The following is a 117403-nucleotide window of genomic DNA, read 5'->3' on the forward strand; positions in this document are numbered from 1 at the left end:
TATTCATAAATATGCAATTACGTATTGTTAAACGGCAAAACCACAAAAGTGTTCATTCTTTGTGATTGCACTTGAAGGAGGCTTGTTGTGGAGGCAATTTGAAAATCAAGTCTGTCATTTGTTGGGGGGAAAAAAATCAGTGACTTTTTTTTTTTAACAAGGATGACTCTTTTTAGGACTATGAACAAGATAGGAGAATTGTTTAACCATTTGGCTACAAAACAACATTTGTATGTTGGGAGGGTGGGGTACTGTAATCAGAGAGGGAGTGCTAAATGAAGATCAATTATAACCATTTCTACTACAGTAGATCCGCTGTGTTGTCATTAATCCTTTCCAAAAGGTAAAATGTAAATCCAAGTAATCTCTTCCAGACATCCAAAAATATTCACACGTATGTGTGCGTGGGTTTTCTCCGGGTACTCCGGTTTCCTCCCACATTCCAAAAACATGCTAGGTTCATTGGAGACTCCAAATTGTCCATAGGTATGAATGTGAGTGTGAATGGTTGTTTGTCTATATGTGCCCTGTGATTGGCTGGCGACCAGTCCAGGGTGTACCGTGCTTCTCGCCCAAAGACAGGTGGGATAGGCTCCAGCATGCCCCCACGACCCAAATGATCAAGCCTTGGCACTTGGCGCAAAACGTTCCTACGGGTGTTCCAAGTTCTGGAGAACTTACTACTTCCTCATGAGTGTAGTACTATGTCCTATCAGTTGAACAGCATTTTACTGGAGAAAAATGAACATAACGTCCCTGTTACCTTTATTGAAGGCTCTTGTTGGTGAACACAGATAAGTGGAGCCACGTAGTCGCTGTTTTGCTCTACTTTGTAGAAACGTATCTTTATGGAGTGGAAGGTTAGACTTAACTTCATTGTAAACTTCAGCAACAGGTACAAGCATCATTACATTCACTGCTCACTTTCTGTAATGTGCTTCCCTTAAACTGACACTACCTTTGTACTTTGCTCAGAGTTGTTTCTTGAAATAATTAGTGTTTCACACATCCTTTGTCAAAGTGCTGGCATGTATAACTTTCTGTGACCCAATGGTGAGTTATTTTGCAATCATAATTTTGAGGAAAAAAAGCACACCGAACACTCAGACGTCATCAGGGCAGTGCGGACAGTGTTAATTTGGAGGAAGAAAGTTGTTCATTATTCTGTGTGTGTTCTGCACATGCATATAATAGAGATGACTAAAGGATTCACCAGGGTTGAATGTGTATATAGTGTGCCAACTTTAAAAGAACCGCTATTCATTCATCATGGAGACTGACTCTTTGCTTTGTTTGGGCACTCAATTCCAAACAGACCAGTTTCTTAGGGGCACTGTTTGGCTGTACAATAACTGAGACTGTACAAAAACACACATATTTTTGGTAATTATTTTCCTCGAAAACAGAATACCACAATTTCCAATCCCAGTTCCACATTAGTGGTGAAGGCACACATTCAGGCCACACTTTTCACTCAGAAAACTGTCTCAGAGGAGCTTTTCTCATATGAAAAATCAAAAATCTCACCCAGATTCAACTCTTTTGTTTCTACATAGTCAGTCCACCTTAAAAGATCTGTTTTTTTACTTAATCTTGGTGAGTGTATGTTGTACTGGCCATTAGTTTCGCCATAGTACAGGGTTAGCAAGCAGTGTTTAGCTCCCTAACCTCGGCTGCAGCAGTAGGTACCCCATTTACTACGTAACACAATTGATTGACTGCATAATTAAAGATGTACCAACATTGGCCGGATAGTGTTCGTCATGGTGTTGTTACTGCTTGCATTGCAAAATAGTGCAGAATAAATTGTTATGTGTTTATTTTATTTACAGTTCGGGTTGGATTTTATTTTGTTGCTCTGCAAGGATGTGCAATGTGCTGAGAACACAACATCGTTGCTCATTTGCTCACGGGCAAAGCTTAGAGGGAACGTTGCTGGTAATGCTAAAAATGACCAAAGTACGGCAAAATACTGTAAAACATTATTGGAGGTTTTTAAGGGTGTTATTATAGCAGGCAGCAGAATAGGTGTGTCCCACTGTGTGCATTAATTTGCGGCCTCTTTTTATATGCTTTTTAAAAAAATATCTTAAAAATTCACAAAAAGACATGTGTTCAAGTCTCACATAAGGATTGTGGATGATGGACAACCCCCCCCCCCCCCTTTCCCTTTAATGTGGTTACGTATGTGAATAAACACACAAGAAAGTCTAAGAAAAAGCCGTACTAAATACAGAATTTTTTGTTAGTCGGTCTTGTTTGGCTCCAGCCTAGTCTGCATTTTCGTCATCGTGATCATTCCACTTAACAGGAAGTGTGAAAAAAGAACAAGGATGACGATGAGCACTTTAGTATTTAGTTTGCGTGCAGTCATGAGGGCATTATCACTGATGAGTGTGGTCAGGGTCATAGCCCTTAACTCACCAAAGGAGGACCAGCGCTTGTAACACATAATATGGACAATCTGTCATTGGAGTGGTGCTGACATTCAGCCGTTGCAAAATGGATTTCATGGGCAGTCGTGGCTTTGACGGTTTTGTTCTCTATATCCTCCATATGACGTCAGAGCTATATATTAAAGGCAAGAACAAAGAAAAGTTGACGAGATCTGGGAAAGCGGATGTTGCAGTGCAGTGGAGGTTCTCTGCCTGTTCCCTTATTCTGGAACCGAGGAACTGAAGCCCCTCTCAGCTGTAATTAAGAACATTTTGTGTTACATTAGCACAAGACCCATCGTGCCATTGAACTAGTCGCCCCGATTAATAAAAGGCAGCTAATTTCAGCAGAGGAAGGCAACGCTCCAAATTGGCTCCTAATTACACATTAGGAGTGTGAAAGGCTCCTGCCGCTCTGGCCCCCATCCTCCAACTGAGCCCCCACCACTCCAGCTGGGTTGCATGTGCTGGCCTACCAGCACATTAACGCGGCTCCCAGGAGTGGCTAATTCCAGTCGACCCGATGGCACAATCAGTGGCAGATGTCAGGAATCGAAGATGATGAATTATGAATATCCCGGAGATGTGGATCGGATGGGGGGGAGGGTTTCATTTTTTCCCTGTGCTGTTTTAGGCAGCCAAATAAGCAGACTGATTCAGGAGGAGTGTGCAAAGGTTGGAGTGATTGATTTCTATTCGCCATTATAAATGGCCCCCCAACCGAAAATGGATGTTTTAGTGAAGTCCTCAAGGACTTTATGAGTCGGAGGGGCTCTTTGGCGGTGATAGGGCTGGGGCCTGCAGAAATGACTTCCTTGTGTGCCTCCCTTGGGTGGTCAGCTTTGAGGGCTGAGGCAGCTGGGATTGATGTCCTGAAGGAGGCAACAAGGACCTCTCAGTACACAGCATTTGCATAGCTGCATGATTACAGCTGAAATGAAGGAGCTGCGGTGATGCACAGAATAGATAAGGATGGGGTGATTTGAAAAAATCTGTCCACATTCAAATCATTTGGCAAAGCAACAGGTGGCGCTGTAACGCCAAATAAACACTGTAAAGCAGGGGTCTCAAACTCACTTTACCTGGGGGCCACTGGAGCTAGGGTCTGGGCAAGGCTGGGCCGCATCAGGTTTAAAAAAAAACAACAAAAAAAACGCATTTATTAAAAACATAAAAATATACAAACTTTTTCAGTGCTTTGGTTACGATTTTCTACAATAAAAGCTCTGATAAAACATTCCACTGTTCTCAAATATCTTAATTTTTATTTTTCTGCACAAAATAAGATGAAAAATAAATAAACAAATCAAGAATAAAGAAAATCAATCAGTAATAAATAAATATAATAATAATAATAAAACAGCAAATAATAAAAACTCAAGAAACCACATATAGTTGGTGGGTAGACAAATTATGTTTTTCAGATTAAAATTAACAAAGCATTATTAGAGCCCTGTAGACATGACAAAACACAACTATAGTCACATTTATACTTTTTTTATTTACAACATATTGCGCAACTGCAGGGTCTTGAGACACATGCTAACTCGCAAACTAGAGAGCTAGCGACCTAAGCGGTAGCCTTCAAGTTATTTCCTTTAAACTTAAATAACCAAAAACTTACCACTTCCACACGGATAGGGAGGATAACTATTAACACTTATTTAACCTTTAACATGAACATTAATTAAATGTAATAATTTTTTCTGGGTACATGATACCATACAGCATCCATATCAAACTTGCGCGGGCCGCACTAACATTAAACTTTCATATCAAGGCGGGGGCCTCAAACTAGTGTCCTGCGGGCCACATTTGGCCCACGGGCCGCGTGTTTGAGACCCCTGCTGTAAAGCAATTTCATCTTAAGAGGAGTTTGGAAAAGACACTACGGAATCATTGTGTAGACTTGGAAGTACTTAATAATATTACACTTATGATATACGTTACATAACGTAACTTTTGTCTGAAATTCAAATTCATTCATTCATTTTCGACCGCTTATCCTCACAAGGGTCGCGGGGGTGCTGGAGCCTATCCCAGCTGTCTTTGGGCGAGAGGCGGGGTACACCCTGGACTGGTCGCCAGCCAATCACAGGGCACATATAGACAAAGAAGGCTGCACAGTGGCCGAGTAGTTAGCACGCAGGCCACACAGCTAGGAAATTTGTGTTCGATTTCAAACAGCATCTCTGTGTGGAGTTTGCATGTTCGCGTGGGTTTTCTCTGGGGACTCTGGCTTCCTCCCACATTCCAAAAACATGCTAAATGCTAATTGGCGACTCCAAATTGTCCATAGGTATGAATGTGAGTGTGAATGGTTGTTTGTCTATATGTGCCCTGTGATTGGCTGGCGAGCATACCCGCAACCCTAGTCAGGATAAGTGATATAGAAAATGGATGGAAGAGAACAGCGTCATTCAAACAAGAAAATAAGTTGACTTTTGTAAAATTCTGAACATGCAAATGCGTAAACCTGGGTAATTCTTAACCTTGGATGGTGGATTTCAATTATTATGTTTTCAGTATGTGTGGATGAAAGGTCAAAACACACAAAAAAATATGCTTTTTACACAGATCGAAATGTTGATGAGGAATGTATGAATAAAAGTTATTCAGTGTAATTAATATTGGCATTTAGCCTTTTTTCCAGCAGTTTCAATAGGCTGTAGATCTGTTATCCACCTCCATATCAAATGCATCTCTTTTAAGCTGCCTGACCTTTAAACGTGGCCTTTCCATATGAATGGTGGGGAGTCGGTGGACACTATCTGCTTTATCCAAAGATCTTGAAACACACTGATCGAAGTGGATTTCCTGTCAAAGCAGTTGTCAAAATGACGCTGTAGTCTATTGCTGGATGATCAGCTGACTCACGAGCGTGCTGCTGATATGCCAATGTACACCTGGACATCTGCAGGGGAGTGGGGGGTTGTGTCACCGCCATAGGATGGGGAGGGGGATAGCAAGGTGAGATATGAACCCCCGCCAGTTCACTTCCTCTGCCTTCCTGCCATTCGTCATAGCCCCTGTGACAGGCAGGTTCATGTGAACAGGAAAGACGAGCTAATCCTCCACATCAGAGACAGTGATGGACCTGCATGGCTCTGCTGCAGGACCAATAAAATTAGGCTACAACTGCTGTGGGGGTTGGCAGGAAATTGGCCTTGCCAATCATGCAGCAAGCCGGCGTTGTACCCCAAGCCTCAAATTTGCTGTCCATCTATCTTACATCTGTTCATTTAAGCTGCCCCATTTTCATCATGCACAGGTATCCATCTGTGACTTTGACTGCCCTCTCTCTGCAAAGCACGCCTCTAAAGGGGTGTTGAGAAAAATGCCAAAAAATGTTTTGAATGCATAATTCACAACACCGGAGGTAAACATCATCCCTTTGTCCACAGAAGAAGATGGAATATATACAGTATTATGGTAGATCTCTCCAACTTTTTATGTGGCTGTATTGATGCAATTTCAAGCCATTTTCTCGATGAGTGCCTCAGTTCTGACACCCACACAGCTCTTCATAATCGCAGCGGTCAGCACATAAGTGGTCCTCTCCACGAGCAACTCAGCAGTACTGAACAGTGTAAATCTATTCATCAACACCTTTTTCTGTTAACTACTTCTGAATGTAGAGTACAGTCCCCAATTCGTTTGAGTCATTGCTTTCAGTAAAACAATCTTCATGGACTGATGTAATAGGACATGGTCGTGCCACCAAACAGGAAGTCAAACGACAGTGGAGAAACATTGATTTGGTCTCCCGAATTAATGTTTCAGCTATAAAATCACTCTTTTTGGGAAGACTTGGGAACAATTCACAACAAAATAGGAGTCTGTATCTGTCCAAAATGACAGATCAATCATTGAATAACCGATTAAAGAGGTGTGTCTCCATATGCTTTCACATCGGGAGTGTAACTCCATTAAATAACCCAAAGCAATGCTTTGTCTGGCCTTTTCCTCCAGCTGCAGTCCATCCTTTGCCTGTCGGATGTCTGGCTATAGAAACACTAATACTGTCTGCCAGTTTGGTCCTACATAGATTTGTGAGAAGACCGAGGTGATCATTTTTTTCCTGCTTTTTTTCCTCCCCCTAGGTGACACTGTGAAATATATTTTGTGTGCCCTTTCACTTCAGACGAGCTCAGTGAGAAGGAAGCCCAGAGGAGACTAATGAGAGAGTGCGGGGCTATGGCTCCGTCTGCCTCCATGCCTCATTTTTCTTGATTTCACTCACCCTGGTGTCGGCGTGGGCTCCTGCTGGCCAGGTGATGGCGGTGCCAGCTGGTGCGTCCAGCTCAGACGGACAGCGATTCATTTCCCCCAGCTGGTGATTTATGGCACAGCGCAGCACAGAGAAGCTGGTGTGCATGGCACCAGGCCGACTGAGTTAGTGCACTGTCCGGCCCCCGTCATGGTTTAGCACGCAGCGCTCTGGACTGCCTAATTTACGCTGGAAGACAGTCACATACATCACACCCCGTCTGGTCAATGAAGATTGGTGGTGTTTTTGGAAGGGCCTGTACACAGTCGATTTTACTCATGCGGACCAGCATTGCATCAAAGAATCTTGTTTTTTTTTTCTCGGCTTTCTAGTCTATTTGATCCTTCATGCTCCATTGCTGCAACTTATGTTTTCATCTGTGCAGTGCTGTTTGTTTGCGACCTCCTGTCTTTAGGAGGTGTTTGATCCATCAACCTGGATTTATCTGACGTCTTAGCATCGGTTTTTGGTGACAAAGACAATACTGTATTGACTTGAAATAACTTTACCCTGAATATATGAGCTCAAACATATTACGAACCCTCTTTTTCAAGACACATTTTCACTGGCACAAGATGGTGATCAGTTTCCACTCCTAATTACGTACTTGCATGATTCAGTTGCAAAGACTCATTTGGCAAATTTGAACACAATACAGGTGGTACTTGGGTTACATACCCAAGTCTAGGGTAATTGAGTTCAATTCCTAGACTCTCTTTAAATCAAGTTGTAGTTTAAGTCAGATCTTATACCTAAATTATAGCTAAATTAACTCCTAATTCACTCACACTGATACTGAGTCCTGATCCGATACTTCTACAATACATAAAATAAATAAGAACCAACAAACATTATTTTTCATTTCATTCACCTTATTATAACATTTAACACTTTAACAGAGCATTGTGAGGTAGCTTGAACAATGAAGTAATAAGTCAAATCAGTTCTTTGGGCTTTAGTGCAACAGTAAATATGAATTAAAAATGTAATGTAAAAACAAACAGCACCTCAACTTAAAATAATCGTTAGGCATGTAAACAAATAAGAGAATAAAAGTGGCACAGTATCTTCTTAGGAATCTCTGTCAGAGCTTTTTTGATATATAATATATATATAATAGTAGCGGGAGGGCAAGTCATATAGAGGTTCGAAGTGCCCCATAAACCCGCTCTAACTAGTTTTCAAGTTCTATGTTAACATACCAAAATAATATTTGTAATTAATTTAATTGAGTGCCATGAAGCGAGGACCACCTGTACTGTATGCCGGCAACGTGTAAAGGATGATATCACCAACTACTTGCATGGTATATATTGCAGCTTGTTTAGCCTTTTTCGCAGGTAACTGGGTTGATTGAACAATGCCATCACCTGTGTGCAAAACCTCAGAGAGGCGGGGTACACCCTGGACTGGTCGCCAGCCAATCACAGGGCACATATAGACAAACAACCATTCACACTCACATTCATATCTATGGACAATTTGGAGTCGCCAATTAACCTAGCATGTTTTTGGAATGTGGGAGGAAACCGGAGAACCCAGAGAAAACCCGCACTCGGGGAGAACATGCAAACGCCACACAGACATGGCCAAGGGGGTAATCGAACCTACGTATTGTCAATCTCCTGACTTTCCGGCCAACATGCTAATCAGTCATCACCGTGCAAGCAAGGGAAACCTTACATAGAAACATGACACATATTTCTGATTAAATTAGACCGGAGTTTTTACTAGATTGTGATCCAATGGCTGCAGAAGATTGTTGAAATTGCCTCTCAGATTCAGTAGTAGCTGTTAACTCATCAAATTCACACCTGACAAATATTTAAATCTGCTTATTTTGTTTCCATTTAAATTGTTCACTCATCATTGGTTGCATCCCTGTGTGAACGTAATGTGAAGTGACCTTATTGGAAAGAGGCCCTCTCCAGCTCCCGAGGCCCGTGCCCTTCTGTTCGGGGAAACTAGGGGAGGTCACAGTAGGTAGCTCCCTGGAGCCATGGCGTTAATGCTTGGGCTGACCTGGGTGATAAGAAGCAAGCTTCAGGCGCATGTTTGATTCATGAGTCCATCCTCAGTGGGCCCCCGAGGGGCCCTTTTCCACTGCTGTCCTTTTACTGGCAGGGTAGAGTGTGGCTGCAGGGGAGATCAGTCCTGTCTGTCACAGAGAGGTTGTATGGCGATAAAGGCACAAGGCTGGGAGTGGGCCAGAGCACACATATCGCCCCAGTGTCAAACACAAGCGATGACTTAATGGGGGGAGGCGGGCAGGGGGGAATGATGCGACAGCCAAGTTTTGTATTAGAGAAGATATCAACGATGGGGCCTGGCTTCACTAGCACCCGTCTGCCTGGAGGAGGAGGGGTGAGGAAGTCAGTTGAAGGGCACTTGGCACATTTACTTCCCTTTATATTGTATCACAGGCTATAGCAAGAAAAGGCGAGAAAATGGCATTTGCGGCAGAAAAACAATTTTGACATCAACAAAATGCCTTTCAATTACATCCTCAGGAATTTGGTTGGAACAGGGGTCGGCGACCTCTACTGTTTTACTTCCTTACTTTACTTTACCTTACTTTTTTCAAATGTTAGTTTGTTGGGAAGTTGGGAACCTGTCAGAAAAGCTGACTGCTTGTTTTGAAAATGTCTTTGAATGTTATATTTTCTGTTGTTTGCTAATTTCTTGCTAATTTATGATCGCAGGGGTAGCACATTGTCAAGACGTCTTTATCGTTTTTTGTCTTTCTGACTGAACAAACTGCTCTTCCCTCGCTCATCCAATCAGCAACCAGAATGCAGAGTTGATGGATTCATGGACTAGCAGTGTGTCGGATATTTTAAACTCTTTTAGAAAACACATTTCCTCTGTGCGGGGCGGCACGGTGGACGAGTGGTTAGCGCACAGACCTCACAGCTAGGAGACCAGGGTTCAATTCCACCCTCGGCCATCTCTGTGTGGAGTTTGCATGTTCTCCCCGTGCATGCGTGGGTTTTCTCCGGGTACTCCGGTTTCCTCTCACATTCCAAAAACATGCTAGGTTAATTGGCGACTCCAAATTGTCCATAGGTATGAATGTGAGTGTGAATGGTTGTTTGTCTATATGTGCCCTGTGATTGGCTGCCGACCAGTCCAGGGTGTAGCCCGCCTCTCGCCTGAAGACAGGTGGGATAGGCTCCAGTACCCCCGCAACTCTCGTGAGGAAAAGCGGTGGAAAATGAATGAATGAATGAATTTCCTCGGTGCTCGGCGGGGAGCCGCAAGAAAAAGGCTGGAGAGGTCCAGAGCCGCAGGTTGCCGACCATTGGGTTAGGGATTAGTTTTGTCTTAATCCTGACTAATGCTGTAGAGTGCATGGACAGAAATAGGAGTGCATTCCAATCCACACTAATGTACCCCATTGGGATAACCACTGGACTCTAGAGGACTTATTTCAGGTAAAATGCAAAAATGTTGGATTCACAGGTGTGTTTCCAAGTGGAGGCTGATTCACGGATGGGTGGCACGTTGGAGGTATGGTTTGCAAATGTGCCTCAAAACCAGTATGCTGTGGGTTTGAATCTGGCTCTGACCCCTCTGAGGAGTTTGCATATTTTCCCTGTACTTATATGGGTTTACAACATTTGTGATGGTCATTCAAGTGTAAAAATAAGCTAAACTCATTTCAACCACTTATCCTATTAAGGATAACAGGGGACTATGACCAGCTGGGGTTGAGTGCACCCTGGGCTGGTCTCCTGTCAATCACAGGGCCCACACCCGCACAAGCACGATGTTGCAAATAAGCCACCTAAAGCTACAGAAACAGCAAAGCACATGCACGGAGTTAATCCTTTGAGCTCGCCAAACCGAGGTCTTGTATGGCATGCTGACATCATGCAGGAGGAAGTTTTGTGTATTTTGAAGTTTCTAAGAGTATCTGATGATCACATGATTGTTGGAAGGCCTGAACTGATGAAAGCATGAGTTTCAAATGAAAATAGATTGTTCTGTATAGGCAAAGCAAAAGCCTTCTTGATGTGCCTTCTTGAAAAAAAATGTAGGGCATTGCTTTGCTTATTAAGATTCCCACAAATAATTTATTTTGTGGAGAATGCCAGTGTTTATCCCATGGTTGCATGCCTTCAAATGAAAAGCAGATATTGGTAATTACAGCACACTGAGCGGGAGAGAGGGAGGCAACAACAATGTCTTGCCAGACACTTCAGAGCCCCTAATGCCGGCTGTTTGAATATGGCTGTGTAATACATAATCCTGATTTATGTTCCTTTCCGTCACCAAAAGATCTTGACATGCCTCAAAGAAAGTCGTCAGGGCTCCTCGGTGCACGTCGCCCTCTCACAATCAAGTTGAAGCATGTCAAGCCTCCTGCAATCAAAACAGACACGGTGGGGAGGGGAAATCCACTTTTCACATAGGCCCTCGCTGTCACCTCCTTCTGCCCGTCACTAATCTTTAAAAGCTATTTACAGTTTTAATATAGATCTCAAATCCCATTTCCCTTTCTCTCTTCCTCGTGTACACACACACATGCATTGTTCTTCTTTTGTGGTTTGCTGGAGAGCAAGTCTTCTCATTTTGCTGCCATTCATGCGCTCCCATGGTTGTGCTTTTGTTTTAGCTAAGCCGGCGCCCCTGGATTAAAAGGAAAATAATCCTTCTCTCATTGTTGTTTTTGTTTTGCAAGCCCGCTGAAAAGTGATCTGTTGATTTTTCGCTCATCTTTCACAGATGAAGCTGAAGTGTACGATGAAAGGGGAATTTGATGTCACTGTCTGTTTATGTTTGTGCGCGTTGAAGCTGAGTTAATGTCCGCTTTGTGCTCTTTATCCTTTACCATTTGCACAAAACACAATGTACATTTACTGTCAAATGCACCGTATGTTTAATTCATCCAATTTGTGATTCGCATCTACCGGAATTATGGTTCGGCCCATCAGGCAAACTATCCATTTGTGTCAGATGGCAGACTAATGCTGATATTAATGAAGTCATTGCTTTAGTCAGAAAATCAATAGTCACTCGAAACAGCCAATGCAAGCGAGCGGGCTTGAATAGTGACCTAGTTCCCATATAATGACAGCTCCAAAACCATTCTTTATTGTTGAATGCACCCAACATCTGCTACCATATTCTATACATTCATATTCATGCAAGAAAACACAATGCACAGCAGAGTATGGGAGGAGGAACTGGGCTAGCTGTAATTTCTTTGGTAGCATGTGACAATCAAAACTGCAGAGAAAAAAATGAACGGTGGCGTTGCTTTGCACAACTAGTCCGTACCAATATTATTCCACGTCATTAGCTGTGAAAAATGGCTGCAGGAAACATCAGCCCCATGTCTGTGTTTGGCCAGAAGGCAGGGGCCGACGGAGGCCAGGAGGTTAACCTGGATTTGGCATTAAGCAGCCTGGCTGTTGTTGATGGTTCGTCAGAGTCTGTAAAGAGCCAGCAGCGTTAGAGCCGGATCGGGTCACGTTGAGGTCAGTGGGCCTTGACGGTCAACTGAGCCAGTGTTGGTTCCAGCTTACACAGACAGCACTGCGCCTCAATGACATCAGTCAAAACTCATGACTGTGTTATTACTGTGTTGTGTTGTGCACCCGCAGATGAATAGACTCTGCATTCAGGCTAACAAAGAGCCTTGGCATGCACACAGCCGAGGGCTGGGTGGGGGGGGACTTTGTATACTGCTTGATGGGCAGTAACAGAAGACAATGTGAGCTGTCCCCTCTGAACCACTTTTGTCAACACTGAAATCCTCATTATCTTTCCTGAACTCATCCTTTCACATTAGAACTTTTTTCATAATTAAATGATGAGAGACCTGTAGTTTCAGTTGAAATCAATCACAATATTAATCATGCAACACCATGCATCAATGCTTGAGTAAAAATAAATGGAAAAATGGGTTTGAAACTGTAGAGTGTAATCTGTTTTACCTCTCAAAATTAGGCACACAGTATTAATATTCATTTTAAAATCAATCTAATTAGTCATATTTGTCTATTTTAGTGCTTTAGAATAATTCAGAATGGTCACAATACTGACCAGTGATAATAAGCATTGATGACTGCTCGCTATCTAGTAATAGTAACACAATTTAGACACCAAAAGCACCACTATTTTGTGTTATAAATGAGTGCTTAAGGGGAAAACTATTTTTTCACCAACTAGATTGACATCACATAATCACTAGATTCTGACACTGTTGTTATCGTTGGCAAAATACTATCATTATACTACTACTACTACTACTACTACTACTAATAGAAATAATAATATGCAGGGGGTAGGAACAATAAATTACAGAGGCTTGAAAGCAGCAAACTGTGAGCATAATAACTAGGGATGAGCCAGATACTCGTTATGAACGAGTATCGAGTATTTTGTCATTATCCATATTCATGTTTAAAGAAAATGTTCACAGAGATGCTCAGCAGTGCCTCATTCACGTACACTGTGAAAATGGAAAGTTGAAAAACAGCTCAGCGATTGTCACATGCCCACTTTCGGTTTATGCCCCACCCACTCCGAGTACGGATACGTATAATTTAGATGAGTGAACAGATCCAGATTGTGGTGTACTCACTCATCCGTAATAATAACAATCAGTGAGGTGTGGTGCAAACAAGGGGAACAGTGACACTTGTCAGCATCTCCTCTGTGGGTTTACTGAGCAGATGTACATAACTCAAATGTTGTTAAAAGGAAAAGGAGTATGGGTCTGTCGCACAAAAAGGTTGGACCTCTGGACTTGTTGAAAAAATGTAAAAGTTACATGGTTATACGCCGCTATTATAGACTATGGTAAATTCAACTTCGGTTCAAAGGAGGAATGCAATATGTTTTAACAAGGATACAAAAACGTTACAGTAAAGTGGAACACAAAAAGAGAAAAAAAGGAGAAAAGTGTATAAAGTGTGTGGTGAGGGGTTTTACAGTCTTAAAACATATTTAATAATTGCACACAAATAGAGTCGGCTACTTTGCCGATTTCACCTATTCATGTTTAAAGAAAATGTTCATTATGTGGCGGCAGCCACAGAGATGCTCAGCAGTGCCTCATTCATTGGGAAGTTGAAAACGTCTCAGCGATTGTCACACGCCCACTTTCGGTTTATGCCCCACCCACTCCAAGTACAGATACGTATAATTTAGATGGGTGAACAGATCCAGATAGTGGTGTACTCACTCATCTGTAATAATAACAATCAGTGAGGTGCGGTGCAAACAAGGGGAACAGTGACACTTGTCAGCATCTCCTCTGTGGGTTTACTGAGCAGATGCAACTCAAATGTTGTTAGGGGAGGCAGCCTGGTCCTCAGGCTAAACTCAAACACCCAAATGCCAATCCCCTCCCCCTCTGCCCCTTGAGCAAAACATACACATTTTAATCCAATAGTGGGCACAAAGTGTAGGGAAATGATACTAGGAGACAATGAGTGCCCTGCAGACGGAAAGAGGAGAGGGGTGATTAGAGTGTCTCTGAAGTGGTGCTGACTCCCCCTGATGGAGAGTAATTAAAGCAGCCTACTGTGTTGTCGATGTAGCTAAAGGGGGGTGATAATGAAACATCACAGCTCTGAGCTTGGGCCTGCAGCTCCTTGCTTTGGCCTAAAACCATCATTAGAGTGCAGACACTTGGTAGGTTGTTCTCAGCTCCAAATCCTTTCACATGTTAGAATTTAGGCGCTAACTCGCTGAGGTTGCATGCATATTCAGCCCTGTGTTGTGTTACCGGGAAACATTGTTGATAAAATAACCATCATGTGCCCTCTCAAGCGAGAAGAGAGAATGTTAGCAAATATGAAGTCATATATTTAGTTTGTTAAGGTCATGTTCCACACAGGCTGATTAGACACAATTCTGCGGATTTTGTGATTCATCACTGCCGCTTGTCTGGCACAACCTAAATGCCAGTGGTCATGTCAGTTGGCTCAACAAAGTGAGTATTTGGGAAAACGTATGCATATCACCAAAACAACTGGACACTTCCGCTCACAATATTAGACTAAACTCAATCTGTAACTTTGATTGAATGCGATCGAAAGGCCAAGAAACACTTTTGGGATGTACGAGAACAGAGATAATGAGCCAATGCCACTGTTCTTAATTACTTTCTCTCATGTTCCCCCCCTCTCCCCCAAAGGAGAGAAATACCCCCCTTGATTTGCTATTTATTTATCTGTACTATACACAATGCACTTGAAACTGAAACCAAGACAATGCAACAAAATATACAAGGTCAAATTGCATGTTGAGTACTATAAATGAGTACATGTTGGCAGGTCTGCACTGACATTGAAAATACCCCTGTTTCTCACGCCACTATTTGAAAAGCACTGCTCTGAATGATTGTGAACCAGAAGAGAGGAAACTCCATATTTTCTTCCCTTTTCACTTCCTGTAATGGCCAGATTTCCCAACACTTTTGTGTTGGCTATAAATAGAAATACTGGCAATACAGATTTACAAACAAAAACACCACATGGCTGATGCTCTGCTAATGCAAATAATCAGTGAGGTTTTAATTATAGGCCAGCAGAAGTAAGGAAATGCTTGAAATTAGCTGTCAAAGTCCTCTTTATCAGTATTACTTGTATTCCTGCAAATGTACAAAAATGAAAAAGAAAATCAGCATTCAACGCAGTAATTATCATATAGATGTATTTGTTTTAAGATAAAAGGTGCAACTCCTTAATTAGCATGTCTAATTATGCACATTGTTCTCCATTTATTCCATGACACCATTTTTTATAGTGTGTCATTAATTCACATTAGTCATAGCCTTTCCATGTCTAGGCCTCCTAACTTGTTAATCAATGAAAGAAATGTCTTGGTGCTCACATATTTTTTAACTCACATGATCTCACCAGACATTAGTTGGATGATTATGCAAAAGGTTAAAACACTGGATGATGAATGTATGCGTTTTTTAATGACCCAAACATCAAAAATACCCCCAACGATGAACTAATGCTGTTTTGTATAAAATAAATGTAAAATAACAAAGGTTTTTCAAGTAGGCCTGATTGTTTCTGGGTGTTTAATTAGAGGACATTTGTTTTTGTACATAATCCTAATAAATTATTCAAACACACACAATACTGCACTCACCGCCCACAACATTAGGTGCAGGGATTTATTAAACGAGATCCAGTACATGAGCTGTATCAAAGATTGTAACTATACAAAATACTATATAGTACATATTATACACACAATGTCTAAAGTTATTGCTAAATTACTACATCCTGTACTGCAATCCCTGTAAACTCTCTTGTCTCAAAACTGCCATATTTTGGTATAATTTCAAAGGCTTTAGGATATACAGTCCTCTCTTGTCACATTGCGGTTTGAATAATGTCGCTATATTAAGGAATAAATCATGCAGTTTCGTGGTTGAAAAAATGTATATTTAATCAAAATGGGTTTTTGCCTAAATTAAGCATTTTCAGGCATACAAATGACTATATGAGCTTAAATACGAATACAGGTACAGTGTTCTCTTTTATCACAGGGGATAGGTTCCCGAAATAGCCTGCGATAGGTGAAATCTGCAAAGTAGCCAACTCTCTTTGTGTGCAATTATTAAATATGTTTTAAGACTGTAAAACCCCTCACCACACACTTTATACACTTTTCTCTTTTTTTTCTCTTTTTCTGTTCCACTTTACTGTAATGTTTTTGTATCCTTGTTAAAACATATTGCATTCCTCCTTTGAACTGAAGTTGTATTTACCGTAGTCTATAATGGCGGTGTATAACCATGTAACTTCTACATTCAGTGGTCCAACCTTTTGTGCGACAGACCGATACTCCTTTTCCTTTTGGCCGCAGGATATTTCGTCGACTTTGTGGGTTTTGTCAGGGAGAAAGTTGCAAACATACAAAGCTAGCGAAACATGGCAGTTGGCAGGGTGGCACGAAGGAGATTGATTGACAATGGTCTACATCCAACCAGAATGCAGAAGACAATGGCCGGTGCAGACAGACAACCATTGAAGAAAGAGAGAGAGCGAAAGCACTGAACTTTCCACAATGCAATTATTCTTAAAGGGCCCGGGTTGGCCTGTAACAGCGTCCCTAATGACATCTGTCATTTTCTATGCCGCTTATCCTCATTTGCGGCTATGCTGGAGCCTATCCCAGCTGTCTTCGGGCGAAGAGGCGGGGTACACCCTGGACTGGTCGCCAACCAATCACAGGGCACATATAGACAAACACTCACATTCATATCTATGGACAATTTGGAGTCGCCAATTAACCTAGAAAGTTTTTGGAATGTGGGAGGAAACCGGAGTACTTGGAGAAATATAGATATTTGCACTCCTGCTGCAACAGCATGTTATTCTCACTATGAACTTGCAAAACACTGCAAAATGTATGTATGCTAACCAGAAAATGTACGCAAACTGAGGCAAAATTGGCGCAAATTTTGACGTTAACCAAGGTTCCACTGTAATTATTATTATCATCATGAATGGTTCATAGGAAGTTCATGTTCATGTGTGTGTGAAACGTGGTTGGTCAGAATGACCCATACATTTCTCAAGCAGCGCTGTATGTCCTCTTTTCATTTGGTCAAAGGTTAGAGGGGTCTCCAGATGGGGAGGGGGGGAGACAATGGCAGGTTTCACATGCGTCTATTTCTGTCAGGATCAACAGTTGTCTTCTCATCATGTGTGGTTTGGTTTGGCGACAGTTCAGAGCAAATTAAAGTAGAGATCAGAGTCACGGAGAGCAACAGCTGGGATGGCGCTCATTCTGCCCAGACTCATCTGGATAATGGATCATTTCCATTCCAGCTCCCATGTTTTTTCACAGGTTAGGGGGCATGGAGCAAGGGTGAAGGAGTCAGCAGATGCTAAATAAAACATGGAATGACTACGTAATGAAGTATTAAGGCAGGGAAACATGGCCTGAATATGTGAGTGTTTTGCACACAGATCACTAGTATATTTTTTCAGGACAAGTCTGAATTTGGAATTTTTATCATTTGGGTCAAACTTTACCCAGGGTCTTGCAACCATCTGCTCCTGGGATGCAGGCCAAGGCCACAGGGTAAGGTTCTGGTAGCAAGGAGGACACGGTTGGTGCCATCTTTGACTTTAAAACAAGGCCTTTCACTGCTCAGCATATTCCTGCCATGTGGCCTCCCGCTGCGTTGTGTTTCAGGTGTTTTCCCTGTTCAGCTGCATCCTCCTGTGAGCCAGCTTTAAAATGGATGCTTGCCTTCAACCGTCGCATTAAAAGCATTAATCCGGCTCTTATCAAGCAGGGAATGATGAATTAGGAGCGTCAACTCCAGGCTCACCTTTGTTGCCATTTGAACAGAATCAAAGCTTTAAATCACAGGGCTGCACCTGGTAATGGGGGGGGGGGGGCGTTCTAATACTGGCTGTGACAGAGCCGTGCTGCTGACGACTGATTTAATAACTCCAGATGCAGGGGGTGGCAATGGCTCAATGAACATTTGAACAAGGCTTTCAAATATATCAGAGCAGGATGAAATGGCAGTAGACAGATCATGCGTATCATGTGTCTTGGGCTTCTTTTTTTTTTTTGACCTTCGATTATTCAAATTTCAAATTGATTTTTTTTTCCCATAAGAAATAATAAAATGGAAATAATCCATTCTATGGTTGGTCACCAGTATAAAACATTTATTAACTGTTGTCTATGAAATGTAATACATGACCTTACTTACACCAAAACAACTGCCGAATTGGGAACTTGAATACATTGATGGCCAATGGCAAAACCAGATTGCAAATTGCAAAAAATGTAATTTTGCTCTTAAACTGTATCTTTTCACAATACGAACAATACCTTTGGTATGTACTTTTTACAGCCACAAATTTATCCATCCATTAATTTTCTGTATGGCAATCCCAGCTGTCTTCAGGCAAAAGGCGGGTTACACCCTGAATTGGTCACCATACACACATAAAAAAAAATCTTCCCCAAAAAACATAGGACTTATTGAGATAATGGAAGGTCAGATGATTTTGAAAAGCCACCTTTTTATAGGTCTAATAAACACACGTGTCATGAGAAAAGATTATCACTGAGATTTTATTCACAAAAATTTACATTAGTATGTTGACAGTACAAAATTATAATTGCCTACAACTCATAAAAAAATAAATACTGGCTCTAAATGTGACATAAGCATCTTACTTTTTTACATTCTTGATGACAAGTATTATTACGCTACAGTCTTACTAACATTTAGTGCAGTGGTTGGCAACCCGTGGCGCTGGAGCCACTCTTTAGCCTCCTTGTTGTGGCTCCCATGCCAAGCGCTGATTTTTTTTTTTTTTTAACACTAGAGGAAATGTTTTTGTTGTTTCGTGTGAAATTTCCCACTCACTGCTTGTCTGTGAATGCACTGCATTCTGATTGCTGAGTTTGTCAGTTTGTTCAGTCCGTGAGACATGAAAAAGACATATTAATGTAAGCCACCTGTAACCACGAATACGTCCCTAAAATGTGTTTTGCGGCTCCAGACATTTTTTTTAAATGGCCCTTTTGGCTCCTCTGTGTGCCTGGACGTCTTTTTTTTGGAATAAAGAAAAATATAGTTAATCTATTGGTGATTTTGCACTGTACTCAGCTCACCAAAGCTGAGCAAGTACCAAGCTCCAGCTCACCTGTGACGGGTGTAGCAGTAGAGAATATAAATGAATGAGTAAATTAAATTTGGTCTAATTCAAAGTTGTACAAACTGATGGGTGTTTTTTTTTTTTGAAGCTTCACTTTTGCTGAGTCTCATCATGAATCAGTTCTCTTTGAAAGATATTTTATATTTGGAGTATATTTTATCAGACAGTACAAACTGACAAGGCTTTGACTGTGATCTGATCGAAACAAAATGTTCTACTTTAAACACAATTTTGTTGAAAAGGAGTGGGAGTGCAGCGGTTGAACATAAAACAACAAATCAAGCCCCGGCATATTTTAATGAAATTGAATTGTATATGAGCAACATTTAAGCGGCTAAGCTCTCATGTTTATGGAGCCCTGCCACGTCTTCATGATAAAAACACACACATGTAATTAGGCACCTGCTTTAATGAGGAAAGACAAAGTAACTCAATTATTAAAATGATTTCACCAAGCGCGTTTATTTCTTTAAATTCCCCACATCAAAGCAGCTCATTACATTTTGTTAATTAGATGCCAAATAATTAAACCTCACTTCAAAATGCGGGGAAATGAGAGCAGATTTGTGCTCATTGAAATATAGATTGGACTTCAGTAGCCTAGTTTGAGGCTTTTCCACTTCCTGCAATGTATTATTTTACCCCTTTTGCATTTCGCCCCATTACTCTGGCTTTATCGTTGCTTTTCCGAACACCCACATGGTTTGTAAAGCACTTAGAAAACTAAAGAAAAAACCCTTCAATGCCAACCCTTGAAGTAGCCTCAAGACCACTCTATTTTGAGTACACTACTGCTGGAGAGAAAAATGTGAAAAGACAGTTATGTTGCAAGGAATATTAATGGCTGTGAGTGTTTGCTCGATGGTAAACACAAGCATTGAGTTGACATGTAGCCAAAGACATCATTTAAATCTGGGGAGGTCACAGGAAACATTAGCAAATTATCTACCCAATGCCTTCCCAGATCTCCCGGCAGATAATGGAAAAGCCAATCTATTTGGCTGATCGGTATCTTATCGGAATAGGCCCGAGAAAAGCTCACAGTAATTTCGCTTGATATGATAGAAGATTTCCCTTCACTTTGAGATTAGCTTTGCCTCAGGGCTTTATGCTATAATTGTGCGCTTCTAACAAGGTGAAACATTTGTAGAAATCCACAACTATATTTTCCTTCACACATATAAAAGAGCTGTGCGGCATGCAAGCTTGTGACCTGGGCTTAATACTGAAGCAGATGTTAGGTAAAGAAGAGTGATTATATGCTTTTATTCCATCCGTCCATTTTCTGGGTCGTGAGGGTTTGCTGGAGCCTTTCCCATCTGATTTTCGGGCAAGAGGCGGCGTACACCTTGGACTGGTGGCCAGCCAATCATTAATGCTCACATTCATACCTATGGACAATTAAGAGTCACCAATTACCCTAAAATGCATGTTTTTGGAACCCTTTGGAATAAAACCTTGAGGCAGTTGGTGTCAATTCCGCACACAATGAATATGGCCACATACAAACTAATTTTGAAAATAACGGTGGATGCCGTGGAAATTATTTACTCCAATTGTGTGATTGTACATGGTGTGTTGCATAAAATAGTTGAAGACAATGAATGTGCTGTGAAAGCTGTTGTCCTGTTAAGATGCTTCCGAGTAGCGTGCAGCTGAAATGGGTGGTCCATACATTCTACCAGATGTTATTGCTTTGCCACAACACTGGTTTATTTCTAGGAATATTTGTTTTAAATTAAATTTTTTAGTTTGCTTTGGTTTTCTCCCATTATGATGGATGTCAATCTTAGCAATAACGGTTTCCATAATCCTTATTTGAACCATTTCCACATGCAAGAACAGTGCATGTTCTCTATGACTCCACTCAATGTTCAGCTGCAATTGGATGTTACTTCACATGCATCCCAGGAATACATGTATAAATAATAACATCTGACTACTTCTTTGTTTGTTGTTGTGCAGTTGGATTGGGGCGATGTTATTTACTATATCTGATACTTGTATATCAATACTCTCGTGAATTCCGTGTGTTTGAGCATCAGTTGGCTTTAATAATCCAAACCATTTAGACATGATTCATTATCACAGATGAGCCACATACAGTAGGCTCATGCATTTGCATTTCTTTCATCTCAAGTCAAAGTAGAACATTATTTTGTTCCAGAAAGGAGTGAACAACTTCTTTATGATGCATTGGCTGGTAAACGTGGATGTTAACACAACACGCTGTCTAAGGATGACCCCAGTCTTTAGGTTCGTCCTCTGGGGACACTTAGACGGCAAGTGTCAACCTCACCAGTGTTATTCGTCCTCTGGAGACCATGAACATCTCATTTTAGCCAATAGCTGTTGAGGTTATCTCCAGTGATGGATGGAGAAACAGGTTGACATTGAGGAGCCATGTATTGCCAAAGTGGTAGCAGGATAGCTGTGTGGATGGACAGATACACAACATAAAAGGAAAAAGAGACGTTTTTTAATAAGTCAATGATGTAATGTTTTACTCTTGTGAGGCCAACGAGTCAAAGTTGAAATTGCTGTTGGTAAAGTCGTTATCCGTGACCTTAAAGATGTGGAAATGAGCCATCGGTGAACTTGAGGCCATCTGTTGCACAGCTGCAGACTGAGGAGCCGTCCGCCTCCAGAGACAGGGTGGGGGGTGTTGGCGAGGGGAGGAGGAAGATGGTGCAAATACAGACAGAGCGGGATCTTACTTTAATCTTCTGTCTATCCAAAGATGCCATCAGACTTCTCCCTGCCCTATATTGCTTTGCCCTCCAAGGTTTTGTTTTAGTCAAGCCCGGCTGACTTACCTTCAGAGTCTGCGGCCCGCCTTGATGGGAATGAAGGCTGACAGCTGTGGCTATGAAGTGGAAACAGATCTGTGGCTTTCTGACTGGCCTCTAGAATTCCACAGTTCTCTGGGGTCAAATCAGCTGTCCTTTACACTAATCAATCTGAGGCTATTGATTCTTTCACCGCTTTAATTTGCTTACGAGTGTCTGATTAAGAATGATTTACAGAGCCCTTTGCTATCCATGCAAAAGCCTAAAACCATTCTTTGATGAATTGGCTGTTTTCCCCTTCCCCTTTTGTGTGCATGGACCTTTCAGATTTATAGGTTGGGACCTTACCCACCAGAGGAGCCCCTCTGGTGATGGGCGGAAATTGGAGGAGTTTGTTTTCTTCTCACCGCACTAAATCTAACAGCAGAGGTCAGCAGCCCAAGAGATACTCATGCCAAAACATGGTCTAAAAGCTTTCTGCTGCTCAACAGTTAATAACATGAACAGAGTGTGGTGATAATATGGACAAGGCAATTTAAATTTTTATTCACATATCCCCTAAGTCAATATGCGTACCCCACTTTGGGAGCCTAGGCTGTACTGTCGCATACTTAGGCATGCACACACTGAATACTGATCACATATTGTATGTTCATGGTGACCATATTCAACATTTCCACTGAATAACATTTTGTTTGCAAAAACTTCTAAACACCTTTTCAAATGTTTGCATTTTCAATTGTTTAAAATGCTTTTGTTCAAATGACACAGTTTTTCCTCTGTAGGTCAAGTGATCACACAAAGCCTGTATATGTAGCAAATTACTTTTTTTTTCATCTTCTATCATCTGTGATGGTGCATGTAACCATAACCGTATCCTTCCTTGGGGCCTGACCAATAGCAATAGCAATGTATGTGTGACTTTGCATTGTGAGTGTTGGCAACTAAACTCTTAATTGCTCATGTGAGCGTGAAAGGTTGTTTGTCTCTATGTGCCCTGTGATTGGCTGGCAACCTGTCCAGGGTGTACGCTGCCTCTCACCCAAAGTCAGCAGGGATAGGCTCCAGTATACCCCCATGAACCTAGTGAGGATGAGCGGCATAGAAAATGGATGCATGGATACATACTGAAAGCAGGGCAGCTAAGACACTTAAATAATTTCATACAATTTCATGGAATAACACTTTCATGGAATTTAAGTTGTAAATATAAGCCAGCACTTCTGATAGTGTTTAGGTCAGCAGAAAAGGTGGTCCTGGCCTTGACTTAACACCACTGGTAGAATTGTCACTATTTACTATTTTAAAATATCACTGCCTTCACGTTACTTTGAGTCCTTTATTGTGAGAAAGTCTATTCAGAAATACAGAAAAATGGATAACATGCCACAATGAAAAGAATAGAAGAAAAGAAGAATAGCAACAATACCAACATGCCTAAGTCGCACTTTGTGGTTTACATATTGGAGAAACGTGCAACTTGACAATTGGTAGTTTCAGCTGGAGTAATGTGTATTTTTAGTGCACAGTGAACAGCTGGGTGCAGTGTGTGCTCCGCAGGCTTCACACAAAGTCCTTGTCATATCATTGAGCGGATGAAGCTGCTTCCCCCCGCTGACGCTTGCTTGACTTTTTTTCTGTTGCTTTTGGAAATCAGCAATCAGGAATGCAAGAATGTGTGAAATCAGATGACAGCTACGCACATTGTCTCTGTTTTTATTCAAATGACAATGTGTTTTACAGCTGTCAGCTTCAAAAGTAATTTGGCTGCAGTTGACAATTTCTAATTCAATAGGCATCTTTTATTTATTTTAAAGGACACCTATTATGCTTTTTCCACTTTTCTGACCTATAAATGTAGTTAGAATGTTGTATTCTCGTGTTAAACGATGCCAAAGTTTCAGAAAATGAGGTTGGCGCATTTGGAAGTGAGCCCTGAAAGAACTTTGGGATGGCTCAAAATGTTTCAAAAGGCGTGGTAAAACTGCGCATTTGTGATGTCACAGAGAGGCAGACTTCCTTATATGGTTGTGGCTGTAAGTCAGATAAGCGCTCTCCCTCCCCCAAGCTCTGCTCCTCCGTTTATTTGTGGGAAAGCCACATTTCTTTACAATTCCAAATGTTCCTGATTCCCTACCCATACTACACTGTATATCAAGAGGTAAATATGTTAAACAAAAAAATAAGAATACATTTACATTTATTACCACATAAACACACAAAAATACAGTTGAATACCGCTACCAATTCGCAGGTACCAGGCATCAGTACTGTATTGCTAGTAACGGATGCTCGTCGGTGGTGGTGTTCTTATATTTTGTGGTTGAAAATATAAGCGGTAATATAAGTCTGTTGACACCAACAATGCTCACATCTTTTGCTTCAGTGCTAACATTTCAGCAGCAAACACCACTGATAGTATGCATAAACACTTCCTGATTTAACATGATTAATTCCATTCAATAAGTTTGTTGCTGATTAGTTAGGCTACAATCTTAACACATCACGCACATCTTAGCACACTCATTTTATAAAAAAACGGAAAATTGGGGCATTGGGGCAGCGCTTCATCTACCAGCGTGTAAGTGTCAAATTTCCATATGAAGCGTGAGTAGTGAGAAATAAAGGAAAAGCACGTCATCGCTGCTGTGTAAATGTGAACGTGTGCCACGACTCATTTGCCTCCCAAAAGACATGAAGACCTAGGGGAAATGAGGTGTGACACACGGTGCCCGCACACACCAGCTTGTGGCAGTTGTTGCTTTAATGAACTTGTGTGCTCATTGGTCTCTAATACGACTGCTCGTCCCTGACGTTGACTGTAAATATACCACTGTTGGTGATACCACTCCTGTATAGCTACGGGTTTGTCATACACTTGAACGCCTCTTCTCCCAGTTTGCCACCTTTTGTGCTTATTTACATAAGTTTGCTATTGTATTAAATTCCTTTTTGGATTTTGTCACTAAACCTTATAAAAGCAATCGCTGATTCAGAATTTAAATCCATAATCCATATTATATATTATTATCATGAATATAAATATATGTATTATATGTTTTTAAATATTTTTACTTTAGTTTTTATGGTATCCTTGTGTAGTTCTAATAGTTGTCTTTATTTACCTAATAAGGGGCACCATGCACTATTCCCTGAGAAATTCAAAGAATATGGAAAAATGATCTTCCAAAAATCCTGCAATATGTAATGGGTTCCTCCTTGGCCTCTGCTCCACCCCTCTACAAAATGTAGTGGTAATCAGTTGAGTAGTATTAAGATAATCCTGCAAACAAACTAACTAAAGAAAAGGCGATGAACGATAAGCTCCTTAGTGGAGGTAATAAAGTGCTTATATTGTGTGTGCTATAAAATGTGTATTGAGATTTTCAAATGACATTGAGGTCAGTAAACAGAAGTCCTTTGTGGTCTGCACAGTCTGTGGGGAACAATGGGATGAGATTGCATCTGATTATTTAATTGATATTTGAGATGAGTGTGCAGCAGTGCTGTAGATTACGAGTGCTGTAGGACAAACTGCTCTGTGATAACCTCGCATCTGGCCTGATGGGGAGATAGAAACAAAACAAAAGGAGCCTTGATCAGCACAAGATACCTCACCTTAAACCCCCCAAGCAAAACAGTGAAACAGATGGGGGGAAAACAAACTTTTTAGATGAAAACATCCCTTGTGTACGTATGTGAGTTCCCCGTAAATCAAAAAGACTCTTGTATGGAAGTGACGTTGTTAATGAAAACAACTTGTGCCCAGATTCTTGTGTTTTCAGAGGAAGAAAAATGTAATTACTGCTGTGCCCTCACCTTCAAAGTAAGCTCCAATAACACACCTTGCATGCTGGTGTCAAAAGCACAAGCTCTCTGAATGCACATTGTCTCTCTCAGTCAAATTATCCCTCTCTTTTGCACTTTGTTGGCAATAAAGAAAAACCCACCAAGCCAGGCTGGTTGTGTTGTTTTCAGGCTTCTGTTTGTTTGGATATATACAGAAGCACATGCATTTGGATGTGCACAGTGGGTGTGCACTCAAACACATAGCAGGCCGATGATTGCTTGTGACGGCCATATTGATTTCCGTCAAAAGCAAAGCTTGCTAGGCTGCACAGAGACAGCAGGTGGAGATTTCTGATAATGGTGGTGGTCGGTGATTCCACAGGAGACACCTAGTGAGACAGAGGGAGTGGAGCTTTTAAGACCACACTCAAACAAACATGAGCACAGCATGGGGGCTTAGACAGGAATCTTTACGTAAAATTGCCACTTGCTTATTGTGACTAACAATGTTTAAAGCATAGCAACAGTGATGACTATGGTTAATGAACACTGGAAGTTGCGTGCCCCAATTTTGTAAGCTACAACATCAATAGCTAGCTCACTACTTGACCACTTCAATTATATTATATCGGCATAATTATATACTATATACATTATGTCCTCAATATAACCTACAAAGAGCCCTGGTAAACTCAGGTTAATTGCCATTTCTTTTAAAACATAATGTAAAGTACATTAAAGGGAAGCTTTGATGCTAATTTTTCGTGCCTTTGTATTAAGTTCTGGACTCCTATAGAGCAGCCACACAACATACCCAGCACACAAAGCTTTAGAGTTCTTCCAGAATCTGTACCTATTCAGCTGTATTTCTTTGGATTTCGTGGTTCCCGCCAAAACGGTCTGTTTTAATATATTCCATCCACGGCCCGCCTATGGGCACGCCCATTCCGCTGTGGTTGGTCACACTAGCAAGTACTTATAACGAGTTCCGGTTTGTTCCGCTAGCTAACAGTATAGGAGTTGATAATAAACGTTTTGTCGGCTTTTAACATACAGCCATATGTTTTGGATCCCGAATACGACCCGGAAATAGAGACTGGAGAGTCCAATGTTTCTCAAGAAAAGAGGTTACTTCCATACATCTCTCAATGGTAAGTGGCTTTAGCATTTTAGCACCATTAATCCAATGTGGCCACTAACTGGTGGGAAACGGCTATTAGCAACAATTAGCTCCCTGTATGCAAGCCCTTTTGTTCCTTTACTTACACAAAATAAACACAGTTAGGACACTGATAAATTGTTACTTACTTCTTGCCCTTCTGACTCTTCCACACGACCAAGTAACGTTGGAAAGGCGTCAGGCTTCAACAGCAGTTTGTCGGCTAGTTCAGCTGAATACTGGCCAATGTTCATAAAACAGTGTCCAGTGTGATGGATTAAAATGCATTTCTTTTGCTGGTAGGGAATCAGGAACTCCAACCACTTGTGCCTGATGGTGGCGTCTTTAGGAATTGGTAACAAATGTGGCTTTGCTAGCAAGTAAACAGAGGAGCAGAACTTGAGAGAGGGCGGAGGAAGCAGAGCTTGGGGGAGGGCAGACAGCTTATCCGCTTACGGACACGCCCATATAAGGAAGTCCATCCTCTGTGGCATCACAAAGGGGCAGTTTTACGACACCTTTTGAAACTGAGCGTTTAGAGCCAAAACTTTCTTCAGGGCTCACTTCCAAATGGGCAAACCTTATTATCTGACACTTTTACACAGTTTAACAGGAGAATACAACATTCTAACTATACATTTATGGGTTGGAAAAGTGGAAAAAAAGCATAATAGGTCCCCATTAAAGTACTCATGCTATCAAAAAAAGTTTGAAAAAAACAATAACAAAATGAAAGTACTCTCTTAAGAAATGTTTTTTTCATACTGCTGTCATAGATAAATACATTACTATGAAATAGGAGTGAAGTGAAGATAACCAGATTCAAACACATGCAGCCATGAACTCACAGCAAAGTCAAGATAGTGACATATTCACAACAATAACACAATAATAACATTCACTGATAGTGGTGTTGAACTATGATATAACATACATGTTATAGTGTATAGATAATTTTGCCTACAGAAAATGCCTATATTGATATTACATACTGTGACATTTTTGTGGCTTACATGGTTCTTGACAAAAAAAAACAGGTTTGCATTTTCCATGTTTTTTGTAGAGGCCAAATTGTGTTGTGGGCAAATTGTTCCGAAAATTGGAACTCTTCCCTGTTGTTCAGTGTAAACTGCATGCTGTGCAAGAATGGAAAAGTTGACAGGGGCTCAGTCAACAGTGAATTGTCTTTGGTAAGAAGCCGTCTTGTCAGTGTGGAGCTGGTTCCTGCCCACACGCACACTTTTCCTCTACACTCTATGCTGGAGGTGGTGGTCGGGTGTCCTCTCCTCCCGAGAGGGCCTTCTCCCTTCTTCACCCCCCTCTTATCATCTGCCACATGAAAGGATCTCATTACAAGCTGTGACATTAGCCCCACCCTGAGCCAACCTGTTCCTACCATCACATTTAAATAGCATCACTTTGTGTGCAGTGTAGCGCTAACATGGTGCGCTATAGATAGATAGATAGATAGATAGATAGATAGATAGATAGATCCTGATTAATAATAATAATTTAGGTTAATTAATAACCCTAAGTAATAATAATAATAACAATGATGTGGAGAATAAATAGACAACATCAAATATGAACAACAATGTACAGCGCAAACAGTAAATTGCACGAATAATTTAAATAATTTTGAATAAATAATAATAATTTAATTTTATTTGATGCTGAAAATACTGATCTCTGTGGTGAAATTGTTGATAAAGTGTTACCGGGAGCCAAAGCAGCCGCAGCCGGACAGGGTGCCGCCATCTTGGAAAAAAAAGATGGGGCCATCCACACGGGAACATTTTGAGGTCAAAATGGCCAAGTATTTTATCAATTCAGACTCTCATCCACATGGGAACCGTGTTCTGGGTGATGTGATTTTTGATAGTTTTTGAAAATGGCGGCTTGCTGTTGCCGTGAAGACAGCTCTACACAAGAACAATGACATCACCAACCCACTGACTCATTGATGTCACATGACCATAAGCCAACATTCATTCATTTTCTACCGCTTATCCTCATGAGGGTCCCAGCTGTCTTCGGACCAGAGGCGGGGTACACGCTGGACTGGTCGCCAGCCAATCACAGGGCACATATAGACAAACAACCATTCACACTCACATTCATACCTATGGACAATTTGGAGTCGCCAATTAATGTTTTTGGAATGTGAGAGGAAACCAGAGTGGAGAACATGCAAACTCCACACATAGATGACCGAGGGTGGAATCGAACTCGGGTCTTCTAGCTGTGTGGCCTCCGCACTAACCACTCGGTTTGCTTTTACTGTTCTCTTTGCTCTCATTCATTTCCCCTTTCCTTTTATTTTCTTGTTTTGTCCATTCCACTTTTGTCCTGCCCTCTTCTTTTTCCGTTCCCTTTTATTACTGTCCTTTCCTATCATATCCCCTTCTGTTTGTTATGTTCTCTTTTTCAATCTTTGCTTCTTTTTGTGTGCCTTCCTTTTTTAGCTTTCCGCTGCCATTCTCCCTTTGCTTTTCTTTCTTGATTGTACTCCTTATTTCCTCGGCTTTCTCTTCCCGTTTACGTCTCTTCATATGTTCATTTCATTTATTCTCTCTCCTTTGTTTTATTGCATCCTTCTGTTCCTCCCACCTTTTGCTTTCTTTTTCTTCCTTTGCTCACCTGCAGCTCATACCTTTTTTTTTTGCTTTCCCCTCTCCTTGTTTCTTTCCTCTCTATTTCAGCCCCACATGCCCGACAGACGCCCCTCTATAAAATTCTCTTTTATTTATAGCTTGTTTGCTTTTATAAGGCAGCTGTGTAGACCAAAGTCGCTGGTGCTGTTTGATGTGCACATCTCTCATCTGTGATTAGGAAGTGAATCTTCTCAAAAAGGGACAGGTTGTTAAAGCAAACGACTGGAGTCGAGCCTCCTTAGTAAACATTATCCTGCACACATTTTATTTGGCTTCTTTTCATCGACAGCACATATTTCTTGGCCCAGGTCCGATCTGATGGCACAACCCTAATGCTACCTACAGCACAGAGTCTGGCCTGTTTTAACAATCCCAGGAACCCAGTTAGTGGTGGTGACCAGGAGCTGCAGCCAGGGGCATAATTAGCAGGACAGGGGTCTTACTCTTTCGCTGGCTGCCCTCATTTAGCCACTTGATTTATTTACTAAACAGGCACTGGCTCAGCTTGGCTTATGTTCCATGTACTGTTCCTTCCATTGGCAGGCCTGTTAAAGAACAGGCTTTTCCACATGTGTCATAAATAACTTGGTAGCAGGCTTTAGTGGGACCAGCGAGCACAGGTGGAGATGAATCTGATGGTAATGGCGGATGGGGAGCTCTTGGGTGCAGCATTTATCATGGCCAATATGAAGACAAAGCAATGCTATAATAGAGTGATGGTTTTATAAGTGTGTTTCTGCCTTGTGCTCACTAGTTTGGCACATATCAGTCATTCCTTGACTACAAACAGCCAATTAGATGTGTGTACAGTCCATCCACGGTCACACTGCAATATGCCGCTATGTGTGTGATGGTGGTTGTGGGGTGGAGGGTTCACAAACAGGCTGAAGGCAAAAGAAGCTGCAAGTACTGACTTATCCGTCTCTTGCAGGCATTTGTCTCACTCTTTTTTTGGAAGGGAGATTATGGTGTGAATGCTTACAAATGCTATTGTCCATCAGAAACGTACTGCATGAATGCTGAACAAGAAGTATTCAGAGGGGCGGCATTGCTAAAAGTAATTAAGTTTGTTGCATTGGATTTTTTCCACTTTTCTTAAAAATTGCAGTCTCTAGCTAGTAGAACTAACTGAAAAACAAAATGTCCAAGCTATGAAAAATATGATTTTTTTTCAACACTTTTCCAAGAAAAAAGTGGGCGAGATTTTGGATAGAAAAGCATGTGGTACCAGACAAACGTTTGCGCCCACATTCTCATTCAATCCATGAGAAAATCTATCTGAACTTGATTTGTACTCTACAGTCATTCTGTACATGGTCACAGGAAGCTGGAACCTACATATCTAATTTAACTTGGGGCATGAATACCGATCGCCTGTCAATCACAGGACTGACATAGAAACCACTTTTCCCACCTAGCAGTGCGATTAAGCCACAGTTTGGTTAATCACGGTACTGTCAGTACTGATCATCCTTGTCTTTGCAGCGCAGGCGGGATTGCTGTTTGAGCTATGTAAATAGTGTGACATCACAGTAGTGAGATCGCATATAACTCACTGCCAATCCAATGAATTAAATAAAGACAACAATGACATGGAGCGGTGCTGTGTGCTGTGATGCTGACACTACGTATCTGTAAACAAGCAATGAAAACAATCTCTGCCCTAATTCACTACAAGTGACCATTCTCCATCAACCGATTATCAGACAGCAGCGTGTGAGTACACACTGTGTACAACACACTGTTGTAGGCCGGGGCATTTTGACAAAATATCTGACAGACGATACTTTCTGGTGGAAATGTTTCTAAAGACATCAGCTAACCCTGAATCATCAATTAGTGTATAAAATGTCATAGAAGCCTCTTGGTCCTCAGCCGGTTCATGTGGATGGTGACCACTGTGACCTCGTTATAGGCCACAGTTTGCTCATGGCCACCTTTATGGTTTTGTATCAGACGTGACAGACTTATGTATGTATTTAAACTATTGTACACTATGTACTCTTCTTCATGTTGTGGAAGTGTCATATCATGAGGTTGTGTTTTTATGTCACTCCTAAATGTAGTGAACGGTTGGTCGGGTACAACAACTTCACGAGATTCCCCCAAGATCATTTCTCACATCACAACTTTAGGACGTCCACGTACAACCGCTGCTTAGAATTGTGTTTTTTCTGATTTAGCAAAAGTAAAGCATTGGAAAGATTATTTGTTTTCTGGGAGCTAAACCATTGAGGGGGTCGTGTCTCTATGCAGCTCTGAGCAGTGTCGAGGGGTGGAGGTCGATATGGAACACCAACCTTCAACCCTTGAACACTCGTAACGAGAAGACGTGGTCAGAGGAGGAGGGTGCAGAATCCGAGCATGTTGGTCAAGAGAACAATAATGCAGATTTACCCTGTATGCAAGTTGATATTTATGCTATAGTGAGCCAATGAAAAAGCCACTGAAATGAACAAAATTCTACAGGACTAGGAAGGAGCTTATTCAATCCTACCCCTTCAATATGGCTCTTTGTCAATTTGCGCGCTTCCTTCTCAGTTAATCTTTTTAGTGTATAAGAAATAGAATAGATTCATGGAAAAAGAATAAATACAGGAGTGAAACACTGTCAGAAACATTGTATAATGTATAAATACATGCATATACAGTAAGCAGTATCTTATATTCTATGAAATAATAAAGCATTTTGTTCAGTTTAATTCAGATTTAATTCTTATTGTAAAATTCCGGTTCAAAAACAATGTCTCAGCATTCATTTTGTGAGGGAAGATACGTTGTTTCTCCATCTTGATAGGGCTTTTCCCCTCCGTCCTTACTTCCATATCTTCAGTATGGATTTCCAACCTTTATTCCTCTGCAGCTGTCCTTTTATTTGATAGACTCATGCGATTTTGAATAACAAAGCGCATACAATGAAGAGTAGCCAAACAGAAAAAAGGTAACTCACACTGTCAGGGTGCTTTGACGAGCAGCAGCGTTGTGCAACCTCAGATGAATGTCCTCATAAAGGCAGACAGGTGGTTTTGATGGTAGACTTTATAGATTTTCAAGGTGGACCTCCTCCTTTGGCTGGGGTATTTCTTTTTCTCTCTGTTCTAAATGCGCTAGATATATCACACCAGTCACCACCTTGACAATTGTGGGATTTCCAGTGATTATCGGTGTCTCACAAACTATAGAAACTGTTACAAGACTCACATATGAACAGCTTTCTCTATTAGGAGGCAATACTGCAAGCAAAACTGGCCCCTTACAGAGCAATTGATCAATTGCTACTATGGAAATATAGTGGAAAAAAGAAAAGAAAAAAAATCAGTGTATATTGATGTGGACAGGTAATGAAATATAATACTGCACAGATGGAGTGTTTGTCAAGGAGTCAGTGACCTTGATTCCTTGCTGTGTTGCTTTTCATATGTGTCTGTGCACAGTTGATAAGAGCAAATGCTCAGGGTTAAAAAAAGCTGTAAGATTGACATTTATTCAAAATGTACCCAAATGTAATGTATACTTATCAGAAGGAGTGTGTTGATGATATATTACCATCTAATCATTTAATTTCTAGTGTTTTAAACTCATCTGCATTCTGTGATTTTAAATACAAAAACAATGTAATCTTCTTCGTACGTGTTTGGAGGTGAGAGACGAGGAGTTGATTTTCAATTATTGTGTAATAAATTATTTCATTTATTATTTTCCCAGACCTAGTACCCATGAAACATTTTTTTTCTGACTGAGAAATTTTGTCAGGTTTTAATCTTGTGAGATCTTGTGACTATCAGCCACAGAGGCACAACATAACTAGAGTTGTATCGAAAATGATGTATTCATAAAGATGCCGTTTATGATCAGGATGTCTTGTGTGGTTAAATAGAGTAGCCAAAATACTGTGTTTCAAACAGCTCTCATGTAATACAGTGTAGTATTACACCACTGCATACTACAAGCACAATAAGATAACATAAGAAATGCATTTATTAATCCCATGAGAAGAAATCCAGATTTACAGCAGAAAAAGCAGAGTAAAAAAAGCCCACAAGACCATAGAAAGTGCAAAATCAAGATGCATATATACAGTACACTAATTACAGCTGTGTATGTGTTCATCAAGCCACATGTTTATTGCACGGTTTTGCACTTGTTTATTGCACAGTTTATTGTACAGCATTGTTAGAGCAGTTTGTATATATGTAGTCTGCTACAGGAAAAAAAAATATCTGCGATCCATCTCCTTCACACACTTTTTATTTAATAACAAACTTTGTTACATTGCTACCTCCACACTAGGGGTCAAAAGTGAGCATTACTAGATTTGTAAACCAGCATGCAGTGAAGTGCTAACTTGGATGGTGCAAGAAAAAGCCTTTCCTGCCCAGACTAAAAGTGATGGCATATTTAACTGGAGGGCATGTGGCAAGTCAGTGGATTACAAAGCCATCATGCTATATGTCTTCCCTTTTCTATCGAAAGCCTTTGACGAAATTAAAAGCGATGGCCCAAACAGTAGTAAAAAGAGGGCCTTGATGGAGGAGAGTTGCGCCTGAGCCATGCAAACTGGGTACGAAGACTCCCTCTGGGCCTGGCAGACCAATCCAGCCTATTGATTTTCTGTCCTTTCCTTCAATATCTGGAATGTGCCATCGCCAATAGATTATGACAAACATGCCCGCCAGAGACCGCAGATCCTTTAATTGAAGATGACGGAGTACAACAGAGGATGGAGCAGGTTTGCTCCTCCCAAACTTACCTCCTTCAAAGTCTATAAACCAGACTGACCTCTCACGGAACAAAGCCTTTGTGGTCAACCCTCTCTTCTCTCGGCTAAACTTTCACCGCATCGCTGAACACAATGGAGTCAGTGCTTTACAATAACAACCTCCTGCCAAAAGCACAAAAACAAGGCGGAAGAAAAAGCTCTGTGCTCTATTTTGATGAAAGTAACAAGCACAGCTTGTTGTAAATAGGCTTTCTGAGGCCCGAGGCAGCTTTTCTCCCCGGGGGACGTGCTTTCTGCATCTCTCCCAGGGTTGCTGTCACCAAAGGGTTCTTTCTGTGAGGAAAAAGGCAGGCACAAACAAGAAGTTGCCTCAGCTTGTCTGGCAAAAGGAAATCATCTCTGATTAGGTTTGCTGGGCTGGGCTTTAGCCTCCTTTCAGATTAGGAACACAACGTTAAGATTATAATACAGGATTGTATTTGGACCTGCGTTGTTCGCTGTGTCAGGATTCCAATTCAGGTGCACGTGGATGCAGTGTTGGGTTATACTGAGGAAAGATGCTTTGCACCTGTCTGTCTGAACACTTCCGCCAGATAACTCGCATGTGTGCTTATTCAAATGAGTTCTGCTGCGGGCACCCTCTTGCAAATCAGGTGCCATCCGCACTGGCATTGTCACACAAATTAGAAACGGATGTTTTGGGCAGAGCAGAGGTGCGGTCTGTGGACACAGCCTCTTTGACGTTTTTTAGTGTCTGCCCCCCACATACCCCGCCTCCGCAGGAAGCTCAACCACAGCCTCTCCCACCTCTTAAAAGGGGACATAAAAGATGACTGTCTCCAACCTGCCACCTACATTAGTGAGATTTTTTTTTCTTTTAATAATTCTCCTCAAACCTCTCTCGTCAGTTACCTTTCTCCCCAATGCCTTTAAGCCCCTCTGATCCTTTCCAATAATAATGGCATTGCCAGCCAATCTCTCTGAAAATGGGTTCAGCGCATACCTAATCCCATTTAATTACTTAGACACACAGGGCTCAGGACACACTCCTCAGGCGGTGCCCTCCGCAACCCCCTCCCTCTGTAAGCATGCCCTGTTTGCACCCCATCCACCTATCCTCATGAATTATGGATCCCTGGCTGCAAGGCGAGGGCTGATCATTCTGCCTGCTCTGTCATAACGCACAGGGAGAGCCTGGGCTCCGTGTAAATATGGTGCCTGTCTGGGCTTGAGGTACCCTATTGTGTGTGGTATTAAAAGCTCAACACTCTCCCTCGCAGTCCCTGCGCTGCAGCAGGGGAGAGAGGATGGGGGGGTGTAAGCGTAATCACACAGACCTTCCAGCACTTTGTTCTACTGCAGCCAGCCCCACGCTGACCGACATTACGACTGACAGTCATCGCACCTGAGAGGAGGGGAGAAATGAAACGGAGATGGAAACTGAAAAGTGGAGAAATGGGCTGAATCAGCTTTGGTTTTCTCTTGATTTGTCAGCACTAACGTTGTTTTACTCGGTGAAAAAACATCACTGTGATAGGATGTCAAAGTCCAGCCAATCCAGTGCTCTGGGTGATGTAACGGTGATAGGACTTGAAGAAACAGGCTCTGAATCATAAAGAGCTTGAATGAAAGATCTGGTTTTTGCTGTTTTTAACAAGGGCTGGAGTAAAACTAAAATGATTACTTTTCAGCATTTTCGGTTGTTTATAGATAAACATTGTTTGTTTTTTTTAGATGTATGGCGTATGTCCAGTGCCAAAAACCAGGCGAGAGCAGTAGCAAAGGTTAACTCAGAGGCCGCGAGCACAAGGAGAGTGGTTTTTATGTCCGCAAGTTTTGGCACTGTATTGGTACTCTTATACATCTTCTTTGGTCCATGCAAGTTTGTACACATAATCCTACCAAGTGTACCTGGCCTACTCTTGATGGTTTTACTTTGAATGTTGTCAAGGTTGCTGAAAACAAAAAGCAAGTGGTAGTCTATAACGTTTGCACTTTTTACACATCCACACTCTAACAAAGATAGTCAAGGTGCCGGTGAAGAGTCCTCATTCATCCAGGTCCTTGTTTCTCAGGACCATAACTTCTCCTTCTCTCATCTCTCATCTGAGAAAGCTATGCACAAACTCTAAAGCTTGAGATCCTACTGTATCGCTGTCTTTGCAAAAGTTATTAACATTTACCTTTGTCTTTTGACAGCATGTACTTTGGGCACACTCAAGCGCCGTAGATACACAGGTAGTTAGCTATACAACATACAATGACATGTTTGTTGAAGAGCGAGGCATGAAGTGAAATGAAGCACAAGGCCACCCTAAGGACTTATAATTGGCAATGTCACAGTTCTCTCCTTGCCCGAGGAGGAGAAAAGAAAGATGATGTCTGTGTCAGCTCTGAGATGGCTCGATGCTGTCTGTCAGGGCCCTGAGCACATTTCCCTGAGCTTGATATAGACGGGTCTTGTCTCCCTGCCCTCAGCGGCAGACAGACGTCTCATCTTTATCTCTCCAGATTTCTGCCTAATCTGTTTCTCTCCCCTTGGCCTCTCCTTATGAATCTGCTATAAATCATTTTTGGATTCAGGCCTCGTTTTCACACGCGCTTTCATAAAGGGAAAGGTGCGGGCATCAGATATCCAGACTAAATAGCGATCAAATTACACAGGATATGAAATGCTGTAGTTTGGAATCCATTATACTACTCAATATGAGTCTTCTCACTGTAATATGTCAGCACTGGCCCTGAAGGGACAAAAGCACAGATGGTACTGGATATGTGCAATATGCATATGACTGAACAGTCTAATAACTACGGCTGACAGTTGAGGGAAGAACATTTAAGCTAAGTGCACACAACTTGTTCAAAATACAATCAAAAGCACAATCGAGCAGGTGGAGACCTTGGAAATGAGTTTGTGCTTGTTTTTAAGCCACCCTCGCCAGCTGCTCTTAGCCGTAAACAGGCTCCATTTCACACTGAGCAATGCAGTTACATTGATTTTTGCAGGTTAATTACAATGTTTGGGTTTCTGTTTTCCCATTTACACTGGACATGAAAACTACTAATTGCTTTAATAACAAAGTGAAGTAATGATAGCAGTAAATGGACTGGACCTGTATCGGCCTCCATCTGTTAAAACCACTGCCTCCCTTTTTTTTTTTTAAAGGGCTCTTCATTCTGACAAGTATTATTGAAAAATTCCATCGCCATGGCAACGGCAGACTCATTACATTTAATCCACTAATTGCTAACTAGCTTCACAATTGTCTGTAATTGCTTTGGGGACACGGTTAACCCCGTGCTTGGTATGCAGAGCAAGGCTACGTCTCTTGGTGTAGGACAAAGGCCAGAAATGAAAGATGGTGCACTGTGGTAACCCTGCCTACAAAACACCCCCCTTCACACAAAAACTGTGCACACTCCATAATCATCATCTGCCTAAATCCTAGTGCAATAATAATTAATGGCCACGGTTGCTATGGAGATTGATCACCATATTCTCTGTCAGCAGTATTTAGTCAAATGGGCCATAATGTTTGTTTGTTAATGGAGCTGTAAACATCATTGTCTTTTATTACTTCCTCTGCAGCTCCACCAGCACCTGGGATGCACTGATGGCAAATGAAAGAGAAGATAGCTTCTGCACTGTTTGGATAAATTGACATTTTTGTAATTTCACTCCACGAATACCAAAATGTGTGGACTCAAGTCACAATGTCACCAAAGACTTGTAACTCAACTTGAACGTTGACATCAAAATTTTAGTCTGATGACTTGGAAATATTTGTAATTTTTAGTGAATGTGTTCAGCAAAATGTGTCCCCACTGAAAGTATTCTTAAAAACTATTATAATAGTTTATATAATTCTCATTATAATAGATGACAAATGACATTGGTAAAATTGCATTTTGGTTGTACAACACTAAATACTTATGAATTGTAAGGACTTGAAAATGTTAAGCCAATAACTGGCCCGAGAAATAAAATTTTTGGACAAATATAATTGTGGACCTGGCTGTAATGCCGTATATTATATTAGTTGTATATTATAGATGGGACGGGAAGTATAATTCTGATGTAATAGTGGTAGTCTGTTACCTTCACACTGAAGACCCAGGGACCAAATGCACCACCCGCCACAGGTCAACACACAGCACTGTACCATGTCACATTGTTGACCTGTATTTCATTCATTCACAATTGACTGTGCTGTAGCTAATATTTCCTGCTCAACCCATAGCAGACCCAGCATTTACTGATCGGAACCAGCATTGAGCAATACTTTGCTATCCGTCACGTAGAACTGAAAGAATTGTAATCACAAGATTACTCCTAATTAGGGATGTTCCGATCAGGGTTTTATGCTGACGATACCGATTCCGATAATCCTTGAGTGAAATCAGCTGATACCAATACCGATCACATACATGCAGGTACGTATGCACATTTGCAAGACAATACATTGTCTTAATTACATAGCTTGTTATTATCATTAACAGGTAAATGTCATGATAATATATCCTGAGCTACTGTGTTATTCCCACCCCAGTATCAGTGATGAAAGAAAGTGGCCTAATGTGATGGTTTTATGGAAAAGGAAGTGTCATTGCAAACACAAGAATCTCCGCCTTAGTAATGACAAGATAATGTACCTACATTACAAAAGACACGAGAATGCGTACCTTTAAGACCAACATCAGATTCTTGTATATAATATCCATCATTTCGCACTTCTTTGAGGTAGTGACTTTGATGGTATCAATGTTGTCATTAAAATGATTCCCACAGATGACAAGTCAAAACATACGGTGTGGCCGATGTGAAAAGTGCTTTTATGGGTGTGTGGTTTTGTGTATGTGACTGTGTGTTTGTGCAAGGGTACAAGTCGGGGCACTGAACAAACCCAAACCCCTTTGATTAGTGAAAGGCTCAAAGGATGGAGAGGCAATCCGAGAACTTCACAGGCGCAGAGGGGAAATTGCCTTGAACCTTGAGGTGTATGAAAGTGCAATTTGTGTCCCATCTGTTCTGCTTCCCTTCCATTAGGAGGAGGAAGGGTGTTCTACAGCCACCGAGGAGAAAATGCCCCTGTGAGGGTGTCTGGGTACATGCGGGCTCTGGTAGATTTAATTTGCCAGATGAGTCATTCTCCTTTTTCTCTTTGTATCAAAGTGCTTTGAAGGGTAATTCTTTCAGATGCAAGAACAAAGAATTAAACTTTTTTTTAATGCAAAACTCTGTCTTCTTGGAATGTCCTCATCACCATAGTGACCTCCTTTCCAGTGAAAAGAGTGTTCCGAAGCTCTTTCCTTTGCTGCAATGGCGTCACTTGTCATACATGTGTGCAAAGTGCCTTGATGGCTCCCTTGACTTTTTGCCCTTTTTTCAGATGGATTTGCATGATTTGCCAGGAAAACATTTCTTCCTCGGGCAACAGATTGCACCCATTTGCAGCTGGAGTGGAGGTGTGACTTGAGGACTTGGAAAGGGTGGCATCAGAGATTAGATGGGCCCAAAGGAGGCCTGTTTGTCAGAGCGAAGGTGGTGGAGTGCATTAGTGGAATCAGAAAGAGCCGCTATCATTGATTCACATTTCAAGTATGACTGTAGAGGAGAGAATGTTTGATGTAGTAATGGTGCATTAAGTCAACTTGTTGGCAATTTTCCTTTGCAGGGATCAGCATATTTGAATAGTTGACGGCTTTAAGACTCTGGTAGGAAAAAAACAGATGGATTTTGTGGGCAATCTCTCAAACATCTGCAACACAAAATTTTGGGAGTGTGTTGCAGTCTGAAGAAATATGTCTTACCTTTTACCTTAATTACAGAAAATCGTAACCGTTTTATTTGGGTTGCATCAAAGTAGAACATTAAATAATTATTACCCGGGATAATGACTGCATTATAATACAACAGTTATCAAATAATTAACTTACAGTTTCACCATACGCCTGAGTTTGCAAAATGTTTCCATTCAAGACCCAATTTTACAGTTTCTCTAGCACACAAATTACCAGTATTACCCTGCTTGCACAAGTATGATGATGTGTATTGGTGTCATGTAACCTAAAAAGATCAACAACCTATATCAAGGTGTACATAATATTACACAGATTAAGAAAATGTGCGGAAAAACAGATTTGCCTCCCTTTTAAAGTAAAAAATTGTGCAAAAAATAAAAATAAAGAGGGAAACTACTGTCATGAGAACACAAAACTGCATTTTAGCATTTTATTTCACAGGCATGAAATAAGGGTAGATATTGGTCACTGATTATTTTGTGAATCAGCGGATGCGATGGATGTTATAAACATGTTTTTTTCTCAGAAATTAGATCGGTGGCTGATTGATTTGAGCACCAACAGTAGGCAAGAACTAACCAGTGTGTACCCTGCCCCTCGCCCAAAGACAGCTGGGATAGTCTCCAGCATACCCGCAACTTTGGTGAGGACTAGCGGTATAGAAAATGGATGGATGAAGAGGCAAGAATTAATTTAATTGTATCTCATTTAACAAAAAACAAGTCAAAATCCACATAATGAGTGCCGACTTAGAGCACTCTAATAACTGACCTGGGACCTGCCAGTGCAGCGATATTAGCACAAGATCATAAACCGAAAAGGCAGGAATTACATTTGTGTCTCATCATTGTGGGATCGGTGGAAAAATCATCAGAAAAGTATTTCCAAATGAAAAGGTCACTTTTGTGTCATATTTTCTGGTTATGATAATAATAACCAAATCCGCAGATTTTAATGATATCTTATTGTGGTGCTTTATTGTGTGGATGTGGCATGATCTTTCTAGATGTTTTACAAGACTTAGCACATGCGAAACTGATTTTTATTTCAAGACATGTGTTCTGTCAGTGTTTATGTAACCCGTCTGGTCCGCACGAATGGGACTCAAACTACCCCAAATGAGATTCGACAGCACAAGGCATCGAGCTAAAAGCCCGAACTGTCAACTCGATATCTAGTGCGACTCTTAAGGCTTCAGCATACTACAGCTTGCAACCGTTATACAGTAGACATATCGGTTTCTGTCTTTACCTTTTTACACAAATGTTTAGCAGCCTAAAATTACACTTCACAACTATAGGGCGCGCCTTTGTGCACAAAAGAAACATCTCTTTGTACTTTAATGGTGTCTGTCAGTGACACTGTCATCATGCCAAATAGATTTCCTTGTGTAAAGCGGAATGTCGTACCCCTTTAAAAAGCCCTTGTAAAACCCTCTTCACACATACATGCAGTTAATCCAGAGGAAAGGACAGGAAGTGCTATAAATGTGAAAACGAAAAGTGGCTTCCTGACAGGGCAAAGTTAACACTATTTGAGGTGAAGGGTGAATGCATTTGGTGATTAGACAATCCAAAGGAAAGTAGGCTACACACAGCCCCAGTTGCCAACTGTGAAACAAATGGCATCTAAATTGAATATTTCAGTCTGGAGGAGAAAGATGTGGGATTTGCACACAAAGACTGAGTGACAGATTGAGAGAGAGAGAGGAGAGGCAGCCAACCTTTAACAGAGCTGCAGAGAAAAGACAGTAAATGGCAAGTTAGATTAATAGATTGGCAAGGTCTCACAGAAGATGGGATAGTAATTCACAGAGTGAAAGAAAGGCAGCATTTTTTTGTAGGTCAGAGTTGAGTGTGGAGGGATGATGAAGATGGAAATATGAATACCGAGTAGTGCAGCCAACATCCTTCCTTGAATCAAAAAGGGATTAAGAGTGGTGTGTGGAGTCAAAAGGTGAGAAGCAATTGTGGGAAAAAAAACTGACGCAACTGTAAGACTAGAACAGAATAGCTGGACAAAGGAGTGTATGCACAGCAGTGCTGAGGTCAAGGTGTTATTATAATGTATTTTTCCTTGTCTGGCTTCACAGCAGACGTTTGTATGAACATACAGATTCTGAAGAACCAATTTGGTGTCTTAAAGAACAATCGCAAGACCCAATATTGCACAATGAAGGTTGTAACAGTGACTATCTTGATTAGCATATCTTTTCCAAGGTTTAATTTGTAACAAAAGCACCAGATTTGGGCATTTTTGGTCAAACCACATGTCAAACGGCAAATTTCTGCAATCCCCATGCAAAGCTGGTTCAACAACTTTCAGTCATTAAAACAAAAGATACGTACATTAACAAGCTTATGCAAACACACAAATCATAACATGTGGATGACTTCAGACAGTGGGACTGTACCATTATTTATTACTGGGTGGGGAGGAAAGTTATATTGTGACTGCATACCGACTATGACGGATGGGATCATTTGCATTCTGGGCAAATCAAAAAAGACACTTTCACCCTCCAAGATTTTAACATAATTACACATAATTTACATGTTTAGATTGCAACGATCTGGCAAATGTTTTTCTTTTGGTTTATTGTCAAAAAATCTATATTTGTATCTCAACAAGATGGACTGAAATCCCTGTAATATGCATGTCACACCAGTATTTGCTGGTGTCAATCTGTACATAAACAATATGAGCATGTGGACCATAGAAACAACATAGAAACAAACGCATACGCTTTACACTAACTTTTCCACAGCTCCAATATGTAGCGTAATCTTTTGGTAATGGCCTGAGGCTTTGAGAGCGTGGTGCTGATGCGCTGCAGGGGGGACTGTGTGGTGAAGCTCGTCGCTATCCGGCTTTGCTATTTCATGCATTCTTAACTGTGCCTTTTTAGCTATTTTTATATCTTTAGAACAAACAGAAAAGAGAAAGATGACTCACATACAAAAATGTGGATGATGCCAAGAAGTTCAAAAAGTCCTGTGTTCCATGAACATAAAAAAAGATGAATGAACTAAAATACAAATATAAGACATTCAAAAGACACAGTCAAAGACATCCACATGGGTGTCAGCGATGTTACTGTAATGCTTGGTGAGACACACAAGCACCATACAGGTAGTTACACAGGCCTACAATGAACATCTGTACGTGAAACAATATTTGTAGTTTTTAAAACTTTCTGATTCCAATGGACACTGCAATATTTAGTATATTAACAACTCCCATAGAAGCTGGTCTGTCAGTATGTTGGAATGTTCACTTTTTCATGTCTTACCCTCGACCTTGTTTTAGATTGGTCTCTGACTTCATTTGGTGTGTGCTTTGAGCCAGTGTAACCCACTGGAGTCGTTAACCAGCCTCCAACTGAGACTTTTAACCTCTTCAGAACCTTTATTTTCTTCCTACTGTGTCTTTACAGGGTAGAGACTGACCCTTGCTGAGCAACCAAGCTAAAGCAAAGTTTGGGCTAATGAACAACCGAGGTAATGGTACACTTACTGGAAGGCAGCAAACAACCATAAATGTTGGTATAAGATTATGACCCTTTTACAATAAGGATTAGATGAGACTGCCTACAAGACATTTGGTAGAACATGAGCAACCTGCTTTACAGCCTTTTGTCCAGTGAGTTAATCTGGCATGGCAGATGGCTTGTTTCTCAAATCCATCTGGGAAAGCGCCAACGGAAACTATTTGGAAAAGGGTACACTTAAAAAAAAACATTGGAAGATGATTGGATTAACATTCTGTCTGTCATATCCATTTGGAGCCAATCAGATCAGCTAGTGGAAGAGTAAACAACATAGTTTGACAAGCAGTCAATGACACCTGCTAAGAGCCTGTTTCCTGTCCATACTATTTTTCGTAATATTGGGAAATATTTGATAACAACACTTTGGACTGTTGATAGTACCAATGGTTACAGTTTGTGTAGATCTTTCTCATGAAACGCTTTCCAGATCATATTACAAGTAATAGTCGTTATCTGTCGTATGTCTTTAGACTGGCAGTGCTGTTGAGGTAAGCCAGGCCAATTTGTCCAGTTCCATCAAACCATGTTCAACCACTGGGTGGTCGGTATTTGGGGCAATTAGTAATGACGTGTTGTGCTCTATGTGTTAGGTGATGAATTAATGGTTTTGAGAAAGTTGCATGAAGATCAGTGTTTTATGTTCTTCTTAATGCACAATGCTGTCATCATTCTTATCATCAGGTTCATGCTAAGTTGATTTTATAGTCAGTTTGCATGCTCACTTGCGTTGAAGGCAATTTGCAGGGACCTAAGTGTGCAGACCAAGAATTAAATGAGACAGTGTCTTCATGGTGATTGCCTCCAGGAGACAACGGTGCTTGAGAGTTGTGGAAAGGTTGTTGCTAATGTGATTAGCTGCCTGTTTCCAATTAAACACAAGCCAATAATCAAACCAGGGACAAAGTATCCCATTGTCCTTAGCACCCATGACAGATATCCTCACTTCTCGGTTCCTTTCTTTGCTTTGACAGCTTTTGTTCCGCCTTTCATCCCCATCCTTCGTCCTTTTTAGAGACAGACAGCAGAGGATATGCAAGCAAGTGTGCATGCAAGTGTGTGTGTGTGTGTGTGTGTGTTTTGGGGGTGAAAGGAGGGAGTTCTCAAATCCCAGTAGGCTCTAGGGAGCTGTCAGAACTGATAGAGCTCTATCACTTGCAAGCGGAGGTGCAAAATTGGGCAGAACTGAGCACTGAGCAAAGCAGAGGATGATGCTCCCTCTGTCCACTTGGGGTTAACTCACTGAGAAGCAAGAGATAGAGAAAAAGGTACAGCAACAATAGGTAAAAATTGTCAAAATTCTACTAATCAAAGAAAAGTCAAACTCAAAAGCTACGATGAATGCAAAGTATGACATTGAAAAGCTTCAAAAATACCATTAGGAATTAAACAAAATAAAATATGCTCAGAGAATAGTGATTATTTCAATGAAAGCTTTTAAGAAAAGTCGACCTTGGGCATTGATTCAAAGTACTTTTAAGAAGCAAAAATATTTCACTTACCCAACATTACCATTCATGAATAAGCACCAAGCTTTTTAGGGGCTCTTTTTTTCTGCTGTCGTTTTACCACAAACACTGAGCTGCTCCTTCAAATGTTTTGTATACCACATTTCATTGAGCCAATACATACGACAACTTGCTACATATCAAGGCCTGCTTACAATATAATATATGTATATATATATACGTATATATATATATATGTATATATAATATAAGTATGTAAACTCACCGACCACAATGGTAGGTACAGCAAAACCTAGTGATATTGGAGTTTAAATGAAAATAAAAGGACAATTACAGAGAAAATGCAGATAAACCTAAGAAAGCCAAACACAACTAATCTGAAGGTCATTTCCCAATACTTATAAAAATGGTGGAAGAAGAGCGATCACGGATGCAATTGGAGATCTAATCATCCGAAAATTGCCTTTTTTCTAGTTAGACTGCTCACTTTAAAACATCTGAGAGACTGTTTACATGGTTCAGTAGATTCTGATGTTTTGGTTGGCAATGGAATTATGTTTTACTGGGATCAGCAGCTAACTCTTTAGTATCCATGTGTGAACAATAACATCTATGCCGTGTGCACAATTGTTTCATTTCTGACATTTTTTTAAAATTAACTCACTCAATACAATACAATAATACACCTCAAAACAACAAAATAAATAAAGTAATAGTCAGGTTTAGAGAATATATCTACATAATATTGGTGCGAAGAATTTTGAATATTACAACTAAATGAAAAACGTCAAACTTGTGAGATCTTATGAGACATTGTGAGGTTAAACATGATAATGTTTCTTGCTGGGATGAAAGCTGTCTTGTGAGAACGAGGCTGCCAATCAGACTGCGAACTATGGTAGCGCTGCTGTAAATGATGATACACGTAATATGGAAGTGGTAGTGTGTGAGGCATTGTTGGCACCACACATTAAAGGGCACCTATTGAGCTTTTCCCACCTGTCTGACCTATAAATGTAGTTACAATGTTGTATTCTTGTGTTAAACGATGCCAAAGTTTAGAGATAGATGGAAAGATAATGAGTTTTGCACATTTGAAAATACGTCCTAAAGGAAGTTTGGGATGGCTCAAAACGCTCGGTTTCAAAAGGCATGTTAAAACTGTCGCTTTGTGATGTCAGTATAGGGGCGGACTTCCTTATATGATTCATAGGAAGCACTTTGGGCGTGTGACCAATCACAGCGGAGTGGGCATACCTGGAGTCGACCTTCATTAATAATGGTATTCCGACAATGGACTCTGCTTCATGCCTGGAAGAGATTGATGTTTACAATTTAGCAATGTGGTCGCTATACTTTATTTAGCGAGTTGGGTGTGCGCATTAAATGTGAAAGAAGGCACAGACACACCCCTCCGTTGTCTGGCAGCACCTAGCCTTCCTGGCGAAACATGCATGGGTGTCCAAAGTGTGAAATAAATTAAACAAAAACACAACAAAAGTGGAAAAATAGAACAAATTGGCATAACATAACTAGAAAAAGCTAAAACGGTAATACTACTAACTAATACAACCACAACGGTTTGTCTTCAAATTTATGTATGATGTTTATTTTTTATCATAAATATCAAAGGACAGTTGGACAGTCCTGCTGTAATAGACAAAGACAAAAGCACAAGCCTGCCATTCATGGAGTCTGTCACTTTCTTTATCTCTTGACAATTAGGGTTTTGTGCATCAGCAACCACAGCCTCAGAGAGGTGTATTGTTTTCCTTTATGGTACATTTCCTGTTTAAGAGTAGTTTAGGTCATTATTGTTTCATTTTAAGGTCTTTACTGGCAGTAAAGTACTTTGACACATGTGATGGAGCATTGTCCTGCATTAAAAACATGTCTGCTTTTTTCTGTACCACTGCTTGAACAAAGTGTCCTCTAAAAACTAAAAACTGGCAGTAGTTCTGGGAGTTGATTGTGAGTGCATCTTCACCCTGAAAAGGTCCATCTTTAATGATACCAGCACCACACACTAGACCTGCACAGCCACCTTGATGGTGTCAAAATCCAAAAGTGGAGCTTTGTGCCCATTATTGATCCAACCATGGGCCCATCTGGTCCATCAAGAGTCACTCTCATCAGTCCATGAAATCTCTGAAAAGTCTTCCGTAATGTTCCCCCTAATTTCTCAAGTGAGCATACACATAATCAGACATGCACAAAGTAGTATTGTACCTGTACAAAACCTGAGAACTCAAATTTGTCATATTTTGTATATTTGTTGGTTCAAACAGACGGCAAGGTGTATATGATGATGTAGCGTTCTTTATTTTCCACAGACAAAATATGCTCATAGAATTACAGATCTGAATCTTGTAGAAAACACCTTGTTCCTAATTTAATTTTCCATTTCTTTTCTTGTTTCTTTTCCTGTTACGTAGTAAATATGTATTGGGTATGCTCCGATCAATCGGCCACTGATCAGTATTGGACAATTTCTGTAAAAAAAAAAACACAGCATATGCTGATAAACGTCTTTCAAAGCCGACCATAAAAACTGCTTTGCGTGCACCCTACATATCTGCTCATATGTATGGGGTTGCCAATAGTATCACACATCTCATATTGAGCCAACAAGGAACGCACTTTGTCCCGAATTGCCGCAATGAAATAAACTAGTCTGTACAACTTCAATAGCTTCAACAACTTGCCACAGAATATGCCATCGTGTTTGATTACCCTCTTATCAAACATATTGCGTTAACATTTTTTGTGCATCTTTGTTTACATGCTTTGCCTGTCTGTCACTGACTGTTCCTATTATGCCCTTTATTATAACTGTTGAATTTATACTTTATGATTTCATATAATGTCAAATGATGACAAAGACAATGGCCACATTGTTTTGAGTGGAGATCTGCTTGGTAAATAAAGCGAGATTATCATTGTAGCAGCTAACATCAAAAACTATATAAACTGTACTATATACAGAAGAGTGGATACCTAGCTCTCCATTTCGCTACAAAGACTCAACAAGATACTTGTTTGCCGTCAGCATTTTTTACCTGAAGACCGGAGCACACGTCCTGTGCTGGAAGACACGGCCATCCCAATTAGAGCGGACATCCTAAGTGTCTGCGGTTGTTATTGAAAGAACTAGCATAAGTATGTGTATCAATGCGCCTCAAAAAAAAAAGTTTAGGTAGTGTTTTAAATAATCAAAATATTATTGTTATTGTTGTAAATATTATTAATATTGCAACTATTACATGTTATCATCAGTGTACATGTTAATGCATGATCATAGGATGTATGTACATCAACCGATGCAATGTTGTTAGAGTGCTTTATTGTTTCATCGTCTAAATAGGTGTGTTCCAATGACAGCAGTGTAAGCTAGCTGATTTGCTAGCTTCTTGTGTTATAATGCACAGAAAAGGATAGTGAATGATGGGCAAAATTCCCCCCAAAAGGTGCATTTCCCCATTATTTATTTATTTGTTAATTTTTTTACGTTCATTCATTCATTCATTTTCTATTGCTTATCCTCACGAGGGTCACGGGGGTGCTGGAGCCTATCCCAGCTGTCTTTGGGCGAGAGGCGGGGTCCACCCTGGACTGGTCGCCAGCCAATCACAGGGCACATATAGACAAACAACCATTCACACTCACATTCATACCTATGGACAATTTGGAGTGGCCAATTAACCTAGCATGTTTTTGGAATGTTTTTGTTATGTTGAACTGAAAAATAAATTATTGAACATTTTATTCCCCATGTATTTGTATTACTCTCAATTCAATTCAGGTTTGTGTCCAATAGTACAACAATCATTTCACACAAATAAAGGCAGAAATCAGCCCAAACATTTATTATTTAATAATTACCAATTTGGAATTGTCATACTGCCGAACTGCGGAGGTGTACCCAATGATGTGTTTCTTTCAACTTTGTTGACCTTTTGTAACCAAGTGTTTAATAGTTCTGTGATCACAACCCAATATCTTTGGAATTTCAAGTGTGATATATTTCAGATTTACTACCACTTTCAAGTTTTCAATGTCAGCCAAATCTTGTTTGCAGCCAATTTTGCCTGAGGAAAAGGAGCTGCCTAATAATTCTACACAACTTGATATAAGCTGTAGAATTCCTTAGGCCACACCCTCCATTATTAGACAAATACACACTACCACAAATGATTAGATCCGTGCATTCAAGTTTATACAACTTAGAGTTGGGAAATGTGTTTAAAATGATGATATGGTAAAAATAGTAATTTACCTAATAATTGTTCACACAGTGTAGAAGCACATTAGTCTATGTAATTATGGTTACTGCACATTTTTCCAGAGGGAAAAACAAAAAGGGATTGGTAAGCCTTGAATAGAAATCTTTGACACAGCTTGGTTTCAATATTGTGTTCTGCATAAAAAGAGAATATATTGTACTGAATCTGTTTTAGCTCGCCTCTTTGATGCATTCAATGTAATAAAGCCCTCACTAAAGCAACGTCTATTCAGCGGCCCCTCACCTGTCACACACACCAGTTCCAAGCTGACTCACCATTGTATTGACTACATGTGAAGCTATCAAACAGGAACAAGGTCTGTGCTCTTGGCAGACCTGCCTCAACCAGCTGCTGTCTGTGTGTGCAGTGTGCAGGAGAGAGTAGCATCGATTTGGTTACATATTGTTGTTTTCTTGCAAAGTTATTATTGCTAGATCAGTGGTTCCCAAACTTTTTGCAGTGGCATAGTCCTTTGGACATTTGACCTGAAGTCATGTACCCCCCCATCCTGCACACTTGCACAAACATAAACATTTTAATGTTAATTCACTTAAAATATTGAGCACAATTAATCGTTTCATTCATTTTATAGTAATTCTGGGTGAATAATGTGTATTTTGCATGGTGATATTCGGGTAAAGTTTGACATGAGCACTGATAAATAGATACATTATAATCCTACATGTTTCCTGGGATTTCCAAATGTCCATGAATGCAGCAGCAACTAGTACCGGAGGAATTATGTGATGCACTGAATGCACCATTCTTCAAAAAGGCTATAGTACAGAACTACCAGCAGTTTGCTAGTTTTGATCCTGCCTGTTGAGTATGCAGTATCGGACTGGAACCTTTCCATGGTGTCCCAACTCTAAAATAACCATTAACCCCTTCTTAATTGGGTTTGAAATACAAAAATACATACAACCAACGGAATAGCCTCATTTTTGGGTGACTTTCCACTCAAAATGACAGGTTTTCACAGTTGCAGTGTGCAGGAATTAATTTGAACACCAATATGAATGAAGTCTTCAAGGTGAAACACTCATAATGCACAAAGCAATAATTTAAACTTAGTTATTTGCTAGTATGACGCACACAGAGCAATGTGCAACTTGACGCTCTGTCTCATTCCGAGGTGCACTCCCTAGGGGTAAGCGTACCCCGCTTTGGGAACTTAGGTGAACATATGTTTAAAAAAAAAAACACTGCAGTTGCTGAAATATAACTTCCCTTATTGCAGGTAACAAATGCATTCACATCTCCAGAGTGTCTGAGGAGCAGGATTGCCAGTGAAATAGAACAGTCCCAGGTGTGACTGCTCTGACACTGAGCATGACCTCCCCACACTCTTGCACTTTTATGCTTCCTTGTAATAGAGACATATGACCTGACAAGGTGAGATAAACCATATTTCATCTACAGTCAGTTTTCATTAAAACTCTGGAAATAATCTTGTCAAGGTGCACATTTCAGAGTGAAGCAAATAATATCTTTCATAAACAGAGCCGATCTAAGGCATAAGCGAACTAAGCACCTGCTTATTGCCTTGTGACCACGAGGGCCCCCCAAGAACAATTAACTTAAAGTAATTCATTATTTTTGGTTGTGTGAGTGATGATGATTCATATATTATCAAATGTACGTTCATATACAAAAAAGACAATAATGTAATGTCAGAGCTCCTATAGTAGGTATGTGAATGATCAATATTGGCAGTAATAGTTATTGTTAAAGGGGAACTGCACCTTTTTTTAAATTCGTCATTCAATCATTCACAATCCTTCACATTTATTTCCCTTTTCTGTGCATTGTAAAACAAAACAACAAGTTGCTATGAGCTAGCTAACAACGGACATCAGTGGGACACAACTATTTTGACTATAATTTTTATAACTTTAACTAATAACTAACTAATAATTTTAGCTATAATTTGATGTACATGCTGTGATCGTGCATTAACACGTACACTGATGATAACATATAATATTTGCAGTATCTTGCCGTATTTTGATGATTTAAAACACTACCCAAACGTAATTCCAATGGCACATTGATACACATACTTATGCTAGTTCTGTTAACAACAGTAGCATAGATACAGCGACAACACTTACGATGTCTACTCTACTTGGGATGGCTGTGTCTTCCAGCACAAGACGTGTGCTCCAGTCCTCAGGTAAAAATTACTGATGGCAAACAAGCTTTTTCTTGAGTCTTTTGAGAGCTAGGTATCCACTCTTCGGCATGTGAATGACACCAGGACAAGAGGTTAGCGATGCGTTGTGTTAGTCCGTGAGGTAGAAATAGTTTTTCATGTTAGCTGCTACAATTATAATATTGCTGTATCTTGGTCAGTTATGTAAATGGAACACTGTTGGTGTTTTTTTAAGTTTTTTTTTTGTTTTGTGAGCGTCAAATTAGGTATTTCCAATGATGTCTGTCGTTAGCTAGCTCATATTAAAGGGGAACTGCGCTTTTTAAAAAAATGTGCCCATCATTTACAATTGTTGTGAAACATGAACACATATTTCTTTCCCTTTTCTGTGCATTATAGTGCAAGGAAACGAGTTAATATGAGCTAGCTAGCAACAGCCGTCATGGGAAATACCTATTTAAACCCTCACACACACAAAAAAAAACACAAACAGTGTTCCATTTACATAGCTGAATTGTCATATTGAATTGCTTTGACCCGGAAGGAGCTGCGTGATGATGTAATCCGGAAGTAGTTGTGTCAGGTATAGTGGGGTGGAGCCACACAATTTTTCTCGCTATCTTGCTAACTTACTGTCTTTTTAGATATGATTCTCTAGTTTTGTATTTTTATTATGTTGGAACTTTGAGTTTTGCAAGTAAAGTGAATAAGAGAGTTTCTGGAGTGTGTTGTAGGGAAGAGTTGGAGCCTCAAGCTAAGGCTTCCCAACTATGAACTTATATTTAAGTTTGAAAAAAACTTGCTCTGCATGGGTTAACTGGACGTGGAACAGACTGTTATAAACAGTTCCAAACATACCCCGAGCTACCTTCACAACCTACCTTACCAACACCTTGCATTATACATAATGCTCCATCCACAACTAGTGAAATATAACACAGCTAATATGAAGACACTCGCAAATAATCTTCCATATAAACACAACCTTGTGGAAAGTTCACCTGTGGCCTACAAGAACAAAGAAAGGAGTCAAGTTTAATGGATTTTCTTTACTTTGTAAACCTGCAACTTGAATATCTTTTGCATCCACTCTATGGGAATATAAGGGAAAGGGAAACCACCATGAACAAGAAAGATTCTGCAAGACAGAAACCGCAACCACAATATAGAGAAAAATCAAATCACAACAGTCGTTGTGCCCCCAAGATGGAAAATGACAAACAGACCATAAAAAGAACACAACCTGTCTCAGTGGATGCTACCAGCATCATGTCTTTATTGTAATGGAGAGCAACACAGCCTCACAGTTTGCAAGAATTTCAATAGCAAGCTACACAAAGACTACTTGAGGAGCAAAGGTCTGTGTTTTGCATGTTTAAAGCATTGCCATATGAGTAGCAGTTGCAAACAGAAGCTTTTCAGTGTCAAGAATGTTCCAGATTGCATCCCACGTCGTTGTTGCAAATTCCCCACAAAGATCCAAGAGAACAGCAATCCATATCAAGTGCCCTTGTACAAACAACAGAAACCTGTGGAGCCACTGGGGCCGGTATAGAAGTTTGTGCTATTTCGATCATTGCAGTGTGTGTCAAGGCACAAAAGGGAACCAAGACAGTCTGAAGCCCATCAGATTGTGAACTATGGCATAGCTAATTTGAATGGTAATACAGTACATGTGATATGGAAGTGGTAGTTTGCGGGGCCAGGATTGGAACCAGACCTTGCCATCCAAGCGAGCCTCAATTTTTTCCACATCACTTGTTAGCTCAGGTGGGTGACTTTTGAGTGAAAAACCCCACTCACGTGATAACAAGTCTTTGTATACAGGAAGTTCTCGTAAAATAGTCATATTTGCCTGTGTAGCCATGGTGTCATAGATTTCTGTTGGGTTTTTTTTGTGGCGGAGCCTTTGACTTCATACAATGAGTACGTACAAAACCGAAAAAATTTAACTTTTTTCATGTTTATTATGATTAAAGAGCATTTAATTCATATTGTTCTTTGAGTGTACAATGTTGACAGATATCGTCCACATCGTCAGTGTAACTCTTTTATTACTCTTTTATTTTATCTATAAAAAAATCGAGTTGGATCATAGTGCCTGCCAGTTACTGTTTGTCAACATGTCGCAAATGTTACAGAAACATTTATTACACACCACGACTTTCGCCAGCCTGTTTAATGTCTTTAATGCATGTGTGACAATATTATTCTTGCTAATCTGATCATAAAATACATAGGAATGTCATATGGGAAGCACAAGCAGGGCATCCTGAAGGATGAGCTGGAAGTTGCTTGTAACTGCCATTCTTCCATTTTTTTTCATCATAGCAGCAGCTCTAGCTAGCAGATTTTTGGGGGCTTTTCTGAATAAATGAATGAATTTGACTGCCAAAATGGAGCATTATGCTGAATCTATACCTATACTATATCTATATATATACTGAATCTAGCATTATACCTCATTTATTGCAGTTAATTGGTTCCGGCCTCGACCATGATAGGTGACTTTTCGCAAAGCAAGAATCAATATTACTTAATATTCTTGCTGTTGTCATTATTATTATTAACTATTATATTTGTATTATACTTTATACTCGTATTACTTAATACAGTAGACAAGATAATTCAATGTTAGCATTGGGAAAGTTCCTTGCTGTTGTAGTATCTCGAACATAATGTGAGTTGATCGCGAAAAGACTATCGTCCATCCTCTCTATGACCTTTGTCACTTGATTGATATAAATAATGCCAGTCTCACATGAATCTGGCATACATAGACGTATATTCCAACACCACTGCTAGCTTTGTTTACAGCACACACTCATGCACAGGCTATTGGATCACTGAAGTGACACAAGAGACAGCCTTTGTTTTAAGCATAGCAATAGACAAAGCTACAGTAAGTTCCAGTTAGTTAGCTTCCAATTTAGTTATTCTAAATGTAAGAATGGGTATGAAACTGAGTGGGGACAAAATGAGCAGTCAAATACATACAACTTTCACAGAGAATAATACGCCAAAGTCAAACACGAAACAGCGATAATTAATTAACTTAAAAAAAAAAAACATAGAGGCAAGGAACGATTATTGACCCATGATGTAGCGAGGGACGACTGTATAAGATAACTAAGATAACTAGGAGGTGGTCAGATTGTTTTCCTGGAGCCCTGAAACAAGTTTGAGATGGCTCTGAAAGCTCGGTTTCTAACACTGACTCCCTGTAACAGACTTTCTTATATGCGCGTTCCCTAATACAAGCTATAGACCTGGCCTTCCCCGGTCTGCTGTGAAGAGTTCACTGTGTTAGCATGGAGTATGACCAATCACAGTGGAGTAGGTGACCCATGGCTGGAATAAACTAAAACAGACCGTTTTGGAAAGCCAAGGAAGGGGGAGCTAGAAAGCTAGAAAGCTAGAAAAGGTGCAGATTCTAGAAGATCTAGAACGCTTTCTGTGCGAGTTATTGTGTGTAACTGCTCTATCGGAGTCTACAACTCAATGCAAAGAGCCGAAAATGAGCATAGTATGTCCCCTTTATGAGCAACATGTGTTAACATTAAAAAATGCCATGAACCTCACCACATGTCACTGTGAAAGCTGTAAAACAAATTGAATCCAAAATATGAAATAGGAAAAATATTAATTGCTTCTTTTAAATCTTACAATTAAATAAAAAATACCCTCAGCTGTAACCTTTTATCTGAAACTGCTTTTCCATGTTCATATTTTGAACAAAACACTCTGGAACCAGAGACGTCACTGCTTACTTTCACTTCTTATTATTCTAACAATATGATGTTTCGCAGAACTGATGTCTTTGCAAACCCTGCCAGGAAATGTTACTTTCAGTGGCAATCATTTATGCTGCTCTGGCCAGAATATTTAGCAATAAACCAATTCTGTGTTTTAGGTAAGAGGATGTGTTGGACCAAAGCGAGATTGCAGCACCAACCCTCTCTGGGATGTGATTTCCACAGGCACACACAAGAGGTCGAAGGATGTTGCAAAGACTTCAGTTTATGTAAGTGAAGAAATATTTTCTCAATAGGGTCGGCGTGGCTGCTCTGGCCCCTGATCTCTGTCCTGGCTCCCCTCCTCTCAACATCTGGCTGACAGTAGGAAGTCTCTGGACCGGAGACACATCTATTAGCCAATGCAGACATAAAATATTGCAAAAGAGTCTTGTCTTGTCAAGCTTGCAACAGCAGGGGTTCATGCGTGTGCCTGATTGGAGCCAACAACCTTTCACATCACACTGAATGAACTCAGAATGGTCAATTCCTGTTTTACTGCGTGCATTTATAACATGCCTGTAATCCATGTTTTGTTATTGGAATTTTCAACAATTTTCAACAATATCTAATGCTAGTCGGTCTGAGGGACCTCAGGCCAGCGGTGAGATCACTGTGTTGTGTTTTTCAGCACTATCACAGTTCAAACAGGATTTTTTAAATTAGATTTCAGTCCAACAACTTTGTCTAGATTGTCATCATTGTCAAGAATTCTGTGTATGTTGAATAATGTCATTTTCCACTAACCATAGGCCAATGTATCTCTGTTCATATTTTAAATGATATTTGAAACAAGATTTTGGCAGACTTCAGTTGCAGATGCAGTTTTTCAACCACCATATTTTTCAAAATGTACACAATTTCACTAGATAGTCTACTTAAAAAAGTGACCTTTTGTAATACTTTGAAAATACATATAATTTAGAGGGTTGAACAATTTATAAATGTAATATTTTCATTGTTAGAGCATAGAGAACCTGTTACGACTTTCTAAATATCAGTTTTAACATTATCATAGCCGCCTAGACATGAAATAATACTCCTATAGTCACATTTACACTCTTATATTACTATGTATAAATACATATAGGGCATATTTTTTCAAATCATCCTAAGTCAGTAATAATGTATAAATACATAGTAATACAGTTAAAATGTATAACATACATGTACCACTGTTACAATTCCACATTATGTCTTTATGTTTCACTAACACTTTTTTTGTCAACTGTTGAGATTGTGCACTGTGTTTGGTGGTCCTTGAACACACCATAGCTACTGTAAGAACTGAAACTAGCAAGCCTCAAAACTACAAGCTAACTGTAGAGCAGCGGAGCCTCACACTACTGCTAGTCGCTTTAGGGATTTTATGGGCATACACATGGAGTTTGTATATAGTTGCTGGTAGAGGTCTAATGGAATTCTCACTCTGTGATGTCACAGAGTGCCAGTGTTAGGAAAAACTCTCTGAAACCGAGCGTTCAGAGCCATCCCAAACTTCTTTCAGGGCTCACTTCCAAATGCTCAGACCTCATTATAAGAAACTTTGACATTGTTTAACACGAGAATACAACATTCTAACTACATTTATAGGTCAGAAAAGTGGAAAAAGGTTTCTTTTAAGAGACATAATGTCAAATGTCATGTCAAAAATGGTGATGTAAGGGTGCAACCAGGAGAACTCCGTCCCATTTTCCTCAGAATTGGGACACTGCTTTTGTCAGAGCAGGAATTAAAAGAGTAGGAGTTACAGTATGTTCTTTTTTTCTCATCACTGCCCTGTGATTGGCTGGCGACCAGTCCAGGGTGTACCCCGCCTCTCGCCCGAGGACAACTGGGATAGGCTCCAGCATGCCCGCGACCCTCGTGAGGATAAGCGGTACAGAAAATGCATGGATGGATTTCCGATGTTTTATTTCTCCTCTCTCCATGCTGCTTGCTTCACTTGCTTCCTTCAAAGACATTTAGAGAAACGCACATATACTTTCTCATCAAGCTTTATTCTGGTCGATTCCCTTGCTCCCACTCCAGGGGACTCCTCCATGCCTGCCACCCGTGGGTGCCCTGAGCTCAGCCTCCAACCTCTGTGTCCTCTAACCACTTGACACCTTTTCACATTCATCCCCATCCCTTGGCAGTCAGCACGCACTTCACCCGCAGGGCACAATGCAGCAATCCTCGACAATCAATGGCAGATAAATCAATGCTATCTCTTTTTTCCATGCCTCTGCTGACATTGATTTTTTTTTCCTGTTACTTTGCTATGTGCGGAAAGTTTGCTCATTTAAAGTGAGTTCACTTTCAGAAACACATTTTAACAACACGACGCTGTCAGCGCCAAGCCAGACGCTAATGCTAGCTCCGGATAGTGCGTAAAAGAGCTTTATTTATGAGATCCAGTGTTCAAACAGAGGCTAGAGTGGATTTATTGAATGGGTTTATTGTGCGATCTAATTTTAATAGCCGCATGCTCAATCCTGCCTTGATTGGAAGCGCTTTTTATTTTGCTTCCTTAAAAAACAGCAACAAAGCAATGATGCTTTGATCACAAGAGTGAAAGAGGCCCAATTAGTGTTGGGATTACTCTCATGTTGCTGTTTTAGAGAAAAGCTCATCGCTATCAAATACAATTTCACATCCAATCTCCAGGCTCTGCGGCGTGTCACCAGCAATGATAGCTGAGAAATGCATGCACACAGATATATTATTTTGAAAGCTCCATTTAATATAGCCCACAGTAAATTATCTACTGTGATGTTTTGCTCATCTCCCCTATAAATAATTCATTGTTTTTATGTGCCCTCATGCTGCCTTGGGGGATTGGAACAGCTGAGTGTTTTCACAATGTATTTGTGTCCAATCTTCTGTGTATTGGGCGTGCTCCAATCAAACCACAGTAAACATGCCTTGAATGTTTGTTGAGTCATCTGCTTATCAGCTAATCAAATGACTTGTTCGCCTGCCTGCCTGCCTGCCTGCCTGGCTCGCTGGAGACCCAGCACTTGATTGGCTATTTTTCTATTGATTGTGCATGTGTTTGAATTACGGTAAAGCCTCAACACTGTATGTATTATGAGTGAAATCCACAGGCTTTATTGTATGCTCAGCTGCAATGAGGGAATAGACAGGATTGAAGCTAATACAGGACATTCTTGTGTTATTTGTCTCTCGTGTAGGAAGAACCACAACATAAAAGACCTCGGTGCGTGCGACATGTGTAACTACTCTCCTAAGAACTGATGCTGTTGCATGAAAGTGCAAGTCATAAAGAGAATTTCAAAGGCAGAGAGGCCAACGTGGTGACATGCGGCTACCAGGCATTCGGGAGCAATCAGATAGGGCAGAATTGATGACCTGGCTCACGATGGATTTCTTGGAGCGGGCTGCCAGACCAAGGTAATACTTTCAAGCTCTTATCAGCGCTGGCATAAGCTGAGTGCTGCATCACCCACTACCCTGTGTCATCTTATTATGAGCCTATGATGTGTGATTGCTTGTCCTTTCCTTTTGTGTCTGTGGCCATGGTGCACTGTTCACCAGAGGAAGATGATGAAGATGAAAAACACTAAAGGCTGCCGCCTCTGACATTTTTTATTAGAAAAAACTAAAATAAATATTTTGGTAATGGTAATGATTTTATTTGAGCATACATGTTTTACTTTGGTATACATCATATACTATTACAAGTCCTAATCCCACAAGCTTATTCAATCCTACCCCCTCTTCATTTCACATCACTTGCTATTCACTTACTATTCAACATGTGCCCTTTGCCAGTGCAGTTGTCATATTTGCACAGGTATTTCCGTGTGTTTCAGGATTCTACTCTCTTATACTTTGTTCACATCAACTGCTTATACTGTTTCTTAAAATGCGTAATTTTAGTGCATTGTTTTGAGTTTTTTACTCAAATATGTTCCATAATTTGATTCCACATACTAATATTCTGAAAGGTTTTGTATTGTTTGTAGGTATAAGTGTTTTATTTTTGTGTAGATGATACACAGACTGCAGCTGTAATTGATTTGTAATTAGTATCTTTAAATACTAAAGGAGTGTCATCACAAGGACAACGCCGGTTCTTTGTGATTCCTGTATGTTGTTGGACGTTATAGTATAATTTTATGAGACTCACACAAACTTTTGATGTATCTGGCTTGAGCTTCTTTTGCTGTTTTTTTTTTTTGCCTGCCTAGTCCTTACAGCATTTTCTAGTTTGCCTGCTTCCTGTCATGTCCTTCCTGTCCTTGTGCTGCCTCCCTGCTCTTCTATGATTTATTTTTCCCCCTTTGAAGGTATGTCTTTGACGTATAAATATTATTTTTACCGTTTACCTGTTTTACCATGTCTACTTTCTGCCCTATTTTGTGCCATCTACCCTAGTTTTTTTGCCAAGCGCCACTTTCATGTTGTTTGTTCCCTCAGTTGTCCTGTAAATAATTAACAACTTTATTGAACGCACCTGATGCCATGTCACTGCATCGTGGGGTGACGCTCAAACACATTATTGCTGAATATAACTGCTTAGATTGTTTTATTATAATCTACCAGTTTGTATTTAAGTAACAATGAAAACATTTTGTTGCACAACCTTTTGAAGCAATTGCTACAATCAAGCACTTTCTGTAAGTTTTAATGAGACTTCTGCAAGATGTCAGTTGCACATTACCACCATCAAGTTGTTGCAATTGGGTGAGCCTGCATTAATTTAGCACCCAAATAAGGTATGGTTACTAGCCTTAATGCTGGTGTCAGTATGGAACCAATTTTCTGTACCCATCCAGACTGTCGACAGGTATTTTTGCCCATTCCTTATTAGCACATCTCAGGTTTGATGGATGTCTTCTCCACACATGCATGTTCCAGCTCTTTCCACAGATGTTCAGTTGGATTTAAACCAGGGCTAATGGAAGGCCACTTCAAAATGTAGTCCAATATTTGGCCCTTAACCATTCTTTAGTGGTTTTGGCTGTGTTTTTTGGATCACTGTCATGTTTGAGGACCCATGACCTGAGACTGAGACAAAGGCTTTTGAAATTGAGCAACAGAATGGTCCAGAATGCTTTGATAATTTTGAGACCTCATCCCTTTACGGATCATTAATTCATTTTTCTACCGCTTATCCTCACAAGCCTATTCCACCTGTCTTTGGGCGGGGTACACCCTGAACTGGTTGCCAGCCAATCACAGGGCACATATAGACAAACAACCATTCACATTCATACCTATGGACAATTTGGAGTCACCAATTAGCCTAGCATGTTTTTGGAATGTGGGAGGAAACCGGAAAAAACCCATGCACAGGGAGAACATGCAAACTCCACACAGAGATCCCCAAGCGGGCATTCAAACCCAGGTCTACCCAATCTCCTGGACCGTGTGGCTTACATGCTAACCACTCTACCACTTTACGGCCCGGTTTTATCATTGTTGTTATGATTATTATGTTATTATTGTGCCTGTTGTGAGAAAATTCAAACTTGCAATAAAAGCCTGTAGTTCAGCCATCAAATCTGTCGCAGTTACAATTACACATGACACATAGTGCCAAAGGTGGAATACTCTATTCACAATTTGAATCGTCTTTTTAATGGCTTGTACTATTATAATGGACTGTATTGATAATTCAGCATTTAAACTTTTTTCTTATAATGTTTTATTATTTTTCAGTGTAGCGCCAACACTGGCACTCGATTCCACCCTCGGCCATCTTTGTGTGGAGTTTGCATGTTCTCCCCATGCATGCGTGGTGCTCCGGTTTCCTCCCACATTCCAAAAACATGCTAGGTTAATTGGCGACTCCAAATTGTCCATAGGTATGAATGTGAGTGTGAATGGTTGTTTGTCTATATGTGCCCTGTGATTGGCTGGTGACCAGTCCAGGGTGTACCCCGCCTCAGACAGCTGTGATAGGCTCCAGCACCCCCGCAACCCTCGTGAGGATAAGCGGTAGAAAATAAATAAATAAATGAATGAATGTCAAGGGTCAATTGGAAAAAAAGCTGTGTGCCACAAATGGCCCCCGAGCCATACTTTGGATACCACCACTTTGTGTATGTGTGCACCTAATACATTGTTTCAGAAGATTAAAGTGCTAATTATCTGATCCTTATCCTATATTGTAGATATAATCTGCACCAAAGTTAATTTCACCAAATGTTTAAAAAGATCATCACTTTTATCTCATTGAATCGTTGAGGTTTCATTGAGTTCTGTCATGCTTAAGTAAGAATGTCACCGTTAACCTTTAACTATTCTGCTGAAAGATGAAGGATAAAATTGTGATTGAAGCTATCTTCATTCTGCCAGGGCAGTTAATGTTAGCTGTTTCCTTTTTTTCCTTTTGACGCCAATAAACAACGTGGTATCAGACGCTTGGACGCCATGCATCTCTATGGTAACAGTCAATTATCGTTGATTGGCCGAGCCGTGGGAATGTTTGTGTTGGCCGGCTGCACTGATTGGTCGGTGGGCGGTCTGTGCAGGCTGACAGGCTGCAGCGTTCCGGGTTATTGTCAGTCTCAGCAGCTCGGCATCGGGGCAGGACCGTCGCATCCCGGATCTGCCAGCCCTTTCATCCAAATTCAACATTTTTGCTTTTTTTCCTCCTTCCCTCCCCTTTTTGGTTGCTGCACCTAAGAGAGCATTACGGAGTACAGGCTCTGCTGGAGATCCACATTGTGGATGTGGCTGCCAAAACACCTCAGAGGGGAAAGTGACGGACCGAGCGGAACCAAATCACTGGGATTTCTTTCAATTTGACATCTCCCGTTGAGGATTCTCCCTCTTTTCACTCTTAATTTGCGTCAGGGTCCTACCATAAATATTTCCTCTTCACATTTGAATGATCATTCCAGGACCACTTCAAACCGATGCGTAACAGCTGGGATCTTTTTTTTTTCTTGGAATACCGGAATACTGCGTAACACATAAATCAAGCGTCCAGTTTTTTTTTGCCACTAATTGCTTCATTTGTTTGGAAATAGCTTGGAGATAGACTAAAGGCAATCCAGGACCTTTCACTTTGCTCCCGAGGCGAAACGTCGATAGCCCGAAGCGCACTTTGCAGTGCGCAATTCTTCCTCCGAGGACCTGTTTTGCGCTGTCTGCCCAACACTAAAATTGGCAGTCGAGCCGAGAAAAGGGCAAAAAGGCTTGAGAAGTGTTGGATTTAAATCGATACGCGTGGAAGAAGAAGAAGAAGAGGAGGGTAAAGTTGATCTCCGTTTGACATCGACACTGCCGGATTGGAGCAGAATGAAGGTTTTCTAATTGGGAGCACACAGCCTCCTCGGTGCTACAAATCTGCATGGAGTTCTAGCCTGCACTACGGAACAATTTATGGTAAATACATTTAGATTTCATACCAACGCACGCAGTGTTGCTACATGAGAGGATTAAGTAATGATTGTTTCAGTTGCCCTGTGTGTGTGCGCGTCTGTTGTTATGTGTGCTTGAGCCATAATTAAAGGCAGTGTCGTAAAATGTTCGAATGGCTCCAGGAGCCACTTTGAAGTGGAATAATACAGCTACCAGGCCGGCACCGCGCTACCGCGCCTCCTGCAGGCTCTGATCCAAAGGTGCGAACCTCTCACTGCGAATGTCTGCTGCAATTAGTGCTTCTTCACCCCGGAGTGTTAATGACAGCCACTGTGCTTTTATAGTCTCCCTGCATATTATGGCTGGATTTTTACTGCAGAGCTCGTAAAATTCACGAAGATGTGAGCGTCCAACTGTAAAACTTTTCACTCCCAGGGATGACGGTAGCTTGTGTGAGCTCAACTGTGTGTGTGTGTGTGTGTGTGTGTGTGTGTGTGTCTGCAGGCAGGCACAGCCTTGAATGCAAACACACGATGATTATCTCCTAATGTACTTGGTGTTATTTTTCATTTAAATGTGAATGGTGGCTTAAAGACTTGAGGCTTTGTCGACTTATGTGAACTTTGAGCTTCGCATGCACACACACACACACACACACACACACCTTTTAAGCAATGGCCACTTTATTAGGTACCCTGCACTGTACTTTTAATATTTATTACTATGGCTGCAGTAGTTTGTGTGCTTGTCTACTGATGTTTCTGTGACAGTAGCTCAAATAGGTATGGATCTGATTCATTTCTTCAGAATTGCTCCTTTAGCGGTGCAGCATTGGCAGTGGGATGGTGGGAAGATACCTGGCTGTCCACAAAGGGATACAGTAGTGTGATTGATTGGGCAAATCACCACCAAATTTGGAAAGGATCCAATTTTGCAGCTTCATATATCATGCAAATACCTGACATTTGTGAAAAATCACGTTATTCTCCGGAAAATAGTTAATGTTACCTCTAAAAGAAAGCTTAAGCTCAACGGGAATGTGTTGGACTTTTCTGTGACTACTTCTCCACCTTCCAGAAAGGTGCTTTCTAAAAGCTTTGAGTTTTGATCAAAATTGAGTCTTTGCTTTTTTAAAGGAAGACTATTTCTCGATCTCATCAGATTTCAGGTCTCACACAGGTAAACGATACATGTGTCAATGATGAAGTGCCCACTGGAAGTGTCAATACCTTATTTTTTTGTTATTAATCTGTTCCAAAAGCTTCTTTGACAAGTGAGTTGCACAAAAAACAAATAATTTTCCCCTACGAAATAATGTAAATCCACTAAATCTGTTCTAGACACCCAATAATATTAACACAAAACACATTTTATCGACACTCGTCATAGTTTTACACAGTAAAAACAATTCAAAATTGAAATTTCAATTTCAAAACAGAAAGTATGAAAGGAATTTAAACATAAAGGGGACATATTATGCTTTTTCCACTTTTCTGACCTAGAAATGTATTTAGATTTTCGAGTTAAAAATGCCAAAGTTTCAGATAATGTGGTTGGTGCATTTGGAAGCGAGCCCTGAAAGAAGTTTGGGATGGCTGTGAATGCTAGGTTTCAGTTTTTTTTCTTTCTATCATATATGGGCATGCCCAGGTACAAGCTGTAGAGGCTGAGTGAGACCAATCACAGCGGAGTGGGCATGCCTGGAGGCGCTGTGGGTGTTTTGACTGTTTTGGAAATCCAAGGAAACACAGCTGGAATGGGTGCAGATTGTGGAAGTTCTAGAAAGTTTTCTGTGCGGTTTATTCTGTGTAGTTGCTTTATTGAAGTCCACAATTTAATACAAAGGGACAAAAAATGTGCATAATAGGTCCCCTTTAACATTACTTTTACCTTTTATTGAAGATTCTTGTTGGCAAAGACAGCGATTAGCGGACATGTTGGAAGAGAAGCGAGTGCCACACGGACACAACCTTCATGTTTTGCTTAGGCTTCTGTCTTGAATACAGTATCAAATTATCATGTCTATTTTGCAGCCATAGTCAATAAAAACGCAGAGTCACCTGTTGATGATGCCACAAATGGGTGACAGAGCTGGGCGAGAATGATTTCTGGGTGTGAGTTGAGGCACGTTTTGTAACAAGTTGACTGAGTCACCAACAAGTGAGATCCTTTGTATGGGAACTCGAATCCACGGCGTGATACACGGGCAAACAGACGAAATGTTTGGCTCTACAATAACCGAGGCTGTGTACAAAAACTGAGACGTATTTTTAACAATATTTTTTGTCGAAAACTGAATCCTATGAAAATTGAGTTAGCAGCGTACAATGTTTTAACATTAGCCTCACAATGTATTATTTTGTGGATGGAGCCAGTCTGTCTCTCTCTAGTCGACAAGCAGCTTGCTGAATGTAATATGCCCCATTCCCCCTCACCCCCCTCACCAGTCAGGGCACCTGCCATGGAGCCTTCCTGGCTGTATTGAATAAAACATCCAGTGATGTATGAGGCAGGGGGCTGCACCCGAGGGGGCACAACTGCCTCATTTACTTCCTCCACTCTGTGCCTCTGACCTGCTGAGCAAATTGTGCTCATATTAGCTCTGCGGCTGTTCCTCACCTAAACAAATAGTCTTCCCGGCATAATGCCTGCCTTAACTCAACATGATGGTTGGACGAGGCAGCGGGAAACAGCATGACAGAGAAGCTTTAATATCTAGGTCACTGAATTACCTTTCTGGTGTTTCTTTTTTTTTCTTTCTTTATTCTCTGACTTGCTCTTGAGATCTTTTATTATTTTCCTCTCACTTCAGACCTTCAAATGTCCTCGAGCTTCAACTCCTGTTTTGTCTTTCTCGTTTTTGCCGTTCTTCCAGTTGGTTCTCCATTAGTCCACAAACATTCTTGAGAAATACAGTTAAAACCTTTATTAACTGTATTGGAATGTTGAATAATAAGTAACATTTTGACATGCAGGTGGAAAAAGAAGCCTCTGTTTGCTCATATTTAAAAACAACAGATAGTTTCATCATTGTTTTGTGTGACAGTCATGTGGGATTTAGAGAAACGGCATGTATTTGCTTTTTTCAGCCAGTGAATTGAGGCATGATAACAAGAAATGTTGATAAAAATAAGACAATAATTCAGTTTAGTTGTTTTCAAATTCTTCTTAGTCGCATTTAGTATTTGTATTAACAGACAATATTTTATATGTACACAAAGTACACATACCCTATCCTTCTCAAGGAAAAGTTCTGAAACTTGGTTGTAAAAGTCTGATCACCTTCTGGTGAGTTTGGGTACACAAACACAAATCCCTCGTTCATTGCAGTTAATTGGTACCAGGCCTCAATGTGAGAAGGGATTTTCCGCAAAGTAGAATTGAATATTAATAAGCAGAATATTCCCCTAGTTAAGGTATAGAAAACCTGTTTATGACTTTCTAAATACGATTTGTAATGTTATTAGAGCCCACTAAACACAAACTAACACCCCTACAGTTACATTTATGCTCTTATTTCCCAATATATTAAAAATGAAGTTAATTTAGTTAATTTGCAGTATTTTTATCATTGAAAATACAAAATCTAGGCCACAAATACATAACACAATCATAACACAGCGATGTTGCAACCAGATGGTGCTGGAGAATGAATAGATAATGCTGACTTTCCTCTCTATGGAAGGACGGCAGTGACAAACGCCTTCCAGCTCACGCACACCACTACACCTGCAGGATGAAGTGGTACTGCAAGTGCCTCCCATATGACGTTTCTATGTATTTTATTTTCTGATTAGCAAGAGAAATGTCACACTAGCTTCAGAAAGTCATGCTATATAATAAATGTTGTGCAACATTATATTATTGGCAACATGATCAGATACAGAAACTGGCACACGCCATGATCCACCTCGGTGCACTCAATGCAAATTACAAATTCAAATTTTTATTTCATGTTATCGTTATTCCTTTTTCATCATGGCAGGTCCTGCCCTGGCTGCACGTCACTGCTTTTTAACTATCCCAACAGTCATACAAGTGTAAATAGAAGTTAACCATTGTTAAATATTGATCAACCTAATTATAGCTTGTAGTTGGGGTGAGCGTCTTTTCAGATGAAGGTAAAGTCAAGGTTTGGATCTCTGGTTTATATTCTGTTAGGAGTGACTTACTGACGACTTAGCCACATTGTACTGAGCAGCCAGGACAGATACATGTGTGCACACAACTTGTTGTTTCATATGTGCTGATCAAGATTATTAACTTGATAACCGCTTAATGTGCGTGTATTGTGACCAGTAGCAATATATTATGAGAAGAGGTCAGTATTGGAAATACACAATTGGAAACATTTGAAGAAAAAAAAAATTGGGAACATTAGGAAAAATATTTTACCACAACTTCTACTACCACCACCCCTCCGTCTCCCATGACTCGACTGGTGGGGTGATGGTGTAAAGCCCCGCCCGTCTACTAGCGTGCAACCATGTTATTTTACTGCCAAACTGTCACAGGAGGGTGCCAGAAAAGATGTGCAAAACGACAACAGGAGGGTTGACAGTTCACTGTGTGAACATGGATCATTGGACACCTTTGTTGTCTTTCGGAAGTTTTTAAAGGTGCAAAGAAACCACATTTCTTGCTTTTAAAAGGACATTGTTCTCGTGAGCCTACTGCTGAGTTAACCATATTTGTAATTTTCTCCACGATTCCTGAACAGCGCTTTGATGAAATAATGAAAACATATTAAAGTGAAATTGTATCCGATACTCATTAAGATCGTCTGCAGAGAATAGAGAATGTTTGAGCAACATATCAACCAAATGAATGTGCCTTTTCTTAAATTACACATCAGTTTGATTGATTGATAGTTTGGGTGCTTTAACATATTCTGTGCTTATTAAGACAGCTGCCTGAAATGAGCAGCACTCATGAATATCGTTTAAGTTAGTGAAGTTTAATTTCCTGCTCTGTGTCTTAATCTCCTCTTTAATCCCTGCATGGTTTGATTGTCTCAACACCTACCCAGAGGCAGCCAATCTCATTTTAGCACTTAAGATGACTAAAATAGTCCAGACGGAGTGTGTGTGTGCGTGCACTTTTTACGCTGATTTAGGACAGATCTCCTGTCCACACATTCCATATCTGTATGAAATGAAAAACATACTATGCCTTTGAACCAGACAAGTAAAAATCTATCTTAATAACTATGAAACATTAGCAGACACATCTCTTCTTAAAGTCACGCCAACACCAGCTCATTAGACTCTTGATCAAAGTGTGTCATTTCCTGAAAAGTTTCATGCACAGGCAAGCAAAAGAGACATATCCTTTCTTGTGCTTTACACTGCTACATGATTTAATATAACCTTCATCGTCCTGATTGTTGCAGCGCTGCAATATGACAGGGAAAAGCATACAACAAAAGCATTACACACTAATCACCATTGCGGTGTGAAGAACACACCTGTCAGCCAGTCAGTGTGAATGAGGTGAAGTGAGAAGATGTGATGTGACATTGTACGGATGGTTGTGTGCATGTGTGTGTGTGTGTGTGAATGTCTTCTCTACACATCTATTTTAGAACTGGGTGCTTGACCCCACGCGCTCACTGTGCCTGCACCGTGCGTATCGCACGAGCGCCTAGTATTTTCTGCCCCGTCTGTTGGTGTTTCCACCATGTCAGGGTCAAATGACGGTTCATGGCTGCTCCTAGTAAAGCACATTTTATCAGCAGTCAACATGATATCTAAAAAAATGCCTTTGGTTTGGTTAGATCGTGTTCAATGTAGGAATTTAGATAGATAAAAAGCACACAAGTTTTATTATGATAACCACAAGGCTACCCATTCCACCTGTATGGGTAGTTAAGATCCAATATCAGTGTTGTTTATGTTTAATGTTTAATGTTGTGCTTGTCGGTTCCAATGATGTAGAACTGCACTGCATCACACCTAGAGTACCTAGAACCAATCTAGGTACATGGTTTATCCATCCATTTTCTGTACCGCTTATCCTCACAAGAGTCGCAGGCATGCTGGAGCTTATCCCAGCTGTCTTCAGGCGAGAGGCGGGGTACACTCAGGACTGGTCGTCAGCCAATCACAGGGCACATATAGACAAACAACCATTCACACTCACATTCATACCTTTGGACAATTTGGAGTCGCCAAGTAACCTAACATGTTTTTGGAACGTGCGTGGGTTTTCTCCGAGTACCCGGAGAAAACCCACGCACGGGGAGAACATGCAAACTCCACACAGAGATGCCTGAGGGGGGGATTCGAACCAGCTAGCTGTGTGGTCTCGACCTTAGATATTTCAAGTTTTGTTTGTTTCTTTCGGCTTTTTCCTGATTACGGAGTCGCCACAGCGGGTCTTTTTGATCCGCATACTGATTTTTGGCTTGAGCCCTTTATATTCCGGATGCCCTTCCTGACGAATACCGATGATGCTTACTAGTGGAGATTCCGCTCCAAAGTCCAGAACGCTAACCTCTACACCATGGCGGGCTCCCTTAAGATACTTAAAGTAAAGTTATTTTAAAAACAGAAAAATACAGTGTACAAATTATACAATTTGATTCAATTCAATGCGATTCAAGTGGGGATTCCCACTTTCATTTTCAGTCAATCTTGATACACCTGTGGTGTTCCCTGTCAAAGGTAAGAAATAATGGGTATCCATATTATATTAGGCATCAGATGAGAAAACATCCCCAGACACACCACAATAACACCCACACATGACCCCCTTATACACATACACACATGAACACTCACATGCAACCCCCCCCACTTTTTTTACAGCTACATGGGGGTTGGCTCTGGGTGGTCCATCTCTGCCGCCTTGGCCTCCGTGGTGTAGGGGGGCCTTGCCTCACGGCATCTTGTCTCTCGTTGTTCGGCTGTCCTTGAACGTACCATCTAACTTTCTCCCACGCTGCACACACAGACTACTATACTGTGTTTTTCTTTCACCTCATAGTTCCTCTCAAATGCTGAGAGGAAATGTTTTACCTCTGCTTTATAGCGGCCAAGATTGCATCCCTTCATTAGCACTTGTCTAAGCTCGTTGCTCATGACAGACACCAACGATCCCCTGACCTCGCCCTCTCTCTCACCTCCACCCTTCTCATCCTCTGTCACCCTGAATGGAAGTCACGTCTCAACAGACCTCCGGGTTAATGTGTAGCCTTTAGTATGGAAAGGTTAAGGTGAGCTGCTGCATTTTTATTGTCTTAAAATGCTCATGTGCTTTTCATATGTGGTTAATGAGTAGAGCTTTTATATTCCTCTCGACACAGTTGATATTCATGTACGCCCGAAGCTGGTTCCTTTTCCCAGGGTCTAGTAAGTGAAGGGTTTCCTACCAGGGTGCCACCCTGTTGACACCCAGAAATGTGCTATGATATATGTACTTTGTGAGGGTTATGCATCTTCTAGTTAACTCCACCTCAGTGAGAGAGGTGAGGGCAGGCAAGCTCCTTCCAAAGTGTTCAGGTGCTAAAGGATAAAAGCATATCTGACACGCTCCCCAACTGCGAATTTGCTCCCCTTAAAAACAATGCCTCTCCTGCCATCCTCCTGCTCACATTGATTTGTTCTGGGTGACAGCGCAGGCTGCTGTGAAATCACCTCGACGTCATTGATCTCAGCGAGAAGAGGCTGGGCTCAAGGAGTCCTACGACAGTGAACAACATGGGAAAATCATAAGCGTGCCCTCTTCGACCACAATGACGGTCTTGGCCGCTATCTGATCAGTCCCCGCTGTTGCTTTTCAGCTACTGTATCCCAGGCTAGGCTACACTTGTGTTTTGGAGGCCCGTACATGCTATTTGATTCACCATTGTGCGTTGCCATGTTTCACGTTATCTGGTGAACTCTTTATGGCTGCTGCTTTCCATGCCAGAAGGAAGGCTGTTTTTTTATCTCATGCAGGCCTCTGATTAATCTCCCCCCTCTATGCTGCTGTACTTTAATCTTGAACGGGAGATATCTGATTCTCCTCGGCTATTGAGGAAGATCAAACTTTAATGGAACAAGGAACTGCACATCATCCTAATCTCCATCTTCCTGCATTTTGGCCGACCCACCGCCACCCCCCAGGCTTTGTGCCTTTCTGCAGAAGCAGGAAATACATCAGACAGATAAGATATTTTTTCTTCATGCTTTAGTAATTTATTCCCTGTTGACAATAGCCACCACTTTACATCTGTGCTGTTTGATTACCTGGTTGAGGGAATAACAAGGAAAAGTGGGGAATTGACTGACATTTATAAATGGCCCTCCTGTATGTCATAAATCTGCTCATTTGAAACTTTTTCCTGGAGGTTTTAATTGGGGTTTGTCCACCTTCTCTGTGTATTGACATGGAAACGATGGGGAAATGTGTGACCCATGTCATCTGTCTATATTTGCCTGAAGGGAGATACATCAGCTGCATGGATGTATCAAGGTTCAATGCGTTTGATTATACTGCAGTCGGCCCAGGAATTAGCTATTGACTTCTATTTTCTCCTCCCTTTCTCCATATCACCAAATACCATTACACATTATGCTGACCAGAATCGGGGCTGTAGCTGGCTGCTTACATATTATATTGTTACAAATGCATAACACTTATTCGCTGTCACACCTCCTGCAGACAGTTTGTGTCTGTGACAAAAAGAGGCTATTACCCAATTGTAAGGCGCTTGCTGTAAGGTAATGAAATTTCCACCGACTGCAGAAAACAATGTTGTCTGGTCTGGAGTGTAATTGCAGAAGCCACCTCACCATTTTTTATCCTCCAAGTTAAACATGAATGTGGCACAATTTAATAAAACTCTGGAGATTTTTATCACTTATTGGCGGTGGAGACGGTAAGCTGTGGCTTGTGCAGATAAAACTCATTTCATTTACTTGGTGAATTTTAACCATGCTGGAGACCATTTATTAAAAGACACAGCGCATGACCCAGGGCACATTTATGTATTTGCATAGGGCTGACGCAGGTCAGCTATATTGTTGATATAAAGATCCCATTCCCTTAATCTAAATGGTGGAGGAGCCTGGAATTTCCGTAATTTTCTCCCGGCATGTTATTTGTGTCAAGAAAAGGTTGGAAATCCAGACGATATTGGACCCTCAGGCCAAAGAGCTTGGGTGCTTCCTGCTTCTACTCACATATAAAAACATAGGAACATTGACATGAGGACATGTATGGACACACACACACACACACACACACACACACACACTCCTAGCCCTGTTTTATTACCTCCTGCCTGCTGCTGGAATTGCTTTCCTCCCTCGAGTGAGCCAGGCAAAGCCGGCTTTATTGTGTTAACCTATTTGTGTGTCAAGAGCGATTGCGGCGTTCTTTATCTCTGTTTGTATTCGGACGGGGAGACGGCAGAGAGCGAGAGAGAGAGTGGGGAAGGCGGAGAGCCAGCGATGATGGTGGGGGTGAACGGAGTGAGGGAGGGGGCGGGACGGTTACACACAGGAGCCAAGCGAGTCACTGGAGTTAGACGGATGGCTGGTCACCTCGCTCCACTCCGGAGGATAATGACTGGTTGCTTAGCAATAACCCTCCCCCCGCCCACTTCCAGACTTGCATCCATAGTAATCACTTTTTCCTCTAAAAGAACTCATATATAATTATATGCCCGCTGCCGTGCTTTAAAATCTGCCTAATAGTCCTTTTCATTTATTCGGGAGTGGTCTATATCTGCAGTTGGAGCGTGGACCTTTCATTCCTGTTTGCATTGGGTTTGCGGAATTCCCTCTTGTCAGCATGTTTTTATATCCACATTGCATTTTTTGAACAGTTGTGGAGTTTGACTGGGATTACTGCAGGGCCACAGAGATATTGCCACTGTTTTCCGACCTTTGGCCTCTGTAACTCTGCAGTGGTAACTGAAACCTAAACATGGTCATATTCACATTTGCAGTTTAATTGGTGACCACGGGCTACGAATGCGTCCCCCTTGTGAGTTGTATTAACATTTTTATTGAGTTGAACAAATTGCTGACCTTTTGTGGCATAATGAATAGCCCACTCTGCTTGGAAAAGTGAGCATTCTGGCACAATAGACTGGTGGCATTCCAAGCTGTTTAATTCCTGATTATTTGAGTATTTGCAAACATTTGAATTTAGGAAACTGTTTGGGATCGAATATAAGTCACTGCTAAGCCAATTAGCATGAAATAATGCATTTAGTTTCCTCTTTTCTTTCTCGAGAAAGAAAGTTTAAAGTTTACAATAAAGTTGTTTATGACGATATGAAGTTTTTCAAACATACGTCACGCATCGAAAATGCTTCTGTGGCTGCTAAAAAATCTGTTCTGCTGTTGAAGCTTCTTTAAATAGTGTCATTGAAGTCTGCTATGCACCCATCTGTGCTCTCTCTCTGCATCCTGCTCATCTTTCCTCATTCAGTCTACCGCACCATTGGTGAAAGTGACAGCTTTGCACGTCCTGGGAACTTCGCACACAAAAACCAAATATACACCATTATGTATGCACCCCCCCACCCACCCACCCCACACACAAATTTCCACAGCATGCTTCTGTGCCTGCATCTATAGGAACAGCTGTCCAGCTGTCACCGCAGCCAGCCAGTCAGCCGCTCTCCAAGGCAACATCTGTAGAGAGGAAAGACACAAGGGCAGCCTGTCGCTCTCAGCTCGTCCCCAAAGACCGTGGAAGTGTGTCATGCCTTTTGGCTGCACATTGCCACTGGCCACATCAAGCGTGTGACTGCCTCTGGTTTTAACATCATCAACTCCTTTTACCCACTTTAACAACCTCTCCAAGATTGTTATTTTATGCCACCACTTCACAGTGGTGGCAGCGGCGGTGGAATTCTAAATAAGACATTCCAAGACTGCTTTTAAGCCTGTGACCATAAGGCAAAAAAGAAAAAAAAACATGGCACATTATCTTCCATTAATAGTCGTTTGCCTGTGCATGGATATGTGTGCACACACCTGTGTGTGTGTGTGTGTGTGTGTGTGTCGAAACAAAATCCCAGCGAGCAAAGTGCAATGGCCTGGAACTGACGGGAACCCACTGGGAGAGTCTCTCCTTGATGTAAGCTCCCCCTCTCCGCCACCCACCCACCCCCTCCTCACCATCTTTTCCTCCTGGCAGCGGAGCGAGAGGCAGCGGTGCAGCGATAGAGGAGGAGGGTTGCCATGTGAGATGAACAGAGCTTGGGTCCCCTCTGTCAAGACACAAACTAGGATCAGGGAGCTCGCATGGGACTCTCATGTAGGATGAGCAGAGGCAAAAAAGGGAGACAGCAGCTGTTTTTACTCTTACTCCTTTACCGACAAGCTTGTTTTTTTTTCTTTTTTCTTCTCCATATACTCCCCGTGGGGCTGTCATTAGCGCCTGTCATGCTGTTTTGTGCTGATAAACATGGATGAGCTGAACATTTGCACTTCTCAGAGCGCCATAATCATCCTCTTGCCACTTCTCGGATGTTTTTAGGTGCCATTAAGAGACTTGATTATTTAATCAGACCTCCTGATGACGAAGGACCTTTCAGGTGCTTCTCCCTACTGGCAGACTTACACAAGTAAAGTTAGTTGACCTCCCCCTCAACTGGAGCTGAGAGAATGCCTGGGTACCTCAAATGAAGTGCCACTTAAAGCTTTTCAGACTTTCTCCCCTGTGTTGCTGCTCCCTCGAGGTTCAATCTATTCTAATGTACCCCATAGGTCTAATTATTGCTTACTCAACGTAGCTGTCCAAAGTTTTGCTCCCAAGTTATAAGGGGGTTAGAAAAGAGATAAGGATGTGGTAACAATGTACTTTAAGAAACCGTAGGGCCCATTTGGGCAATGATGCAGTGATAAATGCAATGATAATCTGGAGCTAGAAATAAGTCTGTAATATGCATGTAGCACTGTTTGATACCTAATCAGCTCATGTCTAATGTTGGACCATTGCACTGTTAAGTATTTGTGGTTATATTTCCATGAGAAGTGGCTGCATAGTGGATCAGTGGTTAGCACACAGACCCAGGTTCAATTCCCCGTTTGGCATCTGTGTGTGGAGTTTGCATCTTGCGCGGGTTTTCTCCGGGTACTCGGGTTTCCTCCCACATTCCAAAAACATGCTAGGTTAATTGGTGACTCCAAATTGTCCATAGGTATGAATGTGAGTGTGAATGGTTGTTTGTCTATATGTGCCCTGTGATTGGCTGGCGACCAGTCCATGGTGTCCCCGCCTCTTGCCCAAAGACAGCTGAGATAAGCTCCAGCATGCCCGCAACCCTTGTGAGGGTAAGCGGTATAGAAAATGGATAGATGGATGGTTTGTTTTACAACATCATCGTCCATACATAAAAGCCAAAGAAACTGTGGTCCTTGTTATGTAAAGGTACTCTTTATAGCAACACATTGATGGTTAAAAATGTCTTGACTGACGGCAAATTAAAGTCTTTCACCCATGGTGGGCCACAAGCAAACAGCCGATATGGCCTGCTCAGGACTTAATGTTTTATTATTCAAATTCCCCTTTCTGCTTCTGTCTGCTTTGAGTGACAGCTGTGCATAAAAGCAGCCTGATGGTAACTGTGACAATGGTCTCTCCTCTTTGCCTTGTTTTCACACTTTTCTGCTGTCACACACAACCTCTCAGATTGCCTCTCTGCCAAGACAGCATCCTATTAATCTTTTAAATAAGAGCCCAATCCCTGCTCTATTTTTTTTTAAGAAAACCAGGAGGACCTCAGGAGGCCGTGCCGAAAAGGACAAAGGGGGTAAATGAGGCTAAATCAATCTCATTGTGGAAGGGAAGGCAAGCCTTCTTTTTAAAAGAAAAAAAGAACAATATTAGAAACCTAATAGCTGCCGCTGAGGTAGATGTGTCTGAATGCAGCCCCCATCTGATAACTCTGTGGGCTCTCTCGTCTTGTGGCGTGCCAGGTGCAGTCTGGGCTTTTATCTTTGGTGTGGCACTCCCAAAATAAAATACTTTGTTTCAGTTGCCTTTTTTGTCACTGTGCATGTATTGATCCCTTTCAGTCTGCCTGGAATATATTTCATTCGTTTCAGCTTGGAGCTGAAACAGCGGTTTGTTCCTAATGGCCAAGCACTGATTGTGAAAGGGAGCATGGAGGAAACAGCTCAATCCTTTTGGCCTTCTGTGCTTAACAATTTGAAGTGTTTTCTTTTTACAATTTGTAAAACCTTTTTAGCCTTGAACTTTAATGGCATTTTGTGCTCCCATTTCATGGACTGGGCTTTTATGTTTAATTAGGTGTGAATTGTGAACGTTTCCCAAGTGGTAGGAAGTTTCTGCACTTTCCTGTAAATTGCTGCAATGGTGGTGACACCTTGGGCTCTAATGGATGTCTTCCTGTGCAAAATTGCCCCATAAACCAAAGATCTTAAGGATGTGTAACATGTGGCAGCAGTATACAGGCTTTTTTGATGTTAGCGCCTTCTTAAGAACCTTGAAATTGTGGGATCGTTGTGCACTTTCTTTGTTTCTTTGTGTGCTCTCTGGCCATGGAAACCCAGTGAGGGAGTACAAGCTCGACTATTTGACTCGGAGGTCGGAGCCACATGATTGCAACTCTACTGGTCAGTGGAAATGGGTATACTGTCCTCTATTGAGAGCTTTTGCTTTTGTGATTCTGTGTGTTATCATGCACTTTTATTTATGGTATGTGCATCTCTTTAAGAGTCCATGTATACATTTGCACACCAACTATTTATAGCAGGCCGCATTGTGGCCTCACAGTCAGGAGATTGTGAGTTTGAATCACTCTCTGTGTGGAGTCTGCATGTTCTCCCCAGAACTCTTTTTACATGAGGACAAATTGAACAAAATATTACTTAGGAAGTATTCTTTTTTTAATAATTAGTGAAAGTTGAAGTTTTCTTGTCCATAGTTGACCCCAGTCAAGCCAAAACTGTCCTGAGGGCACAAGAAGACTTTTGCAGCAATCAAATGTAAAGAAGTGAAGATGAAAAATGAAGTATTTGCCCCCTTCCTGATTTATTTTTTGGCTTGTTTGTCACACTCAAATATTTCAGATTATCAAAAAAAACGATTAGTCAATGACAACACAACCGCCAGCACAACTAATGCTTATTTAGAGCTCGATTTCAGCCATGGTCGTCACATTGACACCCTGTAAATTGCAGCTCATAACCCAAATTTTGGCTCCAAATTGAAAGCAAAAATCAGCGGAGAGACGGCTCGCATCTAAGCAACACTGGTTAGTTGGGACACTCTCATGCCAAGGTGGCACTGTATATGACAATAAAAACAATACCCGTCTCTGGCAGGCGATGCCATCCTTGATAACTTGAACACGGCGACAGTAGATACAATAGATGGTTGTTGCAGAGCCATCTGCCAGGGCTTTCAAGCTAACTTTAGCAATCAAAATACTCTTTTCTTTCTCCATTTCTGCTCAATATTTGTTCCAGCTTGTGGCTACAGAGTTACCGTGCTTCAACCAAACTCCGGTGTGGGTCGAGGCTCAAACAGGAGACGTGTATGTTAAGCGCTCGTCAAAAACAATAGTGCTGTTAATTTTTGTGTTAGGGCGGCACAGCGGTCGACGCAGGCCTCACAGCTTGGAGGAACAGGGTTCGATTCCACCCTTGGCCATCTCTGTGTGGAGTTTGCATGTTCTCCTCGTGCATGCGTTTTCTCTGGGTACTCCGTTTCCTCCCACATTCCAAAAACATGCTAGGTTAATTGGCGACTCCAAATTGTCCATAGGTATGAATGTGAGTGTGAATGGTTGTTTGTCTATATGTGCCCTGTGATTGGCTGGCGACCAGTCCAGGGTGTACCCCGCCTCTCGCCCAAAGACAGCTGGGATAGGCTCCAGCCCCCCCGCGACCCTCGTGAGGAAAAAGCGGTAGAAAATGAATGAATGAATGAATTTTTGTGTTACAACTTTTTAGTATTTTATTTTATTTTACAGGAAATTGTATGGTTCTACTGCCTCATAGGGCAGAGGCCAGCAAAGTTCAGCTTGAACACCCACTTGGATTACCAAATATGGTTCCTCACCGTGACTCTGTCTGTTCTAAACATGCATGTGTGCAAGAATGTCTGTTTGTAGGTCAAATACAAACATGACTGTCCCACTTTCACATAACAACCCACGCTCCCCCCATCTCAGTGTGATCCCCAGCAAGTAGCCAGAGAGCTGTGCATGCTGCCACCAGCCTCCTCCCCCCCACCGCCACCCACCACCCAAGAAAGATTCCCTGTGTCCCTGCAGCCTCAAAGCACTCACATAGCCCCACTGTGTGGAAGCATGGCAGTGGCCCCTGACCTCTCCTCTTGGAGACAGCACTCTTGACCTGCTGCCCCTTTGTTTCCAGCTTGGATGGATGAGGAACCGCCTCTGCCGGCACAATCCTTCACTCAATAGCCGCTCCATCTGTTGACTGCGTGACTCTGGGTTACAACTGGGGATTTTGCTCCGTCTGTGCGAGGGTGTGAAAGGGGTTATGTCAGGGGGCTTCCTGAAAGAGGTTTTAACACTGCATTTGCAGGGTGTCGCCATGCCCCCTCTCTCAATCCCCTCCACCCGCCCGTCATCACTCCCAGCACAACCGGCTGGGTGTGTGCGGGATGCAAGGCCTTAATTGTGCCTGTTCACAGGCCCCTAGGCAACAGGGTCACCTTGTCCCAAAACAAATGCTGCCCTCAATGGGATTGTTGGCAATGTGTGTCGCTTTTTCCATATATATGTATGGGGGGGGGGGGCGGCGTATGCATCATCAGGAAGAGGGCAAAGGCCTTGACTGTGAAGACATTTATCTAAAATCTCTGCCTTTCACATCAAGGCCTATTCAGTTCAGTTTTCAAAGGCCATCACAGACAAGAAACACTCTACAGGTCAAACTGTTCTCTGTGTGCATTTAGACCTACAAAGCTGCTTTGCTAGTTCTCTTACATTCTAGCTTAGCTTTTAGTCATCTCTTAAAATAGTGGAGGAGGACTGCACAGGACTTCCAGTACCGGCTATTCTGTGACACATGTGCTTTTACAGTTTGAATAAAAACAAAATATGTGGCTGCTGTGACAGCTGGTTCACCTTCAGTAATTAATGTTGAAGTTGCAGTCTGCCAGACAGTTGTGCTGAGGTCCACTGTCTTTGTGTGTGGGAGGTTTTATTTGCTGGAATAGGGAAGCTTTTCTTTGTACTAAATCAAAATTTCCATCAACCAAAAGAAACCCGTGTGCGTGGGATGCATTTTATACCACAATTAGACTCTGTTATTCAAACAAATAGGTTCAAATTGATGCATGGGTTTGTCTTGGTTCACTCCGACTTTTGACAGGCTAAATACTGTACATTAACTGCAGGGTTTGAGTTAGCTCTTTGTTTAGTTTGCATCCAGCGGGGTGGTCCTCCTGCTTATTCTGCTCTGAAGAAGCACAGCTAAACACACTCATCCAACCATTTCCTGTCCCTTTATCACAGAGCCGCAGTCATCCACCGTGTCACCACAGGCCCCATGAATCCCTCTGCTGTCACAGCATGTCCCCGCCACACCTCTCCTCCACTTAAGATGATTAAACTTATTGGGACTGTTCTCCTTATGTCATTTACCCATACGTTTCAACTTTCACCTTTCTTCTTCAAGCTGAAAAAAAAGACTAAGTGAGTTACTCCGGTTCAGGTGTGGAGGCCCTTACTGTATTAGACAGCTCTTAAGAAACAGGAGGAGGTGCAGTGAGGGAGCTGGAGGAGTGGAATGAGTGGAGGCAGAAAACTGCAGTGACAGCAGAATGAATAAATTGAAAAATTTTCTCATTGTAAATTGTCTATTGCTGGTGACAAACGATCTGATAGGCAAGCGGCCCGGCTTTCCGATGCATCCGTCCCAATAGAGCTGTGAATAACGGGTCTATCTCCACACTGCTTAGCACTGGCCCTGCACTTAATAATTCATGCAGTGTGAAATATTTTCCCCGCTACAGATATGCCAAAGAGCTGCCGCCAGCAGGCGGGGGCGGTGAGGAGGGTGTCCCTGCGGTGCTAATTTGGGGGATGGTGACGTGCTTAGATTTCTAAGGGGGCTGTAGTTTAGAGGAGATGCCACATTTGCCCCCCCCTGTATGCACTGTCTGTTATTGGAAAGAGCAGTGCGAGATGACATTTGATTCATGGTTGATCTGCCTGGAGCAGGGAGCATTGAGAAGGACGCTTCCATATAAAGTGGAGGTTATCAGTGGACGGGCTGGAGACCTGCGAAGACTGTTACGGAGTTGACACTCAACACTAGCGTTACGTCTTTTCAGGTGACCCATCCTTCCCCAGGCAGCCTAAATCTTAAACCTGGATTATGCTCCTGCGTCCAGGTGCCAGTAATGCTACACTGCCTCACTTCACCCCCTCCAAACACTCCTGCATAGCTTGACCTGCACCTTTTAAAAAAATTAACCCTACATCAATGTGACGCAGGATTGGTCAACCTCGAGTATATCATTTCCTGTGTGTGAATTAACCTTTCAGAGTGGTGTAAAAACCATTTTGTGAATGCTTCAGATGAATATCTGCAATAAAAGTAACAGTTTTAACATCAATTCCTCTTTAATTTCCCTCACTTGAGACAAAGGACGCTAACAAGCTAATGAGTCAACAACATTTCTGGTTTCTAACTGCCCTAAAAACACCACCCCCTAGTATTTCAGCAGAGAATTGCATATCGCACACTCAACCCCAACCAAAAGCTCTACATGGATCAAGATGGCGTTGGAGGGGAGGGCGTAATAACTAGGCAGAAGCATAATCCAGGTTTTAGTTTTGCCTTCATGCACAGTGCTGAGCCCCACCATCACCTTGCTCTCCAGGGCAGTGAACCTAAAGCGATAATGGCCCAGCTTTCACATGCATGCTCCAGTGTGCAGCTATTGCTTGCTTTGCCTGGCTGGAGCTGCCGCACCGTCCTGTACAAACTGGCTATTTTATGGTTCACATTCAGGCCCTGATACCAATTATGCAAACTATTAAAAATTTAAGGAGGACAGTCTTTTATAATTTAATCCTAAAGTAATAGATTCTATTAAATATGCATGAGAGCAGCTTTATAGATGGAGCAGGAATTTGTGTCTATCAGAGAGTCTCCAGTCAAGGATGCAGGCGGAATGGACAAGCGGGATTGGTGGCATTTCCTCATTATTCTAATAGGATGTGATTAGCATAAAGCCGCTAACAGGCTGCTGTGATCGCGAGCAAGAAGAGGCTGATCAGAGAAAGATTCACTCAAATGAAACTGGTTACATACAGTATCCCTTTCCTCTTCTAACTCACAAATGGGATTTGAAGTGATGTGTAATTTGTTGGACTTAAAATACTCTTTGTTCTGTCGATTGGCTGGATTTGTTCCTTTTCCAAAATGCATGTCGAAGGTATTGAAGTGTGAAAACAAGAAGCCAACAGTCTTGTAACTTAACTTAATGGCTCAGAGAGCAATAGTTTTGTACTTTCACTTTAGCCCACAGAGCTTCCTGGCCAGTTGTGCCTCTCCACTTCCATGGACTTCCACCTGCATAAGTACTGAAGGGGAGCGCTTTTATTTGGATCACTGTTTTTTTAACTAGAAAAATGATGCAGATGAGTCTTTGTGAAAAGAGTGGAACATGTGCAAGACCTGCATGAATTTGAATATGAATCCGGATAAAAATGCGCATAGGTGAATTGATTTTGTGTTTCCAGTCCGCAGTGTTGCCTGGGATAGGCTGCATCTTCCCATCCACCGTGAACAGGATAAGCGGTGTATAAATTAACTTTCTCTTTAACTCTCTCCTTTCTCATTGGGACTGAATCAACACAAGATTTGATGTCACGGCAGAAGTTAAAAGGCTGCTATCAGAACAGTGATCACTTTCTTTTGTGTTAATGTGTGGATTTTACGCCCATCTTTTTTGTCAGAACACACACTGCAGATTGCAAACTGCTGCCTAAACATTGGTGGAGGTTTGTGCTATTGTAGTTTTCAACTTTAAAGTCATTTTCTGGCAGGATTCACTCGCTAGACAGTGTTTCTTGCATCATATCTTCAAAGGATGCCAGATTGCAGGAGAACGCCTCTGTGTTGTCGTTGTCATTTGCTTCAGCAATTAAAAAGCTGCAGTCATTCAACAAACAGCCTCTGAAAAAAGTGCTTATTAATACTCCGTAAGAAGACGATTGCCAGAGCCAATAGAAAAATGGAACCCTCTTGAAGCTTATATGGATTTTAGGTTTGCCTCTGAGGCAAATTCCTTGCCTTTTTGATGTGATGGCTGCCTGTTGATGGAATAAATCCAATGGGCTTAATCGATCATCTCCGTAAAAAGGTCAAGAGGAGAAGCTCTGATGTTTGAAGCGCTTATCCTGTGGAAGAGTGCCAGAAATGTGACACCTCCTTATGAGCGGGTGGTGGCGGGCAGATTAGCGACGGACAGGGTGGCCCAGGGGAATGATTTAGGGAGATGCAGCTCTAAATACTGTAGTGTGTGTATATCAGAGAGAGAGAGAGAGAGAGAGAGAGAGAGAGAGGAGGGGAGAATTCAGCCTTTCTCCAATCCTCTTTTTTTTAGGAGAACGACATATTAGTAGATTAAAAATATACACTTTTCCACCCCCTCCCGAAATATGACAAAAAATGCTGCTGAACAAAAGGTTTATTGTGTTTAAACCTCCTGTCCACACTTAATCATTAATGTTGCTTGAATTCACAGGTTTCGTCCAAGTGCAGTCTAATCTAATCTGGAGTGGGTGGCTGTGGGCAGCATCTGTGCTCCCAGTTGAAATAGGGCTTTCTCTCTGCCTAATCCTCTATCCAGGGATCACTCAGTAGGGTGAAGACAATTACCAGCCTGCTTTCTCATGCTAATGGAATCTCTAACTAGATCTTACAGAACCAAGGGGATAAAAATGGATGGAGGTGCAGGGACAATAGTGCAGAAAGATGACCCAACTAAAATGCCATTTCAGAATACCACTGAATTATTGATAGGCACCCAGTTGTAAAGCCTAAGGTCAGGATTTTGAGAGCATTTTCTGAAATAGGGTTATATATTATCAAGTTACTTTGGTGTGTGTGTGTGTGTGTGTGTATGTGTCTGTAAAATAGGGGAAGTGGTGTTTGGTCAGGAAGTTGCTGAGACAGAAGTGTATGTCGTATCAGCAGTTGTGTGCCAGGTAGTCTGCCTTCCTTTTTTATCACCTGCCTCCAGCAAGGTGTCTGTAGTGGTTTTAAATTGCATTAATATGCAGGAATTTATAGATTGCCTCCCTAGGCATTTCTACGGGGAGGGGAAGCAAGTATTCCAGTCTCCATCTGTACTAATTACTGGGTCTTGGCAGTGTTACCTGTCTCTTGTGAAGGACAAACCAAGGCACCGATGCAGGAGCATGCAGCGCACAAGGAGCTCATCTGTCTGAGAGTATTCAGGAAGAATGACATTTTTAAACTCCTGATATGTTTGATGTGTTTGGAAGCTTGACTACCATGAAAAAGCTCAGTGGGAAACATCAATGAACTAAAAAATGACTTTAACTTAAAGTTCCTTCATGTGCAAAGCAGAGAAAAGCTAAAAAGCTTTGCACCTGATCTCAGTGACAGTTGCACGCTCGCTCCAACTAAAATTTATCAGGGTTTATCTTCTGTGTATCCTGCTGGAACCTTCAAATGGTGGTCTCTGGCACTGTCTGATCATTTTAAGTCATGGCAACACAAGAGTAATGCTCTCCTTGAAGTGGAACTGTGAAACAGAACATGAGTCTAAATAAATGACAGGAAATGAATCAAGAATCCTTGACCTCTCTGCTGCCCATGGCTGGTCAAACCGTCTGATAACATGCAGCTCTTATCAGTTTGCCTTTGTCAAGCGATCCAACTGCTATTTCAGATCACAAGACCCTGCCCACTTCTTCACTCAGCACAATCGCTGACAACAACACCTTGCCTGGAAAAACAAGATATTGATGGTTTAACTCATTGCTTTCCAGACAGCTGAGGGGTTTCTGAAGCCATGTTTCAAGTTCAGCTTGAGTGTTGCTAATGGTACAATTTGGTTTGGTTGTCACTGTGGGGTGTAGCAATGAGGAATGAGAGTGATATCTGCAACTACAACATTAATGGTGTGAAACGAGGATTTCACAAGGATGTACATTAGGGTTCAGTCTGGCATGTTTCCATTGTAAATGGTCCCAAATGATCTGACCAGTATCATCCTATTTTTAGTGGCCTTTTTTGCAATTATGGTTCCTTCCAGTGGAACAGTTTGAAATCAAAAAGCACCACTAAAAAGCACCAGTGTTAATTATGACCTGGAATTAATACACATTTGTTGCTTTTTTTATGCATGCGTTGGTTTTTTCCAAGTACTCCGGCTTCCTCCCATATTCCAAAAACATTAATTGGTTCATTGGAGATGCCAAATTGTCCATAGGTATGAATGTGAGTGTGAATGGTTGTTTGTCTATATGTGCTGTGTGATTGGCTGGCCACCAGTCCAGGGTGTACCCCGCCTCTTGCTCGAAGACGGCTGGAATAGGCTCCAGCACACCCATGAGCCTCGTAAGGATAATGTATGAATGAGTTGTAATAAGGCAATAGTGTATCACGCTAATGGACAGCAACAATGGAGGACATGCAGGTTTTATTTTTGTTTTTTCCCCACACCTTGTTCATTAGGAGCAAGTGGAAGCAGCTATGGTGTCCACGCCCAGCTGAAGGTCCTGAAGGTCTGAGTAATCAGCAGGGCTGGGCAGTAATATAAGGAACGTTTGCTGCTCCGTAGTTTTTTCTTTATTGTGAGTGTGTGAGCGTCAACACCCTCAGTTGACTTGCTTGGTATTTAGTGAGAATAAACTGTGCTGTGTGGGATTTTGTGTTTTGGCCTTCCCCGGTCCACTAATTTCCACTCTTTTCTTTAAGTGTTTCTTTTTTGTTCTATCATTTTTATAGACATAGTGGGTGGCAGGAAGAATTAGTATTCCCCTGCCACCTTTTAGAACCTAACACCCAATTTCGGTTTACATGTAGTTTAGATTAGTTTCTCTCTTAGCAACCTTTATTTCACCAGTTTGTGTTCTACTTGGGAGGGAAAACATAACAAGCTGCATTTTGTAATCTTCCCATTCCTTTTAGAATATTGCATACCTCTGTGTACTGATCAATGAACTACAGCGAGTTAACTTGTAAAAGCTGGAATGTGACCGTTGGTCAGCGGGCCCAGCAAAGCCTAAACCCTATCAGAAGCGCCTACATTTGCAACTTGTTCTATTTGTTCCATGAAATTGTATTAATTTATTCCCAACAGTCCTATTATCGTCATTCAGTAGGGTGTCTCTTGGCTGCACTGCTTCCAGTAGGTGTACATTTTTTGTCCAATCAGATTTCAGCTTAATGTGTTGCCATGTCAATGTCATATGCTCTGCACTTCAGCACTTATTACCAGTGAGGTTGCTTTATAAAATCTGATTTCAGGTTTGTCTCACAGGTCAGCATTTTTCCATTCTCTGATTGGGTGATGTCTGAAAGCCTTTAGCGAATACTCATAAGAGTTACGCAATGCACTTTAAGCCTCATCACATGAATAGCGTAGTGCAAAGAAAAGAGGCAGAGTTCTGTTTGTGTTGTATGAACAAATAAGTGTATAAATTAGACCAGTGCCTATGAGTGTGATGGAATTTAGGTTTTTGTCATGTTATTAGATAAAGAATGATTCTGAACTGAGTTTGGAGTTGATTAGTGAAGCTATATTAGAAGATAAAGGATTACCTGGTTTTGTTCCTGTGGGATGGCGTGATCAGTTACTTTGAGCCCCATCACAGCGTTTGACAATGGAAATGGAAAGATTTCTGACAGTACTGAAGTATTCCTTTTGGTGGAACAATGACCCTCGGGAGGAAAAAGCGGTAGAAAATGAATGAATGAATGAATGTCTTTATGTTAGGTTCAAAGACATCTTGGCCATGTTTGTGCCATCTGTGCCTTGGGGCCAGCAGGTGATTACCAGCCGCACCCTCCCACTACATCCAAGTAGATCCTGTCTTGTCTGGTCCATCTTTGAAGAGGAGGAGGAGGAGGCAGGATGACAACAGCTGAATGGAACCCACTCTGAAGGGAGAGGCTGCTGTAGTCAACGGCCCTTTCCTTCGTCACATTCTTGGGGAAGCAGTTGTGTCATCCTCTCTTATGTACGCCTATAATATCCAGCAAAGCAAAAACGCCTTTGTCACACTTCAAATATATCAAACGGGATCAGTGTCAACATTTCACCGGTGTGCTGTTTGATTGCCTCGTGGGCTCGACGGCACACTAATGTTATGCATGACGGAGTATTGGATCTGTGACACCCTCCAGTGAAAGGACCATGGGAATTGGGGTCACCTTAGGCACAGCAGAAAGCAATGTGTGGAGTCAGGCTTTGAGCAGCAGAGGGAAGAAATCACACTGTTTGAATTTAATTATAGGCCATTGATTTATTGAACAGCCATTAATAAGCACACGTTTTGAGACAGGGTCATTCTGATGGAATTTTTCCCCCCTTTTTTTTATTTACTCCTTTTGGCTGCTCCCTCTATTTCATCATAAACTGACATAAGCCTTTCTTTGAAGTTCAGGAGCCAAACAGAGAAATGACAGCACAACAAACAATGAACAAAACACAGAAAAGACAATGGAAACTGCTTGAATATTCAAGCCAGCCTCTGTAGGATGATGGGTAAAGGGGGAAGAAAAAAAGATCCCTTGTTTTATTGTTGCTGTGCTAAGCTGTGAATGGGCCTGTCTGTGACAATAAAAGATTGTGCCACATTGGAATAAGACGTGTTTGCTATATCCACAGTGCTTTTACAAATGGCGTGTAATTCAGGTTTACAGAGGAAATATCAATGCCAGCATGGGAGCTATGAAAATGCAGCTCATTTTTCACATTTTGGTGAAGTGGCATTGGGTTTATATGCAGATCTTGGTTCAATACCTAGAGTGTTGTTCTCAGGCACAGTGCACCTGTGATCAACAATTTAGCGTCAGCTCCACCTCGGCTCAACTTTCACAAGGTATATGTGGAGAAGTGTGGTTAGATGACAAGTCACGCTGCTGCAAAAACAATACTACCAAGGCAACATGAGCAGAAGACTTTCCCTTGCGGTTTTACTTGACAACTTTAAGTCACACTCGCATTGCTCAAAGTCTCTGGCTGGCAACAGCAGGAGTACAGAGGCGCTGTCATGTTCAAGAGCACATTTGGGTGCACTATGAAGAAGCAGACTCTCAACTCCAGCAGGGGACCATAGGGATGTGTAGTGATTACAGTAAACAGTATATTCCTTTAAAGTTACAGTGTGTGTTTTTGTTTCTTTGCTGTTCATTCATTGTAAAACGTGGTTTTGACGCTTTCCATTCCTTCCCCATATTTCTTTGTTAGCATGATCTGTAATCTTCTGTATTCCTCCTGTGAGGTGTATAGGGATGATTTGTTAAATCCTACCTCAATCTTGAACTGCTAATGTTAAAGTGCTGTACAAATTTGGAAATGTTTGACTCTCTTGAAGTCATCCACGTTAACTCATTTGCTACCAAAGAAGTATTTATACAGGTCGTTTTTTTCAACACGACCGGACGCTCCCAAAGACATGTTGCGTCTTTATGTGCGCATGGCACCAAGAGGTGATAATGCAACTCTACAATAGAAGAGATCATGTTTGGTACAGTTTTTAATCTGAAAAAACAACCACAAGATATCATGTTGTTTATTTCACTCTGGTGAAGTAACATCTCCTTTCTTTATATAATTTATATTTTTGTTACACCTCAGCTGGTAAAATGTAATCTGGAAAAATAGAAATCCATGTCCTATGAGAAGATATGTTGTTTTGGGTGTGTGAGGACATCAGGCAATGAAGGTGCAGCCTTATACAGATGTCTAAATGTGAAAGCACGACAAAAATACCTGTGACCACAACACCAAATTAACACAAAACACATTTTTCCGGACTGTAAGTGTGAACATGTCCTAAGAATTCAGCATTTCACACACAAGTACAGTACAAGGTACATTTCTAATTTGGGCACCTTGAAAAAAACAAGATAACTTCCTATACAATGCACTTTCAATTTCTTTTTTGGTATTCGGACAAGGCAGACCAGGTTGCAAATGTTGGTTGGTTCCAGCGCCAGGAAAATTGAGCTGCACTAAAAGGAGGATTGGAATAATTGGTGCACTGCACATGATCCGTTTATTTTTTACTTATTTGCATCAACACACATTTGTATTATTTATATAAGCTTGAGTTTCTATTTGGTCTCTGCACAGTAAATGTGCTTACCACATGGATGCCTTGTGTGCCTCCCATTTAGCATGAATGAAACCGTGCCCGACTCAAAGATGCAGCAGTTGGCTGTGCAGTCAATTAGTCTTCATTGCGATTACAGGGTTGACATTAGTCTAGACAGGCGTGTTTTGATCAGAGATGACAGGCGACTCTCTGCTATTGGACTGCCAGACATTCCTTACCCTTCATCCAGTGGATGAAGCTATCGAAGCTGACTGGTATATGGAGCCCTTGCAGCTGAGCGTCTGTGCCAAGATGCCCTTCATCCGCTAAGAACCCTCTTATAAATATGACAGCGTGGAATACAAGGCGCTATGTGCCCCAATAACAGTAACATGCGGCCTCGTATGTATAAGCCTCGGCTGTCAGTATGTTATTCCAACACTGTATATCATGGCTGTAATGCCTAAACTGTGGGCTTTTACACACAATGGCCTTTTGTTGTGCAGGTTATTTATTGTGCTGCTGTGAGGCTGTGCAGACATGGTGGGTGAGTGCATCCAGGGGCTTGTATTGTTAGGGAACCAGTGGCTTGTGTTTGTGGAGCTGGGAGGTTTTGCTAACAATGCCCTTTTTTTACGTCCTGAGTGCGTGCCTGTCGGCAAACGTCCCCTCACAATTTTTGTTTGTGCGTTTTGTTGTTTGTGTGCAGGGAACGGGGTCAGCAAGCACAAGCCTTCTCATTGTGTGCCATGTCCAAATGGACGTGTTCTGTCACAGGCACATGTGAGCATTAGTGTGTGGGCATTTTGAATATATAGTACTAGTGCAAATTATTTAGTGTGGATGTGTGGAAAGTGAGGAGCTGAAGGGTTTTGCTGCCTGTCCCTTCCTAATGGAACCTTTTTCTCTCTGCATTCATGTGACAGTATAGTTACGGAAAGGGGGGCAGGCAGAGGGGATTACAGGGGGTAGATGCGGTGCCTTGTTAAAGAAAAGGAAAGGGTTTGAGTGTGTCGATTGGATTAACTTGTTTGGGCTTATTAAGAGGGGAGACACAGTAGCTTGTTAAAAGCACTGCATGGGGCATCCCACAGTGAGACGGCAGGGTCACCATTCAATTAGTCTCAAGCTCCACCCTACTCCGACTCATTGTGGCAGAAGTCTGCCAGGCTCTGGGTCCACAAGTGGTCCTAGGTCCACAAGTGGAGTTCTTTAGCAGAGATTTAGACCATCATAAAGGGAGAACTAAGAAATAGTTTACTTATTTGCTTACTGTGTTACTGATATGCTTTATTGATTGGTGCTTGCTTTAAATCCATATCAATATATTTCTTTCACATTCATACATTTTAATATACAAGAAATAGGACAGTTATGAATCTAAATTTGGCCTCCATTTACAGACTCACAAAATAGTGTAACATTGTACCTTTAGGGCTACGACTAGAGCAGAGGTAGGGAACCTATGGCTCGGGAGCCAGGTAGGGCTCTTTTGATGACTGTATCTGGCTCTCAAGCATTTCTTACCACAATAAAAATGTATTTTTGCTAACATTTTAAAGTAAACATCACAGAAATGACTGTTAAAATAATATTAAAAATCAACAACTTTTTTATGCATTTTAATTCGTCCATCTATTTTCTACTGCAATACGGCCGACCATATCCATCTTTCCTGATATTTTCCAGGTCAAACACCAAAACTCGATTATTACTGGGTAATGCGGTAGTCTACCTCGGTCATTGAGATGTCAACATGTAAATATAAACTTTTCTCCTTTAGTCAAATAGCTAAAGCTGCAGAACCAAGCCTTCTGGCAAAGATGGCCAAAAGAAGGAAATATACTGAGTATGGTGCAAAATTATGCAGCAGCAGAAGTTGTATTAATGGCAACAAGTATTTGATTTATTATTAGACACTGCGCTGCTCACGAAAGTGTGCTGGCCACACCCCATTGGCGTGCGGTAGTGTGCCTGGTCTACACAATTAGAGCCCATTATATCTAAAACTGTTGGTCTTACATAAAAATGCACACATTTTATTGCATTCAATGTTTAAAAAAATGTATATGGCTCTCACAGATACACATTTTAAAATATCTGGCCTTCATGGCTCTCTTAGCCAAAAAGGTTCCCGACCCCTGGACTAGAGTGATCTATGGCTTTTTCTTCATTTTTACAGACTGGAAAGTCACTCCAAAAAGTTACCTTACCCTCTTAAGTGTCTCTTAAGTGTCATAATGTCTTAAGTTACCTTAAGACATTATGTTGGTAATTGTCGATTGGGCACAGAAATGTGCAAATGTGCAAATTTTGTGTTTTTGAAGTCGGGATGGACATAATCGATTGTGTGGGGAAACGATTATTGATTAATCAATTCTGGAATGAATTGCAAATTGGAGTGGATGCAACCTGCAGAAGTGTTTTTGATTCAGTGTCCACTAGTTTGTGGCAATAGGAACAACAGTTGAGCTATTTTTTTATCAAATTAATAGAAAACTGTATAAAAAAATATCAACTATTTGATGACTGTTTTTTGTCATAGTAGCAAATTCAGTAACAATGTCCAGCCCAGGTTGTAGCCACAATTGTGACCCTGTAGACCGGGCTATTTCTGGCCTATACATAGCAGCGTTTTGAAAAAATGACCATGTTCTGATGAGCTGCATTAGACACATCTTGCACCGAGGTCCTCACCCAGCCCCTATTATCAGCCTTTCACCTGAGTATGTCCATCTTAAAATGAGCACACACACGCTCACTGTCCATTTATTCACCCACGAGGACCACGTTACACCCAGCACTTGGCAGGATGCTTATCTGGACAGACAGCTTTGGGCGTGAGAGCCATCTTCTCTGATCTCTTCTCTGCCGTTTAAGACCCTTTTAACGAAGAAATGGCCCTTCGCCGAGCCCACTAGCTCTTGATTCCAGCTTATTCCCTCATCTCGTGGGACTGATCCTTCCGCCCCCATTGCAAACCCGGCAGCCTTGTTATCAGAACGATAGGCATCCTGGCTTTGGAGATATGGCCGTGCTGGTGTAAAAAGGAGAACTGTGAGAGGATTTGATGAACGAATGAAGTGCAGGTGGTTCTTCCCAAGCCGTGTAAATACGCCTCTTCTCGCACATTCTTTAGCATATTCAAGGGCTATGACGGGCTATTTTAGAGCAGATGTTATGATGGGCCACAGTGTCTCACTCTGAACATAATTTCCTGCCTCTGATAGACATCTGCTAAGTAGCACAATAACCTAAAAGGAAGACATGAGGCGAAGGGAGGAGGGGGCATGACAAACAAGCCAAAGACTTGCTCCTTCTGCTTCGCTTCTAAAGGCAATAATGGAAGAAAATTGGTTCTTGAAATTGAATTGAAAAAAGTGGGTCTTTTTCAGCAAAGCATAATGCCTCAAAATACATTTGGTGAGCAGCAAATGGAGAAAAATGGAGCGCAGTTACGCGATTGTCTTTCATTTCAGAGAGGGAAAACTGTGGACGCACACCCACCCACCTACCCACCCACCATCCCCACTGCTCTGAAACACCACCAACAAGCAGCTTTTAGTCTCAATCTACACCACGTGCAGCCTTCCTCTCTGGCAACCCCTATCTTTTAACAAATGGTCTGTGAGCATGGGCTGCTGGTGACATTAGCAAGCACATAGAGAGGACACACAGAAAGGATTATGTGAACAGCCAATAATGAGCTCAAAGTGCCAGTGTGTTTGGGCCAGGCCCGCCTGTGTGTGAGAGGAAATGACACTGCGAGAGACCTTTTTTTTTTTTTTTGGACAAACACCTGGTGAGCAATAGAGCGGCCCCTCTCTTCCATCTGCAGTGTGTGTGTGAGGGAAAGGGCGGAAATAAACTACTTCTGTCTTTCATTTCTTTTTCATTTATACATAGTCAGCTTTGTGCGTAAAACTGTATTTGTTTTGTTTTTGGCAAGTTTTAAAGTTTGTGAATTAATGTAATGTAAGGCAATGTAATGGATGCAGTTTATTTGACCAAAAATGGCTTCCGGTTTAGTTGGATTTAATGCAGAGTGGAGAAACATTATGTGGATTTATTATGTTTTCATTTACCTACAACCCATATTGTTCTTAATATCTTTCAATGAAAGGGGACATTTCATTAATGTATCTGGTAATCATTGTAATTGCTTTATTTCTTATTAAAGTCATCATCTATAAAGCCAAGTAATGTGCTGATGGCAGGTGGTTTAATGTTCATCTGCTGATTCACTGGCAAAATAAATAACAAGACTGGAGCTTCAGAGAGGTGCACAAGAAATCATTTTTCAATAATATGGCTGACGCTGGCGCGGACAGCCAAGATGAAATATTTGCTTCTGTTCTTTGTTTTAATATGAAAGGAGGGTGGGAATCTAGTGATTCATGGCAATACATTTTGGACATGAGACTCCGAGAGAGCTAATATTAAGGCCACAATTCTTTTTACAGACAGAGCATGCTTCCTAGCTGTGAGCGGACTTTGCCAGTGTTGTGCAGTCGTAGCGTCTGTTCCCTAGAAACCAAACAATATCGGCGGTAGTGAGGTAATATCGATCCTTATCATATGAGAACATTTTGTGGACTTCAGTGGTTTTGCTTTTGACTGTCCTCATCTGGCAAATAAACCCAATACTATAGTACTGAAAGACTTGGAATCGGTCACCATTGTGCCACAATATGTGACACTGTTAGGTTGCTGGTGAACAATGCTTTCAATGCTTTCAATTCTGCTCCTTTATTGAGGTTCATGTCTTATTTCATAGGTACATGTAAGACATAATTATTTCACTAATACACTCCTCACACCACTCTTCCACTGCATGGTACCTTCTAGCGCATCATTGCTTTTCCATCGCCAGGAAGCATGTAGTACAAATTACAGCGAAACCTTAATTCATTCCAGAAGGTCTGACTCTAACCAAAACAAACGCTAACCGCATACATTTTTTTCTCATAAAATAATGTAAATCCATTTTATAATGTTTTATAGTTTTGTAATTAGAACTATTGAAAATGCATATAAACACATAATAATGATGAAAGATAGGGATAAATGAATGATACTTGATGTAAGACACTATGTGACAGCGAGACACCACCTTCCTATTTATTTCTTCAACCTAAAGTTGTTCCTTGCCTCAATAACATATGCACTTATATGAATTTAGAATTGTTTTATGCCTGTAAAACTATAAAAACACGTTTTGTATTAACATGAACAGTCACCACTGATGACATAGTAGACGGGCGCCGTTTTGGTTGCCATTTTGTTAGCAAGCTAAGGATGCTAACAGCATGTTGTGATAAAAATACAGTAAGAACACTCAGGTAGTGTATTAATAACACAACAGCACACGTGCCATATTGTTCACTTACCTGAAAATGTTGCCGTAATTTTTTTTTTTTTACATAAATTGAAAAACACTAACTGGGGCGGACGCTAACCGAGGTTCCACTGTATTATTTCTAGCCAGAAATAAAGTGAGTCAAATTAGTCAATAAATTTGTAATGTTTGTACTCTTGTAACTTTTAATAACACATGGATGGGAATGCTAAAAATAAACAAGCATGCTAACGTTAGCTTGCTGTGCCATATGTTTTGACACGTGAGTATATTATTATCCACAGTCTCCATTTTAAAGTGACACTTTTTTCTTGCTGCCCCCCAGTTTCTCTTGAATAGAATTCATCCTCTGGCTAATCAACCACATAATGCAAGGTAAAAGCAAGAGATCCTTTTCCCTGTGTGTTATTTATTAGCATGTTTTATCCTAATTGATTGCACTGTACTACTTTGAAGTGATGGCCGCCCAAATCTCAAGTGTACTGGTACTCCTGAATCTTAACTCTTCATTTTACCAAGACACTTTATATTCCCAACTTTCTGTGAACAGTCGAATGCTTTTTTTTCTCTTCCACCATGACTGTGCTCCAGTACACAGGTTTTTAAAAAACATGTTGCTTGGTGTGAAAGAGCCTGGACAGCCTAGCAACACCTTGGAGGTGAAGTAGAACAGGGAATTTGACCCAGGACCAGAACTCTCAGGGCCAACATTTTGTGAAATATTTTCAAAAAAGTGAAAGTTGTTGTTGGAAGTGAAAAAGTGGAAAAAAAAGTCCAGGTTATCACAATGACTTGAGCCCATGTAGTGTATATACGTATGTGCCCTATGATGGGGCTTTTTCAGTGGAAACTCGCTGCCACCGCCTCACTTTTATTGAGTGAAGGTGGTTGTGGGGGGAAAGAGCGAGAGCGGAGCTGCAGATTTATGGCCTGCAGGGAGATTGATTAGTGCCGTCACCAGCCATGATGTACGGTTGGCAGTTTTCCCCTCCTTCGTCATTGCATCTGCTCATAAACACATGCAACTGTACGGTACAGAACACCCTTCCACATACATGCAGACACCAGTCAGTCCCCCAAGGCCCTCCATGACAGCCCCCCAGGGCTGCTGTATGCTAAGCTTAACAGCCAGACTGCTGTTTTCTTTTTTCTCCCCCTGCCTGTCCATAGATAACGCCATCAATCACCACATGCATGCTGCACTAAGAGGACTGTTCCTGAATGTGGTGAAGTGCTGCTACTTCTGTGTTTGTTGTGAGCAGGGTTTCATGGGCAGGAGATGTGCTTGACTGGCTGTGTGGAGCCGCGTAGTGCATTGAGCCAGGGTTAGCATCGCGACCCTCCAGCGCAGGTGTGCGTTTATCAGTCAACACACGCAGCTCAAAAAGCCTCTAAATGCAGGCATGCTTCCCCCAAATACAATCTGAGAGAGAAATTGAACCTCAATTAGCCACACAACCACATCCCGCTAGACTACCACACGCGAGCCGAGCGTTGACCCCAAATAATGCTGTACGTATATCTCATTCAACTTTATTTTTCCTCTCCAGGTTGGCCGCAAAACTCCCCCGGCTGTCGTACCGTTCCCACCTCGCCATGCTGGCCTGTCTGCAGAGGAGGCAGAACCCTCCACCCCAGCACCCAGTGTGTGTCAGCAAGAGCCTGGAGCCACCGCAATCCCATGGACACAAATGTGAGTGAACAAAGACTTAGCGGTCTGGAATTGAGCTTGCCCAAATCAAAGGATTGAGTGGAATGTGTTCATCATGTCCAGATAATGCTCAGTTAATCAGTCATAGTGGACGGTGGAAACAAACCACTAACCCTGACTGTAAATAAGTCACCATAAAATAAACTTTCAGGTTTCTGCTGTTTGTGTCACAGTGATCCTCGCTTCTCAGAGGAATTCCAAACACAGTTGGACTGGTTGTGCACTTTAGAGGCCAGATTGTCATGTTGTTGGGCCTCTGGTTGTGAGTGGGGACTGTTTAGCCGTGCTGATGGTGCAGTCGTGGCAACGGGGTTGAGCAGACAGTGTTTTAACGTGCCGCATGGCCTTGCGTGACCCCGAGGGGTCTGTAAACATTTACAGTGTCTGGTCAGGGCCGCCTGTAAAGCATGACAGCTGCTGTGTTTGCTCCCTCAGCACCACCCTCTGTCCACTCACAAAATGGTGCAAAGGGACAAAGATGAGTTGTTGCAGAGTAGGCAAACTAGTTCAACCCAGTTTGCAGCCAGGGAGGGAGCTGTTGCAATCAGACATGTAGAGGATTGATTTGATCATAATGAGTTAAAGCTTTTGATACTTATTATAACAAGAATATTCAGATGACACGAAAAAGCTTTTTCCTCCATAATGAAAGCTTATAGATATACTAGTACAGCCATTCATACTGATGGACAATTTAGAGCCTCTAGTTAATCTAACATGTATATTTATGCAATGTGCACAAAAAGAACCTGCAAATTCCACACACAGATGCCCAAACAGAGATTGGAACCCTGACTGTCCTGACTGTGAGGCAAACATTGATTCCCAATTATCAACACAGCGGAACCTCAGTTATCGCCCACCTCGGTTAGCGTGTTTTTTAGCGACCATTGAAAATGTATGCCAAATTTTTGTCTCGGTTTGCATACATTCATTTGGTTAACACACAATACTGCACGCATCTTGTCATGTTATTGATAAACTGCGTGAGTCTAACTGTATTCTTGATATTTTATATTTTAATCACAAAATGTCCTCAGCTTATAACGGGGGTGGTCACATTTTTTGACTAAGTCCCAAAGATCTACTGTATCTCCTACTATAAATATAGAAAAAGTATATAGTGTCTTTATTTATAAATATGAGTATTCAGGGGTGCATGCACTTTTTCAGCATGTATATTACAAGTTGAAATGACCATATATATAAAATCTAACCATAAACTTTAAATATTATTGAATAGTATTTCATATTCAGAGTTTCAAAATGTACGGGTAGTTCATTTCAATTTTTCAAGAATAATTCACAATTCAATTCAATATGGCAATAACGACATTTGCACATAATTTTAGCATATGTCAGTCAAAATAGTTACATAACGGTTATTGTACATTCATAATTGCGTAATTGAAAGCATCATTGAAAAGTTTCACAAGTTTAAAAACAAGTTCTGAAAAATACAATAATTGTGGAATTTCCCAGTACTTTAATGAATTTTAATGAATTTCTTTTAACGATATATACACGATACAAAATACTAATATCATGCATTATTCAAATAGTAGATAATCATTTCGGTGTTAACAAAATTTCCTTCACTTGGAAAACTCTGTGAACAAAAGGTGGCCAAACAAGTTCAAATTGAAATGTAATTCTAAGAAGAGGGGATGATGGAAAGGAAATGAGAAGGACTGAAGGAGACCCTCAAAACTCACTTCATCGATTCCTTCCCAATTTTCCAGGATTAGCCTATTTCCTCTCTGAGTCTTGCATTGAGGTGCAGCCTTGAGGAGTACTGTGCTCAATCAACAGTGCTTTTCCCGCTCTGTCTGGCTCTCCACCTGGTTAAGCCGTTGATTTTAATATTACATCTGTGACCGACTTGAGGTTCATTAGGAGAATGTATGAACAAAACAGCCTTTTTTCTGTGCTGTGAAAGAGGAGCCGTGGCCAAGTGTGGTGGCTTTACAATGTGGCGACATAGTTAAATGTTATGACTGCCACTCTTTGAAAACACTTGCCTTATTAGAGGAAAGATGTGTACAGGATCATGCTGCAGATTTTGGCCAAACTGAGCAAGCGGATTGATTGTTTGTGACCCACTTCGTGCCACCAAAGAGTAAGAGGGTGTGGGTAAGGTGACCCAGCCTCTCAATGGGTTGCCCCCATTGAGTCCACTCATCAAAGAGACACAGTACACTGGAGGTAGATTACTACAGGCAGTGGGGCAGAGGGGAAATGTTTTGTTTGCATCTACTGTCCTTTAAATAAAATGTGTGTGTGTTTGTGTGTGTGTGTGTGTGATAGAGTGATAGAACGAGGTCTTGGGTCGTGGGGAGGCTTTTACGAAAGCCCCCACATGCAGATGCCGAGTGACTGCACAGTTCATTGATGCGACTCCCATTAAAAATCCCTCATACCCTCAATAAAAAAGGACTTAACTGGCTCTGCCATCAGCTGGAAGCGTTCAGATCGGCTCGCCAGACAATCAATTTCCCCCAAGCGCGCAGAGCTTAACGGGAGAAACGGGAGGCGGAGAGTAGGATGTTTCCATTATCACAGCCTGGGCTAGAGGGGGGCTGGGGGTGATGCGCGGTAGAGCGCCGTGCGGCGCGGAGACAGCAGGCAGCAGCCTCGGAGAGGGAGATGGGGAGAGACAGACGAGGGAGAGCTGCAGAGAAGCTGGCTTTTCAGAAAGCCATTGACCGCTTGCCCTTAAAAATATCATATTGGATTAGCTTCATAGGGGCGGCCTTTTGATATTTTTTCTTCCTTTGGCCATAGAAATTAAAAGGAGTGGAGAGCATTACTTGAATTATAAATCATAGGCACTTGCTTTCACTGCGCCCAAATTCCACACATATGTGGCTGCACTCTCCTGCGCCAGCCCCTGTCATTTTTAATTAAATCCTCCTTATGGGTGACATTTGTCGCCCTCGTCCTCGCCTCCGTGTGTCTCCACCGCTGGCCTAGATGGAGACATGAAAGGCAGAGACGGCCGTGGAGCCAGCGCCTCTCATCATGTTGTGCCCCAGAGGGAGGGCGCCCAGACACATGAGAGAGAAAGAGAGCGAGAGAGGCCACTCAGGGGGGGAGAGGAGTGAATAGATGCAAGTGACCCCGGACACCCTCCGCCAGGGGTGACCCTTCCCATCGTTACCGCTTCTTCGCTGCCCTCCACTATGACACTGAAGGTCCGATAGTAGAGTTGTGCAGAAGAGAAGAGGGAAGGGAGGATCACCATTCTAGTGATAAGTAACACTGACAGGGTTGCCCCCTCACCACAACCACCAGCTGCCTCCTCACTGGCCCAGACAGCAATTACTCTGCCACATGACAGCTAAAAAAGAACTTTGAATTCTGCATCTGACAGTTAGATGGGGATCTGGCTATTTCCCAAAATATTATCTTGTCAGGTTTTCCATTTACTTACTTAATTGCCATAGCGTGATTGTGTGGTGCTTTAAGGTCAAACTTTGGTGCCCCCCCAGGTTTGTAAAGGGGGGGAAGGAATTATTTCAAATATCTTTAATTAGTGCTGCAGCCAGTTATATAACCTTCATTTGGATAATAGCTATTTCAGGTGTGTGAGTGTGTCTTTGTGGGTGCGTGTGTGTAGTGAAATCAGAATTGGAAAGAACAGCTTAATCCTAGTTAAATCCGTTTAATCAACTGCTCTAAAAGTCCGGATTTGTTTTTCCAAACGTGTCCTTACACTTGGACACACACACACACACACACACACACACACACACAGAGGAAGGGAGATGGAGCACACATGCAGCAGTAACCTCCTGTGACACCAGCCGGGAGGCCTGGCGTGCCAATCAGCCAGGTGTAGATGAGAGACGTTCCCAGAAGGCCTGATATCCGCGGTTCATGCCATGTCAGGCCAGGTTCAAACCTCCTCCAGATTGATGGACAGAGACAATCACACGGCCTCGGGACATAACATGGAGGTTCACCTGGGGATTCTCCTAATAGCCCTGTTTCTCTGCAGGCAGGGAGGCCAGAGACACTATAGACAGGTCCTTTGCTTTTAGCCGAGTGAGGAGAATTAATGCACATGATGACCTCTAGTCGCCTCTGCTTATCTAATTTGGTGTAAGAGACACAACAAAGGAGCTAGGAAGCTTATAAAACTGTAGTGTATAGTTTATGGGATGGACTAATATGACAATACTAAGGTACGGTGGAAACTTTGTTTGCTTCATTAATTTGTTCCAGAAGGTCCGACTGATAGCTAAACTAATCAATTTTCTGATAAAAAAAAATGTCTGTTCCAGAAATACAAAAATGTTAACACAACATGTTTTTATATTCGTACAATTATAGTTATCTATGCAGTGATCAATTCCAAGTGCATCTAAACATGAGGAATGGAAGAGATAGACGATAATCATCTTGTTTGTAATCATATCAAATCATTCTGTTTTCATAACCTGTGTATCTACAGTAGATTGAAATCGAATGGTCTTATAACAAAGAGATTTACATCTCTACTAGGTACCGCGTCAATTACGATTAGCACTGCATTGACCATCAACACTAGGGTGGCTACAGTGGAGCATATTAGCAGGAGAAATGTCAGTTGGCTTACTGCCACCTCAACATGTTTTTCCACGGTCCTAAGTCCTTTGGAATGGTGTCTTTAGGAAATGTGAACAAGCTTACTCCTCAAGTGCTCTAGCAGTGAGCGGGCATCACATTGAAAAATATAACAAACAACCACAATCCATCCAGAACTGGACCAGAAGAGGTGATAATGCTTAGCAATGAAGCAGCAGCTCAGAGTATGACGTTTGGTGTACTGTAGATGTCCAGAACCGGAAGAACTGCCAAATGTAATTATTAGGGCTCTCAATCGATTAAAATTTTTACTTGTGATTAATCACATTTTGTCCATAGTTAACTTATACTTAATCTCACATAGTTGCACTTTCTATAAAACAAATTCCAGGTTCGTACTGGTTGGTTGATGATGGTGTGCTTTTAATTTGATGTTGTTCCTCATACCATAAGTATGAATGTGAGTGTGAATGGTTGTTTGTCTATATGTGCCCTGTGATTGGCTGACGACCAGTCCAGGGTGTACCCCGCCTCTCGCCCAAAGACAGCTGGGATAGGCTCCAGCACCCCCCGCAACCCTCGTGAGGAAAAAGCGGTAGAAAATGAATGAATGAATGAATATTGCTATATTATGTTTTACTTATGTGTTGAACATCCTGCCCGGTGACTAGCTAGTGTGCTGCTAATGCTATGTTATTTTCAGTCATGGTCACACTGACACAAGCCCAACCACAACAAAATAAAAGCAGCCACATTGTTTACACATTTTGCCTGGATCTCATTGCCTCTCTGATGGCAGCTACCTAGCTCGTTTTTAGGTTTGTATGATATAGTACAAAGTTGTTAATTGTTGTACTCGTCACTTGAAGTGACCTCAGCAACTTTGCCATTATATTACATGTTCTGCCGGTTGTCAAATAAATTGAATTAGTTGATTAAATAAGTTGATAAAATTGTTAATGGTGACAAAAAAATTGCAGACACAGCGGCGGCAGTCTGTACTCCCATGCAGCCCACCACCACGGCTTTAAAAAAATCCAATGGGAAACCCTGGAGTACTACCAACGGATGCATTGGAACCGCGTGGTTGCTGCGGTTTCCTACAGTGCTGATTTTGGGGGAGCAAACTGAGCCAAGCTGGTAACATGCAGTGGGAAAACCCTGGAAGTGGGAGGTGGGTGAGGGGTTTTAAGCAGAATTAAAGAGAGGAAACAAATGTGCATGTACCTGACCTTTTACCACTGACTAAACTATCCTCTTTCTAAGCTCCATTTGGAATTCTGCAGTGTCCTTACTGCCATTGTCATGATTCCAGCAGGAAAGCAGAGGTCATCTTCAAAAGTGATTGACAGCTATCCATGGCCACAGTCCTTCTGGATGCTTGCTTATGCCATCTCATTGAGGGGATTTTCTGCGTTCGCATAAGCATTTCATATGTGTCCATCACAGTTTTCTCACATTGCAAAATTCTGAGCATTAAGCGGTGCAGCCATATGCGGCCTGACCTCTCACATAGTCTAGCCTCTGGTGTCATCTTGACGTCTCAGCGCTGGCACACAAGAGGATCATTTCCGGCTTGTGGCGACCCACCGAGCTTTGCATTCACGCAGCCCTCTTGCCTTCTGCTGTGAGCACAGGGGGCGAAGCAATTTTGCTTCCATGGGAGGTTAGCTCAAGGAAGAGGGGCTTTACTGTAGTTGTGCTCACAGCGGGAATTGGATTGAAGAAGCACTTCCTGGTTCCAAAGCGGGCTGGCATTTGTGCATCGCTGCAGGTGCAAGGCATCAACACCCTCTGTCTTTGGCTGCCAGAGAGTGGGGGTGATTGGAGGGGGACAGAGACAGAGTGTCCCCAGTCCTTTGCTGTCCCACAGGAAGTGTTGAGCTCACACACTAACAGAGAGGCATTTAAGAGGTGCCACAAAGTAGGACACTTTTGGCTTGGTTTAGACCGGATATGGACATGAGCAGTTTTAGCCTATACTGTGCTGTGCTGTCCACTATATACCATGATATTCTTCATCTAAACTTTGTAAATGTGGTCTTAAAAGCAGCATGAATGATCCCCCTCTGCAAATGTCTACAAGTCTTTTTAATTAAAGGCCCACAGCAGTGTGTCTGTTTTGTTGTTCAAGCCGCACGTCTTTATTTCCACTTCAGTAAATAGCTCCACGCATTTAACCTCCCAGCCTTGATTGAAACGCACAGATGGTAAATATCGATCGATATGTTGTTGCAGGAGGTCTGGCTGTAAAGAAGGCCATTATGTGGGGAGAGCGGTGGAGACGTGACTGTATGTGTGATCAAATTAAAGAATAACAGGAAAACAGGAGGGCAATTTTGTTGTACTATTTTTTACTGATATTCCTTTAGTTGGGATGTTATGACAAAAGACCTAGCATACAAATGTAAACGCAGCCCAGTTCAATGTAAAAATCAAGTCTCAGAGTTACAATTTTTAAGGTAAAAGTTGTTTTGCCCTCTATGGCAGCATTACTGTGTTGTTTGTTCATACACTCAGCAGCCATGGTGTTTTATACATTTGTGAGATAGCAATTTAAGAACTGTAATATTAATTTCATAAAGGTTATTATTGTAGTTTTCTGTTATGTTAAACTGCACTGAAATATATTAACTTTCATACAATAAAATGAGTGGTTAGCATGCGGGCCACACAGCTAGCAGACCTGGGTTCGATTCCCTCCTTGGCCATCTCTATGTGGAGTTTGTATGTTCTCCCCATGCATGCGTGGGTTTTCTCCAGGTAATCCGGTTTCCCCCCACATTCCAAAAACAGGTTAATTAGGACATATGGACAATATATGGACAATACAAATTGTCCATATGTATAAATGTGAGTGTGAATGGTTGTTTTTCTATATGTGCCCTGTGATTGGCTGGCGACCAGTCCAGGGTGTACCTCGCCTCTTGCCCAAAGACAGCTGGGATAGGCTCCAGCATACCCTTGTGAGGATAAGCGTTAGAGAAAATGGATGAATGGACAATAAAATGATCAATTGTGCAAGATTGTCCTCTTTATGTAATGTGGTGATATTGTATGTTGGCTCAAACCTCACAAATAAAAAACACATTCAAACTTGTATTGGTAGATCAAAGTTGCAGACCATCCACTGGCCTTTTTTTCCTCTAAAGATCCAAAATAGAAGCAAAAAGTGCTTGTTAAAGGTCAAAAATCCTCTGCGCTTCTCTCCTCTTCCTCTCCAGCGTGTGTACTGCAGTGGACTGCCTTGTTGTCTGCGCAGTGTTAAATATTAATTGGGAATCAGTGAACGACTTGTCTCTTAAATGATAGAACAGAAGGGCCCGAGTTTGCCTCAGGCAGCCTGCAGGCGCCTTTCTTCTTCCATTTACCTGCAGGCCTGTGCAGCAGCACTTCCTGTATTCTGACAGGCCGGCCCAGCCGCCTCCAGCCTCCCCCCATGTCTCCTCTTCCTTTCTCCTTTTTTCTCTACTTGGCATCCTTTCTTATTTTTGAACATGCTTACAATGGCTTACAATCTCTGGGGTCTTTTACTCCAGACCTGTGTGTGTTTGTGTTGCAGATGCTCCTGCTCTTGGCAGTACATGGAGCCTTTTGAGAGAACATTGTCACTGTAGAATCTCTTCTTAAAGATAGGACAGAAAGATGCTGACATGAAGGGTATTTTAGCTTGTTGTCTTTCTGTCTCCATGCTGCTCTCACATGGTTTAATATCACCTCCTCACAGTTTGTCTTTGCCTCTCTTTCTTCCTCTCCATCGCTCTGTCATCTAGAGATGTGTGGCGAGACTAAATAACCTACAGAGGCCAGCTTCAACTTGTGCATGACCCTCTTGGATGAAAGGCTTCAAAGAATCATTTAAAATCTCATCACTTTGACCTGTTGCAGTCACTTTATCAGCTCGGCGCAGCTCCTCACCGGGTACGGAGAGTTTATATCGGGAAGTGGCAGCGCTGAATGTTAAATGGGAAGGAGGCGAGGGGCAGCAGGGATAGTAAGGCTTGACTTCGATGCCACAGGAATGAGTTCACAGGCTCATGAGCACAGGCTTAATCGCACATGACAATATCGGCTGGTGTGCCAGTCGCAACGCATAACCACCATGCTGCTTGTGCTGACTCGGAGTATTTGCTGATAAAGCCTCTGCTTTCTAGACCATGCAGTGTGCACAATGAGTGTGGCCCAGGCAGGCCTGGGGGCAAACCACATCTATAGCCAGAACTAATTATTAAACGGAGCACTTTTTGGTGGATGACATTTTTCCCCATTCATTAACAGTTCTGTTATCAGAACTGAAAAGACCTTTTCACAACTTGTGCGTACTTAGTCGTGAATCTTCGTGGCATTCATTCTTATTCTTGGCATTATTAAAAGCAGGAATCAACCACAACATAAGATACACCTGCACCATTTAGTAAGATCCAATGCAACTCAATCCAATGATTGGTAGCAAAAATCATGCCTTTACAAAGATAATAATGTTTATTTATGTTGTTGCATTTTGCAGTGGAACCTTTTTTTAGTCAAAATATGGAACCAATCTTATAGGAAAAAAGTTTTACAAGCTTTATACCAACTATAATCACATTGATAAATACAGTGATATGGATTGAATTAACATTTTCATTTCAATTATCAACTATTTTATTATGCAAGTTTGTTACTTTGCTTATTCGTTCACAGCAGGGGTGTCCAAACTTTTTCCACCAAGGGCCGCATGATGATGATTAGGGCTGTAAAATGACAATTTATAAGTTTACAGATTATTTCATTCACTCCCAAAGACATACTTTTTTGTGCGAGAGGCCAAAAGAGGTGATGATGCAATTGCACAATAGAAGAGATCATGTTTAGTTCAGTTTTAAGCCATTAAACGGCCACAAGGTGCCAGAAGTGCATTATATAAGAGCTCAGCATGCATCTTTCCCATGTAATAAAGCGCTCCACTCCAAGCAGGATGTCAAAAGCATGGAGGCGTGTAGCATGCACAAGGTTTTAGCACATGCATGCATTCACATGTATTTCCAAATGTGAAAATTGTAAATAGTTGTATAGTATAGACATTAACGTATTTGACAGCCCTACTAATAATATATGTAATTATTGATTAAGTCATTATATTCTTACAATGTGTAAAAGACCACCATAAAAATGTGCTGTAACCTGAAAATTCACCCTGGGCCGCTCTTTGGACCGCACATTTCAATGTGTATTTTGAGGTAAACAAACAGAATGCTCCACTTCCTGTGTTTATTTGGTACATGGGTGTCCCACAAAAAGGCGTGAAATGGGTGTTGTTGGTCTGCATTTCTCAGTAGCTCAAAATCCCACCTAATGTTGTTTTTAGTGGACACTGGGCATGATAATCATAATTAACCCAAACAGCTTGAAGCAAGGAGCGCCTTTGTTTTGGCCTCTTTTATACCTGCTGGGAGCGCATGCAGTATAATAAAAGATAAGATGCCAAGGTGCAATACAATAAAAGATTATAAGATGCCAAAATAACATTTCTTGGTCATTTGCTCACAGAGCTGATCTTTTTGTTGTTGCTTTTTTAATTCCTTGAGAGAGACAGCAGGTCGACCACAGTGCTTCCACTGGTGTCACTGGGGCAGGAATGCAGGACAAGTTCTTTCCCACGCTGTTAGCTTTCTTCTGCTGGAGACACAAGGCCCTGGGCCGGCTAATGCAGCCAGAACGCGGACAAATGGAAAGTGACACTTGTGTGTGTAGAATGGTATTTGTGGTGACGCTTTGACTACAGATAATAAAGTGTTCACCCTGGGGTGATTTCGCCCGGCAAGCACCCCAGATGAAACTCACTTACTCAGAGAGGGAGATGGAAAAGACAGAGGGGAGGGAGTCTAGAGAGACGGGGTGAAGTGGTGAAGAGATAGATAGATAGATCGAGGGAGGGAGGCACTGAAGAGACAAGAAGGATAAAAACACTGAGAGAAAGCATTTCTACAGTTTGTAATGTCAAAGCTTTAAAGGTCAGACGGGGCAACTGCACTGTGATTCCAGTTGAGATTTCTCCCTCTTTTGGATCCACCTTTTTTTCCTCCTGTAATCCACTTTTGCAACAAACTATACAGAGCTTATAATTAGATTTTTATCAGTTCTGTGACTTCAAAAAAGAAATTGTATGCTTTAGTATGAATATATATATATATATATATATATATATATATATATATATATATATATATATATATATATATATATATATATATATATATATATATATATATATATATATATATATATATATATATATATATATATATATATATATATATATATATGTGTGTGTGTGTGTGTGTGTGTGTGTGTGTGTGTGTGTAGGGGCATAGGAGAGTCCTTTTGGATCAATCCATTCCCGGTAATTTTGCCGACAGCCCATAAAAGGCCAGTCGATTTGTAAGTGTGCACGAGCTTGCCACATGAACTCAGCTAATTAATTTTCATAGCTGATCCGTGACATCTGGCTTCTACAGAGAAAATGTAAACACGGCCACAACCGACTGCTTTCACTCTTCCTCAGTGGGAACCCGTTGAAGCTAATGAGCTGCTAAGATACATTATATAGACAAATGTGGTGGTACACCTCAGTATCACTGCAAGTGAAAATGAAATAAAACATACAGGTGCACGCCATGTTTTTTTCATCATCATTCATGGACCTTGTTGGCACAGTTACGCTAAAAGGGCCTTCCTCAAACTGACAATTGTCCAACATAAGGATTCAAGGGGCACTACGGGGGCTAGCCCAATCCCTTACTGATTAGAAGGTTTTCAAATAGATTTCTAACATGTAACATCTGACTGTTTTGTGGACCTCATTTCCTGTGATAATGTGGAAGTGGTCCACATTGCAGTCCAAGTGAATGAACTCATAATGTTTAAACAGAATCCATAATTAGGCTTTCAAGTTTGTTTCGTTTTTGCTTCTATCTGAGACAAGAGAGGCTTCAATAAAATGAAAGATTAGATTTGGATGTTTTGTCCAAGGTTTTTTTTTAATCTCTTTTAATGATTAAATCCATTTTTGACATTGTGCCATGTGTGCGTGCCTGTGAGGGATCAGTGTGCAGATTGCTTTAACATTCTCACGATCCTTTTGTAACATGTTGTTAGAGTTAGAAACACTGCATGTGGTGACTGAGAGGCACATCAACTTTCATTTTATCCAGTGATGCATTTGCATCAAATGTTTCCTCTTAGAATATACAGTATGTGCCTGAAATATTACATTGATAATTCAACATCCTCAATATTGAATATTCCCAGCTGAGAGACCTTCAACGCAGGCAGAGAGGAGTTAGGTGCAGACAATGCATTTGTTTGAAGATTATGATGACACAAGCAGCTGTGAATCCAGACAGCTCTATCCACTGAGAAATCACTGCAGTTTGATTTTTATCTTTGCAATTATAGATAACAGAGGCCTGACAAATAATTGCCTTGATATTTTTCTTTTCTTTTCCTGCATAGCACAGAAAATCAACCTTGAGATGAGCAGAGGGCAATGACTGCTCCCAAAAATGGCTTTCCTGATATCTAGCAAGCAGCAGGGTTTCCTCGCATGCACTTGAATTGATTAGTACTTTGACTGAAGGCATATTCAAGTTGTCCGCCCCCCCCGGCGAGGATGCTCCAGTACTGCCTCATACATGTGCTTCCTCTGCTCTCTTGCTCATCAGGAAGCTCCTGTGGGGCACTGAGGCTTTGATTGACTGGCGGCTGAGTCCACAGGAAGCCTCTATTATTATCATCGCCACTGCGGCAGAGGGGCGGGAGGGGGGCCTGTGTCCAGGGGGTCTGGCCCCACAGCCCCTGATTTGTGTGTGCGATAGTCAATTAGAGGCACCACACTGCCGGAGACGAGTGGGATGCAGGGTTAATTGCAGAGGACCAAACAGCTGGCTATATCAGGGCCCATTGTGTTTGCGGCAGTTGTCGTGGCAATTGAGGCCTGGCTGTAATCGCTGACTAATCAGGCCTGTGCCAGATGACACCTCCATTAGCACAAGGCAGGTATTGTTCAGGATACCGTCCCCAACAGCGCTCTTAAAGGAGGCTGGGCCCCATTGCCATACAGACCAAGATGCTATCAGGCAAGAGCTAAGCAACAGGTGAAAGGTAACACCCCATTCTTTTTTTCCAAGATTCAGTAGTTCCTTTCGGAACATACATGAATTATTCAGTTGAATAAGTCATTGTAGAGCCATTCAGTATCCCATAGTGGTGGAATTTGGTGCATAAATGTGATCTATGTTCAGTTGTTTAGTTGTTAGTCTTGCTTTTCTGTACACAGATGGGCATTTCACAAAGATTCCTCGGTATGCGGGCTTCAATGCCAATGTCAAGCTGAGTGGAATAATTCTGCAAGTTGTGTTTTCGTGGAGGTTTGCATGGATTTGATGTTCTTCCTCAGGCCACAACATACTTTGAACTTCATCTCCATGCTCTTCCATTTAGACTTGATTACTCAACAATCACTTCCACACAATTGACTCATTATTTTCATCCTCATACTTGAAACCTGATCATCGTAAAGCTCTGTTTGCTTAGCAAAAAATCTAATTGCAAGTCAACCAACCAGTCATCTCCTCCCTTCATCTAAGCAAGCAACACGACCCAACTACATGGTCAGATAGGATCAAAGCTTATGGAGATATCTGCTTTACACAAGTGAGGAAGGAAATGCTGAAAGCTGATTGATGTAGTGCTATTACACCCCCATCACTAATATGAAACTTCTACATAATTTTTAATTTTAGAACACTCCCAATCACTGAGAGCAAGGGCGTTTCTGGTGACTTTTTTTCCTTTGCTTGTTCATTTAAACCTCTTAATTAAAATGCAAAGGTTTCTTTTGGTCTCCATATTGGATGCTGCACTTTTACACAGCTCTACCTCCCTTACCTGCCTCCCCCCTCCCCCCCACATGCTCCCTGTCTGCCTTTGCTTCACTGTGATCAACACAATTTGACCTCTCATTCGAAAGAAGTGCTCAGAATTTAATGGATTATTTTTTTTTACAGTCTAATCTAACCAGTTCCTTCTTTATTGCTGTTTTGTACCCAATGGACCTCGTCTTTAGCAGGCCTCCCCCATGCACGCTCACACCAGGAAAATTAGTTCATCAGAATTCAGAATGTACTGCTGGCTAATTAAAGGAGTGCTAATTGAGTGTTAAGAATCGGGCACTCCCTACTCCAAACACACACACACGCACACACACAAGCAATCAGAGTGACAGCACTGGGTACACCAAGGACGTTGCGCTTGGGGAGCTTCATGCCAATCAAAAATGGAGAGAAATGAGAGTGGCCATCCTCCCAGTGGAATGGGATTTCCAGATCATATCACAGCCCCATGCTGCCATGTTATCCCACACTTTATATCTGTGCCGGTCTGACCGCTGCAGAGTGTAACGCTGCACAGATAGCCTCGCTCACTGCGTGCATCGTGCTAATGAGGGGTGGCATTTAGAGATGTGCTGCCCTGACACACGGGCATTGTGTGCCAGGCACTGGATTATTAAGGACGAAGGTCAGCCCATTAATTGCCTGCCTGCCATCTCGACTCCCTGGCGCGGGATCTCTCTCAACAAACGGCTGCATTTTTCTATAATCTACAACGCAGTGCAATCATATGCTTGCTTTATTTACAATCCTTTTTAATGTTCCTTTCTCCTGAAACTCAGGTCTCCCTTTTCGTTTACTGTTTCATGTGCTTGTGAATGCACCTTCTCTCAGGAAGAGAAAAAGCATATTCGTGCGTCCTCGGGGGAAATAATTAATCCTTACAAGGCTGTCGCATGTCGAAATGAAGCGAGTGTGAAGCATTTAGCCCAGGAGGCATTGCAGGCTGTCGCCCGCACAGGCACCTGTTGTTGTCCCTGCCCTACATTTCATGAGAGAGTGCTGAGCAGAGGATAACAACATGCTTCACTGATGTCAAATGAGACACACAAGTGCAGAAGCTGGTTTGTGTTTGCTTGCCTTGTTTTTCTGCTTTCACGCATGCTATTTGCATGCACAGGCACACCGAGGAGTGTGCACAGGTGCAGGAAAGCCCCTACCTTGTGAGGAGGTGCTAGCTGCCTTGGAGGGTGTTTATCAGTGAGCACCATCTGTATGCTGCTGCTCTTAGCTAGGATCTGCTGCACACTAAACCAATAAGTCACACAGTTCCAACATAAGAAGAGACTCTATCCTTCAACTTGGAGACTTCCTGCTTCTGGAGGAGAGAGATGTGCAGACACATCAAACAGACAGTGTGTAGGCGAGGGCAATTACAGTTTGTGGCCACGCTTATTGTCATCAACTTGGCTATAAAATTCATACCGTGGAACTTTTTTGAAGAGGGCAATACTGGAATCAGAAGAATCCAGATGCTCATTTGCCTCCTCCTCCCCCCTCGTCTTCCTTTATGCCTGTGAGTTCTAATAACCGGAAGCTTTTGTGAAGCCGAGATGGGGTTTGTAGGCCTGAAAGGCCTCTAATCCCTGTGGCCCGTGAAGTGTGAAGCCCTTTGATGCCAGGTTGGTGTGCCAAAGACTCTGGCTATTGACAAACAAGGGCCAGGCTGGGAAAAGACGGAGGGAGAGAGCTTTTTCGCCTCACTTTTCAAAAAAAATGCAAGCGCAACGATGGAATATACAGAGAAGGAAAAGAATTAGCAACCCTTTAATGAATTTTCTGCCTTTTTTATATCCTTTCAACTCTCGTGCGGCAGTAATTAGGTGGAATGATGGGCATAATACAGCAGGGGGCTTGTTGGGGCGGCAGGACACAAGGCCCTTGATAAGCCTGAAAGCCAAGAATCTTTCCTCATTTGAACCATGTGATGATCAAAGATGTTTTTTTTTCTCATGTAAAGAAGATCAGAAAAAAATGCTGCCTTTCCATTTGCATGTGGACCAGCAATGTGCTTTGAAATGAGCGTGTTTTCCTCTTTAGAGCAAACCAAACAAGTCTTGTCAGTTTTCCACTGTGAGTGTTAGCATCAAAGCGTCTGTCGCCAGGGAAGCTGCCTCATCAAGGTTGGTGAGGTCGGAGATGGGCCGTCCTGGCACACATGGCTCTGCCCCTAAGAGGGCATGGGCTTTTCATCTCATACCTACGCTCACATTTATAATCTCTATGATTAAAAAATGAGACTAAGCAACGAAAGCTATTTTTGATTAGGGATCATTTAAATTATAGGGAGTCTGATTTAGAAATCTTCCCTCAGCAGGAGAAATGACACCGGGATGGGTCATGCACTAAATTCAGCTCAGGATATTCACCGCCATTCCCCTCTGTCATTAAATTCCCAATTTATTTCTTTTATGATATGGATCTTGTAGATTTAATCATTGTCACAGTCGGAGACCCATAGGGTTGTTGAAATTAACTCCCCGTGCTATCTGTAATGGAAGCCCAGAAATGAGGATTGAGGCTATTTGGCTGTGGAGTCTATTTAAAATGATTTTGCAATTGGAAAGGAAATGGAGTGAGTCCTCGTCACAGTCTGCAACCTGCACACTCTTTATGTTACTGACACCATCGTCATTGCGCTTAATTTGTGTATTTTGTTGCCTTTTGCTTTAAAAAAATGGATTTATGGAGGGGTCACAAGTCATTTATGGCAGCTGATGTATCACTTGTAAATTGACTTCTTCTCCCAACCCCCTCACACACACACTTTTTGTTGCACTGGGCTAAGTAGGCATGAAATTGCCTGAATAATGTTGTTTAAATCCAATCTCTCAACGTGGCCCTTCACCCCCATGCCCAACCCCCAAACAATGACACATGGTGGGTTTTTTGAAATTGCCATTTTCCTGTTGCCACCACCAGCTTTGGCTCATTGAACGAGGGCCATCGCTGTTCACGCTCCCCACTTTTGCTGCGGAATTGAATTTTTGGGATAGGAGAGTTTCATATTGCAAACAGCAAGGTGCATGTACGTTGTGCATTTTGCACTGCTGTTTTGCTATTGGGTTTTGGCTGCTTTATTTCCTAACTTGGATGTTTGGGGCAAAGCTTTGTCCTTATGGCGATGGTATTTAATCAAGGCAATTTCTCTTTTTTTTTCTTTTTTTTATAAAACAGTGTTTTTATATTGTAGTTGCAACTTGCTGTGGTGTAGCCCCGTACTGCATCATAATGAGATGGGTTACTGCCATGCACAACCATACAAAACTGAGTAGGCATGTCTTATATGTTGTGGCCTATTTGTGCAGTGTACCTTAACCAGGCTAAGGACACAAGATGTTAGAATTCTTCATATATGTACTTCTCGACTATTCACACATGAAAATTATGAACCTAGTGTAATGATACCACTTCCAATTCTCAAATGTACCACTCCAATTAAACATGCTTTGATCCAGTCCCTCCTCGCTTGGTATCCAAGGCTAACCTAATTCATTGCTAAAGAGAGTCAGAATTAATTTCACAATGCACCGATTTAACACCGCCTAAGGTGGCGTCTTTTGACAGAATGAGTTTTTAAAAAGATCCACTCGCCGAGGGAGGAACCTCCACTGGAGGGAGTGGAAAATATGATGGAATTTAAAATAATGTCTAACAGAGAATTAAAGCCCAGATTTACATTTTGTAAACGTTTCATGCGTTTCTGTTTGTCCACTTGTTGTTGTCGTAATTTCTAGACGCCACCAGTATAGAAGCCACAGGTGTCCTTATTGGAACATGGAATATTTAGTACACGGAAAGATGTTCCAGATTTTTTTACTTTTGATGAAATACATGCCTTTTTCCAAACAATGCTGAATAGTGTCATCTGTTTAACCAGTTAAACAGTAACCTTTTGTTGTTTGTTCTTGTAAGCTTTTTATGAAAAATGCATTCCTTAAATGGTTCCAAGTGTGGTTAGCACGTCTGCCTCACAGGCAGATGATTCTGGGATAGAGTCCAGCTCTGACCTCTCTGTGGGGATACTCCAGCTTGCTACCACATTGCAGAAACATGCATGTTAAGTTAATTGGAAACTCTAAATTGCCCATGAGTGTTGTTTTTCTAAATGTGCCCTGGGATTGACTGGTGACCAGTTCAGAGTGTACCCCACTTCTCACTCAAAAGGCAGCTGGGATAAGCTCCAGCTCACCCGTGCAAATGACTTAATCTCACTCAAACTTGTCTCTCTTTTTAACCCACAGGTGAGCTGGTGGGGCCTACACATTCCCCCCGCTACCCCACTGCAGCAGAACTTGATGCCTACGCTCAGAAGACAGCTAATAACCCTTTGTCTATCAAGATCTTCCCCACCAACATCAGGGTTCCCCAGCACAAGCACCTTAACCGGACAGTGAATGGATATGACACCACAGGCCAGCGCTACAGCCCCTACCCACACCTCCACACCGGGGGCTATCATGGCCTACTCGCCATCGTCAAGTCCTCTTCCTCGTCTTCATCATCATCTACTTCTACTTTTGTCCCATCAAAAGGTGTTCTCAAGAACTCCGAAGGCAGACGGACTAAGTTGTCTCCAGCCCACATTGCTGTCGCCCCATATCCACCCAGTAGTAGCACTTTAGTCAGTGGCCCCAGCCAGATGGGTTACCAAACTGGGCCCACAAAGCCTCCAGAGGGACCCGGGTTGTCGGTTCCTCCAAATGTCACTGTAGCTGGCTCAGTGATTCCTGTTGCCGGTGGGCGTGGCCTTGCCCTCCCCGCACAGTCCAACCTCCCTTCCATTCAGAGCATCATTTACCAGATCAACCAGCATTGCCAAGCCCAGGCTCTGCAGCAGGTTTGTCAGGGGGCACCACCTTCCAATTCCAGCCCCTCCAAGCAGGGCACAACAGTCATGGGGGTCTCTTCCAACTCTTCAGGTGGAGGCTACGTTGTGGGAATGGGTCCACAGCCCAACATGGTGTACACAGGTCCTGGCCTGCCGCCACAGAACACAGAGGGAGTGAAGAGTGGGGTGTACGCAGATGGCATGGACTACATCCTCTGGCAGAAGCAGCAGCAGCAACAGCAGCATCAGCAACAGGCCATGCTCAGAATGTACAGCGGCGGCAGCGGAGGGGGAGGAGCTATCAGCAAGTCCCCTGAAAGCTGCATTCCAGTTGGTGGGATCATGGCGGGGCAAGTGTCCTCATCCTCGTCCAGACCTTACCACATGACAGCAAGTGCCAGCGGCGGAGGCGGAATGGACAAAGTCAGCTCCTCCCCTTTGAACTGTGTCGGCATGCATGGGAATTTCTCAGTGGGTCAGTACTTCGCCCCACCATGGAACAGTGTCCTGGTGACACCCGACAGTGACTGCTACAACCCCCAGGAGCTTCTGGCCAGCTCTACAGGCGGGTCGGTCACAGGGCACAGAGAAGTGGCCTACCCGCACCATCCCTATCACCACCACCACCACCACCACCATCATCATCACCCTGCAATCGACAGCGGGGGGCGTTTGTGCTGCAGCCTGCCCAGCAAGAGCATGTGCAACACGTCTGTGCTGAGCAGTAGCTTGCAGTCTCTGGAATACCTGATTAACGACATCCACCCACCCTGCATAAAGGAGCAGATGCTTGGCAAAGGCTATGAGACTGTGTCGGTACCGCGTCTGCTAGACCACCAGCACGCACACATTCGCCTCCCCGTTTACAGATAGAGGCACAAATGAATCACAGGAATCGAGTAGTGAATTTGTAAAGAAAATCGAAAGTGAGCGTGTGCAGATTTGCTTTAACAAGCCTAGCAAGAAAAGCCGTTGTCGTGCTGTGTGACCCAATCTTTGGTGGTTTCAAGTCAGGCAGTGTGAATCCCAAATAAAAGGAAAGCGCTAGTGATTGCAAGTTGGAGAGTTCTCCCGATGATCCATTGTGTGGTTTGCCAATAGGAATTTTGGATTGATTTGTTTTTCTGTTTCGTTTTTTTTTTTTTTTTTTTTTTGCTGATGTTTTACTTGCCTGAACTTTTCTCTTTTTGTTGTTTTTCTGACAGAATCACAGCTTGACATGAAGTTAAAACACCACTCATATTCCCCCCCCGATCCCACCTTACAAATACTAAGGATGAAGCTACTGTGTAGGTTGTCACTGAAATAAATGGTCTTACACGGACCAAAGATTAGGGCTGCTCACAACATCCAAAACCCTAAGCAGACACGTACAAATGGATAGAATGGAAATTATAGGCAGGACTCTAGTCTTCAAGAATCAGCAAGTCAAATTAGCAAATGATAGTTAATGATTATTGATGTTATAATTGATACATAAATTGCACTGCTTGAATCTTGTTAACTTTGAAGTTTGGAATTGGGTAGTTTGGATATTATATATTTAAGAAACTTGAAAAACTTGAACCTATTTTATGTTGTTTTATATATTTGTAGGTATATTATATGCATTGGCTGCTATGGGGAAAGGTGTATCTAATGCTTTTTTCCACTTGGTTTGTATGATTTTAATATTCCTCTTCAAGCTAATGTGCAGTTTCTTATGTCCCAGTTTGAGGCATAGTTGCTGCTTCGGTTCTGTAAGAACCTACTGTGTGAGAGAGCTTGTTTTTTTAACACTGGAATCGACAATTACCAAGGAGTGTTCGGGCCATACTGAAAAGAAAAAATGATATTACGCCAGTAATGTTGCGAGAATAAATGTATATATCTTTCATGTCATCATTTTACCAGACTAAAGTTGTAATATTTCAATTATAGGCGATACCAATGTGTAATGGTACTGCGAAGAAGGTACATGCACATGATGAAATCTCTTTTGTTGGGTTTATTTGATCAGCCAACATTACTACATTTTCTATAACAGAGTCAACCCCTGCCACATTGCGGTTACAATTTCATAGCTTCACTCTTATCACGGTTTTTCAAACATGTATTAATTCATAAATCATGCTATTTTGTCTACAATATGCCTGTTGAAAAATATGCATATTTAAGCACATGTATGTTTTGTCTACATGAAGCTATTGCAAGCAGAAAAATGGTTCAGTTAACTACAATACAAACAAAATACACATTCAAATTGTGAATGTTATATTCTATATTGGGCACTCCGTGTCAGTAACTGTTCTGTAAGACAACAACCAGACTGGATGGTCATAACAACAGGCTTTTATTGCAGGTTTAAATGATCTCACTACACACGGAACACATTTAGTACAACACACACAAGCTTTTTATGTCCTTTATTACTTAATTTCAACTATATTGGGTAGTAAAAATGTAAAGATGACTATTATTTCATGTCTACAGGGCAGGTTTTTTATGCCATAACTACAAAATTATTCAATTTATAAAAAAAGAATCCTACAACTGTCACAGTCAGGTGTGGAACCAATTAACTACGATAAAAGAGGGATGACTGTATCACTAAATGTTTTTTTTCTTTTCAGTGTTGCCTTAATACTCCATTGTAACAATAAATCTTGAAATACGTATTTAAATGGAACCTGACAAAGGCAAGAAAAAGAAATGTTACAATGACGAATGTGACTGGGAGGTTACCGACATAACCAGACATGTACGTTTGTTTAACGCGGGTATGTGGCCGAGTGCATGTGAGCGCAGATGTGTGTGTGTGCGCGCATTTTAGCTCTTCAAAATCCTCAGACTTTTTATTTTTCTGTGTGTCATTTCAAGATTTCTACCACAGTCCTATAAACATATCTGAGTAATGTACAGATTTTGCTCCCTTTTTAATGGAGGCTTGAGTGACTCCTTTCAAAGTGGTAAGTGTATCACGTCTGCCTTCTCTGTCAGGTTTTATTCTAAACTACAGAGAGAAAAAAAAAGCTGAGAAAGACGTGAGTCCTATTTGGGGAGATACTATTCACTCCTCTTGCAAATAAAAATGAAAACAATCATTTGCTCTTCTTCTGGCGTCAGATGAAAAGAGACAAGGGTCACTGCTTTTTCGTTTTAGCCCCTGGTAGGGATGCATTTAGCCTGGGCCGGTCTTAACTAGATGATTCAGAGCGGTGAAATATTTATTATGACTGTGAGATTCCCTTGAATGTACTGCACTTAAATTACTGCGATGTTTTATTGCCTTGTGGGATTCAAGTGAAAGAGGAAAAAATTGGATCAGTGCAGCGGACCTCTGGTCTTGAAATTAGCATTTCTTTTGTCAGTGGAATTTCAATGCTAAATTGAATTTATTAAATAAAGAGACAGATGGAGCTTTGTTGTGGGGAAATACTGGCATCAGTCTAGATTTATGAAGTGCAATTATTATGACTGTATGAACATTTTTTTCTCTGAGCTTACACCAAAAAAATGTAAACTACAGTTGTCAATACATTCCCAATGTACCACATCCCTAATCCTTATCCTTTTTATTTTGGTTCTGTTTTGAGGTGTAAAATAAATCTCTTTTAAGAATATATGCAGGCCACATCCTGGCTTTGTTGTCTTGTTATTTTTTTGTATGAAATGTATTAAAGCCCTCATCTTGAATCCTTAGGGGATGTAAATACTGAAAAAATGGTCAACCCCCCTGACAATGTGATGGATCTCCCACAAATAATCTGTCTTGATTTGAGCTGTTTCCCCTCAAGACAACCAAAGTAAATGTTGTCTATGATCCTTAAAATGTGAGCTATTAGTGTTCATGGAGCCTCCACTGTCATTGAGGTCCTGACAGCCTAAAGAACACCAAGCCCCTTGGCTTAA

The 117403-nt window shown here is 41.6% G+C and overlaps 1 protein-coding gene across 4 annotated transcripts; it reads left to right on the top strand.

Moving 5' to 3' along the window:
• The first annotated feature begins 55660 nt into the window (after nt 1-55660).
• Nucleotides 55661-117118, top strand: fam222aa (family with sequence similarity 222 member Aa). 4 transcript variants are annotated; one of them, XM_058069537.2, is made up of 4 exons: nt 55661-55767; nt 58714-58933; nt 95022-95164; nt 112926-117118. In XM_058069537.2, exons 2-4 carry the CDS (start codon nt 58842-58844, stop codon nt 114383-114385), a joined length of 1695 nt encoding a protein of 564 aa, XP_057925520.2. In that variant the 5' UTR covers nt 55661-55767; nt 58714-58841; the 3' UTR covers nt 114386-117118. The 4 variants fall into 4 exon arrangements, with proteins under 4 accessions (XP_057925520.2, XP_057925521.2, XP_057925523.2 ...); XM_058069538.2 differs by lacking the exon at nt 55661-55767 and adding an exon at nt 58537-58600; XM_058069540.2 differs by lacking the exons at nt 55661-55767; nt 58714-58933 and adding an exon at nt 62056-62881.
• Nucleotides 117119-117403: the final 285 nt, after the last annotated feature.

The sequence above is a fragment of the Doryrhamphus excisus genome, linkage group LG3, assembly GCF_037039965.1.
Source record: "Doryrhamphus excisus strain RoL-2023G ecotype Guam linkage group LG3, RoL_Dexc_Guam_v1.1, whole genome shotgun sequence".
Classification (NCBI taxonomy): Eukaryota; Metazoa; Chordata; class Actinopteri; order Syngnathiformes; family Syngnathidae; genus Doryrhamphus; species Doryrhamphus excisus.

What these genes read in the sequence shown, in the direction of transcription:
- fam222aa (XM_058069537.2), top strand. Translation starts at nt 58,842, where the DNA reads ATGCGGCTACCAGGCATTCGGGAGCAATCAGATAGGGCAGAATTGATG. An exon ending in GAGCGGGCTGCCAGACCAAG is followed by an intron (nt 58,934 to 95,021) that starts GTAATACTTTCA and finishes TTTCCTCTCCAG; the next exon opens with GTTGGCCGCAAAACTCCCCC. An exon ending in GCAATCCCATGGACACAAAT is followed by an intron (nt 95,165 to 112,925) that starts GTGAGTGAACAA and finishes TTTAACCCACAG; the next exon opens with GTGAGCTGGTGGGGCCTACA.